We start from the raw sequence: 144,179 nt of genomic DNA, 5'->3' as shown, positions 1-144,179 counted from the left end.
GCAGGAGGATTGCTAGAAATGGCTATGTCAGATTGAATTTACAACCAAAATGAACCAAAGACATAAATAAGGCCTTTTCTAGTGCCTTCCAAAAGAATCATGGAATCCTAGAATGGTAAGGTTTGGAAGGGACCTCTGGAGATCATTTAGCCAACCTCCCTGCTAATGTGGGTTCACCAAAAGCAGGTTGCACAGGACTGCATCGAGGCATGTTTCAAATCATCCCAGAGAAGGAGACTCCACAACCTCTCTGGGCAGCCTGTTTCAGTGCTCTGGCAACCTAAAAGTAAAGACGTTCCTTCTTAACTCAAGGGAAATCTCCTGTATTCTAGTTTGTATCTGTTGTCCCTTATCATGTTGTTGGACACCACCCTAGATATTGATAAGCATTCATAACATCCCCTCTCCAGACTAAACAGCCCCAGGTCTCAGCCTCTTCTCATAAGAGAGATGCTCCAGTCTCCTCATCAGCCTTGTGGCCTTCCACTGGATTCTCTCCAACAGTTCCCTGTCTCTTCTGAACTGGGGATCCCAGAACTGGACAAAATACTCCAGGTGCAGCCTCATCAGGGCAGAGAAGAGTGCATGATGACCGTCTGGTTACAGTCTTCTTACTGCACCCCAGGAGACCATTTGCCTTCTTGGTCATGAGAGCACATTGCTGGCTCATGGTGAACTTGTTCCCCAACCCTTCCAGGGTTGCTGGAACCCTGCAGAGCTGCTTTCCAGCAGGTCACCTCCTCACTTGTCCTGGTGCAGGGGGGTATTTATCACCAGATGCAGGACTCTACACTTGCCCTTGTTGAACTTCATGAGGTTCCCCTCTGCTCTACTCTCCAGTCTGTCCATGTCTCACTGAGTTGCAGCACAGCCCAATGGGGTGTCAGCCACCCCTCTCAGTTTTCTATCAACAAACATGCTGAGAGTTCACTCTGTCTTTTCACCCAGGTCATTGCTGAATATGTTGAACAAGAGTAGATGCAGTACTGACTCCTGGGGAACACTGCTGGCCACAGGCCTCCAACCAGACCCTGCACCATTGATTACAACCCTCGGAGCTCTGTCATCCATCCTGTTCTCAGTCCACCTGAAGAAGGTCTCAACATTTCTTACAAGCACTGCTTCATCTCCCATTCCCTCTGTGCTGTGGCAGATCAAGCTCCAAAAGGGTAACTGAATTGCATAGAGGCTGTGACAGTGCTGGGAAAAGAGACAAGATACAATTCTTGGGTCCCACTTAATAAAAATAAAGTCATCTGTCTTCTTTATATGGAGATATCCAGATTGCCTCTCAGATCCATACACCAATATTTATTGTCTCCAGTGAGTTCAGATTTTACTTTTTGTGGTGATTTAAAGAAAAGTTTGTATTTTCATAGCTGATTTTATAGCATACTTAAGCATACCACATGATTTGCTTCCTAAACAGTAGAAGTAACTACATTGTCAGCTAAATACATGATTGAGAAAATGGCAAACAACTTATTTCTTGGCTCTCATACCTCAGAATTCGATTACTACAAATACAGACAATTGCATGCACTGCCAGACACTCTGCTTCCCTGCTTGTCTCTATCACGTAATTTGAAATGCCTGTAGGATGGTACAGATTTTGTGCAAGGAAGTTATTATCTGTGATAAAAGCAATTGTTGACATCAGAAATATAAACTAGAGAATTCAGGTGGGAAATCTAACAAAACCAGTTGTAGAAAGGAAAAGGGAGGTTAACAATATGGCAAAGCAAAGACAGATGTAAGAGAAAATATCTGCCCAGAGGCAAACCTGGGTTGCTACCTATCAGAGTGGCTGCACAGATGGCTTATTTTTCACACTGGACATGGTCTGTAGGCAGACAACAGGCAAGTATGCACTCAAGCTGAGAACAAGCTAGGGTAACCATACATTTCACTCTGATGGCTGTTATCTTAAAAGAGCTAAGGGACATTTGGTCAGGGAGCTTTGGGGGCTTTGTTTTGTGTTTTAAACAGATGCTACTACCCACATTTCCTCTTAGCAATCATCTGAGTCAGATAGAAGAGTAAGAAACCAAGCAAGCCATGAGCACTGTGTCAGTGTGAGCTTTTCTCTGCTGTGTAGTGGGCCACAGGAGATGCACCAAAGCCATGCAACTCCTGCCCATGGACCACCTCCACCTGTGCAGGGCTGAGGTGCTACTCCAAATGAATGTCCTCTTCTCCCACCTCAGCTCCTCTTCGAGCACATACATAACAAAAATATGCTTGGAAAACTGCAGAACAAGGCCCTCTTTGTGCATCCAGCCCAAGTACACTTCCCCAGGATGAGCAGAGTGAGGGGCAAGGAGAATTTCCTTCGTGAAAAATCATGCTGGAAGCCAATGACCCCACTTGGAACAATCAGAAACTTTGAATAATCTGATTGTACTGTATAGTTACTTCTCTCTTTTTTTTTCAGCTTGCAAATGTCAGGAAGAGGATGTCACAGAAGAACACAGGCTAATAGAGTGAGCTGACTCACAGTGCTATCTTACAGCCTTTTTCTGTTTCCTTATTTTGGTCTTGTGTCCTGCAATTGTATCACTCCATAGTAATGACCTGCTGAGTGAGAAAGGGATTTACAGGGCTTTCCTCTAGTTCTTACAGTATTTCTGTCACTCAGCTGACATTTCAGAGTTAAAGGAGAACTAACTGCACATTTTTGACTGCTCTAGCTGTTTCCCCCCTTGTTTAAAGAAAGCTTTTCGGTGACAAATGTGGCAGAAAATATGTTGCGTTGTGGGAAGGAAGCAGTGCTCAGTATCCAAGCAGTACATCTGCACTAAATTATCATGCTCTAAAGTCTGGAGTGATTTTTCAGTTAACAAACTGTTTTACCATGGTCCTTTAACTATTGGAGAAAGAAGTTGTCTGTCAGTGTCTCTCCACCAAGAGTTTAAACTGAAGATCAGCCTCAGTGCCAAACTCAGCAGGCATAGGCAGGGTAGGGAACTGGGGAGGCAGAGGCTGCAACTGGAAGCTGCTGCCTGCACCTCTGATGCTAAAGTGGGGAGGAATTAATGTTCAAAATTGTTTCCCACAAAGAATAAACATCCTAACTTCCAGAGAGGATTTTAACCTTGTGCACACAATTGTATACTGCCACTGGAGCTCTCCCTGCAACAGCAGTTGGGCAGGTTCACTATTTAAGCCATGTTCCCTACAGTGGTGTGTGGAAACTCAAGAAAATGTAACTCCTGGATGCCCTGGAAAGGCATGGCCATGACGTGGGGCAGATGGTTGTGCTGCAGCATGGATGTGCTCCTGCCAGAGAGGGACCTTGCTGGCCGTTGTTAACAGGGATTGCACACCCAGGGTGTCAGGAGTGAAGGGTGGGAGCAGAGGACACTGAAGAGACCCAAGCCAACCCCAAGGGAAGGGAGTCAAACACATTCTCAGTGATAACTGTTCCCAGCATTATTTTCACACTGTGTGATGAAAGTATGTGATGAGGAAGGCATTGGCTGACTGATTGGGGACCAAAGAGCACTGAAAGGGGACAAGTGTGGCACCTTCATTTGCACAAACCAAATGCTCAGTGAAAAGAGGAGGAGAGAAAGAGCATTACTGAAATGGAGATCCATGAGACAGTGGCACTGACACTGTGAGCTGGCACTGAGGGAACGGACAAGGAGGAGCTCGGTGCAACCTTGCATGGCTTGACTGCAACAAACCACCTCCAGAGTGAGCTCTGAAACCCTGTTCTAGAAATGTTTTGAGTTAGAACAAGAAGGCTTTTCCAGCTCTGCTCTGAGTTCACTTTGTCAGCCAGATGAGATCCTTCCTGGCTCCCTGAGCTTTCATGTGGCAGCAGGGCGCAGCTTCCAAGCCACAGCCAAAATATCTGAGTCCACAGAAAAGGAAAGGCAGCTGGAAAGTAAAGGTGGAAATAAATTTAGGGTGATATTTTCCCTCATGAGGAATTAGGAAAAACTATTTTCTCCACAAATTTTTGTTGCTTAAACTATTCAGCAATGCAACTTATACTGAGGATAAAAACAAAGACAGAACAGTGCAACAAGGAACTTCAGACTGGTGCAACTGGACCTTCCAGGGAGGACAGCCTCCAGCATGGACAGGCAGCCCTCTTGGCCTTTTCCACTCTGGTTTCTGTCTGTAGGCATTTTTATGTTTTTTCTTCCCAGATCTGATTGCAGGTTTGAGATCTGGAAAGTCTGGGGATGCTAGAAACATCTACAGGAAACCTCCTGTAGTTTTTGAACACTTTGCCTGAGATGAAGCTCCACGCATAGAGAGCAACCCAGCAGTCACCCTCCTCCTTGAGGACAACAGAGCAGAGTGGCAGGGAATGGCTGACAAGGTCATTCACTGAAGGAACTGAGAAGTTATCTCATGTCTTGTGAATGCTGATCCTGTGCCCTTTGCACAACTTGATGAGACCTTAAATTATACACTGTGGAGAGTCAAGACCATAAATAAAAAGGAGGGCTCCTCAGATAATGGCATTCCAGTAGGCTTACAAATATGCCTCATTTGGGAACATATTACATTCCAGTTTTCAACTTGCCAAATGATCTTGTGTTCTATTACCAGCAGCCTTATATGAGACTCGTTTTAAGTTCTTAATTTGTGTAACTTGTTCTACCTCAAAACCCCCCAGAATTTCTTTTGCCTCCTGAGCTCCATTCTCATACCACCCAGGAATCAGAACTGACCAACAACATCAGGAAAAGCCATGGCGTAGCCCAGCATTCTCCCCTAAGGTACCCAGCTGAGGTATCACTAATACTACAGGCTCGAGATCAGCCTTGTGGGAAGAAACTTGCTCTCACTGAACAAGATCAAGCTCATGCATCAGAGGTCAGCCTTTTGGCCCCAGGAAAGCGTTGGGCAGACAAATAAGCAGCTTTACATGCAGAATTACATTAGGCATGCACATGCAGAGATAGGAGTTATCCAGCACAAACTGACCAACCCACTTCCATCAAAGTGCTCTGTGGTCCTGCTCAGCATTTCAGACATGTTATGAGGAGCAGCTGCCTCTCTAGGAAACATGTTTCAGTCTGGGCAGGATCAAGCCCTGAATGTTTCTGCTGCATGTTTCAGAGAAATCAGCCTCAGCTGTAGGTATCCAAATTAGCTGCTGTAAATATTTATCCATTAAAGACAGTTCATGTATGCTCCTGGTACATTTTGATAGCCTTCCAAAGACTCACAAACAAGGGAAATCTAGGGGGGGGGGGGAGGGGAGGGGTTGGGGGGAGGGAGAAATTTCCTCCCTTTCCTTATAAGTTTGCCATCTTGCCTTGTGGAGAATAAACTTGTCCCATTTTGTATACATGTGTTTACTGTACAGACTTCAAGTGACTCAATTGTGAAATGTGCCTCAGGTTTGTTACATGCTTTGTTTAGTTTTCTAACTCTCCCTGAGAAAACACGGGCCACAGTTCAGGCTGGTGTCTGTCCCAGTAGGTTGCAGGGGATGCACAATAAAAGCCCAGGCTGTGAGTGTTCATGCACGCATGAACAGACCTGCATTCACTGGGCTCCTTCATGCGTGTAATCGTCCGCAGGATCGGGGCCTCGGGCGTGGTGTGGAGCTGGGGTTCCTACCTTTACTTGGGGCTGGAATTGGTTACATTATTTTGACACAAACTGGTCATCTCGCTTCAGAACTCACTGCTGCCTGCACATCAGCATTCTCAGCTGGACAGGACTAATTTTAAGGAAGCTTTCAGAGAGTACCAATCTCCTTTTCCTTTGCTGTCAGCATCAGTCCCCATCAGACCCAGTGTGCCTCCTTTTTAATCATCTTGCTTCTCCTGCAGCTCTCTGATTAGGTCACATTTCAATTTGTGCCCACAGAGTTGCTCCTGTGTCAGCGGCTGGCAATGTTACAAACACAATTTCTTGGCATTCATGACTGAACCAAGTCGAAGACCCCAGGTAGCTGGGAGGGTTGGAAACTGTTTCATGGCTTTGAGCTATTTCTGCTTCTTTCTGGTGCCTAAAGAAGAGCTGAAATGTGGCTGATAAGGCACATTTCATTTGTTTGGATCCTCATCTGGGAACCGCTTGTCTCTCGTTTTACTTGCCTGGGAAAATTTATTGTGACTTCAGACACCTTAATTGAGGGCCCGAGGGTGCTGACCTTCAGCAGCAGTCCCATCTATTCCCCATACCCATCAGTCATTGAGGTTAAATAGTCTGTGGTATTAAAAAAAGAAACCAAAACTCATCTCAGCATTTGTCAGTCCCTTGGACCATGGTGGTAGTTTTAGGCTGCAGTTCATTTCATTCATTCAGCAGCTAGCAGGGAGCAGGAGAGAGGACCCCCACAACACACTGGCTGTCAGTCTAGGGCTTTGGAATTGATGCCAGAAGTTGCAGGTGAGCAGCACTGTGCAGCCCAGAGATTAAGCCTCAGTTTGGGTTGGATTTGCATTTTGAGGGTTCTAACTCTTCATTCTGAGTTTGTGATGAGAACTCCCCTTGGTGAAATGAACCTTCACCTCATGGTCATCTGAGTGATGCTGTCAAAGACGAGACAGCTGTCTGAAGATGGAAAAGTCATATGCAGCAGGGAGAATCTTTCCCTGGAGCAGTGTTTGGGGCCTCCAGAGGTCAGAGAGAGTTTCTTTCCATCCTAATAGGGCAAGCTTGTGAGTTACTAATGCCAAACCTGGCATGTGAGGAGGAGTTCTCTCTGACAGGTACAAGACTATGTTAGGAACCCCATTCCCTGACAGGCACAGGATGCCCAGAGATATCCAACACCTCCAGGCAAAATCCTGGGCAACATATCTCCTGCACACAAACATTTCAGTTACTTGTTTTGGGAAACAGAAATACATAAAAACTCCAATCCTGTTTCACAGGCTCTTGGTAGCATGCTGTTTATTGTTCCCAGAGGAACAATAAGGATACTTAAAAGCAGATGGACTCAGAGGCTCTGATAATTTGCTGTAGAAGAAACACAATGGACCAGCTTTTTTTAAAAATAGAAAATACATCCATTGCACAAGTAAATCCCCCCCTGTGCACCAAGTGGGACAAGACAGACAATGTTTTGCAGCCCTTTTTGCAGATGGAGCTGAATAAAGGGTTTTTCTGACACAGTTCACACACACAAAAAATACAATTAATATAATCACAGAATGTTTAAGGCTGGAAAAGGCCTCTAGAGGTGGTCTGAAACAACTCCCTGGTTCAAGCAGGGCCACCTACAGCCAGTTGCCCAGGACTATGTCCTCACAGCTTTTGTATATATCCAAGAATGGAGATTCCACAGCCTCTCTGGGCTACCTGTGCCAGTGCTTGCTTACCCTCACAGTGAAAAAGTGTTTCCTGATGTCCAGCAAGAATTTCCTGTGTTTCAGTTGGTGCCCATTGATTCTGATCCTGTCACGGGGCATCACTTAAAAAAGTCTGGCTCCATCTTTTTTCCACCCTCCTTTCAAGTATCTATAAACATAAACAAGATTCCCCCCTCAGACTTGTCTTCTCCAGATTGCACAATCCCAGCTCACATATCCTTTCCTCATAGGACAGATGTTCTGGTCCCTTCAGCATATTTGTGGCCCTTTGTTGGACTCTCTCCAACATGTTCAAGCCTTTCCTGCACTGAGGAGCCCAGAACTGGACACAGCACCTCACAACACTGCACTAGTTAGAGCATAAGGATCACTTCCCTTGACCTGCTGGCAATGATTTTCTAATGCAGCCTAGGATACTGTTGGTCTTCTTTGCACAAGGGCACGTTGCTGGCTCACGTTCAACTTGGTGTCTACCAGGATCTCCAGGTCTTTTTGCTATCAAGCTGTGTGTCTCCCAGCATATACTGGTGCCTGGGGCTGTTTCTCTTCAGGTAAAGTCTTGAATTGAAGCCTTGTTGAATTTCATGAGGTACCTGTCAGCACCTTTCTCCACCCTGTTGAGATCCCTCTGGATGGCAGCACCACCCTCTGGCATATCAGCCACTCCTCCCAGTTTTGTGTCATGGGCAATCTTGTCGAGGGTGCACTCTGCCTTCATCCAGACTGTTAGTGAAGATGTGAAACAGGACTACATCCAGTACTGACTTCTGGGGTGTACTACCAGTCACTGGTCTCCAACTAGACTCCAACTAGATCATCCATATTGCTTCTCCACACTTCTGGGGAAGGCTAAAAGACAACATCAGATGGCCCAGCCCGACCTCCAGTAGGTCAGCATTACACCTGGATTGAAACCAATGTATATACATATACACACATCAAACACACATATATACACATCAAACTATGTAACTAAAACCAAGCTATATAATATAAATATCAGTTATTATATAGCATGTATAATAAAGCCTTCTTTTTAAAGGCTAGTGGGCCCTTTGCTTTGATGAGCTAACATAGTTCAGAGGGTGTGTGTCTGTTTCATGATTAAAGCTTATATATTTCTAGCACCAGAAGAAATTAAACAAATTTGCTGATCCTGTAGGTAGTCTGGTGTTAAAAAAGAACAGTTGCTTCTTTTTACATGGTAAACTCAGTAATCATAGGTGGAGGGGAATTAACCCACATCAAAACAACAGCACCAGTTTTCCTAAATGAAATTTTGTAATGTGAAAGAAGTACTTTAAAGAAACTGACGGAGTCTAAACATTGCATCATTATTTCTCCTATTATTGTTAGTATCATCACTTCAAAATTCAGGTTACTGTAGATATTACATTTTTCAGACAACTAAAGTAGGGCAAAAGGAGAGCACCACAAAAACCAGACAGGTTTACGTCAGGGAGTGTTTCCAGTTGCAGCATTTTCTTGTGTAAACCTCAGGTTGCAGCATATAGTGCAGCTTCTGTGTTTGAAGCTGTCCAACACTTTCAAGGAGACCGGGCTGCATCAAAAGAAGCATGGGCAGCAGGTCAAGGGGAGTGATTCTGCCACTCTGCTCTTTTCTGGTGAGACCTCACTTGGAGTACTGTGTCCAGCTCTGGAACCTCCAGCACAAGAGAAACATGGACCAGCTGGAGCAGCTCCAAAGGATGTCCATGTAGATGATCAGAGGGCTGGAACAGCTCCAAAGGATGCCCATGTAGATGATCAGAGGGCTGGAGCACCTCCACTATGGAGACAGGCTGAAAGAATTGGGACTGTTCAGCCTGGAGAAGAGAAGGCTCCTGGGAGACCTTAGAGCTGAATTTACATATCTGAAAGTGACCAGCAGGAAGGTGGTGAAGGGACTGTTTAGAAGGGTTTGTAGTGAAAGGACAATGAGCAATGGTTTGAAACTGGAGCTGGACAGATTTAGGTTGGACATTAGGAGGAAGTTCTTCACAATGGGAGCGGTAAAATACTGGAACAGGATGCCCAGGGATGTGATTGAGTCCCTGTCCCTGGAGGCACTGAAGATCAAACAGTGTGGCTCTGGGCAGCTTGATCCACTTGGAGGTGTCCCTGCTGACAGCCAGGGGCTTGGACAAGATAACTTTGCAGCGTCTCTTCCAACCCAATGCAATCTGTGTGAATCTGTGTGTAATATATCCACTTTGATTTTCATGAAATTCAGAACATAAAAGATCAAATACACTCAAGAGCTGATGCTAAATGTCAATGACATACCAGCAGAAAGGAATTTTTTTCCACAAGAATATGCTATGAATGGAATGTGTTGGGAATCATGTCATTGCCCACAACAGGAAGTCCTTTTCTCAAGAGCACATCTCTTTGGGCAAATGCTGAAAATGGACAGTACAAGGGGCCCCTCTCCCCATTTCTATGCTTTGTTGGGCAGTATGTGCAAGTACCATCTCTGGGGCATTTGGGTATTTTATTTTAGGGCTCTAATCACAACACTGCCCTTAAGCATGTGCTAAGTGGTCAGGTTCCATTTGGAGTGTGCATAGCTCCCAGTAGGACTTGGAGGCAGGTCCTAAGTGCCTCCAAAATATGTTAAAATGCTGTTCCTGTACACACATGAACCTGAAAGTCAGGTCTTTCATTCCTTGCCCTTCCATCCCATAAAGTCTACATCTAGGATGCCTTATCCCACATCACTCCACCCCAAATTCCAACTGTGTGCCACCAAGACCTCCACCACCCTTGCATTCTTTGCTTGACTGGACCCTTCTGCAGCACTTCACCCTACTTGTGCACATTGTCTCCTTCCCACACCACAGGTGAGTAAGGAACAGCAGGACAAGTCAGGTACCATGTCTTGTACATCCAGCACTGGATGGATGCAGACTTTTAAACTTTTTTTTTTTTTTAAGTATAGACTGCATTTGACTGCAGCTTGTCCTTCAGACTGATCCTGGTATCCAGACAGAGCTACCTACAACTTCTCAAACACAGGAGAAAGGCCACTCTCTGCCATTCCCTTTTCATGCACTCCTGGCAATAACTCTTGACACAGGTTTTACAAAGGGCTGCACCAGCATGCTGCTTGCTCTTGCTCTGTGTCCATGCAGGCCATCTTCTGTGTGTGTGTGGATGAAGAGAAGAGACAGGGGGAGGTAGAAAAAAGCTCCCTGATGAATACCACAAATTAGTACCCACTCAGTAACATGTCTAAGCCAGAAAGAAGTATGCCATAGATGGCAGAATTGCTGAAGGTACTGGGTGCATGTTTGCATTAATGGTTAACGACTTATGCCAGCGTTTTCAGGTGCAGTTGGTGATTCTGCATGCTGCTGCTTTGAAAGCCTGCTTCGAAGGAAGGAGTCAGAAAAAAACCCAGGCTGACCCTAAAACCAGCAGCTCCCAATGCCCTTTTCAAAAAATTTTGCCTGGCTTTCAGAATCCTCACAGGCACCCTGGGCACATGTGGAAAAAGCTGAGACCGCCTCTTAACAGCCTGGATGTATCTTAATAATGTCCAGCCTTGCCAATAATTCTGTTTGGAGTGGCAGAAATGGATTGGTGAAATGTGTGCATTGAGCACTGATACACCAGTGAGGGTTCCAAAAGCATCAGCAAGAGAAACCTGCAGTCTCCTACAAATGCATGAATAAACCCCAAAGCCTGCCATCACTCACCTCCCCCTTGAATTTGACCAGTTTACACAGACAGCTGGGTCACCTTACTTACAGAAGTACACATCTGACAACAGAAACCAAAATAAGCAGCCAATTTCCAAAGGGAACAATTGCAAGTGAAACTTCTTAGCCAGGGTGATGAGTTCTCATCCACACAGAGTATTTTTGACAAGAGGAAAAGGCTCATCTTCCCCAGGCTGCTGCCTCCTGAGTAATCTGCCCTGGCAGTTACAACCTGCCTCTCAAACATTCCCATGTTTTGAATCCAAGCAAAAGCTTTGGCAGCTGTAAACCTAGTGCAGGCTCGTTTTAAATGATGAGAGGAAACAGGCTGACAGTGAGCTGATTAGAAAGCTCTTAGAGCCCTCTCAGCTGAGTGGGGAGAAAAGGACAACTTTCTTCATGTGCTGCCAAAGAGGGGACACAGGGGCACCCGGAGCCCAGCTTGCTGTCCTCAGTGAGATTGTGAGGATGTGGGAAAAGCCCATTTCAGGGAGGCTGAGCTGCCCTCACCAGCCTGCCCCTTCCTGACAGCCTCTGCTCTGAAGATAACAAGGGAGGAAATAACGAAGCATGATGGTAAAGACTAGATGAATTTGAAGAGACAACTGCAAGCTGTTTCCTGGCCCCAGCCTTATCTGGAGTCCCAGAAAATTACCCTTTCTCTGTGGCAAATAAATAACCCATTATAAGTGGGATGAAAGATCTGGTTGAATTTCTGCCTCTGAGGGCTGGGTGTAGGATGTGCTTTCCACGAAGAGCAGGGCCAACTATGTTACTATGTCTCTGCTGAGACCTGGGGCTCTTTAGCATGGAAAACAAAGAAGGCTGAAAGGGGTTCTTATCAATGTTTATCAATATCTAAAGGGTGGAGGTCAAGAGGATGGGGGCAGACTTTCAGTGGTGTCCAGTGATGGGACAAGGGACAATGAGCACAAAGTAGAACACAGAAGATTTCACTTGAACTTCAGGAAAACATTCTTTACTGTAAGGGTGCTGGAGCACTGGAAGAGGCTGCCCAGAGAGATTGTGGAGTTTTCTTCTCTGGAGACTTTCAAAACCTGACTGAATATGTTCCTGTGCAACCTGACCTAGTGAGCCCATGTTAACAAGGAGGTTAGAATGGATGATCCCTAGAGATCCCTTCCAACCCCTACCATTCTGTAATTCTGTGAATCCTTGCTCCAAGAGCACGTGGGTTGAGTCCGGGCTGTTTAATGTAGAAAAAGAAGACGCAGAGCTAGGACAGGATGAAAGGGTTAAAAGGATGGACTCAAAAAGCCATGCAGAGGTCATTGGATGGACAGAGTAGCAAGAATTAGAAATAATTCAGCCAAAAAAAAAAAAATAAATACAGGAGGAAATTACTTCATCTCAGCCCACACTGTGTTATCAGTACAAAAGCTCTGGGAGCTGCTTTTCTTTCCAAAATGGCAGCTGATAGCTGATCTAAACAAAAGGTCGTCAGGGCATTGAGGGGACAGGAGGGAGGCTTGAGGAGGGAAGGAGTAGAGATGCACCACAGCAGCAAGGGTTTAAAGCCACAGGAACCCCATGGCTGTACACACTGGTCAGCAGCACTAAATGCAAGGACAGGCAGCCCCCTTTCATACTCTCATTGACAAGGTCCTAAAAGCCACCTGAGCTGAAGAAGATGTATCCCAGCCCAGCCATCTTCTCTGACCTGTTGCCCAGCAGTGCCTATAGCTATCATACTTCATTCTTCAGGGCCCAAAGAGCACATTTCACCGGAAAGCCATTCCTGACTGTTCTGCAGGGCCAGCCTGGCTGCAGTTCCCCATGGCAGCACCTCCAAAGGCTTGAACAAGCAGGGCAGCTCGGTTCCCACTGAAAGTTTCTCACAGTTTGGGTGGTTTTGCATTTTCATTGTGATTTTCATCCAGCTGTAAGAATACAGAGACACTTGTGTGAGAGTCCACTACGTTACATCCCTACCTGTCTTAAAGGACCACCCTCAGGGTATCCTCAGATTTACTAACTACAGCCCTGCTCTACCCCTGCAAAAAAAATTACCTCAGTGAAGCAATCAACTTTTTGCAGGTCCCCTGAGTGGTCATAAGGCAATTTACACTGCAGTTCATTCCTGTTACCTTCATAAAGAGGCAGGGGGAGGAAGAGAGAGAGACACTATTCACTCCCAGCTACACAATCAGTGAGGTAAAATGGAGTTCAGCTACCTGTAAATTCAACAACCTTAGATGTGACTTTGATTTGGGGTGCTGGGATTTTTTATCTTGTATAGTGAAATTACTGAGAGTAATAGTCATAGAATCTTTCATTACATTTCCTGGGTCCTGAAAGACATCTCAGAGGATTACAGGAGGACTACAATGTGCAGTAGCTGTGCTTGGAGCAAAATGGATTCACAGCTTCATCAGTAAATGCTGTATTTCACCCAAAGCAGATACTGAAACAGTCCCTTAAGCTGAGCAGTTCTGAAGTACATGAAGCATATCACATCTTGACATCTTCAAAGTGATGCTCTGAACATTACAGGTGGAAGGGCAGCATACACTGCCAGTCACCACCAGGCACAGTATTGCTTCAACAATGGCCCTGCTGGAAGAGTAACCAACTACTGTACAATCCATTGGACCCATCCCCATGCAAGTTTGTCCAAGAACAGACTTAAGGGTAACATTAGCAGCAAAAGAAAACCCGTTTGAAAACAATTGTGCTAATCTGCCGGCTTGCAAGTTGAACAGCAAGCCATATGCACACTGTGTTTTGCTTAGTCAAAATATTTCAAATGGAAATGTTACACTAAATTGTAAAACAGAAAAATACCTAGTGGAGAGATGAAGAGTTCAGGAAGTTTTCTGCTTTGTGCCAAGGAACAAATTGCCTTATAGTTTAGCAGTAAAAGCATCAGCCAGGGCTTGAATGAGATTTCATTCTCAGCTGTAAATTCTCATTTTGGTTCCACACGCACTTGCTGAAAACAAAAGATGGACTGGCAGGTGAAGGTGGACAGCTGAAGGGTCTTTGATCCCTATGAGAAGGAGATGGGTAAAACTGCAGAGGTTGGGCAAACACTCGACAGTACTTCGTGCAGATCCTCAGACCCCATCCAGCCTTTGAGGTCCTGTGCCAGAGACTGCAGATTTGGTTTGATGAGTCATCAGCTGAAAAGGCAGAGCAGAGCTGCTCCGGTCAAATCAGATGTTTAACTCTGTTTGCCTTTGTGATGGGTGGGGAAGTTTAGTAAAAATTCAGATGATAAGAAAGGACAACAATGAAAAAAGGCTAATGAGAAATTGCATATTGAAAACATCAGCCTCCCTATTAGATGTCATCTGAGTTTGGATGTCAGTTAATGGCTCAGTCAGTTTCCCAACTCAGCCTCATCAAATTTCTTAGAAGAGGCAAAAAATTTCAGAAGTGTTTGACTGCAATCCACTCTATGCCCAGTTTTCCAGCCAACACACATAACACAGCTTTTGCATTCTACAATCTACAATTTTTGCTGATGCTAGCGCTGAGTCCTGACCCTGGAGGGGATAAAACTAGTCCAAATGATAACAACTTAAATGGCACTAAAAATAAACAAATGTTCAGATAGATACTCTTTTCTTATGTCTCTGACAGAAATTCCTTAGTGAGAAAAGAATTTCAGAGTGTAACAGGAGTCAGATTTTTACTTGTTTCTGCCTTCCCTTTGACTCAACGCATATGAAACATTCATCTAATGGTTTTTCCCCTGAGAAACCAAACTTATCCTAAAATGCCATGGAATCAAAGGGATGGATTCCCTTCCTGCTTCCCTCTGCCAGAACACCTCTCATGTTAACAGCTCTCTGCCGACATATATAAACAAAAGTAAAACAAACTGTCCACTATCAAACCATCCTGACTGTGTGAAAGAGAAAGAGCTTTCTTGTGCATTGGGTCTTGCTGTTATCTAAAGCACTTGGGCTGTGCATTGGGTCTTGCTGTTATCTAAAGCACTGGAGTTATTCTGGAACAAGTAATAATCCATCAAGAATCTAAGGTGAAGCCTGAATATAAAAAAAGATGAGGCTGATATGAAGGCAGGGCATGTAAACTGAGAAATACATAGCTGAAGCGGTGCTGCTTTGGTTCCTGTCCATCAGCCCACCTCGGGAAGCGATACATGCCAAAATGTCAACACTAGGTAAAAAGGAACAAAAGGAACAAAAGGAACAAAAGGAACAAAAGGAGAATGCTACAGATTGAAACCTGTAGGCAGCAGAGAGTGCACATCAGACTTTATGATTAGCTAGGAGCCTGAAGAATGATGTGTATATGGGACCAATAACCTGGTGATGGCAGCACCCCAAAAGTTCAGTCCAGAGACAATATCCCAGGTTACTTGAGAAAGCTTCCTTGGAGCTGAGGTGGCAATCTCTCTCAAGTAAACACTTCTAGTAAATGCAAATCTTCCTGGGCCAGGCTTGGTAGGAGCCCTGTAAAGGAGACCTCTCCTGGGCGCCTCAGTGAGTGTCCTTCCCAAAGCAAGGGCAGTCCAGGGGCTGATGCTCAGCTTTCCATAGAGCCCATCCTGTGGGGAGAGGTTTCGTCCCATGACTAGCTCAAATGAGTGTGGAAGACAGAGAAAAGCTACTGAGCCTCAGAAAACAGATTAATTTGCAGAAAGGACAAGCAATTACTAAGTCCTTTGCTTGAAAGACCGAAGGAGGTGGTAAGCTGGGGGCTGTGATGGAGAGGGTGCCACAGAAAATTGCTAAAGATTTGATTCCCAGGTGTTTCTGCTTTATGTGCCCAATGTTGTGAGCTGTGTGAACCCTAGGACCATTTCCCTGTGAGGAGGAAGAAGAGGCAGATAAAAAAACTATCATCTTTACTAAGAGATGTAATTCAAGACCCATTTGTCAAATAACCTCTGTAAATACATTTATCCACAAACAAAAGGAAGCAACTCATTCACCAATTTATGTGGTGAAAATTGCTACAAGATTTATGCTATGCCCATGTGCCAAGCACAGTCCTGATACAACCCTCCCCACTACACAGCCATGCACATGCATGTACATGCCCATCCCCATGTGTGGAGGCATCCCATCAGTGGCACTGAATAATTTAAGAAAATGGTTACTTATGTTTTATCTGGAACTAAACTCAAATCTCAGAGTTCAAAGATAATGAAAAAAAGCCATAATGTTGAGACATCTGAAATAGGAGACATCTGTCTGCAGGGGAGGCACTGCTTGCCCTTACAGTGAGCAGCAGTGCAGGAGGCGTGTGCCTCAGCCATGGCTCTCTGCAGAGTGCTAGACACACAAGTCACCTCACTTGACTTTATATTTTTTCTTCCTTATTGCCCCAGAATAGCATACATGCATGACTCTATGTGCAGTGCTCTACATAATCCTCCAGGACTATACATGACCAACAGAAACAGAAAGGAGGCTGAAAATGAGAAGGCACAAGGCAGTTATTTGGGAGTCTCAACAACAAAGTCATTATATAGTGTGGAAAAAAGTTTAGGTGTTTGGTTGTGGTGACACATGGGAACTGGGAGGAGTTTGGGCTTCCAGGTAGAGCCATGGAATGGCTTAGATTGGAAGGGACCTCAGAGATCATCTACTCCAACTGCCCCTGCCATGGACAGGGATGTTAGACTTGGTTGCCCAAGGTCTCATCCAATCCAGCCTTAAACACCTTCACAGAGAGGGGGCATCGGCAACCACTCTGGGCAGCCTGTTCCCATGTCTCACCACACTCGTGCTGAAGAACTTCTTCCTAAGATCTAGTCTCTGTAGGCTACAAAGAAACCTAGTCAGCAACTAATGTAGCTATAGGCAAAGGGAGAAATTGTTCACATTAAATCCATGGTTTGGAAAGCCCTCAGCTGAAACTGAGGTTTTTCGGAGTCTATTTTCCAGAGATCCAAAGAACATAAAAGAAAACAAAAACTCATACAGGATAGGCAAAGGAACAAGAAGAACATGATAAAGAGCAGAGAGAGAGGAAAGTTTACACAGAAGGAAATGAAGGAGTTTTATTTTTGGCTGGATGTTTCGCTGCAGAAAGCAAACACAACATAATGGACACACCAGTGCTCCAAAACCCACGTCTCAAAGATACCATTAGCTCAGGACATTCACAGCATATATGAGCTGAATAAGACAAATATATACTTTGTGTAATCATGGGCCGAGCAAAGACTGCAGCCCATTACCACACCAAAAGGATAACCCAGCCGACCACAGTCTCGTAGGTCATAAAAAACTGCATTCAAGAAAGTCAATTAAGCTCCACAGAGCTCTTGAAATGACAGGAAGGACAGGAGAGCCAGAGCACCTCTGAACCGAAGGGCCAAATCCTGCCCCACTGGTCACACAAGCTAGCGTGATCTATGCATCATTATCTGAGGCCAGAAACATAAAGAACAGAAAATAATGCTGTTTAAAGCCTGTAATTGTTTGCTATGGTCTCACAGAGCTGTGTTGAATAAAATGCATTTGTTACACTATGACAGTGGGTCACAGAAACCATAGCAAGGGAGGAAAATGTAGGAAGATTATATGTTGCGAGAAGACATAGCTGCATTAAAGATGAATATAAAAAGCCAAACTGAATGGAGAGCTAGGATTTCTAAATTACCCTTGGCCCAAATGTCTGGCTTACCACTGAAATTGTATAATTATAAAGCTGGCATAAAACAGGACATGGATCTAGTTACTAATTTCTTACTAGCAATAGCAGCAAAACAGTTTCTGCCAGTAGCGGGTCTCTTGACAAAAACCTTGTGTCTTCTACATGATGTGACCTATAGGGAAAACTGGTTTTAATCAGGCAAATCTATAAATGGTATGCAGTTGTGGTCGCTCCTCTCAGATGTCAAAAGGAACAGAGGAGAAAGTGGGGGAAAGGGAGGGGGGATCTTCACTGTAATTTCTGGTTTAACACTTCGCTGTCTGTGTAACGCGCAGCGGAGCTTTTGCAGGATTAGGGACCGCCTTTGTCACACAGGCCAGTGACGGCAGCAGCGTCGCCTCACGAGCCAGGTGAAGAGAGGAAAACAGAGCTAAGAATAAAAAATACAACCTCTTCCTAGCAGTATTGTTTTAGCCCCTGAGCTCTACTCCCGTTTTGAGTGCAAACACAGGGGTCTTTTCATGGCTGCAGTTCTGAGCTCAGCCACTCTAATCTCTGTTTTCCAGCACGCACTTAAGCCTAAGCACATGAGCTGCACCACTGAGGCCAACAGCACAGCTCCTGTGCCAAGACGTTAGGCATGTGTTCAGGTGTCGCTCTGGGTCTGTCCAAATAGCTTGGACAGAAAATAATCCTAAATAGTTTTCTTTCTCTGTGGTAGGCATCCACAAAACAGCAGCCAGGGGAATAGTGTCAGTGAACTGAGGTTTAATCGTCTCACACAGTATCATAGTCTACACACAGCTTAAAGTTGTGTGGAGATTTTTGTCCAGCCTTTTTTTGGAAAGTGACAAATTGTCTTTGACAAAACTGGACTCTTTTTTTTTTTTTCTTTTTTGCCATGTTTCAGCTTTTTCTGAGACATTTGAGCTTTTGACAAAAATCTAAACCCCTGAAAACCTAATAACTTGGCCACAATGAAAAGTGCACAGTTTGTGGTTTAAAAAAAAGTACACACACCCCCCCCAAAAAAAAACCCCACCACCAACCCCCCCTTCCCCCTCCCCCCCCCCCAATCTTCTGATGAAAAGAAAAATATTTTGGCAGAACCAAACCCCAGGCATCCAACTACTGAGCTGAACACTTCCTTGGGCAATACACAGCAATCAGATTAGAAAGGCATAGCCCCTTTCACATCAACCAACCCAGCTTTAACCACAGTTTTGCAAGCCTGTAATCTGCGCTTAGCATTTAAAGTGTACGTTCTTAATGTGCATGTATGCATGTCGTGCGTGTATCTGTTTCCCCATCATTCTGCCCTGGGTATGTGGAGGGCCCTCCACATACCCAAGAGCTGCCAGGGTGCTCAAGCATTTATGACTGGTGATTCAGAGTGGGTCTGAAGGTCAGGAAAGGCTGGGTGAGGAAGCAGCTCACGCGACAGCAAGTTTACCGTGATTGATTATTGTGCTGTAAAATATTATGAAACCTCCCCATTAACTCTTTTTCTCCAGGACCTACAAACAGTGGTGAAAGCCGTGAGAAGCAGCTTGTGTCAAAGCATGGGCACAGGCAGCACCTTGTCCCTCCAGCTTTTCCAAATGGTTTTCTGAGTAATGTCACAACACTGCTTGCAATGTTGAAAAAAAAGGTCACTGAGGCTCGCAGATAATGATTTCCAAAAGCAAACAAAACTCTGGAGCTGAAGAAATACTTCTGCTATTTAAAAAAAAAAAAAAAAGGTCCATCTGCACCTCCACAGCCATGCAATAAAAGAGGTTGTTGAACTGTGTTACACTGGATGATGATATCTTGCCAGGCTCATGGACAAAGGTGATCCATGACTACCTCCTCCCTCCTGCAGTGAACATTACAGACAGAGGGCATTGCATAAGTCCAGCAATGATCACCCTGTGCTGCCTGCATGTCCCATCCCACTTTGAAGTACAGTTTTGTCAGGGCAGGTAAATTAATCCCTTCTAGATATTATTGGTAAAGCCTTATCCCAGTGATGATCATGTGCCTGTGGCCTGGGATTGTCCATTACACTGCACCAAACCCACTAAACCCATATCATCCTTTCTTTCAAAAGTTCCTGAGCCTGTAACAGACATGCAGCCATAAAACAACTACTAAACAAGTAAGTGTAGCACTTGGCACAGGTGAGAGAGGGGAATTTTCTTCCATACCTCTTCATGGGGCTAGACTTTGTGAGTGCAGCAATTAGACCTCACACATGTGACCCATTACACACACATGTTCTCACCATAAGACCAGAAGTGCACTGTAATGTGATCAAGGGTGTTTGGGTTTTGGTGACACAATATATATAGCTGTTTGCATGACCAAGGAGGAAGAAGGGAAAAAGGCTCTGGCTTAAGTCTCAAGTACTTCAAAAGAGAAACCCCTGCCTGACTGTTCCTATCCCTTATCTACACCAAACCAGAGAAATAGACAATGCCACAGTTAAGTCCTGAACTGGATCACAAACAGCAGATCAAGGGCTTGTTTCCTTTATACAGCATTAATCCCTTAATTCTTGCTACAATATTCTATCCTCAAATCCTGACACATACCTATGGAGCAGCAGTCTAACCCCTGACTGGTCCCACTGCAAGTTACTGTCCACCATTAGGCATAACACTGAAAGAAAAAGTAGGATTACCCAAGGAACAAGACCATTTGTGAATAAAAGCAGCAGAAGGTGATTGTTAACACAGAAGGCACCAACTCCCTCTTGCAAGTTCCATTCTCAGGCTTGCAGTCTGGATAGAAAAGGTATCTCTTCAGGCTCTCATCTGTTTGCCCCGAGATGACATTCACATCATAGCAAAGACCAAGCTGGGAATCTTCAAAGGAAAAAGATTTATTTAGCCCCAAATAGTTTCTTTCTTTTTGCCTAATGCTTTCAGATTAGCTGATTGACATTTTTGGCTTCAGCTTAAACTGGAAATCAAATTGCAGGGAAATCAATTTCCCTGATTTTCAAATTGGGGAAAAAAGACCATAGAAAACAAACTCTAAACAGTCTGTTTCTAAAAGGTCCTCTTTTTATTTATTAAATGAAAGTAACTTTTTACTTTTACCCAATCCTAACATGGAGTCACTCTGTGTACCTCTAAAACAAATCAGATGAAAAAATACTTTCTGCCAGCACTGGAAAGTAAATTCAGCTCACCAAGAAGAGTTTGTTTCCACAGGCTTTGAGCCTTGTATAAGTTACATTCAACCTTCCCTCTCCAATTATTATAGACATAAATTACAAGGTGAGCTAAAATATGTAGTCCTTTTTTTAGAGCAAAATGCTGGGGTTAGTTCTCTTGGTTGCTGCTGAAGAATAAATTGTATCATTATAGCCTTCTTCTGGGTCTTGTTATTCTGACTTTTTGACTCCAGCTAGCTGCAGCCTGTACAATGCACAACTGTATTTGTTCACAAGGAATGCTTTGGTTCCTTCTGACTTTTCCCTTTCCACTTCCTAATGGTTTACATGTAGAAGCAGAGCTTTTGAAAAATTACCTAACACATACTATGTTTAATGAGTACATTTAAACATACTTTAGCTACAAATCTTATCAGCTGATTATTTAACCTTTGTGGATAGGCTAAATATTTTCTTCAACGCTTAAATAAATATGATACATGGTTCCCGTGGAAAGCCTAATGAGAAGGAAGTTGTTTTTAAACTTAAGTCAAGACTTCTCCTTTAATTTATTTTATCAGTATTTTTTTCCAAGTGATCAAAGCAAGCAGCTTGCGTGGCAGACCTAAATTGCCAAAAGAAAAATTAAGTACCAGAATATTAATTCTGCTGCACTTTCTTTGGGGGATGGGCGTTGCATGCCCCATCTGGAAGGACAGTCAAGCATTTGATTGCACTGTGAAGCACATGGCATGGGGTGAGAAGTCCAAATCCTGCTGTTCCTCCATGTGTATTTAAATAATGAGTATCTTTCAGATTTTACTAATAAAGCACGTATAGACATTGCCTAATGGTTGTCCTGGCTCTCTTAAATGCCTTATGAGCAAAGTATTGCTTGAGACCATCAGCCTGAGTGCCTAGGAGTGGACAAACAGTCTATTGGGGTCACCTAAAAGATACATGTGCACCTGTGGTCACCCAATAGACATGGGCTGCACCACTTTCAGGCACTTCAGATGCAACATGAAACCGCAGCATCCCTCCTGATCTGCTGTCCCAGCCTGGAGCAGGGCACTGGTGCTCCACAGACACATGAGATACAGGTGCTGCAGGATAAAGAGTTGGCTCTGAGCATCTCCTGCCTCACTTCTGAGACCTAGGTTTGCATGACAAATGTGCTTATACATGTACAGCACCACCCATACCCACATAGTGGATATCCACACAACTCCTGCAGTGGCAGGAGAGGGGTGGCCCAGGGACAGCCCAAGTAGGAGGCTTCTTTCGGACACAGGTCCTTCGGTGGGGGTTCCCAGTCCTGCTCCTCCTGTGCAGCACCATGAGCTATGGAAACCATCCATGTTACAGATCTTCCTGTATTCTTGAAAGCAAATTATAACACACGTACATAAATCACCCAGAAAGTGTGCAGGAGAAAACTTGGTCTTTATTCTGGGATGGAATGAAGGAGAATGTGAAAACACACTGACGTCATGAAAGAAAGAAGTTGAATAGGTCAAGAAGCAGAGATGTGAACTTAAGGAAATGGCAAGGCACACAAGAAAAGATAAGGGAGATTGTATAAATAAATAAGCACACAGAAAGGAGCTGAGAGCACTGTGAACAAAGCCTTACTCTTGAGCTCGAGTTCACAGTCTCTTTTCAGCCCAAGATCCCCGAAAAGGTTTCAGAGGAGTGGACCCTCTTAGACGTGTCACCCAGGGAGATCACTTTGTAACACCCACAAACTCATTTTCCTTTGTTGCCTTTTGCAGATGGAGTAGAGAGGACCTGCGCAGCTGGAGTAGAGGGACCTGCAGGCATCCCTGCTCTCTCACTGGCTGCACAGACCCTTGGCTGGAATGAGCTCTGCTTTCATAATTAAAAACTAAAAGAAGTAAAACAGCAAAAAGGAAAATAAATAATACAAGCAATACTGGCTTAGCATGCCTTTTGTAGCCCAGTCTGCTCAGAGGAGAGAAAACAGAGGGCAACCTAAGTAGTTTTAGTTCAGTTGTTACTGGCAATGTGTCACCTCATCTCAGAAGCTGAAAATTAATGAGTGTACTTACAGAGTTTTAATTACAGTTCTTAACTCCTGAATATGAACTTCACCTACCCACAGGGAATCTTCCCTTCACTGGTGGAGATAGCTGTTTAGAGGCAAGCAAGAATAGAGGAATAGGTTTGTATCTTTTCCACTGTGGTTGCTTTAATTTGCAGAGATGTTTGTTAGATCAGGTATTCTGAACCACAACAACTTTTACATCCTGTGTGCCAAAAGCAGATACCTACCTTGTACCTGAAGATGGGATGGTAGTGCAGGCAAACATATCCCAGCCAGCACCAAACCTGTGTACTCACTGTGCTTTATCATTGCATTGAACTTGATCCAACGAAGTTAGTTAGAAACCAATTCATATTTATTTATACTGGCCAGCTGAAAGATGTGGCAGCAGAAAAGTCAGCATAGGCTCTACAAACTCACCAGTGTCAAGTTGTGTCGGTGGTTTGCTGGCCCATATGTGTGCCTCCACATTTCCTGCTCCTTGCATTAGCTAAAGCTTGCTCCATGGACAGTGCAAGGGAAACTATAGCAGTCTAATCTGCACTACCTAGCTTAGAAAATACAATGAGGTGCAGAAGTGATTAGTGGGCGGTATTTGGGGTCTTGCATCACAAGTTCTTGATGTTCACTCACAAGACAAGAGGTCTTTTATGTGCCACTGGGAAGAACTGTTAAGCCGAAAACATATGAAAATTCATTCTGCAATGAGCTTGTGGGCTCAATAAAAGCATGCACTAAGTTTCAGGCCTATAGAAATCAACATCACGGCCTCAGTAGTGCTGAGGTGGGACTTGGGCAGCAGATTTTCATTGCCTCTAATTCAAGACATCCTGGACTGAAAAGCTGTCCCCTTGCAGGCTACCAAAAAAGAATGTTATGTGTGCTATAAATATCTGCCAGGCACCATGGAGTAAATCCCTGGTTTGGAGGTATTCTGAGGAAAGGAACAACCAGAAACACAGGGGGGAAATGGAACTGGCACAAAATGCAACATAGCCCTAACAAAAGCAGCTTCTACTTGTCTACCAGAATACTCTTATCTGATTGTACAGAGAAAGGAAGTATGAGAAGATGTCATTTATCTGGACTAGAATAAAGCATTTGATACGCTGCCAGATGGAAACTGTTAGTTCAAGTAGAGAAAGTGGGATTAAGATAAGAATTGCAAAGTAGTTAAGGAATTGGCTAAAGGGGAGGTGACAATGGCTTGAACTGAAAGGGAGAAAATCACTAGCAGAGTTTTGCAAGAGTCAGTATTAATCCTGTGTATTTCTTTAACAATTTGGAGACAAAAGAGTGTCTAATGAAACTTCCTGGTGACAGAGGTTAGGAAGCCTTGTCCATACTGACAAACAGCAAAATTTTACATAAGGAGAGCCAAATAGTCTTCGGAAACAATAGATATGGAGGGAAATGCTTACTATTTAAGATTAAAGGGTATACACTCCATGAGTAGGAACTTGTGCTGACAGTGTATATGGTGACAAGCCAGCAATGTAGCCTGATCATTGGAAAAGGTAAATGCTACCTAGAATGAAGTATTTCCTCTACGGGAAGCAAAGTATTACTGAAACCAGCAAATGCCAGACACTGCAGGACCTCCTCAAGAAGATCATGCCTACTTTTGGTCACCAAGGCTACTAAAAGAGACACACACACACACAAAGAAAATCAGGGATTGCTGTCTGGCTTGGAGGCCAAGCAGCTTGGCACAAAGCATGTCTAAACCTCTAAAACCTCACACCTTCTCCAAAGACTGAAGTTCATCCTGACTTTTAGGAACGGTCCCTGGACCTTGCCAACTCCAAGGAAGAGTTCTAATTAATACAGGCAAAATCCATGTGGACAATGAATTGTGTGCAGGTGTCTTTGGCCTAATTCCTTGCTTTGTTTAGTCTTCTGAGGTGCCTACTCCAGTGTGCCCAGGATGTGTGCTGGATTAATGCATGCTGAAGAGGAAGGCTGCTAGGATAAGGGGAAAACTGTTGAGCATCTTACAAGAGGAAATGAGAAGTACTTGTGCTATCTAGCAACATAGAGTCTAAAAAAGTAGGTGGTTGGCATAACTAGGAACTAGGAGAGAACTACTTAAGCCAAAGGACAACACTTGCCATGAGTAGATTAAGAGAGGCATAATACACTTATCCATTCATCCAGCAGAGCAGAGTGCTCAGGCAGCCTTCCAGAAGAGAGAGATTTTCATTTTAAGAGGGAGCTTGTGAAGTTTTCTGTGGCAGATATCCACAGCAATCCAGAGGAATATAAAGTTGATGCATACTATGTCATGATATATTACAGTCTTGCCCTGCTCCACAGTTTGAACTCTCGTTGCCTCCCTCTAATTTTCATACATGCACAAAACAAGGCACCAGTTAGAAAAGAAACCCTGGTAGGTCTCAGAAATTGCTGAGACAAATGAAGGTAAATAAATCCATATGCAGTCTGCCCACTTCTGAATTTGCACCCATCCTGTGCCACTTTTTTACCTAAATACCACTCACTGCAAGCAGAAATACTAGAAAACATGTTTTAACAAGGAGATCCACAAAACACTTTAGCTGTGCCTTGTTGACTTTGTTCAGCTAGTCCGGTTTCACTGAAGAGCAATTAAATAGGAAGGGGGCCTGGGGAAGCTTATCTTCTTCAGGAAGCATAGCACACATTTTTTATGAATCTCTCAATGGTAAGTCTAAAACCAGACAGAGATAAACAGGAGTGGGGGAAGCTCTACCTAATGGCTCACACATTAATTCCAGCTTTGTCTTGTTTCACTTATGCATAGATACAGCTGCATAATCTACTCATCAGCTAAACTGAGCCTCTCCTTACATTTTTAGAGGTCATAACCATTAGTTAGTCCCACAATTCATAATTTAAAGTAGCTGTAATGGGATGAAATTTGCAGATCTTTCCCCACTAAGCTAGAAAATTGACTCTCAGCTGCCATGTATGAAAGTACACGGAAAAAATATAAGGGCTACATAATTGCCCTAATGGGAAAGCCATGGCCAAAGCCAGGTGAAGAGCTGGGTAGGGCACTCTCCTCCTGCCTTGTGGAAGGTTTTAAGTCTCAGCAGTGTTGTGTTTCCTCAGAAAAACAAAACTTTTGTCAGGGGCAGAGGAAGAGACTGGAGTACACTGCATGATCAGGCAGACATACACCCATAGAGCAATGCCTCCAGCCCAGAGCAGCCAGAGAGACTGAGGAAAACCCATGTGCAGTTCCTCGCCCTTCTCCCACCATATCCTGGTTGTGTCCCCTCTCTTCACAGAATCACAGAATCACCAAGGTTGGAAGAGACCTCAAAGATCATCAAGTCCAACCTGTCACCACAGACCTCATGACTAAACCATGGCACCAAGTACCATGTCCAAGCACCTCCAGGGATGGTGACTCCACCACCTCCCTGGGCAGCACATTCCAATGGTGAATGACTCTCTCAGTGAAGAACTTTCTCCTCACCTTGAGCCTAAACTTCACCTGGTGCAGCATGAGACTGTGTCCCCTTGCTCTGGTGCAGGATGCCTGGGAGAAGAGACCAAGCCCCTCCTGGCTACAACTACCCTTCAGGTAGTTGTAGACAGCAATAAGGTCTCCCCTGAGCCTCCTCTTCTCCAGGCTAAACAATCCCAGCTCCCTCAGCCTCGCCTCGCAGGGCTAGTGCTCGAGGCCTCTCACCAGCCTCATTGCCTGTGGCTATAAAGTACGTACATACATCCAGCCTGGAGCTGGAACACCTTCTGCTTTTTCAGAAGTATCACTGAGCACAACATATTCCCATTAAAACAGAATGGTTTCAACAATTAAAAGAAAAGGAAAAAAAAAATCTTCTAGCTGCCAGACTTTTTCCATTCACCTATAAAACCCATCAGGGAAAAAAGTTGTTATTTGACATTTAACTCAAAACTCTTCCCCCGTGATGCCTGTGGTGCAGTTGCAAGGGCTTACTCAGACATTTGCTAAGTAGGCTGTAGTTGTAATTTTTAATTTCCTAGAGGCAACATTCCCCTTCCCCTCTCCTAAACCCACGTCTGTCATATGGCAGTGTCATGGGCTGTTGCCACGCCACCAGCTGGCCACTGATCTTTTTTGAGAACAAGAGTGTACTTATTATGAAGATTAAACTGGTGACACCGTTTATCCACATACCAGACACTGAGGATACAGCATCCCCACACTACTTTTGAATGACATGAATCTGACCTGGCCTGATCACACTCTTCACAACAGCACAGCTTCTCATTAGCCAGAACTGGAGCTTGGATGAATTGCACTTTGTTCACCATAAAGCCCTGAGTCTCCATCTCTCTGCACAGAACTTTCTAAATATTTCTCTGAGTTTACCAACTGTTTCCTCATTCCCCAGCCAGAAGGAAACTGGTGAGGAACAGGAAAGTGAGGAAATCCCTATGAATGCAACATCCAACTCCTCTAAGGATGAGTTCTCATCCTCTGTAAGACTGACTGAAAACCTTGCCAGGATGGGAGGTCTCCCTCAAGGTCAGTGGATTTTGGACCTGCACCTCACAATTTTAACTATGGAAGAGGAAAACATTGTTTGAATAACAGAGATAAGCAAAGCAGATAGAAGCATCCTGACATCAGAAAAATTATCTTCCATAGCAAACCTCATGAATAGGCAATGTGAACAAGCAGAGCCATGGTTCTGAACAGATGGCACTCAGGATGAAGTCTCAATGGGGCTGAAATGACCTTCAGAACAGAGAAAGGATAACTGATCTGATAATTTTCAGTAGCTCTTCTTGTCCTTGTTCTTGTCCTTGCCAGTTCCCTACTCCTGGAGGGGAAGCACAAAATCAGAAGCAGTGCCCCTTTCTCTGCCTTCCTGATGGCTCCTGTCCTCCCCCTCCCCAGCACCTGGTGTGTTTCTCCTCTCTGGCACAGGTTTTGTTGGCACCAGAACACCACCTGTGTCTGGCTCCAAGTGTCCTCTTTCTCTTTTGTTAGAAGGGCTCCTGGTTATGCCACCTCTTTCTCATCAGCTTTTACTGTGGCTCACGGAGACAGGGCAGAAGGAAAGGGGAAGAGGTGACAAGGCAAGTTTTGTAATGCTCAGATACAGTTTCACATCCAGGAAATGTGAGATCCACCAGCTACAACATGGCAACAGAAGCCATGCATCCTAATACAAATGTCAGACTGTGTTTCTATGACCTAACTTTCCTTCAGTCTTCCCACAAAACCACAGAGCAGGGGGAGCAGAGTTAACACACGCTCTTCTAGGTTCCTTTCAACAAATGTGACAACACATCACTGACTGAGAGGCAATTAAAAGTGTGATGGATTGGTTCAAGAAAGCCAAGCCCTGTATCTGTCCTGTCTATCTAAGTCCCACACAGACTCTCCCATATGGAGAAGCATTAACTTCCACAGACATCAATCAGGATCCTGCTGGGTGACCTGGACATGAAGCAGCAAAAGCAGTCCCCAGGTCTGACACTACATGTCTGCACAAGAAATCACAGGCTGACTCCTTCTGCTATCAGGGTGCAAAGGAAGAAGAGGCATCTAGCAAAGCCCTGCAGTGAGGAGCAATGCACTCTCCTGGCTACTCTCCACAGCCTGTGCCTCACCAGAGTAGCACATGCACACCAGGAAAGGGACAAGCTGGTCCCCAAGGCCCAGCCTTCCATGCAGTATCAACCCCAGGAGTTATTTATAATCCCTCAGGAAGTGATGGGGACATGGCTGTGAATGGGAGGGAGATTTAGTCCAGATGCCTGCGGGCCCTTCCCAGGCAGGCCCTCACGAGTGTGCAGCACATCTTGCACACAGGGCTGGGCTGTGTCACAGCACTGTGGTTACCCAAGAATCAGTGTGATAGCATCGGGCCAGCCATGGAGCAGGGAAAGGATTCTCACTTGCTAATTGAGAAGGGGCCTCCTCCACTGGAGAGCAATGCACAGTACTGAGGCTGCATTGTAAGAACTCTCTGAGGAGCAGCCACAGATTCACAGATTGCATTGGTTGAAAGAGAAACTCAAATGCCGTCTTGTCCAACCCCCTTGCTGTCAGCAGGGACACCTCCAACTAGATCAGGCTACCCAGGGCCACATTGAGTCTGATCTTCAGTGCCTCCAGAGACAGGGACTCAAACACATCTGTGGGCAGCCTGTTCCAGTATTTTATCACTCTCATTATGAAGAACTTCTTCCTTATGTCCAACATAAATCTGACCAGATCCAGTTTCAAACCAGCCCCTAGTCCTATCACTGCAAGCCCTTCTGAAGAGTCCTTCCCCAGACTTCCTGTATAGCTTCAGTAACCCCTGGAAAACCTAATTCTCCCATGTGCCCTGCTAGCTCAGCACCTCAGCAATTCCTCACAGCAGCAAGCTCCATAAGGCTGAGTATCATTTTTGTACTGAAGTGTTTCCTTTATACCTTTTGTGGCTGTTGTCCTTTAGTTTAATTGAGTGTAATTGGTATAATGCAACAAAGCAAAATGAGAGTGAACTAAGGAGGGCTTTCTCTACAAATTTAATCTAGTCACCTTTTTCTCTTGTCCTCATTCTTTCATTTCATATGCAAGCAGGAAAAGTGAAAGCCCATCTGTTCTTCTTTCATCCTCTACTCATCTCTAGAAACCACACTCATCATAACACTTTGTGAAGTGACCATTCTCATATCCCTCTTTTATATTTCCCCATGATTGCTCTCTTAGCGGTACATTCTACATTCAGAGAATTCAATTACCTTTTTCCTGATTGCCTGTTACAGCAGTTGTAAACCTAAGTTGTAAAGGGGCACTTTTCAGTCACCAAGCCTCAGCCTGCTTCGGAGATGTCATGGACCAAGATCGTCACTCCAGGCAGCTCAAGAAACCCAGCTAGAATGAGTGCAGGGCCAGGGCTTGACGGGCACATCCACACCAACCTGTCTGCTGGGAACATTTCATCTGAGATTCTTGTTCACTGATGGTTTACTTCAATCTTTTGCTGGCATTACCTGTCTTTTACCTTGCAAATCAGTTAATGAAGGGATCTTTCCTGTGTGTAGCCCCATCAGCTCATTACACAGCGTATCCCCCAGTTCTGTTTACCTAACTTTTCCTTCCGGTCCCGTTTGTACTGATACTTTGCTTCTTTGAACAACAATTATTAAACCACTTGGTGCCTTTCATGGTTAATTATTTCCCTTCTTTAACACAGTCTGCCTTCAAACTGTAGGCTAGGTCTTGAACACAGCTCAGCAGCCCCATTTTAATTTCCTATGAGAAAATAATGTTGCAAAGTCCTTATGATTTGATTATGGAACTCTGCTGCATACATTTCTTCTGCAGTTTCATCATCCAGCATTATTAGTGCTGTCTTTAAGAATGTTTTCTGTCTTTTTGACCTGCCTTTCATGCATTTGATGAGGCATAATTTCCTTGGGTTTACATTTTTCACATATAAACTAGCAGGTTACTGGGCCTGTCACATGGCTGAAGAAAGTAGGACAATCATATCAAAGAAATAACTGCTATGAAATATGAAAAGATTTCAAGTGTTCTTTGACCAATATTTCATTATTTTTACACATAAAATGCCATTAAAAACTGATCTGTATTTACCACCCCCTCACAAAAAAAAAAAAAAAACCAAACCAAAACAAAACCAAAACCCACATCAAAACCCCAAAGCAAACAAAAAAACCCTACCAAAACCAAACCAAACCAACAACCTTTCAAAATTTCTTTACCAAATACAGTGTTGCTCTACTTCAGCTCCAAATATTGCAAAGAAAGAACCAAATCCTGTCTTAAGTTATCTCTGTGTGATACAAGGCAAGAGCACATTCCTTACTTTAATAGAATAATATTGCTAAGTGCTGAGCCGCTGTACCTATTCTGCAAAGTTATGCATAAGGCTTTGTTCCACTTTAGTTAGATAAAGTGTGTTGCACTAAGTCCTTAAACCAACAGACTCTGTTTACATTCCCAAGCTGTAGGGAAGAAACTTTAGCAGTGCAGAGCATGTTTTTATAACTGCAGTCATAGTAGTCCCAGAGACACACACAGCACAGTGAAACTGATGGAGAAACATGTGCATGTGACCCAAGTGATTGCCACTATACAGATTTTGACACCAAGGTTGCTCCATGTCATAACAGTAACAACTCAATGTCTTCCTCACCGACCACGATGGGAAGATACGTTCCTCAAGACATTACAGTATAAAAGTGACACAGAAAGGGAAAAATGTGATTTTTTTCCCAACATTTGGAAAGAATTCTATATTCTATTTGCAGTTAGCAAGGCTAATGTGCATATGTCTACTTCTAGCTCATGCCTACCTCTTCCCCTACTGCATGCTAATATTATGCTTTCCTCTGTAGCAGTTTCATTTATCACACAAGCTAAGTAGAGAAAAGAGAGGGGGGAAAAAAGAAAAGAAAAAAAAGAAAAAGAAAAAAGGTGTCCCTATAGTCTACAGCCTCTTCAGCAAGACTTCAGGAGACGTTATTCCTCATTACCTTTACAAAGAGGAACTTAATGGTATGCTATATCCTTCCCAGGAGATAATCCCATGCCGAGGGCAAAGCTGAGGGCTGCAGCACATCACACCCACCTCTGTTTCTCTGAAGAGCAACCATATGTACTAGGAATTTTCAAAAGGGGGCTGCCTGACAAATGCACTTCTCACCTTTGCATTTCATCAGCTTCTTCATATCAGAATTTCCAAATACGAATTGCAGCTAAAGACTCTTCCTTTAGCTACCAGGCATTTACTTAGAAGGTGCTTAGCACCTTTGGGCCGCAGGATCCTTCCGACAATCGATTATTGTCAATTTAATTTCCCAGACCACGGCATTAAAACCAATGAAAACACAAATACGTACTGCCCAAAGTACAATGGGACAGGACGACACACCAAAAGAAAATTCAGCTTTCTTTTCTGAGAGCCGTCAGCTCAAAGAGGTGCCACGTACTGGAGAAGTCACTGTAAAGGAAGAATAAATCTGGCAGCCAGTGCTTCCAGTCATTCTCCACAGGCAGGGGAATGTCTGCCCTTCAAAGGAGGGAGTTGTTTGTAAAGAATCCTGCTAATGACACCTAGGATAATCAGTGCAAACAGGTCTTTCTACTGCTGGGCTCGATGCCATCCTCTCATTCAGAGGCCGGATAGCTGAAGGCACAGCACTCCAGGGCTTTGCGGCTTTGGGAGTTTCAGGTGGGAATATACCTCAGGGGTGGGAGGGTTTATGCTTAGGCAGAGTGCTCCAACTTCTCATTTGAAAAGCATGAATTTAGCAAACCCGGACTCTCTGTGGTGCTGTATGTGAAGTAATGACTGGCTGCAAGCCTGAATTTCTTGGGAAGTTTCCCCTTCAGACATCTCTCAAGGAGAGCTTGCCTGTGTGGTAATGAAGTAAAAACTGGATGATGGTCCACTTCTGCTACTGAACTTGTAAAGCCCCAACGCGATGCGGTTTTGACCTGCTTGATCAATGTTTCCACAATATATATCCCTACAACCAGCCTCTCTTGTCCACATCCAGTGAGCTAGATGCTGCATCGGTTAGTCACCGTGCTCACAGTGGTACTGCATGCTTATGTGTCTCCAGAGACAGTACTGCCTACCGATGTTCAGTCATGGACTGCACTCTCTTGTCACTCCATTGCCACTCATCTGGCACCGTTTCCTGCTGAATAGTGTGTCTGTGCTGTAGAGTTTGAGTGCTGTTGCTGGCTTCACATCAAAGAACTATATTTGAGCACTCAAATAAGACTGACCAGGGACTCTGGCTGTGAGACTCTTGAGACTTTGCTTTGAGGCTCTTAAGGGTGAGGAACTTTGTTTTCAGAGCAAAGCATTTTGGAGCAAACGGGGCATGGAGCAAATTCCCCCTAATGGAGTATAAAGCATATGAGATAAAGCGATATCAAGAGAGACAAAAGAATATCTACGTTAAGATCAGGGTTTTAGGCCTGAGCACCAAAATCCATTGAGAAAAACAAAACAAAACCCAGCATATCTGCTCTTGTGGCTATTCTAGAAGTGTTTCCCTGGTGAGAGCAATTCCAGACTCCAGGCTGCATCAGAAAATCCTGGCCCTTCAACTAAGCTAATTGACTTAGTATTTTGGCAATGTGTTTACTCCCTCCTTCCCCTCTTTTACTACCTTTTCTATTTCAGTGCTGTAAAACTCAAATAACTGCTAAAAAAAATTACTTTTCTGGTTTTTTTTTTTTCCAAGTGTTTGTTAGACCTTCTCCACCTAGTTAATGACTGGCTGGAACAGCAGCAAGGCCAGGAATGCTTCATGCTCTGGGCACTCACTAATTGGGTTGTTAGCAGACTAGAGAGAGACAGGAGGAGTTGGGGAAAAGCACTACTATTATAAGTTAGGGAGTGTAAAGAAAAAGAAAGTGAAATAAATATAGAATTGTTATGTTAGGGAAATTATGGTTCTTAACGCCCAATTTTTCTTTAAAAAAATAAGTAAAAATAAAAATAGCTCCCTCAGGACATCTTGCAAGCACTATACCCAAAATAGACCAGAAATAGAACTGGCTTTATTTTTTATAGCAAACTCAGGGGAAAAAAAAGATACATTTCCTCTTCTAAAACAAATTGCCAGCTTCAGCCCTCCTGCCACTCAACAATGGCTGAGGCTATGAACCCCTACGTGCAGAGCCCAGGCTTGGTATAGGTCAGCTGGGAATGATGACCAGTGGAGACCTTACAGACCCAGGGCCAGCATCAGGTAGTTCTTGCAGGCTGAGGGACACAATGCAGGGTCCAGTCTGTTATTTTTGTACTTCAGCAGCTTCTTGCAGATGAAGGAGCCATGCTCTGGCATGCCAGTGGGAGCTACAGAAGCATCTTCATGTAGAGTTCCAGAAGAGATTTAGGCTCTTTTATAGAAGGGGCCACAAGAGCCAGCAGAGCAGCAAGAGCCAGCAGCACAGGGGTTGAGTGAGATGGGTGCAGATCTGCTGTATTTGCAAGACACCCACACTATGGCCATGAGAGCACATCAGGCAGGTGCCATGGACTCTCTGCTGGTACTGCTGGGGAGATGCCCATTGAGAACATGTGTAAAATCTCAGTAGTGAGATGGAGTGACAGCTTGGCTCATGCCACAAGAAGTGCACAGCACCATGATGGGGCAGGCAGAGCCACTGAACTGCCTGCAACCCTCAAGTCAGGGTCCTTCACCCAACGCAGCCAGCCCTGGGGCAAGACATGCATGGTCACCAATGCAAAGGCTTTGTCCCCTCCCTCTACCTCTCATCACCCAGGGCATCTGGGATGGAAATCATCCTATGCCATCCCATCCACTCACCCCAGCCTTCCTCTATAGGTGCATGTGTCTATAGGTGTGTGTGTGTGCACAAGCACATGTGTGTGTAGGGGGGTGTGTGTCTGGATGTGTGTGTGCACAGGCACGTGCGTGTAGGAGGTGTGTGTGTCTGTGTCTGTGTGTGTGCACGCAGGCACATGTGTGTGTAGGGGGTGGGGTGTGTGTAGGGGTGTGTGTGTCTATGTGTGTGTGTGTGCACAAGCACATGTGTGTGTAGGGGTGTGTGTCTGTATGTGTGTGTGCCCAGGCACATGTGTGTGTAGGATCATGTGTCTATAGGCGTGCCATGCCAGTTTATTGGCAGCCCTCCCCAGCCCCTCTCCGAGGTGTGAATTCCACCTCAGGTGAATTACTTCTCCCTGGATTACATAACAAAGCGATTGTGAAAATACCATCGTCTGTGTTATAGAAACTTAACAGAGCCCCTGGAGTCTCTAAATTAAAACATTGCACTCCAGCGCCTTTGCCATGTATCTCCTCCTACACACAGCTCATTCGAGTCGGGAAAAGAAAGAGCCAGGACAGCTTCCTACAGGCTTTCAAAGAGAAGATCCTCCCCTAATTAACTATAATCTTGTTCAGACGGCATTTTCCTTCAAGATTCAAAGACTAGCAGGGGGCTGGGGCTAGGCAGAAAAGGAGATTATTAAAACTTTAATAACACGAGCCTTTGAACCTTCCCAAATTCTTTACAATTTTCTCACATCTCAGACCCAGATGTCTGCATTTACAAACTGTGCCAGCAAACACGAACTTTTTGTTTACACTTTTGTATCTTTCGGTGAGCACTCCCTTTGGAAAGCATAGGAAACACCACGCTTGCAGCTCACGTAGCAGAATGACAAGGCTAAAGAATAAAAAAAAAAAACTAAAGGGCAAAAAAAAAAAAACCAAACACCAAAACAAAGAAACAAAAAGAAAAAAAGCAAACAAAAAATAAGCCAAAGAGGGTTTTGCAGGCGCTGTTTCCAGAAGGTGAAGCCGTTCTGGGAGGCACCAGAAATGCCTCCACAGAGCTGCAGGCAGAGTTGGAACTGGGTAAGGAATTGTTTTCCTGTTCAGTAAACAATTTTAAGAGTTCAGAAATGTTCTCATGCAGCATCAGAGCGTAGCTGAGACCTTGGGAAATTATTATGGGTTTTTTTTTAAGGGAAAAAAAAAACCCAACAACCCACCAGCAACAGAAGCCTCGACTGTAAAAAAGTGCTCGTAGGAGTTAGCTCAGCACAATGAAGGCTCCTGTGACTGAGATGCTTCAGCACTTGTGGTAAGCCCTGAGACACGATGCGGGTAACTCTTCTTCTCTGTGAGACTTTGTTGCTTCTCAAAGAAGTAGCAGCTTCAATAGCAGAGTCAGAGAGAGGCACCTCCAGCAGCCTCAACATGAAGGACCAGGCCTGCAGCCCCATGCCACCAGAGTGCAATCAGACCCACCCCATCAGCGTTAGTTCTGCAGAATTACTTTAGTCCAGGCTGGATCTGACATATTTCCCCGAACAGAATTCAGTCAATACAGGCATGCTGCCATCAAAAAGCTTCTGACAGTAGCAATAAAAAAGCCCTTCTGTCCAAACACTCCCCACCAGCTCTGATTGCAGCTCAAGAGGAGGACCAGGCTCTCACTTCAGCCATAAGCTCCCAAGACTGACCTAATGCTGCAAGATCTCACCAAATCTTATAGCAGAAGAATAAAACCAGCAGCTATCCTGGCACTGCAGTCCCAGCTTTTCCAGAAGCCTAAGATGGAAAAACCCCTTCGCTTTTTTATGAGGATTGTCCTGGAATCCACTAGCCAAGAAGTTCAAGTCATCAAAATTGCTCCAGCTTTCAAAAATGAGTGGTTGCTCTAACACAAGTATTTGCTATGACTTGCTTCCCAATCCCACAGTAAGAGCAAGGAATGAGCTACTCAGTAGCCAAAAATTCAAGGAAGCCTTTTACCACTATTAGAGCCCTGCTGGCTGTTGCTAACTGCTGGTACCAGTGGCTGCTGAGGTTGGTGGCAGAGACAGCATGAAGATGACCAGAATGGTGCTGGAGCTGGAGCTGGAGCCAGCCTGTGAACTAGAGTAGCCCCTGAGCACAGCAGGGACATCAGTGTTCGCTCCTGCCATAGCTTCTCTATTTTCACACCTTGCAGATCTTCTGGATCAAAAGGAGGGAGAACATGTCTCTGTGCCCATGACAGAGATGCCAGACACTGCTGTCAGTGAGGGAGGTGAAGACCTGGAAGGCTCACAGCAGGAGGATTGAACTGGTAACACTAGCAGAGCGTTGCAGCAGCCCCTTGTGAAGACACTGTGGATGTGGTCACCCAGCAGCCCAGGCGCTTGAGAGCCCAGTCAGACTTCCTCTCCACAGGCCATGAAGAATGGACCTGGGCAAAACCCTGCAGAGGAGTGCAAGCTGAAGCATCTTTCCATGCATTCACCCAGACAACAGGAACACTGACAGGCCTTACAGCATGTGGATTTCAGTTTGGATTTACTGAAGGTAAGCAACTGCCCAAGAATCACAGAATTGTTTTAATTGGAAAAGACCTCTATGATCATTGAGTCCAACACTGACCTAACACCACCATGGCCATTAAACCATGTCCTGAAGTGCCATGTCTACACATAGGAAGTTTTGCTAGAAAGGTGTCACTTGGCTCCTGTGGCTCTGGCATCCCTGTATCTGCTTAAACAAATTCATGGCTGTCAGAAAGGTTTTCCTTTTTTTTCTTATTTCTTTCTTTTTTGTATGTTGCTACTGGATATTACACAACTTGGTGCTGAATTCCTTGCCTCTGGCTTTACCTTTAAGTGACTCTTCCAGACAACCTCCCAGAGAAAGGAAAGCTCATTTCCCAGATAAAATGCATGACCAGCCTACCCCATTCCATACCATATCCCCCCTAGTATGAGACTTGAAGGCAGGGACAGCAACCCAATCCAAGATTTATTCTGCTCTAATCAGCCCAGGCTTTGAGAATCTCCATGTGGATTTGAGCCTGTGTTCAGTAGCTCACTGACTGCTGTTTCAATACTGAAGCCTTTCCAGCCCAGCTGCAGTAATTGCCCCCATGGAGCACGAGGAATCTCAGTTATAAACTAGCTGGCAATCTTGCAAGAATATGTCTCCTAGAGGACTTCAGGATATTTCTTTCTGAAGTTAACCCTGTTAAATCATTCTTAAGCTGTCTTAAAATAAAGAACAAACCTTCAGAGCAACCCTTACTTTGGTTTTAAATGCTCTTCTTGTTTTTTCTTTTTTTTTCCTGGAAAAGTCAGCTGATCTTTGGAGCTTTCAAATCTCTGAAAGCTATTTCAATTAAATAATCTCTAATGTTCTCCTGAAATGATGCAAACATTCAACAGGGAAACTTAGGAGAGGAATTAAGGGCTGTTAGACTCTAAATCAAAGCTGAACACAGCTTGTGCAGAGAACATCCTGTTACAACCAGCTAGGCTGGGTAATTTCTCTTGGTTTGCATCAGAGAGGCTTTATTGCATGCTAAATGTTACATCAAAGTCTTGACCAGAAGATCCAGGTTCACCTCTGGGCATTCATGTTAGGCCAAAGTTGCTGCAGATCAGCCCCTGTGTAGAAATGGGACTGAGCTCTGGAGCCTGTCTGCGTTAGCAGTGTGAGTCCATTCTGGCTCAGGACTGACTGTGACCCATTTGATGATGAGCTAGAAGTAGCTGTAGAAAGATGTGATGCCTGAGGGCATGAAGCCAAGTGACAAAAGACATGATACAGCTGATTCCTTTGTTGTCACTCAAAAGGGAGAAGGGATGGGTGGGGGACACAAACCTGGAGGTGGACACATCCCTGGAGGTGTTCAAGCGGGATGTAGATGTAGTGATTCGAGATGTAGTTTAATGGCCATGGTGGCTGGGTTAGGGTTGGACTTGATCTTAAAGGTCTTTTCCAACAAACGATTACCTGAGTCTTGCAATCATGGAGGCAACTCCTTCCAGGTAAGCACTGAAACCCTACTGGCAAGCAAGAGCTAATGCCACCATATCTGTGTTGTTCTTTCTTTACAGAAACAGAGCTCTTGGAGAAATGTGCACCAAAGGCCATCAGGCTGGGGACAAGCAGGTAGTAAAAGGTAGCTAGCCCGGAACTTCCTTCAACAGTAATTCATACAAATAAGGACTTTTTTTTAAGCCCTTTGAACAAGTAACTAGAAGTTAAACAAAGTGTCACCCAATCCCATTGCTGAGCCTGGTCCCTGCATGTATAAACCTGATTAGACTGGGAAAGACCTGTAAGCAATCTGTGCTGCCCTTGAGCATCCGGCAGGAGGTAGCGGGGGCTGCAGAGATGCCCATGGTGGGAGAAGCTGCACAGCAGAGGGTTTCACTCACACAGACACTCCTCAGAATGAGATGGAGGTAGAATACTTCCTTCCTAGCCATGGTGAATTTGTTCATTTGTGTTTTCAGACTGTCATACAAAGTAATGGAAGAAATTTTAAATGCCTCTTTTGATATTAGAAGAGGCTGAGGGAGCTGGGATTGTTTAGCCTGGAGAAGAGGAGGCTCAGGGGAGACCTTATTGCTGTCTACAACTACCTGAAGGGAGGTTGTAGCCAGGAGGGAGTTGGTCTCTTCTCCCAGGCAACCAGCACCAGAATGAAAGAACACAGTCTCAAATTGCGCCAGGGGAAGTTTAGGCTCGAGGTGAGGAGAAAGTTCTTCACAGAGAGGGTTGTTAGCCATTGGAATGTGCTGCCCAGGGAGGTGGTGGAGTCACCATCCCTGGAGGTGTTCAAGAGGGACTTGGACATGGCACTTGGTGCCATGGTTTAGTCATGAGGTCTGTGGTGGCAGGTTGGACTTGATGATCTTTGAGGTCTTTTCCAACCTTGGTGATTCTGTGATTCTGTGATATTTGACCAAGTGAAAAAAATTCCTGTGTTTTTCAAAACATTCCAGTTAGTTGCCATTGTAGCAAATTCACTAATATCAAGGTCAGGTAACATTAGTTTCTAATGGAAAACTAATCATCTCTCTAAACACACTCTCTTCAGCTCAGCGCCACAGCAACCTCCCCGAGCACACAGACAGATTCTAAGTTTGGGCAGATTCCATACAGACCTGTGCATTTTCCTTATCAGTGAGCTCTAATGAAAGATGAAGGTGGGATGGGATGGGATGGGATGAGAGAGCATCAGGAGTGCTGGCATTATGTATGGATCAGCCAAGGGCTGAGGAGCCTCAGGGCTACCTGTGCTTCTCACAGACCAAATTCAGACCTGCCAGGAAGTCTGCAGATTTTTCCAAAGCAACAGGATCTATCAAACTGCAGATAAAAGGCTGATAGAAAACCATCCTGAAAGGTGCCCAGCAGCAGTTATCAGAGATCTGCAGCAGTCAGTGCTGCTGAGGCTGAACTAGGGAGGAAAGTCACCAAATCAGCCCGGTTAATCATCTCGGCCCTGTGGTTGCTTTTCATCAGAGGCAGGAAGGTTTAATTCAACTTGTCAAAACCCCCTTTTTATGTTAAAGAACATCTACCCAGACTGGAGGGATGGTAGGAAGGGGAAAGATATTTTTCAATTAAAAACAAACAAAAAAGCATGCAAACAAACAACCCCACCCCTAAATGTGTACATATATACACATACACAAAACAAAATACCTTCTCTGTGAATGGATCAGCTCCTGAGAGACATCTTAGAGCAGCAAGGGAGCTGAGTAATCTTTAATAAGGGAATTCTTCATAGACTGGAGTTTGCTTTGGTTGCTGGCTGCCTCCTGGGGAGAGAAAACACTACGGAAATGAAATATGACCTTGCACCATGTAGCAGAGTCTTTCCAGTTCTTTCCCTTGGCTGTGTGAGTAATGTTTCCTCGAATAAGGAGCTCCATTTAATGGTTGCCTGCATGGCAGTGCTTCATCACAGGTGACATTGCTGCAATCTTCTACCTAAACAGGCACAGAACTGGAAGTTCTAACAAAATCACTTTTTCCCCAAGATTTGAAGGATGTAACCAACCTACAGCATTTGCTCAGAGCATCAGAAATTCTTGCAAGTCTGACTTTTGAGGTGATGTTTTGCTGCCTCTCCCTGCTCACCCATGTCCTTTGCAGTTCCCCCTGCATGGCATGTCCTCCTAGAGCAAGTGTGTTCAGGAAGAAGGGTGCATGAGGAGCAGGGTGTCATTCTGACCAGCCTGTGCTGCAGAGCTAATGCCTGTGCTGCAGTGTGCCTCTGACCATCTTCTGCCAGGACAGTACAGGAACCACAGTGCCCAGCCCCAGGAAGCAGCTCCATGTGGACAGAAATCACCCACAACACACCTCCTCTTCCTGCATCCAGCTCTGGAGCCCTCAACAAAGGAAGGACATGAAACTGATGGAGTGGGTGCAGAGGAGGGCCAGGAAAATGATTAGGAAGCTGCAACAACTCTCCTACAAGGACAGGCTGAGGGAGCTGGGGTCATTCAGCCTAGAGAAGAGAAGGATCCAGGGAGACCTAATAGCGGCCTTCAGTACCTCAGTACCCAAAGGGGGCTACAAGAAGGCTGCAGAGGGACTGTTTGCAAAGGCCTGCAGTGATAGCACGAGGGGCAGGGGTTTGAAATTAGAGAAGAGGAGATTTAGATTGGATGTTAGGAACAAGTTCTTTACCATGAAGGTGGTGGAACAATGCAAGAGCTAAGGCCCCATCCCTGGAGATATTCAAGGTCAGGCTCAAGAAGGCTCTGAGAACCTGATCTGGTGCTCACTGTAGTGTGTTGGACTAGACAACCTTTGGAGGTCCCTTCCAACCCAAACCATCCTGTGATTCTATTCTATGATTCCCCTCAGTGTGGTCATTTCCAGCCATTTAATTGGAGGTTGGGGGGGTTTGTTTGGTTGTTTGGGGTATTTTGTTGTGCTTTTTTGCCATGAGTCATCTTGTCTAAAATAACTTACATGGTGAAACTTTGCCCAAATAAAAATATCAACAACATCTGAGCTTCTCCACTTCAATCTGCACCCCTCTGCCAGCCAAGACCCTCCTACAATGACTGTGCCGGTGTGTGATTTAGTGAAATGAATAGCTCATTGTAGAGTAATTGCAACCTTCCCCGGGCTGTTGCTGTCTTTTTTTTCCCCTTTCCTTTCTGTTTGCTTTAATTTCAGTTTCCACAAATGGTAGGAAGCCCCTTTTTTGTTCCTGCCTTGCTCTGCCATGCTCTGCTCGTTCCCAACCACAGACTTTTTTCCCCCTGGTGAAGGAAAGAATGGATAACACTTGGATGTTATTCCTGCCCCAGCCACATGGGATTTGGTGCAGGATGAGTAGACGTGCCTGTAATTTTGCCTCTGTTGCCATGCAGCTGTCTAGTGTCTGTGTGGCAGCACCATGATACCTTTACCTGTTTCCCTCCTGGAGGCAGAAGCAGTGCTGGCAAGCCCCTACCCATGGTGTCTGTATGCAAGGAGTTAACATCCCAGCAGTGCAGTGCCCCTTGGTGAAACTATAACTAGGCAACAGTTTTATTTTACTGCTCATGAGCACTCCCTGACAGCACAGCCACTGGGTGCTTTCCAAACTGCCACAATTTCAGACCCCAACCTGAAATTCTCATTTAGAGGAGGACTTTTACTGCTGCTAATCCCTCAAGTACTCCTCTGAGGCCCTGGCTTGCACAGAAGGTGCCAGGACGTGGGGCTGGACCGAGCAGCTTTGGCAAGTGGCAGAGCGAGCTTCTCTGCTCCATTGGTTGTGTGGTGGCAGGACAAGGCACTGGAAGTATATGGAAATGCAGGTGGGCTGAGCAGGTGGGGGTATGTGGGTGGGGGTGTGCAGGGCCCCAGCAGCAGAGGTCCAAGAAGCCTCCTGGACCTTCAATCCCTGTACAAATGCCCTGCATCTGGCACTGCCAGTGCCCATGAGTAAGGGCTGTAGGAAGGGAGTAGTGGCTGAACAGCAATGCTCTTTTTGTCAAGGGAGCTATTTTAAACCATCTTCTTTGTGGGTAGCCCTTTTGGCTCCCAAGTCTGTCTGAGGCAGAGGTGTAGGAAATGTTGGAGGGCAGAACATCAGAGCAGCACTCCAGGAGGACAAAGATAGTCTGTCTATGCAGGAGCCCAGTCTTTCACAGGACTGAGGCACATTCACACTTGCTCATCTGAGACCAAGGATACAAATATACCCGAGGCTCCTGGAGCTACCTCATAGGTCCTGTTATTTGGGCTTTTATTTGGGACTTTTCCCTCCAACACTAGACAACCCACTCCTTGCACAATCTCTATGCAAGGCATGGAAACCTGCATGGCCCTGAAGGACACCAGCTCACAAGACACTAATGAAAGAGCACTGACTGCTCCAAACCACTGCTTTTAGGGCTACTCAGATGCTAGATGGGCAGAGTATAAGCGTCTAGAGAGAAGAATTATTGGCAAGAAGAGAGTCACTAAGTCTGTTGTCTACAGTTATAGGGAAGAGGAAAGCCTTGGCAGGAGCAGACTGCATCCCCTGAGACCACAGGACTGTGGTCTCAGGGGTTGCCTAGTCCTGGTGAAGCACTTCTGCCTTTTTATTTGGGCTCATGCCACTAGTTGGACTCCTAACAGCCCCTGGCCAGGGCTGGAGATCTCTCCTGGCTGTGAAATTGTAGGGAAGTGCAGACTGGAGCCTTTCAGGAGCAGGAGGGCAGCAAACCCATAGTACTTGCCTGGGAAGCCCAGCCCCCCTCTCTCGGGATGCTCATGTCAGTGGGACATGTGCTTCCCTGTGTGCACTGATACAAGGTATGAGACCTTCACACACTGCAGTCCAGCTTCAGCCACAGCCCACCTCATGGCAAACTAACTCCCAGATTGCATTTCCCTTTGAGCATTTGCTCGTACCAGTGATTTACATTTCTGCATGTGAGCAACGTGCCTGGCTGTCCTGATAAAATGTCTGAGCCTTCCCAACTTCAGCAGAGACCCAAGGCTTTTTCAGCATAAGGCAGAGCTGAAGCAACTTCTGCCTAAACTAACATTTCATTTCCTTGCTGCAGCTCACTTCTATTGTCATCACTTTCATGCCTCTAATTAACTTGCATCTGTTTCATGTTTGAAGTTTGTAACACTTGCCCACTTTGGCTACAGCAGTTTATAACCCAACACTAAACATATGCTTATGTTTACTGCACACTAGCTCTGAGTCCTTTGACTTAGCCTTGTATCAGTTCATTATGCCATTAACGGAGAGCTGCTGAGACGGGGCTGAAGCCTTCTGTGGCAATGAATTAGGGAATAGTTTGGGGATGGTTGAAGAGGGGTGGCCAGTTGTGGACATGCTGGCCTGACATCCAGAGGTGTTGAGCACATCACAGAATCACAGAATCACCAGCGTTGGAAGAGACCTCAAAGATCATCAAGTCCAACCCACTTGCCACTCATCCTGCAACACTGAGATATTTATCATCCCCCAAACATGACAACCACAACAGCTTTCAACAAAACTGTTGTGTGGATCTCAACAAAGAGACTTAAATCCTGTGCCATCTTGGATCCAGAGGCCCTCAGCACCTCCTACTTACCTTTAAACTAAGTTCCCATTGACTGTGTATTAGTGCTTAATGAGATTTTCAGAAGGGTTACAGATGGCCAGGAGAGAGGGGAGCTGTGTAATGTACCCTATTATATATAATGTATAGCATACTGCTAAGTAATTCTTAACACCTGCCATAGTTGTAAGGTAGCAGGCTGGTGTCCTTGCAACAGCTGAGGTGAATATTAAGATACAGTTCCCTATTCAGACCAATTTTAAGTTCATTAGCATCAATGGAGCTACTTCTATTTTCCAGCAGACACGATAAATCATGCCAGTATCTGGGTGAAGTAAGCAGACCGCCTCGTTGTAGCCTGAGCCATTAAGGTGATGCCTAGATAAATGTGTTTGTTTTTCATACAGATAACAGGATGCTTCTTAGAGCTAATAAGTATTTACTTTCTCTTGCACTGCTATTATCTCCCTCATTGAGGACTGTAATTAGCATCATTGATCATTTGTGCAGTTTGCCTTCTAATTTTTGTGTGTGTGTCTGCTATGGTTGACTGAAACTGCAAAGTGCATGATATCAATATGGGAAAAGTTATGTTTGATCCATGCCTTTGCCCCATTTGGACTGATCTGTTTGGAAGCTGTGCACGAGCTGTTCCTGTAAAACATCACAATACTTTACTATACATCCAGGTTTAAAGGGGCAGCTGTACATTTTCCATCCAACAAAAATACCCTCCCTGCTAGCGTTATCACCAAACACTTGAATTAGCTGCTCTTGCTCCCCTAATGTTTTCTTGATGGGGAATAGACAGCCAGATCCTAAGGTTCTTGCTGGGGCAAGTTTCTATCAGCAAAGAGAAAGGCAGGTGGCATGCAGGATGGGTCTGGGGACAAAAGGACCTTCTTCTTTCTCTGCTTCAGTACGAGGCACTGCTCTCAAGGGGTGGTCCCACTCAGGACATTTTCTGCAAGCACAAGATCTCTTGCTGCCAATTAAAAATGTTACATAAGCTTTCCTGTCATTGAGTATGTACAGTGAGGATTAAATAAAACCACAGTCACGACACATAAGGAAATGCCCACTTGTAAAGCCTGAGATGTGGAGATCAGCTCTGTCAGGCTGAACTCAATACCACAAAGATGCAGATGCAGCAGCAGACATCTAACCAAGCATCTCCAGACTTTTCCTGTTCAGGAGAAAGCATCAGTTTACATCTATCTACAGTCTTTCTTTTTTTTTTTACACAAATAATAGATTTACAATAATAACCTATATACACCAAACTGGCCTGGAAAGTAAAATCCTTTGCACAGCTTTGATTTTTTTTTTCCCCCCCTCTGGCTTCCATATACCACACAGGCATGAGCACATACTGGAAGAGGTGCACTGTGAACACCCTCTGCTTTCCAGTCTATGAGGGAAATAGCCATCCTCAGCACCAGAGCCCTTGCAAAAACAACCTCAGCACTCTCGGAATGTGGCTGGAAGGGATATCAGCTCCTGCAGCATCCCACTGCAGAAAGGGACATCACTAACACCAGAGAAGGTCAGCCATGGCATCATCTAGCTAAGGTCAATCCCACCCAAAGTTATTAAGCTTTGCTTGCCTGTGTACCTGGCTGTGTGCTTCACACCTGGACTGATTTTCAGACAGAAGCAAGCCAGAAGAGAGTCACCCCAGTTTTTACCATGCCCACTTGCATTACTTCCTAACCTATTAGAAATCCAGAATAGGGAAAGACTCCTTATTTCTTTTCTTTCACTTTCCTCTCATCCTGTTGGATGGAAAATGCCCAGGCTCTTCCTTAATTTGGCAGAAATTCAATTCACCTAGTCTCAAACTGTCAGAGCAGAAATGAATCCATTAAGCTCATTTCCACTTGTCCAAGCAATGAATCTGTGTATGAAGACACGAAGAAAATAATTTTGAATTACTTCTTCCATTATGTAGTTCTCACTTGCTGCCATTTCCCATTTTCCTAGCCCAGCTACTTTAATTTCCTTGCTTCTAGCCCATAGCAATTATCTCAATACCTAGGAAAAAGCATTAGGGTTTAAGATCTCAGGCTCCAGTTTGACAAAGACTTTGCAATCCAGAGACACTAAGGGAAGAGGATTAAACTTCCATCTGTTTGCCTTGAGGGGCAAAGCACAGAAATCAGAGAGAGGTTTCAAGAGATGTTGGTGTGATAACATTGCACACTCACTAGCCAAGGAAGTCTGAGGTGAGACATATCTGCTTGGGAGTCATCCTGGTCACCAACTGCAACAGCTTCTTAAAAATTCACTTTACACACAGCAGGCTGGAAAGATTCCTTCATATCCCTTCCTCCAGGGTGCCTGACTGCTTCTCTCAACCTGTGCCATTTACAGAGATAATTATTGGATAGGAGCAAGGAAGTGGTCCATGCAGCTAAAGCATGAGATGAAACACCAACACAGCATCACACAGAGGGAGAAGAAAGATCCTTCAGAGGAGCAATCCCAGAGCTTCCTAATGGTGAGCATCCCAAAACACAGCTGAAGCAGGAAGGGTGGTTGAACCACCATTTGGTTCCCTGGAGTGTCCCAATCCTGGGGCTAAGTTTCTCAAGGCTAGGAGGTGCAGAGGCACCAGGCACTGGCACTGATCTTTCCTGAGACAGAGCTGAGTGTGGTTGTGACTCAGCCTCCTGTCCCCCATCAGTGGCTGGTGACTAATTGTATTTACTGCCATTCTTCGTGTTTTTGGGAGAACAAAGATAAACAGGCTTAGCAGTAATTGTTGCTATGTCTCTACTGTTTCCTCTGTTGGCCAAATAGGGGTTTCCCACACACACACAGAGTTTTAGAGCAGGGGGTTAAGTATTTTTTCCTTATTTTCAAGAAATAGTGTGAGCTTTTCTTGGCTGGTGGAGAAAGAAGGAAGTAAACTCCTAGGAATCATTTGGTGCAGACTCTAGGGAAAAGTTTCTGTAACCTGCCTGCAGAAGAGGAATGGTCCTCTTTGGGATAAGCAAGCATTGCCACAGCACAGAGCAGATGATTTCCCAGGGCCCTGGAGAAGTTCCCATTGGCTCTGGAAAGATCAGCTGTAAGGATGACATCTCTAAGTATTTTGCTGAGAGAGCAGAGACCTTTGGTCAAGCGTTCCTTTACCACACTGTTTGGTGACAGCTGTGGCGCTGGCAGTGACAGTGCCCAGGCGAGGCAACCTGACTGGGGTTGGTCGTCAGCACAGGGTGTGCAGGACATTAAGCTCTTCTGATGACTTTGCTTCTCTCCAGAAGCTGTGAGCTTCAGGGGTGATGCCTGCCTGGGATGATACCCCACTCACAGAAGTTACATATGTGTGACACAGCATCATCATTGAGTTGAACCCCCACAGGCTTCCTAATGTTGGCTGCTGCCTTCTCAGTCAACCCTTGCCCATTGCAGCCATCCACAGGCTGCAACCAAAGCCAGCCCTTCTTCCTCCATGTCAGTGCTGAAGGCTGGAAGCCAACTCATGTGACATGGGAGGGGTTTATTTGTTGCTGGAAGCCAACTCATCCGTGGTGCATTTCATGGGACATTGGAGGGGTTAATTTGTTGCTTTTTCCTGTTAATTTTGTATTGCATCCTGACAGTCATGAAGATGCAAACGCCCTCACTGCACACCACATCACAAGGGACTTGCTAATTACTTCAGCTACTGCTGTGACTATTTTCAGGGAAGAGAACAGATTTTGCATGCTCTGATCTTCCCGCTGTGCCAAATCCTTCCACTTTGGCCCAGGCAAAAACTCCCATTAGCAGGAGTCCACTGCCCTGTTATGGAACATAGTGTTTCATGGCAAATGTTCTCCAATTACTGTTCTTCAACTGCTCTGTTTTATTTAGAAAGCTGTTGGGGAAAAAAAAATGATAGAAAAACATAGAACTATTGAGATTGGAAGAGGTCTTTGACACTGTCAGACCCAACTGCTCACCGAGAGCTCACAAAACCACCACTACTACTAAACCACTACCACTAAACCATGTCCCTCAGCACCACATCCACAAGGCTTTTAAATACCTCCAGGGATTATTCCACCACCTCCCTGGGCAGGTTGTTCCAATGCCTGAGAACCCTTTCTGTGAAGAAATTTTTCCTAATATTCAACCTGAATCCCCAAAATCAAGAAAAAACAGGTTTAGTATGTGCTAGTGCAAGCAAGCAAGTCTTACACAAAGGAGAAAGATTGGTGGTTGTGAAGGAAATCAGTGGGATAAGATACTTAAGTCTGGGAACTATACCTGCATGCTGTATTTGTGACTCATATTCACTGAATCATACAGGTGGCAGATCCCTGTAATCCTGCTCTTGGGTGTTTCTGATCTGTTGGATCAGAATCTTGCTGTTGGATGTTTTTGATAGTGATGCAGGAACAAAACCCCACTGAAAGCATCCCAGCTGTGATGAAACAGACACCAGGAAGTCTGTCCCATAGCAAGTGCTTTCCCCAAGCGCAGAGAGCTCTGGAATTCCAGTGCTGGCAACTCCTTACAAATCTGGCATATGTCATGAAACACAAATGAACAGCTATTTGTGAACAAACAGTTCCAGGGGATTTCATTACCCATTACAACTCTGCAAATTCTTCACAAATGACCAAACATTAACATGGAGGTAGGGTGTAATACCAGGAGAGATCCACTGTTTGGATATGAGATGAGACACGTTTGACGGGCACCACTCGGAGCTGTGCTCAGGACTGGCGCACCAGGCTCATCAATTGCCATTTGGAAACAGGAAATGTCATTGAACTTTCTTGCCCATGTATTTAATATTACTAGGCCATTATCATCTGCTTGCCAAGATGCTGCTAGGGGAAAAGTTGAATGTCTGCCAGCTGCAAGGAGACTCTCTGCGGGTACAAAGAGCTGCTGGAGCCCTCAGGGCAGCAGGCATGCTGGCTCCAGCACCATGCAGCCCCAAGGTGGAGCAGACTCTCTTTCTGATACCATGTACATAACACTCCACCCAAAACTCCCTGTGTAAATAAAAAATAAAGTTAAATTATGCCAGTAAAGAGTGGATTACACTGGTCACTGGGAGTGCTTGTGTATGTTCAGCCATAATCTACGATAAGGTGCTTGCCATAAAATGCCTCCTGGAGGCAGCTCTCCTGGAAGCTGCAAGATGCCAGCAGAACCACCAGCTTTGTGCTTCACCCAGTGGGGACAGGAAGGGGCATGCTGAGAAATGACTCTTTGCTTCTTGGGATAGCAGAAGTCCCTAGGGCTGAGGTGGCCCCCTCCGTCTTGCAGGAGAAAAGCAGGTGTATTGATTGCCACCAGCAGATGGAAGGGAACAAAGTTCAATTCAAAGAGGTAAAGGTTGACAACCTTTCTACAGACAAAACTGTCCCACAGTCAGTAAAGCACAGCAGCAATCAGGGCACAGATAACCGAGCCTATCATGAAGGCAGAGATTACAGAACCCCACAACCAATCCATCCTGCAGCACCAACCTGCTGCACAGCAGTTCTAAAATAGACACAACTGGAAATGTAGTGCTTTGCTATAGGGTTTTCCTCGAGAACAAAAACCTATGGTAAGTTTCATTGGCAAAACAGTAAACAAATCAAAAGGGAAAGTCTGAGCAGGTCCCATATTTGGGGCATTTCTTACAAACAAAAAGAAGAAAAAAATATTTCTGTCATCTACTGGTGCAGGAAAAGAAATTCAAAGGGGGTGGGGGGGTGGGGAACAGTGTTGTCAGCTTCTGAGACAAAAGCTACACCAAAAATCACTTCTAAGAGAATTTATATGGCTTTATTTATGAATAGGAAGATCCCAGCATTTGGACCTGCCCATTGCTGGAGGCTGGCAGAGGCCAGCTGCACTCACCTACCAAGGAGCCCATTGTGGGGTGACCATGCCCTCATCCACCCTCCCACCAGCAAGCAGGCAGATGGAACTGGGCTAGAAGAAACATAGTTGTGGCTGGCCCCTATGGTCCCTCTAGGGGGAAAAAAAAAAATCAAATAAGGGAAAGGTTATTGCAGACTGATAACAGCCAGGGAGGCTGGGAACAGGACCTGTTGCCAAGGAGAGATTGCTGCAGCCAGGCAGGGCCCCCTGCACCTCCAGCCCTGCGGGGAGAGGTCGGGGAAAGGCATCCAGGGGAGGGAGGGAGCTGGAGAGGAGCAGCACTGCTAGATGAGGAGCTGAGGAGAGATTGCAGCCAGCCAAACCAGAGGCCCAGGTGGCCAGAGAGTGAGATTTGAGGAGGGGGTTTATGGGAAAGCCATTACATGCCTTCATGTAATTAAAACCTTCATCATCATGCATGTGCACAGGAGGTGAATTATGGCTGAACACACAGCTTTGGGCATTTGGTAGCCTTCAAGAGCTGGTCTTCTGCAAGCTTAGCAGTCCTGTTGTGATTTCTTGAGTGCAAAAAAATAAAAGGCTGTAGATGAAGGAAACTTTTTGGGATAGAGATGGAAAAAAGCAATCCTGCCAGCAGCCAGATTGCTGCAGAAGCCTCTGCACTTCTGTATGTGCTGCTTCACACTGCTCCCACTTGCCCCATGGGCATGCTCAGGATGGAAATCCATCAACCACCCCATGGCTGGACATCAGTCAGGGGAAGCCATGGGGCTTACATGCCAGTGAGGAGCCCAGAAGCACAGAGCAGGGATGGTGTGGTTTTGGCAGGGGTATTCCTTTGAGTTTGGGAAGCTAAACCAGGTATGAACTTAAAAGTGTTTCTCATCCTGAGCAAGGTGTCACTGTGCTGCACCCAGAGAGCGCAGCCCTCCTTCCCTTCATGCTGTTAGAGTGTGCCTCCCCACACCGCTCTTGGGAAGAGCCTATTGCAGCCCAGGACAAGTCTGTGCCAGCTGAAAGGCTGCCCCTGACAAACACACAGCCGTGCTAGGTGGCACCCCAAATCATTTCCAGCACCAGCCTTTGCTCCCCCATGACCACTCCTGGCCAAAGCAGCCAGGCCAGTACTTTGAGCACAACACCCACCTGATGGCCACTGGCAGTGTGTGACTGAACACTGGTTTTGTGGCACTAACCCTAAGCCCTTGCCACCAGGCTTTAACAAAGGGAGGGACCCCCACCCTGGAATCTGCTGTTGCCTCCCAACAATGGGTCTGCTGCACCTACAGGTGCCCAGCCTGGAGCTCAGCAAAGCCTTGATAAAACCCTTCCCTGGGACAGGAATGAATTATGCACATCCCTCAGCATGTGCAGGATAGCAGCCTTGGTTCACTGGGTTAAAATACCAGAGCAACATAAACCACCTCTGCCTCTGGAACCCCCTGCACTTCATAAAAATGCTGGAGACCCTGCTGGAGCTAAGTCATTGTTGATAGCCATATAAAATTGGTTAATAAATCTTCCTCCACCGATGAAATAGCTACTTCACAGCCAGAACTAAACAAATTGAGCATTTCAAAGCAACCTGCTTGACACAAGCCCTGATTTGCACACAAATAGAAGCATCCCCACAGCCCAGCCTGGGCAGGACCCTGAGCCCACACTGTTCCTCCCTCCCTGTTGTCACAGCCAAGTGCCAGGAGGAGATTTACTGCACCAATACTTTCCTCCCGGGTGACAGGAAGATTTACCTCTGCAACCTGCAATCCCTTAGGTTGAAATGCTCCCAAAATCAGAGACCAACCTGGCACATGGCATCAAGGCTGACTTCCCACACTGGCACTGCTGGGCTGATGGTCCTCCATCATCCAGAGCCTCTGTCACAGACAGATGCCAAAAGTTCATGGTGCTTCTTTTATCTTTTCTTTTTTGGTTGCCCTCCTCTGAAACTGAAAAAGCAAGTGCTCATACCCCTGTTGCTCCACAGGCACTGGCCTGAGTGTTTCTAATAGGTAAAAAAAGTACTTAAAGAAGAGGCTCTGCTCTTAACAAGCTGACTCATGTCAGGATGTTTTTTAAATGGTGTTGATAGCCAAGGGGAGGGAAATAACACATTTCACTGGCTTCTCCCAACTGCATGGCCATTGTTATATTATAATAGCCTGATAACTAGAAAAACACTTTAACATTCCAATTTTAATAACAACTTCTTAAAAAACAAAGTCTTGCTCTCAATTCATGCCAGCTTGTCAGGGCTGACTTGTTCTCTTCCTTTCTGCCTACAGGGAAGAGAGTAGGACTTGGGCAGTGGGGCAGGACCTGCGTCCAGGCAGAAATACCCTGTGAAAAATTGCTTCTAAGTATCAATGTTTCAACAGAACTCAATGTTTGCTCAACGAGATGTTATGTATTTGCAGAGAGAACCACGGTGGGGAAGAAAAAAAGAGTACATTTTTAGGCTCTTTTAACAACAATGAATGGCTTGGAAACAGCAGCGAGCAAACGCTAAAGGTTTTCGAGGATTTGGGGCTCAGATTTCCCAATAACTTGTTAGGATCTGAGTTTGCAAGACAGGTGTTTGGCATTTCTAACTCCCTGCTCCCTTTAGAACACATCAAAACGACTATTAAACTCCTCCAGTCTTGAAAGTTCAAGTCAAGGTGGTTTTTGTTTTGCTTTTCCCCCTGAAGGTCAGTTCAGGATTGAATCCTTTTGTCAAGGTTGGCTGGAGAGCAGAAGGCTCTCTTAATCTGCAGGCACCGCGGCTCCCTCCTGGCTTCCTTCCCTTGAAGTTTATTTTACTTCAGGATTCACCCCCTGGGATTGTAAAGGTTGCAGACAAGGGTTAGAGGTGAAACAAAGAAAACGAGGTTGGTTGTTTATTTAGAGGGAGCCAGAATTCATAATGCTGGAGACACTGGGCCCCTCCTAACAGATAACCATAATTTTACAGCACCTCTACATTATTTCTTTTTATCTTTCCCAGAAATAAAATACAGGGACAGATCCAAAACAGCATCTCCCTGAGTGACTCCTAGAACAAAACCAGGTTTTTTCCCTGCAAAGTGACCAGCCACTGGAACAAACCAAACATGCTTCCACTGGTCTCCACATGAGAAGAGAAGGAAAAAACTAAAAAGCCAACTTTGCCTCCTTCACAGACCTCCTGCTTTTATTCACTCAACTTGTGTCTTATTATGGAGGCCTTTTTTTGACCATAGAACATTGCCCCTTAAGATATAATCTTCATATCCCCCTTTTCTTTCCACAAGAAGGCCAAATCTGGTTTACTTTCATTTACTGTCTGTGGAAGCTCACTGACCAGCAGCTAACAGACACATCCCACCCCACACAGGCAGCCTGGCAATAGATCTTTTTCCAACAGGTTTTCCCTGTTCATAGCTTGTAGGAACAATCTTGACAGCAACAAGAGAAGCTACAGATGTCTCCATCTTACCTAAAGAAAAAAACATGCTCTTTCCCCACGTTTTTCTGGGTGTTTGCCCTCCAGAGAAGCATCCACTTGCAATGAAATCAAGGGATTTACAACAGAGCAAGTGGTTGTACAACAGCAACAACTGGATTCCAGGGTGCTGATAAGAGAAGTTAATCTGTGCTTCGACCAGAGCCTGGCCAGCCACCCGGCCACTAATCCAGGGTGAATCTGCTGGCGTCAGTGGCTTTATGCTAAACACACACTGGGGTGAAAAACGAGAGTTGCAGCCCAGCTCAGGCAGCCCCGCTCCAGCGCTCAGCTACTAGAAGTGGCTGCTTACTTTCAAGCTCTCCACACCGCCTGTAATCACCCAATATTGAAACCAGATTTACAAGCTCTTTAGAGGAGGAGAAGTTTGTGATTTCCAAAGCAGACGCATTTGGTATTTCAGAAAAAGGTCAAGCCTCCTGTGAAGTAAGGGGGCTTTAATAGAATCAGTTCAGCAGGAGTTAAGAGGAGACATACCAACCCAGCAGCTCTCAAAGCCGGGAGAAGCAGAGGCTGAAGAAAAGCCATTGCTCTCATTGTTTTGAGGAAAGAAATGGAGTAAGAGTGGTACGGGGGACACAAAATTTTATCTTGGATGTTCGATTTCATTTATTCTGATCCAAGAGACTTTTTCAGTTAGAAATAGAGAGGGCTGTCCTTCTTATGCTCCGGGGCTTGCAGGAGTTTCAAAGAAAGGAATGTTTGTTATTGTCTGCAGGGGAAATCCGAGAGGGTGCAGCACAATGACAAATCCAGGCTCCTAAGTCAGACGCATTTTAAAAGGATAGCCATCGCTTACCGGCTCACCTCTTCCATTTCCAGTCTGACCAGGCTCTTCAGCTATAAATTATTGTTCCCTGCCTCACCTGGTTACATGCAGTTGGTGTCTGGGACTGCCTCTTTCCATGCTAGTAAAGCACCCAGCAAGCCCAGGGAAGATCGCTCACTCAGTTGCTTCTTTGTCACAAGAATACACACAAGCCTTCTAAAGTGTAAAGGCAGCTGGTGCTGCTGAGGTCTGCAGGTAATGTAAGCAGCTGCTACAGAAATACTGGCAATGCAGATGGCTACTGCTTGCTCCAACACCTTTCAGACTCTGCAGCCAGTACTTCCAGAGAAGATTTGGGGCTCGTTTTATCCCTTGCATAGCTGCTGCCAGACAGACACTAGAGCTTGTGAGATTCCTGAATATATGGCTTTAAAACAGATCAGAAATACAAAATTCCTTCTTAGAAGCCTCACAGACCAGAAACTTCTAGGCCACACCAGCTACCACACCTAAACTACACCACATAACAGAACACCACCAGGAGACAGCAGCTGCTAACCCGACTGCAGTCCCCAGCAACTCCGTGGTCCAGTTCCGGGGACTGCAATGGAAGGCAAACAATCTCTTTCTTTAAAACATCTCCACAGCAAGGGGCCAATTAGAGCATCCTGGTCTCACTAGCATTTAATGGCAAGCATAAATAGGTCCTTGTATATTCAAATCAGCAGCAAATGAGTGGTGAAGGTCACAGGATGCTTAAATGACTACAACAGGCTTGCTTGGATTTCTGGAGAAAGCACTTCAAAGGTTTAGCCATCAGATCTACCTTACCGAGTCATCCTAACTACTGGGGCAGCTACTCCTGACAGACAGTATTTCAGGTTTGTCTTTTCCAGCAGCCAATCATTCCCAAAAATAATACTTGGCAGAACAGACAACTGCCCTAGAGTTTCAGATCAGTGCAAAGGAAAGACAGAGCTCTTATAGAAAAGCAGCAATTTGAAAGGTCAGCCAGAAGACCACAGGCCAGATTCCAACAGCAGTTGCAGCCATATAATTTCTTTAACTTGAGCAGCAAAAAAAACCCCATTAATAGAAGTCAGAGAATGTAGTTCTCTGCATCGAAAGTAACTCTCCAGACACTTCAAGAAAGTAAGAAGTCAGCAGCTTGAGGTACAGAGATGAAACTAATCCTTTCAAGCTACACTTTAATACCGTAATCATGGGCCTAGTGAAACCTTGCTTTTCCCAAGGCTCTCATTGCAAGCTTGCGGTATCAATACCTCTGTTTGCATAGTCGAGTGACCAACTCATCTCCCAACAAGCCTTCATAGTTCAAGTGTACTTTCAGAGGCACCAGCTTGTTCGGAGAGGCAAGTTTCCTTGGCTTGCATCCCTTTTCAGGCTGCCTACCTCAAGGCCATCTCCCATGGCAAGCAGCAAACAAGACTAGAGCACTGGCAGGTGGTTGCAACCCCATTTGTGCCATCCTCCTTTCATCTGGCAGCAACAGCAGAGGCTCAACTTTACAACCAGGAGGCAGAAGCATTTCTAAGGCTATTTAAACAGGTGGAATACTAGACCTGTGCCAAGTTTTATCTCCTGCAGCAGCATTTTGGACCCTTCTTTCACCACGATATGGCACCTCTGCCTTTTAAGTAAGCCTGCTTTAATTGCTGTGATAGTCTAATAAAGCATGAAAAATAAATACAATAAGCTCCTTGGATAATCCAGAGATTGTTTGTTTTTAGCAACTAAGCACTGAATAAATTAAATAACCAAGTGAAGCCAACTAGCTAGAGAAGTAAGAAACTAACAAGTGAACAAATACTGGCAGGGAAGAAAAGCTCTATGTGCAACAGTATAAAGGAGGAGACAGAGATAAAAGCAAGTAGAGTGTTGATTCTTCAGGCTCACACAAGAGTAGCAGCATGAGATACTGAGTTACACTATAAAAGGCAGGTGTTTTCCTCTGTGCCCAGAGGGTTTATCAGAAGAAAAAAAATATATACACACAGAGAGCAGAATAGGCATTGTGGTTTTGGGGTTTCTTTCCCCTAAAAAAAAAACACCCCAATCCAACAACATAAGTAAAATGTATAAAAGGGAGAAAAAAAAAATGTGAGACAAGGAAGGAAAAACAGGTATCAAGAATCAGGAGCTACTTTCTGACATGTTCAGAGAGGAAGCAGTTCATTAACAGAGTAAGGCACAGTTGCAACGAAGCCACAGAAGAATTCACCCAGGTTATGAGCAAAATGCAACAGCCAAGAATTGAGGAGGAGAGTCCACCGCTACCTGAAGTATTAAACAACAATACTTTCAACATTCTGGAATAACCACCTCATTTCCCTCACATGGTAGGAAAACAGACTCTCTTCAGAGTCTCATTGTTATATACAGCATTACCATGCATATCGCCTCGATTTGTTTCTCACTACGATCTCAAAGGTCTCTTCCAACCGGGTTTATTCTATCCTATTCACCACCACCCAAACCCCAATGTTTTTCCAAAACAGAAGTCACAAGCAAGTTTCAGACAAAATATATATATATTTAAAAAAAAAAAAAAATCTTTACAATAAGTCAGGAAACATAGGAGCTTGCATACAGTTTATTGTAATAACTCAGTTCTCAGCTCCCTACAGTTCAGACAACCCTGGTGACAGTGTTTACAACTTCTAGATTTTTGCTTTCATAACTTTAAAGCAAACAATACATTTGAGTGTATTTTACTCTGTGCAAATAAGACAACTTTTTGGAATCCTTCAGAAGAAATATCCAAGATTCTGTTTGCAGAGGTCCTTTGCTTCTCAAAGATGATTTGTAAGAGTTTTTGTTTTGTTTTCAGATAAAGTGCTCCTGTCCAGCAGAACCCAAAGGCCTTCAAGAGTTCAGAGAGTATGTTTAGCTCAGATCAAAAAAAAAAAATAATTGGTCATACAAATTCCAGCTTCCCGTGTCCGCTGTACATTCCCCAGTGGACTAGTGAAAGAATTTTATCATTGCTGAGGTCTGAATGTCTCATTTTATCACAGGTCATGCAGCAGTTCTCGTGACCAGTCACAGGCACCATGCATTCCAAGTCCAATTTTGCCACCTGCCCTTTTTTCGAATGATGTCCATGAAAACTGTAGTGCAAACGGGAGAGCATTTGCTGCCGCTGATCTTGCAGTCTCTTGTTTTCACTCCTGAGCATCCGCAAAGCCAGCATGATAAGGAGGACCAAGATTAGCCCACCAGCTATAGGCACAGCAATTACAGCTGCCCTGAACCACAACTCTTTTGAAGAGGTCAATTCCTGCACCTTAGTGATGAGGTTCCTGCTGCTGTCATGTTGATATCTGCTCCCTTGTCCTGCAAAGGGGAAACAACAACCTGTCAACAACTGGTTTCTACGTAAGCAACTCCCTTACAACACCAGTGACAGATTTAAGCAGGCAGTCACACACTCTGCGGTATCTACAGAAAATACTCCTATTAAAAAAGGGCATTTCTGAGGCACTTTATAGCATGGAATTTCTTAGCCTGACAGCTGATTTAACTAGGAATGTCACTGCCATTGCCTTTCAGAAGCGATGTCAAGCTGGCAAAGCAAACCTCTAATGTTAATGCGGACAAAAAAAGCTACTTAGCTCAGCTGCCCCCCTGCATCCAGCCACCCGCTTCTCCCTCTGCTCTCACTACTTACATTAACAACTAAATCAACAACAGACATACAAAGTTTTGACACTACAGATATTTCACTGAAGCTTCCTTGTCCTACCTGAAGTATCACTCCTGGAAGAAGACAAAACATCATGTAGTCCCCTGTAATTGCACATATCTTCATGACAGCATTCCAATGTGGATATGGTGGCAGTGCCAGAGTGGTTTTGTGCTTGTTTGGCTTGGCAGATATCGGCTGTGCTTGCAATAGAGTCCAAGCAGCCATGAGTAAGTGGGGAATGTGTATTCTGAGGATCAAGCAGTCTGGAGAAGCAGGCACTGAGTTCAGATTTGCACATGTAGCCGGTTGCAACACAGTGTGCAGCATCACAGTAGCATCTGATTTCACCTAAAAAATAAAAATTGTGCAAGAGAAGTAAGAATTTGGTTCTTCATCAACACCTCACTAGGTACTCATATTAGCCACAAGCATCACACAAACTCCATACCAGTTTTGGGGTCCTCCTCTGGACTGTAAATCCCTGAGAGCAGGGCTGTTTTCTTTCCATCTTGTACAGTTCCTACCTCTTGTAACTTTAATCCCTGCAAATGCCTTGGGGCACTTGTTTTAATTACTAGCACTACAGTCTTTTGAATTAAAGCAAGAACATTTCACTAAAACAAGGTTGGGGGGTGGAGAAAGGAAGGTCACAGTGGCTTTTTTCTTCCCCCCCCCCCAAGGTAAATTACTAAGAAGACCATTTTATGGCTACTTCCACTCGCTGTCAGCAGTTGCATTAAACCACATCTAAAATGAAATCCCAACTTTTGAAGCAATACACACCTTCAGTCCTATAAGGAAGTCACATCTACGTTTAAAAGCATTGCTACAGGAACAGCAGTCTATTTTTATAAAGGTAACACTTCTTTTAACTGGGCATAAGCACACAACAAAAATAGTGGGTTTAAATATTTGTGTGACAAATGAAGGAAAAAAAACCTCGGAACTGCTGAATTGTTTATTACCTCTCAATACTGTGCCAAAATTTAAAAGGTTTAACTAACACCTTATAAAGCTATTAGCTAGAACCATTACCGTCCAAGTTTCCCCAGTCAGGAAGGTTTTTACTGTGTGAAACTGGGCACCTATTTGCAGTTTCTCCAGAAAGAAAAGCTCTTTAAGAAGCCATTCATGCAAAAAGGCTTTTTTGGTCTTTTTAACCAGCATTACAAAATAGAAACGGTGCAGTTTACAAATAATCTGTTTGCCAGAGTCAGTGTCTCTCGACTCAGATGTAAAGTAATTGCGTGGGGTGAAACTGCAAGGATAAAAATGCTCCCCAGTTTCCACTCCCCAACGTCGCATGCAATCCAACCTTCGGTCAAAAGGGGAAACACTTACACTGAAAATCCTATACCAGCTCTATGAAAAATCTCAGGAAACCTCAAAAATTTCTGAAGGAAGCGATAAAAAAAAGTTCCCTTCATAAAACTCTTCATTCTGTGCTCTCCAGGCTGCTCTGGTATGAATTATACGTGTCCCGTGCTGTAGGGAAAACTCCTCTTTCTAGGCAAATTGCAACTCAAACTTAATTCAATGCACCATCGATCCAAGGTTTAGGAGGAAGCCAGATCTGAGAGCCATCCTTGTAAGAGTGGACTCAAAACTGCTTCTAAAGTGCATGGCAAAAAGTCACCTGCATTGTCAGATGTCTTCCTTCTACAGTCTGCACTTCAAAAAAAAAAAAACAAAACAAAACAGGGGTGGCCTTTCTGCTGCCACCCCTTCCTATGCTTCCTACCAACCCATACTTAAAAGTATTCTGAAAAAAAATGTTAAGTCATCCCAAACAAGTTCACTTCCCCTCTTTAAGCCTACCTTCATACTTTCCCCCAAAACGCTACTGCAGGCTCCAGGCCTCGAATTTCCCGCTGCTCTTTAATAACTCTGCTTAATAGAAGCCAAATGATGGAGTGTCTCACTGTCTCCAGTCCAATTCCCTTGGGGTTTTAAACCAAGTAACCTAATTTCCCATGAATTTACACACACTGTCATCCAGTGTGCTATGGTAAAAAGACTCAACCATTTTCTAAGCATTTTATGTGAGGCCTTCCTTCTACCCTCTCTGGAAAAAAAAACCCCAAAGCTAAAAGCACCACATTTTCATCCTTTTTTCATTGTATGAGAGTTAAGAGGAAAATACAAACGAGGAGCAGCAGCAGAAGAGAAGTGACAGCCCTTCCGTGAACACAGCACGGGAAGAAAGTGAGACAAAACACACTCTTCCATTTTAACTGTTTGTAATATCACGCTTCAAATTATAAGTTTTATTGACCTAAGACAACCTTATAAACAAAATCTGACAGACTAGTCATCAGGTTAATGCAACTGCTTTTTAATTAAAGCCACGTTCGCGGTGAAACAGAATGGACTTTGTATGACTGTATTAAAACTGTATTTCTGTCAATTCATAAAGTTTCTTCCTGTGCTATGCAAAAGGCCAGAAAGGGTATTTGGTATTTTGAAACAGTGAACAATGCCCTTCTGTTCCCTCCTCTTTCTTGTTACTGTATGTAGCTATTAAAGAAAAATGTCTGCTTTTAGTCAAGATGGCTACAGGAGAGACCGCAGGCTTCTCTTAAAAGCTTTTGAAGTCAGCAGCAGCCAGAAGTCTGTGATCCCCTAATTATATCGTTATCAGCACATAGTTTCAGTATCTGCGACTTCACATCACTCAGTCACTCCCTGTTCTGCCCGCTTTGATGGGGCCAGCAGACTCCCCCCTGCACACTGCCAGGGCTGTTATTTAGGGGTAATTACAGCCTTCCTTCCAAAATAAATAAATACCGCCGCACATCAGCAGCACCGCGTTAACTTAGCCCGTAACCTCCTCCCCGCAGCACGGCCATTAGAGGCAGCCGGCGGGTTCCCCCAGCCCCGAGCGGGCGCTCCCCGGGCGGCCGGTCCCCCGCCCCGCGGCGGGCTGCTAGCAGGGCCGCCCTTTCCGTGTGACAACCGCGGGTCCCCACGTACGGTCCGACCAACACAGGCGGCCAAGTGGGAGAGGAGGGACTGGACGGGAGGGTGCAACCACAGCGGCTCCCCACGCCGCCCGCCGACAAAGGCTCTACGACGAGCTCTCGAGATTGCGCGGGCCCCCTCGCCACCCGCACCCACCGGCCTCGCCGGGGTGGCGGCAGTGCGCTGGCCCTGCCGTCGCCTAAGGGGCTCCTCCTGGACCGGCTCCCCTCAGGCACCAGGGACACTCAAGACGTCTCCCGCTTCCTCAGACGTCCTATTCCCCCCGGGCGCAACTCCACTCAGGCGCCCGGCTGCCCTCGGGAGCCACCGGCCCCAGCTGCCCCGCCGCAGCCTCACCTTTAGTGAGCAGGACGGCCATGGCGCACAGCTCCAGTTGCAGCCAGATGAAGATGTAGCTGGAATGGCGATCCATTTACCCGCCCGCCGGCGCGGCGCCACTCGCCACAGCCCGCAGCGCAGGCACGGCGGAGCCGCTGCCGCTCGCCCCTGCCCCGCCGGAACACCGAGGAGCCGCTCTCCCGGGGGCAGAGCCGTTGCGCGGCCACCGCTGCGGCGGGCAGGGGACGGCCGCGGCTCTCTGCCTTCCCCTCCCTTCTCCGCCGCGCCGGCAACCCGGTCCCCAGAAAGAGCAGGAGCTGCAGCCGACGCACTCCAGCCCGGCTGGCGCTGCCTCACTGACACGGCGGCGGCGGCTCCCACCCCGTAAATACCGCCGGCGCCGGGCGCGGGCCGCGCCACCGCCCCCTGCCCCTCCCCGCCCCGCTGGTTGCGCCGCTCGGAGGCGGGCGCGGCGCTCCCGGGCAGGGCTGCTTCGCCCTCTCCTCCCCCGTTCCGCCCACCCGGCGGCGGCGGTCCCGGCCCCGCGGCGTGACGTGAGCTCCCGGAGGCCGCGGCGCCCTCGGGCGGTGGTGGCTCCGGTGGCGGCTCCGGGCGGGCCGGCTGCGTGAGCTATTAACCCTGCTTAATTCGATGATGGGCAGTAAGTGCAGGCCCCCAGGCTCCCCGGGGCTCTGCCAAGATAGTGATCGCTGGCGGCACGGAGCGCCCTGACTCTCCGCATTAGTTGCGGGGCTCTCCGGGGGCCGCCAGGATCCCTCGCATTAAGCCCCTCAGGGTGGCTGCAGCGCTGAATTGCATAAGCAGATGCAACACTTCTGGTTGCAGGCTCGTCGGAGCCTCGTTTAACGAATAAAAGGTGCTGCACGGCCCTGACTTCGCGGTGAACGGCAGAGTTACAGTGAGACGAAGTCAAATTCTACCCCCACTGCTCCGCCACCCGGGCACTGCCACCCGGCCTCCAGCCTCCAGCTCTCTGCCCTGGCACTCCGAGCTGTACGAGGGTGCAGCAGCACTGCAGCCGGGTGCGTTTTCTTCCGAGGGTATGAAATCCCGACGTGTGGGCTTGAAGCGGTGCAGCGCTAAAAGCATTCTGTTGAAAGCAGACTGCACTGCAGCCGCCCCATCCCCACCAGCTACGCCACTTTCACGGCCTGGGCAGCCCGGGGTGTGGGGGGGTGGTGTTCTGCACCTCTCACTCAGTCCCCTGGCATCTTCCACCCTGCTGTCATGTCCACGCTGCTGTCATGTACACACAGCAGTGGCAGGCCCGTGGACCAGACAGCAAATACACCCCATGGTGACTCTTCTTTCTAAAACAACTGCTGGAGATAGAAGCAGGAAGAGATGTTCCACCACTGGGTTCTCTCTGACAGAGCTGCTGCAGGTCATATTTATCTTGGATAGTTTTCCTTCATGTGTTGGTCCTAAAACAATGTGCCCCATAGTTAAAATTCATTCCTACCTTTCTGTTCTTATAACTAACCTGGATTTCTCCAGCACTTGCACACCGTTTCCCATTGATGGGCAGACTGCTTTAAATATTTGCATCTGCAACTACTATTAAAGCTCTTGGGTCATGTATAGATAATAAGTTAATAGTAAAAATGAGTATAGAATTGTAATTTGAAATGTTTTTGAGCCTTTATAGACATTTTCAACTGAAGACGTAGTATCTTGTAACAGAGGCATCCCTCCCCTGAAAGAGAAAGGAGGAAATATGAAATCTAAGACTGAGATAACCCCAGTTTACTTTGGCAGAGAGGACCAGACTGGATCTCCAGCTAATTAGTGCGATGCCATCACGCCATAATGGTTTTACTGGGAGTCTTGCTATTTGCATATGCGTAAGACAGATGCACGTGCACTGCACCACAGCCTTTACGCTTCTGTTGCACGTATTTGCACTGCACCACAAAGCTAATTTTCTAATTCTTTTTTTCTGTTTGGAAATAACAAAACCAGAGAGATCAGCCAAGCCGTATCTCCTGCTCTGGCACCAGCTGTCAGACACTCATTTGCAAACGCACAGAAATATCATTCATAATAACTCGGAATCGTTAGGGCGACGTGCGCGGTTGTGCTGCTTCTGTTCCTGCCGCTGGTGACAAGCGCATTTAGCAGATCTCATTTGTCACATGTGATACCGACAGGCTGGAAATGGCTTTTATTCGTGGAGCCACATTACTGCACTAAGTAACATGAGAGACTCCCTGAGAATTATAAACATCCTGGCCGAGGGACCGTAGGCACGCTAACCGGTAGGCAATGTGCTTGCCATCAGTTTGGAGCAGCAAATTTCATTGACAGCTGTCAAGTTTGAATTGTGAGGTACAATTTGCTGTAAAAAACTTGCTAATTCTGTAGGCTGTAGGCATGCTTCAAGTACCACAAGTGGAGAGGGGTGGCAGGGATTGCTCCTCAGCCTTAGTTCCTCCCTGCCAAGCAACTAATTTAAAGACCCTTTGGGGAACCTGTGGACCAAGCCAGGGTGTCAGGAGAGGGGTGGACAGGCTCACTGAATCTGCTTACTCCTGGGTACTCTGCTCAAGGAGCTGCACAAGGATTGTGTGGGGTCCTCTGACAGACCATAACATAAACAAAATAATTCAGCTTCTGCAGCGCTAATTCGCTTTTGTTTTAGAAGCAAGAGCAAACAGGGCCAGACTGGCCTGTAAAAAGGGACAGGAGACAGACCCAGCACAAAGCAATAATAACAACATGTTCTGCAACCAGAAGGAATGTGGGATAATGACTACAAGGAACCATCAAGGAAAGCGTCAGGAGCCCGAGGCTGCATGACGTGTCTTCAGCAGCCATGGGAGAGCAGCCTGGAGCCTCCACTTGAACGGACTGCACAGCCTTACAGAGCAAAGGGCTGCTCCCTCCCAACAGATCCGGTGAAGCCCTTGGAAACCAACACAAATTAAGGACCTGGTTGCAAAATCAGCCTCTGGGCACCTCAGGGAAAGGGAGCATCTTGCAGGAGCACATTGGCTTCTGCATCAGCTCAAAATTGTGTCATAGATGCAAAATTTTGCCTTTGAGAAGACAAAATTGTCAACCAAAAGATGAGATCCATCCAGAGAGTCTTTTTGGGCCACTCAAATGCTGGTCTACTACTTTTACTTCTTTTCACAAGCAAACAGTTGCAATGCCACATTTCTGCCAGGAGGACTTAAAAACTAATGAATTCTTCTTAAAGACCATTCAAAGGAGCACCCAAAGTCCTGAACTATTCTAGACTGTTCCAGATGGGACTTTCCCCATCAGGCAAGCAGCTTTTCAGCGCAAGACCTGCTTTCCCCTACAATCACATTCAAGCAGGTCTTGCTGTGTAGCTGCTTGCCTCTACAACTGCATTCAAGAAGAGACTTGCTATTTGCCACCAGGAGCATGTGAGCAGTGCAGCCATGCAAGATTCTCCCTCTCAATGTCTCAATCCTTCCCATGAAATCTAAAACCACATCCACTTTCTTCAGAAAATCCATGTGCTTGAGAGCCCCAGCACCAGCATGAGAGGATGACTGTCATGAGGTGTTTAGGTCTGTCCTAGATCAAGGAGGAAAATACAAAGAGAAGTCAACCTGGCAGCATTTTCCAAGCATGTAACTTTGAACAAGAGAAAAGCTCCTCTTTGGCTTGGGGAACCCAGCTTTAGAAAATTCAACCTTCCCTCTTTGCATTGCCGCTTTCATGTATCTCCTATCTCTTAACATGAACTGACATCAATGCCTGCTCCTCCTTACCATTACCTCCTACCAGCAGCACACCTGCAAAACTGACTGAATTCAGCTAAAAACTCTGCCAGCAGGTGCCCTTGATTTAAGCAACTAGTCCTAGAAAAAGAGTGTGCAGTGAAAAGTAATTCCTTCATCTGGCAGCTTGGAACATAAGCATGAATTCTTCACCCTTCTGTAAACGTGCCTGGCATGCTGGTTACTCACCACCATTTCTCTCAAATGTTTGGATGTAACTTTTCAGGCTACCTCTGTCAAACAATCCTGTTAACACTGTATTCTCTGCTTGTTGGAACCCTTCCACCAACACCAACACACCCTCCAAAAGAGAAAAATTCTGGCAAAAATAGAAATGGATAGCAGCTGCAGTTGGGAAATCCATTCTACTTTCACCTCTATAGTCTATAGTCAAAGCATTACAGCAGCCCTTGTCCTGGGGAAACCTGCATTCCTCAGGGAGCTGAGGATTTGCATCCTGCTGGGTTTGCATGAACACACTGGCATTTGTCAGTCTGGCCGAATGAGAAGCCAGTTTCACTGGCAAGGGAAGGTTAGCACTGCCACACTGCAGCCATTTCAAACTGGTGCCAAGGTTAGCACTGCCACACTGAAGCCATTTCAAACTGATGCCAAAGAAATTGTCACATGCTGTATCCTTTATTTTGTGCACCTTGCAATTAGGATCCAGCTGGGAATTTCTCCCTTGGAAATGATATAAAGTTAAAAGCATTGGGAATGTCTAAAGCATCTCTGGAACAGTATTAATCAGGGCAGTACTTTTTTTGTTGTTAACTGCATTAGCCAATAAACAGTTTTATTTTTCCACTTACTTTGCTAGCATTTTGGATATAATACATGTATATTGAACTGAATTGCCTATGTTTATGCTGATTATTGTCTTTAAAAAATAATTAAGGGTTAAGCTGGCATAGTTATGCTCAACGTAAAGCCCAGGGGGCAAGAAACGTAGTAGGACTCTATGCAGTTTCTTTGGCTTCCCATTACTGAGGTTGGCCATGGATTTACTAAACCAAGTAGCCATTTCAGAAGCTACGACTGTGCACAGCCCAAGCCTGGCTCTCTCCCTGGCCGCTCCCCTGCGACAGGCAGGCTGCTGGGCAGGTTCCCGCAGGTGAGTAACTCCCAGGGAGCATTACCCCTGTAACTGGGGTAGTTCAAAGAGGTGGATGGAGGCCTGCATGCCACATGCCTTCTCATTTTCAGCAGCAATTAGCATGGCCCAGTGAAACCTGCAAGCTGGAGGGAGCCGTGTTCCAGAGTTGCTCGGTGATACCTGTTCACATAAAATAAATAGGAATCAAGACTAGCGAGTGCCCTGTTGGGTCCACCTCTCCATGCACATGTGATCATCCAGGTGGCATCAATCTGCACCCTCCCCCAGATACAGGACATGACAAAGAGATACTTTCTAAAGGCCACAGAAAGTGGAAGTATTTCCTGCCATGTTCATCAGTTTGGGGGTTATTTATTTAAAACCAATCCTCTCCCCCGAAATGAGCTGCACTCCTACTCCTCCCAATCAATAGGACGATTTGCATTTATCCTCCTGGAGGCATCGCTGCTAGGACCAGGGCCAGAGCGATCCAATCGATAGGGGGGAAGCTGGAGCAAGGCTGGAAAAGAAGCAGCAGAGAGATTCCCCCAGGGAGAAATGCAAAACACTGGAGAGAGGCAACAATTATTGTAATTGAAGGTAATGAGGCCGAGGCGCCAGCTCCAGCTCTGCTTAACATCATTCAATACAAAGTGAGACGCACATGAAGGAGACAGCCTGAGCCCAGCTTGCCCCGATGCAGCCCATCCCGGCTCCCTGCCCTCAGCCAGCTCTGCCCGCAGCCCAACCCGGCTCCCTGCCTGCACCCCGCATCCAGCCTTGCTCGCAGCCCGCACCCAGTCTTCCCCTTCTCATTGCCTCATCTCCTGCCTGCAGCCTCCTCACCACAACCCCCACAAAGCGGCACGGATGCTCCCGGGACAGGTCTGTCTCGTGTGTGGACAGCCCAGCAGCCCTGGAGCTGATACATCTGGACTCTAGATCTGACTGGTCTGGGGTCACAGAGTCCTTGTTATCCTTTCCATTGGAGACTCCCATATCTGTAGCATCTTTGCAGAATCTTCGAATCACAGAATGCTTTGGGTTGGAGGGGACCTTAAAGATCATGTAGTTCCAACTCCCACCCTGTCATGAGCAGGGACACCTTACACTTGACCAGGAGTGTCCTGTATCTTTAGTGTGTTTATCCTTGCTGTGTGCTGAAAGTCACATCCTGGGCACCAAATCACTCAGACAAGGACAAATATTGTCCTGTCCTGTGGCAGGACAACAAACTCTGTCCTGAGCTCTTAACCTCCAGCCCTTCTCTACACACCCTCCCCTCTGTCACCCCAGTTCCTGTCGTCCGCTGCTTCCCCGCTGTGCAAGAATCTGGGGGAGCAGATTTTCCTGGTGCTGGACTGGAGAAGATGCTGGAGAAGGGGAGAGAGTGCTAGAGAGGAAAAGAGGATGCTGAAGAGGGCAAGAGGGTGCTGGAGAGGAGCTTATGCTGCCCCGCAGCTTTTGCCTGAGACTCCACCTGGCATGGCAGGTGTTTATGTGTCTGACACCGGACCTGACCTGCACATTCGCCAGTGCCAGAGCAGAGCTCACACCAGCTTTTGGCAGCATCTTTAAGGAGACACAACTGGTGGTTTCACTTTTGGTTCCTTAAGCATAGAATCCACCTCGCAGCCCCAGCAGCCAGGAGGCGGAGATAGGTAAGCGGTCAACACCGCGATGGATTTATTGAACCCTCCTTTCGATGGATGCCGCCTGGGCCACAACGGAGCCAGAGGTGGTAAAAGCGGCAGCGGCCCCGGCGGGGCCCGACTGCGGCCGGCTGCGGGCTCAGGGCGGGCAGGGCTTGCCCTCTACTGGCAAAGCCAACCCTAGCAGCAAGCTGCTGGAGCCCTCTCCTGCAGCCGCCCTGGTAACTTCTGCCCTGCAAAATACGGGGGTAAAAGGTACTAGGACAGAGGTACGGCTGCTTTCGGTTGGCAGGGTGCAGCTGCTGCAGGCGTAGCCATAGGTGACCCCATTGCCAAAACATACCCGGTGATATACGGGTAGCATCAGCTCCCATCCCAGCAGCACCCTCTATGCAGGAGTTAACATCCAGGGCTCAGACATCACCTTGTGAAACACCCGTGTAAAGGTGTTACATGTCAGAATTCATAAACGGTACCTAAACAGTCAAGCACCAGCTATCAGATGTGAGTTATCAGGTGTCTAGAGATAAGGCACGGCAACTACTAGGAATTCACTTTAGATGCCAAGCATGAGAAATCATTAGTTATGTCCTGACACAGCATAGCAGGAGAGGAGAGCTAGCACCAGAATCATGACATGGCCCAAACCCCTTGAAATTGAGTATCACTGTAACAGGACAGAACATACAGTTTAAGTAACATTTATTAGAGAGAGCTACAGCTGGCACATGTAGCGAAACAACCATGGTGGCAAGTCAAACCACAGTCTGTTGGGCAGGGGGGAGACAGAAAGCCCATTGCCTTTCTAAGGAAGCATCTCAGGTTAAGATAATGCCCTTGAGGTCCGATCACAGATGTCAGTTCTTTGGAGGACTTACACCCAGCAATCAAACCCTGGGATGCTCTGCAGGGGCTGGGGGCTATGCGAGATTGTTCTCTGCTTCAGCAGCCCCTCCACAGTGGCAGCTCTAACAGCTCTTGATGCAGGTAAAGGAACTCTCCAGTGATGTGGTATTCATTGCTCAACCTCTGTTTTCTGAGCCATGTAGTTTAGAGCCAAATGCCGGAGACGAGGCAGTCAATGCAAGTCAGGAAAGCCTATACACATTATAATGGACTGGAGCCTCAGCTACTTAAGTAGGCAGCACTCTGCTAGTTGACACCAAGATCCAGAGCTGACAGGTAAATGCAGATGCAGTAGAGAAGGCCAAAGGCAGAGCTAGATATCAGAGCTTCAAGAAGATGAGTATGTATCTCAGTAACACCTTAATAATTCAGTCTCAGAAAGCTGCTATTTGAAAAAGAAGTCAGCAGGACATCTAAACACAGATGTGAAATAAGAATAAATCCCTAATTCTCACTTTACCATGAAAACCATGATAGACAAGAATATTTCTGGGACAGGGTACATGTGGAATTATGAGTCAGTAAAAGCTGTGGACTTAAATTCTGAGCTTATAATTCTAGCAGCATGTGGTGATGTGTTCTAGGCTGGCTAGGGAGGCCATGAATGAGGAGTGTGGATTCTTCCTTTCTCTGGCTCTAGGGCAGGATCAGTAACTGCATCAGGAGCAGGTCTCAGTTCTGACAACTGGAAGTCAGAGGAAAAAAATAAAGAAAAAAAAAAGAAAAGCAAAAGTAAAAATGACAACAGGGTAAAAGGAGCTGCAGTGAGTTTTGGCAAATATGCAACAGGCTGAGGACACTGAACACTCCATATGCTGGGGTGTAGGGCAGCATCTGAAGACCTTAACTCACCATTTCTGGTGAGTTTAACTGGGGAAGGTGGTCATATCCTCAGCTTGCTGCCAGCCCTCCCTGAAGGTCTCCCACCCTTGTGGCATCAAGGGCAGATGGAATCATCCGCAGCCTGGCAGTGAAGCACCTGAGGGACAGGTCTGAGCATTTTCCTGCCACCTTCCAATGTAGAGGATAATCTCAGACGGAAGAGAGGATATAAAGCTCTTGCCACTAGCATCACAAGATGCCACAGCAGTTCATCTGTAGGAGCACTGCAAGATCAAAGGCAGATCAGGCAGAGCAAAGGATGGGTGGAGGGAATTAGAGTGCTGGCAGAAAGTGATACAAAATGGAACAGAAACCCGAATTCCTCACAGTCCAGGGCTGAGGGGCAGTGAGGGGGGGCACAGGGAAATGAGTTGAGAGAGCTGATAATCCTGGAAGGGGGAAGAAGCGTGGACCCTACATTTTCATAAGCACTAAAGGGAAGAATGCAAGACAGAGGACTCAAAAAATGTTAAGAAGCCCCAGAGTAAAAAAGCAATCCTGATTGTACTCGGAGCATCCTTTACAATGAAGAGTCCTTTTCCCTCCCAAGCACAGATTTTAAACTCATATTGTCCTTACCAGGGCAGTAACAGAAGGACCAGTAGTAGAAGCCAAATGAAGGGAGATGGCTGTTAAACACTTAACCCAAACACTGAGCAACAAATATCATACACAACAATCTGCATTAATTATTGTCCCCACTGGCAGCCCTAGATACTTGCATTTCTAAACGAATACAGGTTATATTAACCTCAATTGCATTCCCATCATTAAAGCTGGATTCAAGCTCTGTGCCAAGGGAGGAAGGACCCTGTGAGCTGCTCTTTCCAAAGCAGGAGTGGCAGGAGGGAGTGCCGGCTCCAGCTCTGCCCATGTTCCAAGTCAAGCAAGGACCATTTCATCTGATCCAATCTCCTTGCCCTTCCTGAAACCCTCAGGTTAAAATAACACTGGTTAATCCAAGACACAAATGCCAACTGCAACATTTCTATTTCCAATAGCAGGAGGTGCCACTCGGTTAAGTGCAGGAACAGGATTTCTTAGGCCATTTGTCTGATGACTGTGCCTGTCCCCCTCACTGTAGCAGAAGGCACTCAGAAGCCCAGAGGTGCCTTGCAGAAAGAGAGCTCATCAGGAGAGTGAAGCACAGACAGGAATACAATAGCATTTCAAGCTTCTTTCCTGTCACCCAGGGCTGTGAGACATGCCAGCCAGCATAGGCACACTGGGTGGCAGCAGGGCTCCAGGGCTTTGCATGGCTCCAGGGCTGCTCTTCACTCTGTGCCAGCCTTGTGCTCAGGCCGTGGTGGGTTATTCTCCCCACCCTCAGCAGAGGGACTGGAGGAAGTGATGGACGTATTGCAGTGGTGGCAAATAATAAGGAGCTGCGAGTAACTACTCAAACCCTTCCCTGTGCTGGTGGGCTCCCGTGTAAATCTCTGCTCTTCACATAGGATCAGCACCAAAGGAGCTCAAGATCATCCCTCCTGACATGATCTTCAGGCCTCTTCTCAAACACCTGAACTCACCTTTGTCTCTCTTGCTGACACCACTTTCCCCTGCGTTTACACATGAAGCTAGAAAGTAGCAATGGCTACACATACTAAGATGTGGTGAACTAGGTGAAGAGAAGTGAAAAACAGGCCAAAGTGGGAAGGAGCCCACAAAGCTAGCAGAGAGGAAGGATGAGAAATGAGCCATCACAGCTAAAAGCAGTGAGTGGATCTGAGCACCAACCCCACAGTGAGAAAAGCTGGCCCTGGCACTGTGCTGAGGGAACAAGGTGTGAGGTGCCAGGAAAAAGGGATGCAGTAATGAAAGTTAAGGACATGCTGACTGACAGGCATGCAGTTCCAAACACCCACATGTGAAAAATTGTCTTTGCTGTCCATTCTAATGGTTTGCAACTTGACAAGCTGATGAGCCCAGCTGGCACTGTGGTGTTGCTGGGAAGAACTAGGTGTGAGAGATAGGTGCAGTGAGAGCAAAGAGAGACCGAGGTGCACTTGAAGTCTGAAGAGCAGATGTTTGGCAGGAGGGCAGTAGTCTTCAGGAACACCCCCTGTGCAGGACAGTGCTGTCAGGATCCATCTCTCTACTGAAAGGGGCCCTCTGCATCCTTTGTGACAACTCTAACAGCACTCATACTTTCATTCCTAAAGCCTGGTACCTTGCTCCAGAAAGACATCATTATTTCCAGCATGCCAGGCTCAGGATTTTTCACTGTGCTCAGAAAATGAGTCTCTCAGTGGCCTACTTCATCCCTGATCATCCTGCAAGAACACTTGGATGGCAAATATCTCACCATGGCTGGTGGAATTTTTTCCTTTCTGATTCCAGTGATGTAATTAGGAAAGCACAAATGATGTGGCTTTTTCAGAAAGCCTGCTCCTTCCCTCTTTGCTGGCACATCTGGAGCAGTCCTCCACACTGTGTTTGTGTCAGAGATTTACTTCATTTGTGTTGAAAGAAGAGGCTGTCAGAAATCTGGAAATGGAAACTGCACCAGGGTCCTTCCTTAATCCTTAAAACTACACAGCTGCTTCAGACTCCCTCAGCACAGATCACTTACAAACCTTGTGGTATGCACTGACTTCCCACCACTAACCAGTGGGGATTGGCAGATAATATGTCAGGAGATAGCCTCAGCTTATAAAGTGTGTTTCTTCCAGAAGATCACTAAAGCCAAGTACAAAATCAGCCAAAATTATTAATTTGATTATTAAGTTTATTAAAAGACCCATGCCTTGTCAGGTGTGGTGTGGGTGACAATCCTGAACAGAAACACACAAGCCAGATGTGAAAGAAACAATAAATAGCAATTGAGTCACTATATATTGTGAAACACAGCTCTGTCACCATTCCCCATGACTCTTATCACAATATGAAACTTCACTGGACCTTTACCAAGAACAATCCTACAGCTGATTCAGAAAGCATTCAAAACTTCTTGTTTCTCATTTCTTCCAAGCTTAACAACGAAGACTGGGATCCCCCAGGGCAATCTCACAACTTTAAGCTCCTGTTTGACACAGAAACACTTTCATACAACAAAGATGTGGTTGCAAACCACGTCTGAACACGGCGGACAAAGGAAGCAAAGCAAATTGTCAGTGCAAGCCATGCAGTGCTCTCAGCCAGAATGATTCTGGGACTCTGCATGCCCAGCAGTAATGCTCCTGAAAGCATCCTCCTTGGAAAAAGTTACACTTGCTCCAGCATTGCTTCTCTCAGCAGAAGGCAGCATGCTGTGGACAGTGTTACACTGCAGGAGACAAGACTCTTCTCGTGACTTTCTGGTAAAGGCACTGTTTAAGAGAAAAGCATTATGAAATACTATGTCCTTGTGGCAATCATCAGATCCCATCATTTTTTAACCCCTTAAGAATAGGAGAAAGGAACAGAAAGGAGAGAAAGGAGCTCTATTTCTCAATCCAGTGTCAAAAAGCATTCAATTATACAAAGTCCTGTCCTACCCTGCACTGGATTCCTGCTCCAGTACATAAAATAATGTGTGAGACTTGTACAGCATCCAGAATTGAAGCCATCAAGTTCTACAGATGTTGGAAGTTTATTTATAATCATCCAGAAATGACAAGGAAAGAGCTGCAGGCAGCAATAAATTAGCCCAGCATACATTATCACTTCAGAACCAAGGAAAAAATAAAAGTAATGGTTGCTTAAAAAAAAAAAAAAGGAGAGAGAGAAATAGATCTAGAAAGGACCTTAAAAGCTCATCAAAGCTGCTATTCTTATCCAGAGAAGAATCACATTTCCTTTCAACAGATACACGTTCCATGTGCTCTTCACTGGCACCCAGTGCAAGTACCCCACAGCCTTCCAGAGCATCTCCTTCCAGCTCTGTAGTTACTGCATCTTGCTATAAAGAGGAACCCAATTCTTCCTTGGTCCTGCCAAGGACACAGAACACATCTTTCTTTTCACAACAGCCTTCTCTATATATTTGAAGAGTTGTGTATTGGATGTTCCCATCTTTCCCAAGGGGGCTTCCCCAGGCTAAGCCCCCCTGGGAATTCAGGCCCTTCTGGCAGATTGCGTTTTGAAGATCATTGTCCTTATTCTCCTCCAGAACCTTTCCAACTGCAGTCTACAGATGCACACATCACACTGCACCTTAGGCCCTCCTCGCCTGATTTTGTGCATCTGCAGACTGGAGCATGGTTTATACCTTTGAATTTGCTGCTCCTCTGTGACAGTAACACACTGGCACATAACCCTAACAAAGAAACTAAATTCCTTGTTTCAGTGCTGGGTCGAGGCTTTGACTGAATGACTTCAAGGTCTCTTCCAACCAGATTGTTTCTGTGATTCTGTGATCATGCTCTGTGCTTTGGATGACATCATTGGTTGCTGAAAGACTACCTGGTCCACCTGATTTTCCTGGTGTGGTGGCCAGCAGGAACTGGTACAACCACAGTGCTCCTTCTTCCCCCTTTTGTCATTACCGATAGAGCCATTAACCCCCTGTGAAAGCATGGGAGGGCCTCCTGATTCTGTCCTTTTTATCTTCCGTGAGTAATAGTCACAGGTTGCACAGAGGTTACAGTGTGTTGTATTTCCTTCCATGTCAATGGCTCTCACTTAGTGTTCAGGCAATGGCCTAGCCCAGAAGTGGAGATAACATCGGGTGTCAGGCTTGCCAAAACCGGGCCATTTCCAACCATGTTTATCAGCTGATGCCTTTAAATCATTGCCAAAGTAACAGGAGTAAATGACAAGTTTGTCTCAATGTCATCTCAACATTAAAAGAGGTTTCTTTCCATATATGTCAACAGACTTCTGTCAATTTCTCCACATTTTTTGATGTCTCCAGAATTTATTTCTTTTTTCTTAAACATGCCACCGAAAATATTTTGGAATGGGTGTCTACACTTCCTTGTGGTACCCAACACTGCTGGTGTGGTACCTCTGCTGCAGAACCTGGCACCTCAAGAATGCTGAGCTCTCAGAGGGATGGATTGCTGAGGGATGAGCATGTGATAGGGAAGTTAAGGCAGTTTGTAGAGATGTCACCAATGGGTAACTTTGCTAAAGCTACACAGACATGGGATCAGCATGCTTAAGTGAGGAAATCTACCCTGAAAAGCATGACTTAGATGCCTGCTCCTGCTGCTCCCGCTGGAGAGTCAAATAATTAATCTAATATGCTAAGCTGTTGCAGGAAGAGGCTCAAACTGAATAATAACCAAGCTAAGATACCTACTTATCACAGCACTTTCTTCCTTTTCCAGTAATTCTAGTAGTATCAGTGCATCTTGGTTTGCAACAGACTGGGCAGTACAAGGTGTTGGCACAACCCAAAGCTACAGAAGGCCCTCGTGACCCTCTCAGCTGCTGTGGCATGACTACCTTTGATCCACGAACGAAAGGTAATGGACAGGATCTCCACCCAGATTACACCCAGGAAAATTGTTTTCTTAATACTAGTCATGGGTTTGTGGTACAGAGGAGGTGTTTTGGCAGAGAGAACAGCCTATGTTCAAGAAGATTTGGGAAGTCAAACATACAGGAGCCAAGTCCTCGTCCTCACATTAAAATCAATCAATTAGACTCCTTAATCATCTTCTTGCAACATTCTGGTTGTGCTGCCAAACTGAGCGGGTCAACAGATTGTGTTTTCCCTCCAACATACACTGGGACTGCAAACAGGCTACAACATCCCACCTCTTCTGGGAGCTGCCAGGACCTCTTCCTTCATGAAGACAGATAGATGCAAAACCAGGCCAGAGTGCAGAGCAAAGAGAACAGGCAGTCACAGCATTCCCATCCTCTTGTCCAAATCCTGTCTTCCAAATAGCTAAGGCCTGAAATAAAAGGAACTTCTGCAGCTCTGTAAGAAGTGAGGGACACTCAGAGATGTAGAGGAGCTCTGATGTCCTAGACTGACAGGCCCAGCAAAATGAGAAGAGACATTGAGAAAAAAAGCTGACTGCAAGGTCTAAGGAGACAGCCCCAGTATGGATATTCACCACAAACTTTCAAAAGTACACATTAGCTTTTCATCAAGAACTGAGCAATCCCCACGTAACTTCTTTCCTCTGGGATTCAAACCAGCTTGTGAAAATACCTGAGAGTCACTCAGCCTGCAGTGCACTCTTACCAGCTTTGCACCGTGATAGCACCTCCAGCAAGTGCCAGCAGAAGCCAGGGCCTCACCCTGGCACAGGCTGAACACTCCCACATTATGCCACCCAGACCTCAAATTCTTAGTCCAGAGAAGGCCTTTGGCATAGACATTTTGCTGCTCTGTAAGGCATTGTGTGAATTACTGATGCAAGCATCAATTTAAAATAAAAAAAAATGATGAAAGTAGCTTTGAAGCCTGAGCTTGCAAGGTCTCAACTAGGATCACATCTCCTTGAAGCTGAGCAATAAGCCATGGCGTTAGTATATAGCACACTGATCAAAATGTACTCCTGTATCCCTAGACACCTGCAGCCCCCTGGTATATCCTCTCACATGGCTTCACATCATGTTCTTTCTGCATGTCATCTCTGTAATGGAACAGGTTGCAGCTGTGCCCAAGTGCTTGGCTTAGCTTAGCACAGCAGGAGATGCTGGAAGCATAGGGTTAACATGTCAGAGGAACCACAGCCCTCCAGCTTTCCCTTGCAGCCAAATGCAGAACCTGCCAAGTGCTGTTCCAATAAAAAGCAACTCACACAATCTGTAAGTGTAATAAAATAGCTGTTAACAATTCTGTAACTCTCTTTCTTCAAGCTTGTAAAAGCCTGAAGGTCAGCTGGAAGTCAAGCTGTGTTTCTTTGGGAGGAGGGCAGGCCAATGCTGGGTGACTGTTTCCTGTGTTTTTACCTCCTCCTCTGGGGTTTCTGAAGGGCAATCACTGTGTCTGGAGGGGTTTTCTGCCTTATTCCTTCTACAGGAGAGCAAAGGGACCAGAAGGGTGAGACCAGAGGTGAGTGGCTACCAAAAGACCTTGCCTCTTCAGAGCTACTCGGATCTGCCTTTCTTCAGTAGTGATAGTGAGTGAACATCTCAGTTTGGTGATTAAGGAGAAATAAGCTGATGATTTCCTTCACCTGGATGCTTGCCTGTGCAGCCTGCCCTAGGTGATCCTGCTTTGACAGGGTGTTGGACTTGAAGATTTATAGAGCTCCATTCCAACCCCTTCCAACTTTGTGATTCTCTAGGCTTAATGCTGGAGACTCTCGAGATCATGAAGGGAAAAGAGAAGCAAGATCAGACCCTGACCCTTTAGGTAAGAGCAAGTCTTAAAACCACACAGTGACCTCCAGACTCACTGGGGTTCGTGGGTGGATATGCAGTCTTGTATGTCCAGGTGTAAGGCCACTGACCAAGGGATCAAAGTAACTTTGCTACGTACAAAAGTGGGGAAGTAGGACAGATAGAGAGAGGGAGAACAAGGGTAGGGGAAACAAAGAAAATTCATTACCATTCTCTCATCATCAGACACTCTATTTCTAGTTTGGCAAACCAAGTGAATTTATTTGTCATCTCTGGGGTCAAAAGCCTCCTCATTTAATCACTAAAATTTGGAGGAATGGAATGTGTCAACACTTAGAGTAAAAACAACCAACATGAAGACAATGTTTTCCCCAGTAATTTCCCAGTTGTGTGCCCAAGTATATCAAATCCCTGAAGGCAAAAGCATCCAGACAGAGCAGACAGAAGGCCAAGCAACACTGCTGGAGCAGCCTGGTGAAATCAGCAGCAGTTGCAAAATGGTGCAATCCACTCCAGTCAATTAAGAGTAGCAAGAGTAAAGCCTGGCTGGCTGGATCCTTTTCTTGCTTCAGGGAATGCTATGTAACTATAGTTCTATTATATTTCACACTAAAACTCTGCTTCTTTGAGCTTGGAAAGGAGGGAATCAAAGGCAGGGGAAAAAAAAAAAAGAGGAGCAGCAACCTGCAAAACCAACTCAAACACAGGCTTTAAGATCAAACATGTTTTGCAAGATGACATTGAAACAAAGTCCTGCCCCTTCCTAATAGCCTTTTGCTTCCATTATTATACAGTAGCTGAGCCCAGAGTCTCCAGGGGCAGGTTTGGGTGAGCACTGTGAGGAGGAAAGGTGAGGCTGAACACCAAGAGGAGGCAGAGCATCACCCTTCCCTTCAGGTGCTGCAAGCCCTTATGCACAGAGGAAATTCTAAGGTACAGACATACCTGCAACACACTGGCTCTTAAATATTCCATACCTGTAAGAAGCATCCTTTAGAAATCCTGTTCCCCGAAACATCTTCTGCAGAAAGGGTACAACAGCAGCTCAGATAGCAGTCAGAAGCACAAGTAGTACACAAAAGTCACTTAATACATTCGTGTTTTCACTCAGCCTCATGGTTTTGGTTCAGTTCTAATCAGGAAAAAGTTTGGGTTCTCTGTGGGTTTGGTTACAAGAAGCCAGCTGTGTCACTGGAAGATGGAGCTTCTCCAGAGAGCTGGTGAGGTTTGTGCCTAGTGAAGGGCTGCAGAATTCAAACAATTGGCCTCAAAACAAGCATGCAGAAGTGTGCACTCTTCTGAGAAATGCTGTGGAAATGCCATAAAGGGGTGGGTGGCCACGAGACAGGGAAACCACATGTTAGCCCAGAAAACAACCCCCTGTGCTACCCCAAACCAGCTCTGGCATCCTTTAATCTCCCTACAGGAGCTGGGCAGGGGACACCCACCCCAGGGAGGGGACTGTTCTCAGCTTTGGGACAGCACAAACTCTGCTGCTGCCACTGCTGTGGGGGTGAAAAGCTAGAAGGGGTGAAGCCCAAACCTGGCTCTCCCCACATGTGTGCCAGCTGGGCCATGGAGCTCGCTGCTGGGGTGAAAGGGGCAGGGCACAGAGACAGAGGTGCTTCTTTGTAGCCCACCCCACTGTCAGAGTCCTAGAGTGTGAGAAGCCTGAGGTAGAGTTAGCCTTGTCCCCTCAAGCAGTCATAAGAAAGTCCCAGAAGAACTACCTGGAAGCACAGACTGAGCTTCAAGGACACATCAGGTACCAGACAGAGCACCTGTGGGAGATCTACTGAGCACCCAGCTGCATCCATTTGCCAAATGCTGATGTGAACAAGCTCCAGCTGGTGATCCCCAAGCTTGGCCATGAAGCTGGGAACTATTGCTTCAACTTATTGTCTCCTTTAGGGATACTTCATTGTCCAAAACCATCTTTGTCAATGTCACTGTGATACCAAGCTGGCCAGTGCCAATCACTGATGGGGGCTCCTACTGCATGTGGTCAAACACCCAGGACTTGATCCTGGATGGAGAGAAGTCCTATGACCCCAACTTGGATGACGGCAAGCAGACTCTGCTGCTGTACAATTGGTCTTGCACTTACTCCTCCAAGGTAAGAGTGATTATGGACAACCAGAGAGGGGGAACTTTCAAGCCCTATAAGTGGAGGCTAAGGGAGCTGCAGTTGTTTAGCCTGGAGAAGAGGAAGCTCAGGGGAGACCTTATTCCTGTCTACAACTACCTGAAGGGAGGTTGTAGACAGGTGGGAGTTGGTCTCTTCTCCCAGGCAACCAGCACCAGAACAAGAGGACACAGCCTCAAGCAGCACCAGGGGAAGTTTAGGCTTGAGGTGAGGAGAAAGTTCTTCACAGAGAGAGTTATTTGCCATGGGAATGTGCTGCCAAGGGAGGTGGTCCAGCCACCGTCCCTGGAAGTGTTCAAAAAAGGATTGGATGTGGCACTTGAAGCCATGGTTTAGATAGTCATGAGGTGTTGTGTGATAGGTTAGACTTGATTCTCTGAGGTCTTTCCTAACCTTGTTAATTCTGTTCTATGATGTGGGAGCTGCACATCAGCTCCACACAAATGTGGATGGGTTGAAGTGGTGTTAAGGGAAGCTTTTGGGAGCAGCTTTAAGAAAGCTGTTCCAGAAGGAAGGTTGCAAAGGTTTCCCATTTCCTAGCTCAGTGCTTTATCATGAGGGTGCCAGAACACTGCAATAGATTGCCCAGGGAGGTAGTTAGGGCCCCATACATTGAAATATTCAAGGTGAGGCTTGACAAGGCTCTGAACAACCCAACCTCCTCTTCCCCCCGCTTCCCCCCTTCATCTTCCCAAGGCAGCTCCTGCTCCCTCTGCAATATCCTCCACCCTACCTAAACAGCTCCTGCTCCACCACCACCATTTTTGTGCCCATCCCAGAGCCAGGGGCAAGACCCTCACTAGCCAAGATACCACACAGAGGAGCTCAGCCCCAGTAAGGAGTCCCAGCCAGTACCCATGGATGATAATTAGAGGAACCATCAACATTCTTCCTACCTGACCGGGGGGCCACCAGGCCCCCCGGCCTTTGTTGTCACCACCACCAACACCAAGTGTGCACCAGGGGCACTCACCAGTGATGAGAGGAGGATCCCTCAGCCCAGATGGGCTCAGCTTGGGGATTCTGCCTTTCCTGGGGGAGATTAAAAAGGGGAGTGGGTGGAGAGGGCAAAGTGGCCACACCTGGGGTGGGAGGAGACTCCAACAGAGCCCAGGTGCTCTGGGATTTGAGGGGGAAAAGGGGCTGGGTGGAAAAGGGGTAGATATGGTGGGAAAGGGGAGGTGGTGGTGAAAGGAGGGGATTTTAAAATAACTTAATTTTCCATAAATCTTCCATAATGCACAGCTGCAGTTCATGGTTTGCTTTGCCTCCATGCAAAAACCCCCAATCCATCAATACTTCATAAAATACAGTACAATGGTAGCTATTACGATGAAACCATTTTGCTTGGTGGGAAAATCTATGCTTTTCAGATAAAAACAACAAGTTTTGACAACAACAAAAAAATAGTTCTCCAAGAATGAATTTTCTCCCTGGATACCAGCAGAAAACACCAGGATGATGAAGGGACTGGAGCATGTGTCCTGGGAGGAGAGGCTGAGAGCCCTGGGGCTTTTTAGTCTGGAGAAGGCTGAGAGCGGATTTGATAAATGTTTGTAAATATCTGAGGGCTGGGAGTCAAGAGGCAGGGGACAGTCTCTGCTCAGTTGCACCCTGGGATAGGACAAGGGGTAATGGATATAAACTACAGCACAGGAGGTTCCACCTCAATAGGAGGAGGAACTTCTTCACTGTGAGAGTCACAGCGCACTGGAACAGGCTCCCCAGAGAGGTTGTGGAGTCTCCTTCTCTGGAGACTTTCAAGACCCATCTGGATGCATTCCTGTGTGACCTGTGCTGGATTCTATGGTCCTGCTCTGGCAGCGGGGTTGGACTCGAAGACCTTGAGAAGTCCTTTCCAACCCCTAACATCGTACGATCTTCCTCAGGCCGAGCGGAGCCAGGCCGGTCCGGTCCCCGGGCCGCCACTGACACCTAGCGGCCCGCGTCCCAGCGGGGCACGGCGACCTGCACCAGGGCACACGCCGCCTGCCCCGCGGGCTGCCACGGAACGGGAAACGTTCCTGCCGCTCCCCGAGTTGTCAGCACCGAGGGCTGGCCCCCGAGAGCTGAGGCTGCAGGGGCTGACAGTCGCTAAGGGTAGGAGGAACTGTCACAGAATCATCGAATCATTTTGGTTGGAAAAAAGACCTTCAAGGTTATCAAGTCAAACCATTATTTGACTACCAAGCCTGGTAGAGTGGTTCTCTTACTCTGCCCCTCCGGAGTTGGATCCCTTGCAGGTGCCAGAGAGATTCCTGCACCTTGGAGCATCTTCAGCTACTGCAGCATGAAAGCTGCCACTGAGTGAAGTGCCAGCTGAAGAAGCTCCGCATTAGCCTGTCTGCTCAGCCAGGGGCAGCACTGCACCTGCTCATACCGTGCTCTCCACCAAGCAGGCAACAAACACAGCTTCGGCTGCCACAGAAACGAGGCGGATTGCTTCGAGAAAGCACATGCAGAGCAAGAGCCTGCATCCCTTGCGTGCCAGCACAAGGCAGAGGTTTGCCAAGCACCCGGGCTAGCCCTCAAATCGTGGGAGATGCTCAGCCTGGGAGCCTGCTCGGCCCCGCTGTGAGGACATGAGGGCACGTGCTTGCTCAGCAAGGCTCCTGCAGGGAAGCCTGCAAAATCCTCACTGAGCAACTAAGAGTTCAGGAAATGCTCCAAACCTCAAAGGGCAGATGAGGACAGCTGAGTTTTCTTCCTTCTTGAGAAAGGTTTGGAGTCTCCAGAGAACTTTTCTCTCCAAGACACAATCCAGTGCAAGAATAGCAGCTCAGTGTAAGTTTAACAGGGAGTAACAGTTGAAAAGCAAGAGCATCTCCTTGGAGATTCCTCCATTCCAAACTCATTAAAGATGGGCACACAAACACAATAACACAAACAACTTTATTTTTTTAAATTAAGGGAAATGCAGATATTATCTGAGGTAGGATGAACTCTCAGAATTTTTATCCTAAAAAAGAACAGTACAAAGAGGCTCAGTGATCCGTGCCTCTACTGGCAACACCACTGCAAGGAGACAGGCAGTTTTATTTAGCAAGTGGTTTAATAACTTTTGATTAAGCCTTTCAAATCGTGAAAGAACTAAAAAGTCTTCAGTCCAAGGATGCAGAGCAGCAGCTAAAGGGACCCGGATGGAGCCCACAGCCATCAGAGCACCTTGGCACCATCAAGCAGTTCAGGCTTGCTGACAAGTTCACCTTCTGCAGTACCATCTGCTACAGGCTTCAGTCACTTTGTCAAATCACTCTTCCCAGTACACAAGCTTTCTGCTGCTAGTAAGGAAGCATCTAGCAAAGAATAGGAACCCAAGTCAAAATGCAACAGTATTCCAATTACACTGAAAAAAAGATCCAATCACTTATTTTGAGGCAGTGAAGGATTTAAGATCTGGACAGCAACTCTACTTCGCCAGGCAGGAGGAAGCTGTTCAGAGCTCTGGGAGGCAGCACATGAACAGACCTCCACGGGCCGACTTCAGCAAGCTGGGAGGAAGAGAGGAAGAGAATTAATTTAAGTGGCTTGCACCATTCTAGCTACTGGTGCAGCTGATTGTGCCAGTATTATCCAAAATTAATTGGATGAATTCTCCTATAACACACAATAAAAAGCAAGATGAGCATAACCACCACCCTGAGCATCACTAGATAAGATTTTTTACTCAGCCCCAATTCTGAGATTTCAAACTGGAGTGAATGAACTTCTCTTTGAGCATGGTGCTGTACACTGAAGTAGATGGCAGCCTTTGGCATGTGTGACTAACAACAGGTGACAAAATACTGTCACTCATACTGAGTAACTACTGGAAAGATAAGGTTGTTCAAGCAATGTTTGCCAACCTGGTGTGCAGTATCTGGTAATGTGCGCCACGTAGTACAACTGCCATATGACCCAGCAACTCCAGGCAGGACCTGGCCAGGATGCTACTAGTTTCTGTGGGAGACAAAACCTGAAAGTTCATTCTCTTGAGTCAAATCAGATGGGTAGTGTCTTTATTAGGGTGAAGAAAAGTTCTTTGTTACTTCCAGATCCTCAGCTAGATGGAGAATGAATTGGTAGAAATTTTGCACCAGTCCGTCCTCTCAGAGGATCTTCAAAAGGCCATGCTGAGACATACAGAGATGTGTAGGATGCAGCATCTTCCATGATCGATTCCAGACGAACAAGTACAGCAGCAACACAAGCATCCAGGAAGAACAGAAGCTGATGCCTACAGCTATCAAAGGCCGACTCTTTCCAAACACCTGTTGTGGGAGACCAATGAAGAGAGAAGACAGGAAGATACCTGAAAAGACTGATGTGTAACTGTAACACAAAACTGTATCAGACCTGTTCCCCTCAGCTAACAACAGCCCAGGCTTTAGACGAAGGAGTAAGAAAGGTATCACAGTGAGAACATACAGAACACAAGCTTTCAGTACTTCTTTTGACGCTGACAAAGTAACCTTCACTGCATTAGGGTGGATGCTTGAAGAGTGTCTGTGCAGTGCATGGATATGTATGCATGTATTTAAGGGGTTAAAGCAGCACTTCAGTCCTTGTTACTTCCACATTACCTGTGACCATTTGTACATTATGAAAGTTTCTATGTGATAAAACAGGCAGGTACCCTTTAGGCTGGAAGACAGGCTCTTCTGTAAAACAACCAATAGTAAGATCAAGAGGCATCAGCTCAGGACATGATGAATTCAAACCAGAGATCTGAAAACATAATCCAAAGCAATTTCCTACAGAACAAAATTAACTCATGAAGCTCACTGATACAGGATGTTAAGAGAGGACAATGTATGAATCCAAAGGAAGCAAATTAAGCTGGTGGAAAATATGCCCAGCATATCTAGCAAGACAGAGGTAACCTTTGTCTCAGCAAGTAACTGAAGAGCAAAATACCAGAGCTAAGGACAGCTGCTGGTGAAAGACCACCTGTACATCCATCCATTTCACACGCTGTTTCCCTGCTTGAGCAACCTCAGGACAACGAATGCTACATTAGGCAAACACGAGTCTTGGGAAGCCTTCTGCCACTTGGCCTTGGCAGAACAATGCAAGATAAATTAATTCAAGATTATTCTATTCTCATTTCTGAGCAAAACGAAACGTGCACAATATGAAATGCAATAGCACAAAGAGGGTAAAAAGGTGAGGAACAATTACAAGTTGATCTTGATTTTTCATTTGCTTCTGTGTTATTTCAGCTTGTCCCATCTGCAGCATCTTGTTAGGACAGAGCACTCAGCTTCACTGACAGCAAACTGATTTCACAAGGCACTCTTGTGAAAAGTGCCAGCCCACTCACGTAAGAAAAAGCAAAACAAAAAGCAAGTAATGTTTGTGGTGCTGACAGACAGACTCTGTAGGAACAAAAGATGCAGTGTCACACATCAACACCTTTATCATTAAGTTCTTTTTTTTTAACCCATCACATACAATCTTTTTTACGTAACTGACTACTGTAACATAAACACCTCTGCAAATACAAACCAGCCCTGCCACCACTGTATCACAGTATCACCAAGGTTGGAAGAGACCTCAAAGATCATCGAGTCCAACCTGTCACCACAGACCTCATGACTAGACCATGTGGTGGTGGTCTTTTTTTTAAGCAAAGAAAAAGTCACGTTTTATTTTGTAGTAGCAATAGTTTCTTTTTTATTTTTAATATACTTTAGGAAACAATATACAAAGCTGAGCTGTGCCACCATTTTCACATGGTGGGTTGCTCCAATTACACAAATTCAGCATTTTGTGATGGTTAAGAACAGCAGTCAGCACCAGACTTAAAACAGTTAGCTACAACACAAACATCCTTCCAAATGAAATGTCAGAGTATCAAGACAGGTAAACCAGGAGTTAACATATGACAACCGTTGGGGAGGTCTTCAATCATTCTTGTTGAATTTCATATTTCATTAAATATTTTATACACATTTTCCTGTTTACAAGTCTTTAAACAAAACCTCCCTTGAGGAATTATTTAAGTACAAAAAAAATGTTCAACAAGAACAGTTCTAATAAAGAGTCCCCAAACAGACCAAATTTCCATGTGTGTTGATCAAAGGAAATGAAAACCAGTGTTTCTTTGTTTTAACATGTTTATTACAACAGATACAATTCACATCTGACTAGCTTTTTATTTTTTTCCTTTCCCCTCCCACAACCATGTTAACATGTTCATTGGGCTATTTCCTTATATTTGAGCAAGTAATGTACTTTCAGCACACATGCCCAGCAGTACTAGAAGTCCATTCTTACAGGGTGCAAATGGAAATACGTTTCAATAATTTATACAAACAAGTGGGTTATGCTCAATCACTGCAATTTTAAGCTACTGTACACAGGAATGAAAAGATTATAGAAAAAGTGCCATAGCAACAGTGCCTTAAGAAAAAGAGAAAATTAGAAGCATTAAAAAAAAAAAACAAACCAACAACAAAACAACAAACTGATAAAAATCAGATTTAGGATTTCACGGGGAAATGGAACACAGAAAATGAAAGAAACATTGCTCTGTAAAACAGAAGTGGAGAAGCACTGCTCTCGATTCGGTGCAAGTGTGGAAAGAGTTGTCTCCTGTTTTTGTACATTACCCAAATTGTTGCAGCCTTGGGACACAGATCGCCTGGCGCTTGCATTGAGTTTTAGGAAATGCAAGATTTCTGAATGATAAATTAACTAAAAAAAAAAAAACAAACCACAACCAAAAAAAGAACCCCAAACCAAAACAAACAAAACCCCCCCAAAAAACCCAAACAAAACAAAACAAAAAAGAAAGGGGAGGGGAAAACAAAAAAAAAAAAAAGGAAAGAAAAGAAAAAACCCAAAGGAAAGCTAATTTTGCAGACAGGTTTACATGTAAAAGGCTAGGTATTTAGCCACCTCAGCATTGATTAGTTTTGGATGTCTAAGCTCTGATACACATGGCTTCCCATGGCTTCACTCTACAAAACATATTTACAACGTGAAGAATACATCTACAAGAAATCTACATTTCAAGGGTTTTATTACAAATCATTCTTGTATCTTCCCCTGAATTTGACTCCCTCCTGTCCCCTTCCCCGTGTCAACTTTTTTTCTGCCCAGCTCAACGGTCCAAAGTCTACTCAAATGCAGCTCAAAAGTGTTAAGACTGGGCATCAGTTTAATAGTTCCTGTACTCAAAACCATGTGCAATTGTTTACATCTTTTCACACCATGAAGGAATTCTGATTCTTTAGCTTTTCAAGTTCTTTTATTTGTTGCCTCAAAAATAGTATCCTGCAAGAGAAAAGAAACAAATTAGTAAACACATTTTCATTAAACAGAGATATTAAAGTATCTACATGAGTACTTAACAATTCCAGTGAAAGATACTAAAAAGACCAACGGCATCTTAGCTTGATCAGCAGTGTTCTTGTACTGGACACTGATGAGGCTGCATCTCAAATACTGGGTTGAGTTTTGGGCCCCTCAATCCAAGACAGACATTGAACTGCTACTGTCCAGAGAAGGGTAAGGGAGCTGGGGAAGGGTCTGGAGAACATATCTGGTGAGGAGCAGTTGAGGGAACTGGGGTTGTTTAGTCTGCAGAACAGGAAACTGAGGGGAGACCATACTTTCTACAACTCCCTGAAATGAGGCTGGAGCCAGGTGGGGTTGATTCTCTTCTCCCAAGAATCAAGACACAAGACAAGAGGAAATGACCTCAGTCTGTGCCAAGAGAGGTTTAGATTGGATATTAGGAACAGATTTCTTCACTGAAAAGGTCATTGGGCACTGGAACAGCCTGCCAGGGAAATGGTGGAGTCACTATCCCTGGAAGTATTTAAAAGATGCAGCACAGTTAATTGTTGGACTCAATGATCTTTTAAGATCTTTTCCAACTCAGATGATTCTATGCTTTTGTAACTGACAAACAATTACCATGATTAATGAACATTTTATTCACATAGCTGTTTCCCAGAATTATTACAGAATGTTTTGAAACCATTTCTCATGATGCTGAAGTGTGATGCAAGCATGTGAATGAATTCAGAAAATATTCAGAGAAAGCTGAAATTACAGAATACTCATATGAAAAGTCCAAAGCAACTTCAGCTGATGCAGGAAGAGCCTCCACCTCAGCAGACTTCTTGTTACAGCTTGTTGAAAATTAATTATCTATTGACATTTCAGTAGAGACTTCTAGATTTACACATTGAATGTGGAAAAAAAAAACAAGACACAAAACCCTGACTTGGAAAATCCATTAAAACTTAAAAAAGCTGTTGGCATGTAAAATCTACCAGTCAGTGTGAAGTGCCTTCATGCTGTCAGTTAGGATTATAACAATGGACTCCTTTGCCTAGAGATAAAGTTCCTTTTTTAGAACAAATTTAAACAGTTCTATGCAAAAGGACAGAAATAGCATCATCCTTCAAATGCATTGGTTTTGAAAAGCCCATCCTTTGGGAATGCTTCTCCTCACCACCTTGTTACTTATGCCAAGTATTCCACATCTTTGGGACTGCAGCAAAAGATAGATGTTAACACAAAGTCACAGTTGTTATCCAGTGACAGTGAATAAGAAACAAGGTGCTATTTAGTGAGCTCAACATGACACTTGATTGGTTATTTCAGATCAAATCTGCACCCAGAGACAGAAATGAACCCAGCAGGAAACCAAGCAATTCATTAAATATACTACAGAAGTTGTAGTTTATGTAATGAAATGATTAAATTATTTCTGAAAGAATGGGTATTTTCAATTCTTTATTAGGAAAGATTTACAAACATACTAGAGCCTACTTCTAAAAGATTATTTTAGTAACTGCCCAAAAGCAAGAGCTCTTGGGATAAAGCTAGCTATTGAAACAGTGGGTACTGCTACTAGAAGCCTAAAACTCAGAATCACAGCACTCCAACTGCAGTGTGACTTCACAGTGGGGTAACAACTCAGAAAGGAAACTGGGTATGATCGGCACCATGATTACTGGTGAAAAGGTTCAGCACGTATTGTAGTACTGAACTTCTGACTCTTGCACAAGTCTTCAGCTATGTGGTTGTGTGCTGTTTCAGCAACAGACAAGACACCTGCTGTTAGTGACTTAAAAGCAGAACATCACACTGACGAACCCCAAGATCTTCTCAGACACCTCATACCTGATTAACAGACATTACTTTTTCCTTAGCTTGTATTATGAGACTTAATGAATGTCTCATGCAAACTGTAATGCTTAAAAACAGTGTAAACTATGTGTAGTTATGTGGTCTGTGCACCATGCACAGGTAGATACTTTAGCAGTATGCTGAACTAGTGTTGCTTAATTGTTTCTTTCCTCATGCACTAATGCATCTCTGTTCTTGTCTTCGTAAAAATACCCACAGAAGCTGTTTAACATCTGTCAGCAACATGGATAGTGGGATCCACAACTGTTGCAGTGAGTCCAGCAGAGGGCCATAAAGATGACCAGAGGGCTGAAGCACCTCTCCTGTGAACATGAGGCGTTGAAGGCTAGGTTGCATAAGGCAACCTGATCTAATGGAAGGTGTCCCTGCCCACAGCAGGGGTTTTGGACTACATGATCTTTAAGCTCCCTTTCAAACCAAACCATGAATGACGCTGGATATCTGGTTCTACTCATTGGAGACCAAGAGCTTTCTGTGTGGGAAACAGGTAGAACACACACACAGAAGATAGCTTACAAACCTGGCAAGTACTGGCATGCTTTCAAAGTCATCAGAAATATAGCTTGTGCAACGCAATGCCAGAATGGGAGCTCTAATGCCACCTTGAAAATGCCCGTTTGGAAAACGAGCACAGACCACACACTTACCTTTGCTCACGCAAAGTTGCTTGAATTTCACATACTCGAACTAAAGATCTTAAATTCTTTAATTCAGTACAAATTTCTGACATGTGGACACTTCCCATGTTATGGGCTTCCTCACGTAATCTTGATGCCTGCAAAGGTTACACACAGAGGAGGATTTTTGAACCACGCACTGGAAGCCATTGGCCATAGACAGAGTATTGCTGGGTGTATCTTGAGGCGGCAAAGCACACTCTGAGCTTCAAAAGGCAGTATTCAATCAGAAGTACATTTAATTCTCTACAAAAGCCCATTCGGAAGCAGAAATGAACAACACTGGCTGCCAGGAGTTTGTCTAACCCAGGCTCCTGCTAAGGCAGGGATGGTTTACACTTCCTGGATCCTAACAAATGTCCCCCAGTCAGCTTGAAAGATAGTGAATGACAGGGCTCCAAGTTCCCAAAATAATTTAATAGTTAAAAGTCTCCATCCACTAGTTCAGTATCAGACTAAATTCAAGCCTTAGTAACAAAAACAACTGAATACCACACAGGAATACCTTATACAGGGAAATAACCACAGCTTTGCAACCCTCTTCAGACAAACTCCACTATTTCATAGCCTTATGCAGTCAGGTGGAGGCAAGCAGAAGTGTAGTTTTAGAAGTCAAGAGCTATCCTCAGTTTGTGCACTTCTTGAAGCTGTCACTGAACTGGGTATGTGACTCCAGAGAACCCCTCAACAGCACCAAAGAGACTAGTATAATTACTCTGAGGACCTGTGTATCACAACACAATGACAAAAGAGCATTTCTTGCAAGGAAAGTTGTTTCAAACAGATCCTTCCCTGCACTATTGAAGTTCAGTAATGGTACTCCCTGCTGTCCTGGCTCTGGCTGGGAGAGCAGATTTTCTTCAATGGCAATCACATGTAAAACCTGCAGGTCTGACCTGATCTACTTTCCCTCTCTTCTTTTCTGACTAGGGCTAAGCATCAGAGGGCTTTTAGTTACTTTTATTCCCTAGGAAAAGCAACCTGTGTAAGGAAATCAGATTTTAAGCTTCACATTTTGCAGCCTCAGAGGGAACAAAGCCTAAGTGTACCCACCTGTTTTTCTGCATGGTCTGCAGGCCAGCCTTGAACATGCTTGATAAGATTTTCATTGAAGTGTGCTGCTAGCGTAGGTGTTAATGAACATGTGGGTCGGACAGGCGTGCTCTGCGGGGCAGGTGTTGAATTTGATGCACTAGTGCTAGAGGTATGATTTGGACCTGGTGATGGGCTCCTTTGACTACTGCAAGAAAGAATTCAAAACCAAAAGTGAGCATTTGAAAAGTATACATAAACCTATAGAGAAATAAGCATGTAAAATTCATTGCTTCCAGTCACAGAAACACATAGAACAGTTAAACCATGAAAGTGAATGTTTCTGGTAGACTAAACATATGCCACTTTTCCACAAACCTCCTGTTTATATGGGAACTGTTTGAGTGCTACAATGTTAGGGGGGAAATGTTGCTTGGTGGTTTTTAAAGAGATTAAGATATGTAGGCTCTTCCTACATTTCTGTGTTGGACAGAGAGTACGTATGTGTATGTTCTTCTTTCAAGTAGCTACAAACTAAAGGTTTTCACTAAGGATGTATCAGATGAAGTCAAGCAGATTTATCCAACAGAGTATTGCCAAGTGTCATGATTATCATCAAGCACAAAGCCTGGCGTTCTGCTCTAAAAACATAGCCACGTGGGCTTGAGGATTACAAACATCTACCAAGGCCAAATACCAACACCGAGGTGACCGTGATACTGCACATCCTCACTCAAAGCACTCAGAAGTAGCAGAGGAGCAGCAGGTTTGCAGCTATCAGCTGGACTGCCTTACTGGAAGAAATTCATGCTGCCATTTTTCTAATTGGTTTGTTAATCCATTGCTGGAGAACAGATGCATGGAGACATGTTCAGCTGACACATGTACTGCAAGACAAATCAAAAGCTGTGCCCTGGATAAAGCCATTGACTGCTCTCTTTCAGACCTCTATATGCAAGCAAACAACACCAATACACAGCTTTTCCAATTCTACTTTGCAGCTGTAACTCTTGGTTAAAAGCTTTTCTAATCATTACTAACAGAACTTTTGCTGAAAAGACTATATAACCTATGGTGGGGAAGCTTAGAAGCTGATGTTTCAGCACATGTCCTTTTCTACTCCCATTACTTGCAAAAACAAGGCCTCTACATTTAGTTCCCTTTCCAGCACTGGTTCAATCACTTCCGTGGCCATTACACTCATAGAGAGAGGCTCTGTTCTGTTTCACAAAGAAGAGTTGGGAGCAGCACTTGTTATTCATGCAAACATGGACAAAGACAAGGCAAGATTAAAACAGTCTGCTCTGTCGTTTCCACTGCTCTAAGGGAAGACACAAAGGATCTTGAGCAGGACAAAAGAACATCACTAGCACCAGTAACTGCTGAAGTACAATATTCTTTTGGCACTACTTAAACCAAGAAATAGTAATTGTGTAAGTGCCTAGCCCTTACTTGTGAGATTATGTTAAAAACATTGGCAGCAGTTTCTCAACACAGGCCATCATTTCAGTCTATTACCTAAAACTTTCTTTCCACTCTCCTGAAAGTGATAAAAGTAATACGAAGAAAAAACAAATTTGTGAGCAATCTTAATTCACCACCTAGCCTACCCCTCTGAGGACTGAAAACATCCCAGCATAATGCATTTCCCTTTACAGTCCAATGCCCAACCATTTACCCTACTCTCTCACACTTACAAAGAATTACAGGAGGTTTCCAAACAGCCAAATTAGGCACAGCACACTGCTCTGCAGCATCAAAGACTTTAACCTCGTTCCTTTCAATACCCTCAAACCTGTTTATAAAAACCTCAGAATATAAAAAAATATTTTAAAAATATGCAGAGGGCCTTTGGCAGGCAGCTTTCTTAGAGCTGTATACATAAATTTTCCTTGATTTTAGACAGCAAACCTTGCAAAAGTGAGTATTTAACGGGGGGGCCGGGGGGGGGAAGAAGAAAGCACTGTTTGGGTTTTGTGCTCTGTGTTCTCTCAGTAATTGGCTCAACTACTTCAAAACCACTCACAAACGCAAACACTTAACTGTAGAAACATTTGGCTGATGAGGAGAAAAACAGCATGTAGATTTTGAAGTTCCAGCTGAAACTAGCCAGCTTTTCATGAAAAGAAACTAGCACTGTAGTAGGAGCAAATGAAAGGATAGGAACAGATGGGTTGCCTCTCTACAAGGTGAGGGAACCTAGAGATAAAGGACATGATGGGGTAGTTGGCAGCTTTCTTTGTTTTCCCTGGGATTCGATGAGTACAGGCTGCTGTCAGGCTTCCCACATGCTCAGCACATCAGCAGAGTTACTGAGTCAAGTGCTACCTACAGCAGAGGAGGAAGTTAAGAAGCAGTTAAGCAACTGGACATATGTCCATGCAACCAGAGGGTCTGCACCCAAGGGTGATCTGGGAGCTGGCCAGCATAACTCAATGGCCGCATTGTCTCAAACAGCATGGTGAGCAGGCAAGTTTCCTGATGATGGGGCAAGAGAAGCAAATGTTAAAGCCATCTTCAAAAAGCACAAGAATGACGACCTGAGGAACTACAGGCCAGCTGAATTTAGCCTCTGGCAAAGCTATGGAACAACTCTTCCTGGAAGAGGTTCCAGCTATGTGAAAGACTAAAAGGGAAGACAGACCCACACAAACAAACAAAAAGCCAACACAAATTTATCAAGGTGAAATTTGAAATTAAGCCTGATCAAGCTCCCTGACTTCTATGATGAGATGACTGGCTCAGTGGATAAGGTAAAAGCAGTGACACTGTATATCTTGACTTCAGCAAGGCCTGTGCCATTATCATAGATGAACTGTTCCCTTATCCAGATTTCATGTGAAAGGTGGGTGGAAAACTGATTGAACTGCTGGGCTCAAAGGCTGCAGTCAGCAGTACAAAGACCAATCAAAAGCCAATGACTAGTGCTGTGCCTCAGTGATTAATACTGCAGCCAACATTGCTTAATGTTTTTATTAAAAAACCCGAGATGGTGGCACACAGAACACCTGCAGTGAGTCTGCAGATGACACCTACCTGGGGGGAGCAGTCAATACACTGGAGGGTAGGGTGTTGTTCACAGAGGGACCTGAATGGGCAGACAGGAAATAAACTGCCACACCAAATGATTCTGACAGAGGACCACACAGATGCCTAGGGAACTGAAGCACGTGCTGTATCAGGTGAAGCTGTAAGTTAATTCAGTCTGGGAAAGAGAAGGCTGGTGGAAGGGAACTGAAGGATCTTCTTACTGCTTTTAACTATCTATGGGGACAACAGCCAGCCACACTTTCCAGAGATGCACAGTGACAGGACAAGAGGTAGGAACACAAGCTGCAACAAGGGAAATTCTAATTAGACATAAGGACACAGTATTTCACCATAAGGGTAGTCAGATATCAGAAGATGATGCTCAGGGACATTTTAAAACCACACCTAAACAATGTCCTTCAAAGTTTAAATATGTCAATCCTACTGTGAGCTGGGACTTAGAATATATCATTGCTACAAGTCCCTTCCAACCTAAATTATTCTATGTTTCTCTGTATTGATACAGCATCACCATGCTGATGATGCAGAGAAAGTCTGTATTTATTAACTATGCAGAACTGAGACACCATCTTCAATGCTTATGTGCTCCTTAGTGCTAACAGGACTTCAAGTTCCCTTACTATTTGCTTCCTCTCCATTTATCAACCTGGCTTCTCTGGCTCCTACTTCAACAGCAAAAAACCAATTTAACACATCACACACATTTCAGGAAAATAAAAGAAAATCTGTGAGTTCCCAAAAATCAAGTTGTCTCTTAATCACGACTGAAACATACAGTCTCAAAAGATCCTAGCAGTGCTTTGCTAGCAGCAGGGGGAGCTACAAATGCAGCAATGAGAGCTCCAAACAACTGCTGTATTTTAAAATGCTTCAATAAAGGCAGATACCTGCCTCAGCTACTGTGTGAATTACAAGATGGACTATGCCACAGGGAATGGAATAATTCCAGAGAGAGAGAACAACAGCTTGCAGATTTATGGTAATCCATTGTGATGATGCACAATTAAAAAAGTCAACCAGCAATCTCCTCCTGCCACAGTTCCAGACCCATGACTCCATCAGAAAGATCTTATGACACAGCCCCTGGAACCAGTATGTTGAAATTCAAGGCAACCTACACAATGAAAAGCCTATCTTTCCAAAAGAAAAATTTCAGCGAGATTTAAAACCAACCTTATAAACCAATGGCTAAATTTCTGTATCATGCAACATTTCAGTAAGCTGCACAGCTGACAAAATTTTAAGTCTGGCCAAGGAAAAAACATTTGTGAAACGTAATTTTCTAATGCTTTTCATTAACACAGCAAAATCACCTGATAGACAAAGTTCTTAGGAACTTCAAAATCAAATTACACTACAGCAAGAGACAAACACCTAACACTATGCAAACCACAGAACAAAAGCATTTAACCTCAAAACTGCACTGAAATAAGTGCAGACTATACCACGTTAGCTCTGTAACAGAGACGCCTGCATCCACTCAGTAGCAGCAGAGTTCAATCCTATGTTCAATAAACAGGAGAAAGCAAAGCCCACAATGTGCAACATCTGCAACAGACACTGGATCCAGAGCAGAACCTGAGGACAGCAGAGGGAAGTATTTCAACATACCTTGAGCGCTGAAGACTCCGTGGAGAGGCAGGTTCATGACCTGCCTGCTTGTCAGCTATTACTGGCTGCTGAGGTGCTGCCTGTGAAGCTGGTCCTTGTTTAACACCTGGAGTAGCAACCTGAAAAATGCAAAACTTCATTAGAATTTCTCCACAGTAAATATAAAGTGTAAGAACCCAAGGAAAACACAGAAATTACAACAAGTTACAAGACCAGCTGGGTTTTTTTGGATAGAATGTCTTTTGTTGACATAATTTCTTTACTCTTCACAAGGTGTTTTGTAAAAAATCATAGAATCAATAAAGTTGGAAAAGACCTCAAAGATCATCAAGTCCAACCTGTCACCACAGACCTCATGACTACTAAACCACAGCACCAAGTGCCACATCCAATCCCCTCTTGAACACCTCCAGGGACAGTGACTCTACCACCTCCCTGGGCAGCATGTTCCAATGGCTAACAATTCTGTCTGTGAAGAACTTTCTCCTCACCTCAAGCCTAAACTTCCCCTGGTGCGGCTTGAGACTGTATCCTCTTCTCCCAGGCAACAAGCACCAGAACAAGAGACCAACCCCCTCCTGGCTACAACCACCCTTCAGGTAGTTGTAGACAGCAATAGGGTTTCCCCTGAGCTTCCTCTTCTCCAGGCTAAACAATCCCAGCTCCTTCAGCCTCTCCTCGTAGGGCTTGTGCTTAAAGCCTCTCACCAGCCTTGTTGCCCTTCTCTGGACATGTTCAAGAGTCTCAATGTCCTTCTTAAATTGAGGGGCCCAGAACTGGTCACAGTAATAGCAATAATAAAGTATCAAGTTCCACAGCTTTAACAGCCTTTTTACTAAAATAGGAGTACTGAGTAGATGTAACAGAAGCAAATGTAGATCCATATGACTTGGCAAATACTGCAAGTTTATTCGGTAAAACAGGTCAACCCAATTTCATTTTTGGCCACCAAGCTCATCAAACTCAGAACTGTTCACTATCCAAATACAAATTTTCACTTAAAAAGTGAAAAGCTCCCCACTTGAACATAGGTTACAGAGGGCATCAAGAGCAGAATAAGGTCATTACCATGCTGTAACACCTCTATTAGGAATGGGAAAAAAACAAACCAACCAAAAACCTAGAGCGTATTTCTCTGTCTGTTGCTTCACCTTTGTAACTGTTCTGTCAGAATGACTGAAAATCAGGAGAGTCATCAGTGACTTTTGACTTTGTCTCAAATGTTCATGTGTACTACAAAGGGAAAGTAATCAGCAGTGAGACACATTCTTTCCTTCTGTGAAGTCCTAAACTATGACAGGATGAGAACTTTTGGAATACACTAGCATCTGATTTACAGTAAATGGAGATATGTTTTATTTGCCCCATGCTCTGCATATCTCTGTCCCTTTTGAAGTACATACAAAAGAGGAAGCAGCTCCAAATTTTATCCCCCACTCAGGAAAATCAAGCTAATGACTTTAAGGAGGAGGAATGGGTTCTAGGGATTCATAAAGACAAAAAACATAAATCAGGCAGCCTGTCTGGCATTTGCTAACATCAAGCTGGTGCAGATTACTAACTAGTGGTCATCTGAACCTCCAGAAATTCTCTGTTTCAGAAAGAGCCTCCTGTGAAACAAACCACAGATGACAAGTCAGACAGTATGTGCTCAAGTAAACTCAAGAGACAACTTCATTTATTTAAATATAGAGGAAATCTTAATGTAATCTCAAACCTACTCATATGCCTAAGAGGAAAAGTTACATTTAAAAATTATCACCAAAAAACAAACAAACAGCTGCCTATGTAGCACATGAATGGGTCATGCTTCTAAAAAGAGAAGGCAAGATCATTCAGTGTTGAAACAAATACAGTTAAGGGGGGCAAAATAATAGCAGTTCACAAATTGATTTATGAAAAAAGACTATCCACATATCTTTATGAAACATATGACATGATGAATTTTGCTATTAATGCCTGAATTTTGCTCACCCTGTCAGCAGATATAACTACTGAGGCTGTTCAAACAGAAGAAGCAACTTCAAAAGGAATATTCATCAGAGATAATACCTTGCAGATCCAAATTGGAAAACTAACCAGCTTCTTGGCTGGTAACAATAAAAACAAAAGTGGATTGTAAAGACATCCTGGGATTGTGAGATAAATGAGCCACAGAAACTCTTGAACTATTCCCTGTTTTCCAAGTGTTTCAAAGAGCATGAGTTAAGTGTACCAGCAACAGAAAAATAACAAGGACTAAATAAAGACGACAAATTCCACAGGCAATATCCTTACTGACCTGGACAGGTCTATGTAAGATGTTTTACACAGTGATTTTGAGGAAATTCTGAACAGTTTCTAACCATACAACACAGGCACAGCTACATAGAAAAGGTGATGCTTAGGATCCTGGAGTCACCGGAGCTGTCATATGTATACAGAACACTTCCAGGTGGATACAGCAGCTCAATTTAAAGGCAGTACAGACAGGATCATGCAGTCCTAAGTAACAGGCCCTACACATGAATGGCACCCTACTGTCCCCAGAGCCATGTCAAATGGCACTGGGCTCTGCTTGCATGGCGCCAGTTCAGCTTCACCTGTGTCTGCTGTATCGCAGCACCCTAAGCTCTGAAACCAAGTGTGCCCTGCAACAGCAGCACATATTGATTATGCACAGTTTACCCCCAATTGCATAAGATAACCTGACTGACTTAGCCAAGAGTACTAAAACAGACATGCTCACACCACCTAAATTCTCATCTCAATCCCACTTTATGGAACTGAATTATGTCAATACAAGAGTTAGCAAGAAAAGATTATTTTTTTTTTTTTACCCTGAACTGGAGAATTATCTGCTGCTGAACCAGAATTTGTTACTTCTGGGACTAACACGCAACCAATTCATGTTAATACTCCAACAGTAATGTTGTCAGCACCACATTTGAGGAACACAAAACCCAAGAAAAGATTGTGCTCTCAAGAATTGCTACTAATTCTGTTTAGCTGATTTGTGAAGCTACTTGAGGTACATAGAAAATAGCAATGACATCACAGTGTAGTAGGATTTGTAACCTCCTCACAGAGTAAAAGCTTGCTAGTGTATATAATCATCACAACAGTCCATCAGGATTAATAGCATTCTGGGGCAAAGACATTATATATTTGCAGTAACTTAGAAATCTACCACACTTCACATTTTGATTGCAACCACATTATATATGCTGCAAAAAACCAAACCAGATGTTTTTGTTTTGAGTGGCAGCCTTGCTGTAGTTGCAACTTACACTAAACTTTGATCAATTCTTCTCAAACTGGTATTTAGCCTTGAAAGGTTTTTTTGCTTCTACTGAACACCTGAGGGAAGTCTTGTGTGTCCAGAAGCACAGTTTGCCTTCACTTTCTCTAAAGGTACAGTTTCCTATCACATCACCAGCTTCACAGGCATAATGCTGGCTTTCAATATTGGGTGAAAAGCAGGGAGTTCCCAGGGTGTGAAAGTGCCAGGCACCTCCTTCCTTTGTTTCAAGTTTACTATTCGATAATTTCATTACCTGTCACCTAGCTGTAAGATGTGACCACATAGTCAGAATGCAGAAGTGGAGAAACAAAGACAAGTAGGATTAGTGCATGTATAAGGCTTTCACAACTCACTATCATTGTCAATCACAACAAACTGGGCCACTCAATTGATTTCTTTGTACCCATGAAAAACTCAAAATGTAAGAAAATGAGGCATTTAGATTAGAATCAGGAATGCAATTGGTCCTCTTGAAGACAAAAGCATTCCTTAAAAGCCTTCAAGACAAAAGAGGTTGTCTTCCAAGCAAAAACACAGCTAAGCAGAGAGTGAGGGGTAGAGAACAGGTATTTCAGAAAGAAGAAATAAAAAAAAGGCAACTGAACAACAACCACCAGCTAAACCCGGCAAAAATCAAACAAGACTAGTCTCACTCAAATGTCTATAGCATCACACTACTTCTGCTGATAAGCTACTATATACACTGAGCAACATACTGACACACTGGGTGAAACCTGAAGCCCTCAATTTTCAGAGACAGGACAAGCTCCCACTGCACAAAACCAGCAAACCACTAGGAGAGGTTCAAACCCTCAACATACTTCCATTTTTCACAATCAGAAAAACGCTGTAAACAGATAACCTTCTGTTTTGGTTTGTGTTTGGTTGGATTTTGTTTGTTTGTTTAATTTACCTAAAAGGCCCTGCAGCTCTACCTATCACCACAAAATTATCTTGAATGTAAAAATATTATTTTCCACCAGAGGGTGCAAATCAATAGCTCTGACTTCAGAGGCCCTTAATTACAAAACCCTCCCTCATGATAAGTCCTTTAACAGAGTATCTCTTCCCACCTTTGCTCTGTAATAGGAATCACAAGTCTTTAAATAAGGAAAAAAGAAAAATCCTCAAGGGGAATTTCCTCTTGAGTGCCTCTAATTACACCTCCTTTGCCCACCTGTATGCATCAAAACAGTCTCTGATCTGCTGGGCAGAGTAAGTAAGTGAAAAAACAAACTCACTCAGCTTCAATATTTCTACCTCAGTATTGCCAGTTGTAGGATGTGGGATGTGGAATATTGAGCTCAGATTGTGCAAGAGACATCTTTCTTTCCCCTGAAGAGTGATCCACTAAGAGGGATCACATCAGAAAATAAAAAGGCAAAAAAGACGACTTCATTTTGTACTTTTTGTTGTCTACTTCATCCCTAGGAATAACCTTAGGAGCTTATTTGATAGCTTCCATTAATATTTCCTACTCACTAATCCAGTTATAGAATTCTGAATGAATGGTGGTGAGAAAGGGAAAAGGACAACATGTTACTGACCTTGTAAAACATTTCTAAACCAAATCTGAGACTATATTAAGCCCTCTTCCCCAAGAATTTCTCTCCCATCCCAAAAATCTTCTGCTGGCTGAAGTCTACAGAACTGCATCAGCTGTTGCCTTTGGAGTAAGTTTTGTTTTCATTTAAATATGTTAAAATATTGATCTTTTGGTACTATCTCCTGACAGCCTTCAAAGTGAGCAGGAGATTTTCTTCATGAAAACAGAAGTGTATTGGAATTCCCTGATGGAGTTGGACTGCAAAAATACATCCAAAGAGTTGCTTCCAGTTGTTTGTTTCTACTGTGAAAAACAGCATCCATATTTTATCATCCTAACTATGTAACTGCTAGCACATGAATATATAGCAGCAATATTTCGTATTACCTCTAATGGTTTCTTACTGGGCTATGGCAGAAATCAAGAGCAGCCTACCTTCTGTTGTGATGCCACCGGTGGTGTGGTCATCAAAGGTTTAAGCGGAACGGTGTTAGTCTGCGGCGTGCTGATCCTTGGAGACACGTATGATCTGGGTGATGAGGCATCAGATGTTAAAGACATTGGAGACTGATTAGATGGCTGAGCTGTAAAGAAAAAAAAAAAGTATTTGTTTCAATAAAATTCTCTTAAATGAGAATTAGATTTTCTTTTGGAGTATGCTGTATTAGATAATATACAAATATATTTGCATTGAGAGGGTTGGGGGGCGGGGAATGAATAACTATTCAACAACAATTCTAACTAAAGAACTGGATTTCCCCCCAAACACTTCACTTCTAACACTTGAGGGGAGGGGGAAGAGAAACTATTATGCAATGCGTTTTTACACATGAAGAGACTAAATTAGTCTCATTTGCTATTCCTGTTTTAGAGTGCTCAACTCCATTTAACTCAAAGAATGCATGAATATTTTATCCAGAGACCTATTCACCCATTCCAGGCATCCCCCAACAGGTCCTCTGTCTATGTTTTTATTACTGGTTACAAATTAGCATTAGCATACTACTGCTTACCTACTCAATAACAAGACTGCATTTATTGTTTTGGTTTCAGTTTCTAGCCTTAGTAAGTTACAAATCAGAATGCATTGGAGATACCTGAAGAGGAATGCCTGGAAGATTAACAATACTGTTTACAGGAGACTACATTTTCCCCCACACTAGATAGAATAAACTTTCTTTTAAGAATTTAAGGCCTCCTCCAAGAGCAATAGTTGCACAGTATTACAAGAAGGGTGTTCAACCAAGGAAGAGTTGTGGTTTATGTTGAATACTAAATAACCTCTACAAAAGGTTCAGAACAAATTGAGAGGGTCTCACAGATGTTCCACATTACTCATATAGCGTTAGTTAACACACAGAAAATCCCAGAAGGTGAGACAGAGAAGCACATTTGCTTATTTGTATGTCAGCTTCCCACTCCCCAAGTAAAAATTTCTTATTCTGTCTTGAAAAGATGCCATTTAACATTCCCCAGAGCAGACAAGAAACAGCTTCTACAAGTTTCAGTTGTATCAACCTTTACAAAATGCAACCTAAGGATTTTACATAAGTGAAAAGAAGACTCTGAATACCTTGCGTAGACAGTTGTGCAGCTTGAGAAATTAGGGAAGTGATATTGAAAGCAGATGGTCCAGCAGTAAGAATTTTATGGAGTATAGACTGCAGAGAGGCTTGTGTCACAGCTGCTGTTAGAACTAAAAACAAACATTCTGTTTTACTCACAATTCTAGGTAACTTTGAACTGTTCAAATGTGCTAAATACATTTAAGCCACATTTTCTTCCTGATTTTGTTCCTTTATCCACAAATAGACCAAAGAACCACCTGAGACTTGAATTCAATTACAGAATGCCTGGTATGTCTAACCAAGCCCTTTAGTTCAAAGTCTTATCTTTGAAACATACACTAAAAAATTCTTTTAGAAAATAACTTTACACTTTTCAGCTTGACCTCATAGATCAATAATAATTCTTGTAAACATCAAAAGAACATTTGTTCAATTTGCAGTCTGTTACTCTTGTAAAGAGAACGTAAGGGGGTTTTAAACCATAGTAAGTTTTTAAAGGCAAAAACCCCAGTATCACTTTGAACTCACTGAAAAAAAAGGAAGGGGGAACACTTCCTGTTTAAAAAAGAAGAAAATATCTTTCACATTGAAAATCCAGACATTCAGTGTTTCTTCTTCTCAAACAAAACAAACAAACCAACCCCCACATCAAACATCAAAACCAAGTGTTTTAAAACTGCTCTACAGAGGGAGAGCATTTTACAGCATGAGCTGATGAGACTCAGCTTCTAAACTTATCTTTTCACAAAGGTCTACAGGATCTGTGGGACACTTCCTGACCATACACTACCCAAGCATAAGTCTGAAAAAACTGACTGACAATCACAATGATTTCACCATGTGCACAGTAAAGGCTGTGCAAGGTAAAAATCACTGCCCACAGGGACTAAGCAGCCAGGCTCTCATGCCATCAAAACAATACTTAACCCATTGTTTCGAAGTAGACACAGCTCTTACTCAGACACAGCAAGAGAAGTTGACTAGGTACTTACATGGGCAGCTTTCAAATAAAACACTTAAAAATGAAAGATCCAATCCAGATTTTAACACAATCACTCATGATAATCATTCTACTGTAGTCCTGTCTAGCACACCACAGTGTTCAAAGCTGCTCCCTGCACAGGAAGAAACAGTAACCTACTCCCCCTATTAGTACTGAATGAAGTTGTAGTATCCAGTGATAAGTCAACCAACAGCTTTTCCTTAGAAGTAACTGTACTGTACAGTTTTGACTTCCAGAGTTTGCACTTTTAAGAACTTAAAGATAATGAACTCTGGGCACTATATATAAATGTTTGCTTCCTACTTGAATTGGTGAACTGTGCACAAGAAGCTCAAAGAACGAAAAGTCCCACACTTCAGCGGGAACCTGTCACATGCAGACACTACACTGGATAAAATTACATTCAAAATGTGCCAGCTCTACTTGCTCTTTCAGTAAAAGGTACTATAGCTACATTCTAAATTTTATCCTAATAAAACCAGGCCAATGTGACAAAAAAGGTACTGGATGCAGTGATTATATCCACAAAATGTGGCTTGCTAGCAGAACGGCTGCTGCCCTATCTTCATTCAGAGATGCTAACACATTCTGTTATAGAAAAAAACACTTGGCAAGGCAGCAAGATTTAAGAATCCCTAGAAGTTTCAGTATTTGCAAACACGTATTATTAGAGCAGCAGCACACACTACAGAAAACAAAGAACACTGCACAACACAAAAGAACAAAAAGCTCTAACGAAATTTTGTGCAACTGATGAGTGCTGATACAGCGATGAAGTCCTCAGTCTCAATTAGACTGCTCACATACATCAGCATTTATTATCTGAACAACCTTAAATGGTACTTGGCTAATTCAAAAAGGCTTAGCAGAAGAACAACCTCTACTTTATCTAGGGATTCACGTATTCACTTTTCATACAAATTAAGGCTTGCATTTACCACAGTTTAGTATCCACACTGATGTGCGTTAAAGACATTACATCAACTTCAGAGAACCCTTACCTTCATTGATTTTGGATATATCTACGCTAGAATTATTAAGCTGCAAGGTGGCTTGCAGGGCAGGCAGCAGCTGTCGAAGGAGATTTGGGTCCTGAAGTAATGGAGGAATTGGTGACTGTGGGACAGGTGAAACAGGAACGGTAGGAGCAGATGAAGCAGGCGCAGAAGTTGGATTCAGTCCAGAAGCAGATGATGTAGAAGGAGTTGTGCAAGAATGGGATACAGACTTGTCCACCGATGCAGACTCTGAACAGAAGACAGACAGCAACTTTCATTTTCTCCAATATAACCTGACAACTTCTACCTAGTACAACATTCTTATTAAATTCAGAAAAATCAAATGCTTAACTATTGTTATAAGAAAAAAACCCAAGCATGACTACAATAAAACTTGAAGATACTTAATATGTAGTGTAATTTACACTATTTAACCTAATATTTACTGGGAACACACAAATTTTTCCATTTCAAGATACTGGACTGAAGGTTGACTGTACTGCAAACAGGAGCTTCCCTCCCCCCACCCCCAAATTTATAGGGCAAAAATGGGCCAAAAATTACTTAGTGATTTTTTTTTCCCCTTTTACTATGCATATAATCATATTCTGTATTTTAACTTATGATTCCAATCTTTGAAAAATATTGTATGAAAAAACCCTCTTAATAGCCCAAGGACCTTACACATAGACTAATAGCTCAAATTGGAGGGCAGGATATAAGCCATGTTTTGTTTATTCAGAGACGAGACAAGAAGAAGCTATAAAATAAACAAATCTATCATACACAATCCAGTTACATTGCTCAGGATTCACAGTCAGGGCAATAAGCTGTACTAGAAATGTAAAGCAGGAGTTGTTAACATCCCTGTAGAAGAGTGAGAAAACATCCAAAAATTTATCTGTCCATAACTAATTTCAAACTTGTCAGCAACTCCTGAAGCATCAAGACCTGTATCTTTTATTAGTCTCACTTTAGCAAATATTGACACTTATCATCCACTGAAATGATTAGCACATAAATTCAATAATACTGTGTGGCAATTTATTCTAATTAATTGGAATTCTTTAATTTAAAAGTCAACTTCAAGTTAGTGTCTCTTCCCTTCCAGTACTGTTAAAACTTCCTGCACTGGAAGGATTTCCACTTACTATAGGCATACCTCAGTCACTTCAAATATCTTTCCTTTGAGAAGCCTGGACCACTGTATTTCAATTTCAGCCTTCCCTCCTCTCATCCCCATTAAACCCATCAGAGATCTCTGCTCCCAAATTCAGTCAAGACTAATGCCTCCTATGTAGCACCAAACAGGTTGGAGGAAGAGTGGGAAGATGAGTATGGCTCAAAGATCTCATCCAGGACACTTGCCCATAACAAGACATGGGTTTTAAATCCACCTCAAAGTGGGCAGAGAATGTCAGTGTGGACATCTCACATTTCAGGCATAAATCCAAACGAAAGCTAAAATAACTGTCTGGGAAAATCTTTTATTCTAAAGATGCATTTGCTGGTTGTTGGTTTGGTGGTTGTTTTTTCCCCCCCCTTTGGAGAGATGGCCAAAATAAGAAGAGGCTGACTTCTAGTAAAAAAGAAAAATGAAAAGGTCTTGTTTTGGATTACTACGTAAGCATAAAATATTATGAAGCTTCTAAAAGATTTTTTTTTTCCTGACACCCTTAATTAGAAATTTTGAGACCAACTTGCAGAAGTACTCTAAAATAATAAAAGTTCAATGAATATCAATACATGAATCAAGTAAGATTAGAAATCACAGTGAAAAGAAAGGGGACTTCTGCTTCCATGTAGCTATAGTAGAAACAGCTTGTAACAAGTCACAAATACTCCAAAATAACCCTTTTCCAGCCAAGCACCTGAGAAATCTAAACCAGGGAAAAAACCCAACCCTCTAGAATCCAAACTTGACAGCTTGAAAGTATTCAGCTGCCAGGGCACACAGACATATTTTGATATTTCAGATAAACTTCTGACAAAGAGGCAGCCATATCTAGTCCCAAGTTCCTCAGCAGAAGTGGTTGGCTTGCAAAGGGTTTGTAAAGGGACTTGGTGGTTTCGCCAGGGGCTTTTTTTAAGAAGAATTACAAAGGGACAAAAACTGTTACAGACACTGAAGGCAAAAAAAAAGCAGTTACAACATACTGAAAACAACAGGTTTCAGTAACATATGACTAGGACAGCTGGTTAGGTATTAGCCCCCCTTCAAACAGTAAGTCATTAGTAAATGTCTTTGTTTAGAAGTATTACACACAAAATCTTACTGTGACGTTCTAGGTAAACTTATTTGAGAGAAGTGCAATTGAAAACATTATCAAGCAAACAAAACTCTTACCATACCAAACAAAAACATGTAAAGCTCCAACTTGGATCTGTCATAGTCCACACTAGGACCACATACACTACCAGACAAAAAGCAAATGAATGAAGCATAAGGGGACAACATTAGTACTTACACCTGCAAGTCTCCTACCCCTCAGTTTTGAGTCTTACCAAAACAACAAAACACTCTAATTTGAAAACAAACAGAACACAACAACCTAAGCAACTACCAGCACTAATTTCAGAACACAATGTAATGTAGTTAGGCTTGTCTTCACAGTTCAATTAAGCAAAGTAGCAACTCGCTGTAGTATCATTAATTCACATAAGTAATACTTGAATTTCAAACTACACCACCATACCAAAAAGCTGGAAGTATTTTTCACCCATGCTACCATTTTGAACACAAAATAAACTCAAACTAACAATGCAGTGTAGAGAAATCTTAAGACCACTTCTGGGTATGAACTAATTCCTTGAATAAAAGGACTCAGAATATGTCATACAAAACCACTGAATTCCAAGAGGTCTGTAAAAGGACTTAGTTTCAGGTGAGCTTTTTAGCTATAAAAATGCAAACTGATTTACATCAAAGCAACAATCCAGTTAATTATTTTAGACAATATGGAGACACTATTCTGTAGCGGTATAATTGTAGGCGTTCTGAGTACACATTAAAATATATCTGTGAAAGAATTTTTGTACAATCACCTGAATTAAATACCTAAATAGAGTGGTGTGAAAACACAGTGTTGTCTAATGCTTACATTTCAGTCTTTTGTAGTATAGTCTATGATTTCTTATACCCTTTCACAGAATCACAGAATCAACAAGGTTGGAAAAGACCTCAAAGATCATCAAGTCCAACCTGTCATGGAAGACTTCATGCCTACTAGACCATGGCACCAAGTGCCACATCCAATCCCCTCTTGAACACCTCCAGGACAGTGACTCTACCACCTCCCTGGGCAGCCCATTCTAATGGCTAACAGCTCTCTCTGTGAAGGACTTTCTCCTCACCTCGAGCCTAAACTTCTCCTGGCGCAATTTGAGACTGTGTCCTCTCATTCTGGTGCTGGTTGCCTGGGAGAAGAGACCAAGCCCCTTCTGGCTACAACCTCCTTTCAGGTAGTTGTAGACAGCAATAAGGTCTCCCCTGAGCCTTCTCTTCTCCAGGCTAAACAATCCCAGCTCCCTCAGCCTCTCCTCGTGGGGCTCGTTCTTGAGGCCTCCCACTAGCCTCACTTCCAAACACTCCACAGAAAAAGTCTGTTCTTACTCCAGTTCCTTGAGATGGTTCACATTACAAACTCAACAGTTAAAATGTTATGAAAGAATACATCTCTGTATTCTGTGTTATACAGCTCTGTGTTACTGAACATCAAAGGATGCACTACAGGGAATGCTCAGAACATGACTGCATTTTACAAAACAAACAATCTAAGTTATTCATAGTGAAATAAAAGGTAGTAACTTGTTCCTGTCAAAGAAGTTGTAAAAAGGTAGTTTTAAGAATAGAAGTCTTTTGGGCTTGTAGTAAGTAGCCTGAAAGGCTGTTTTCTTCCTTGCATTGGGACACATCTTTGTAATGAAAACAAACATGCTAAAAAAAAAGAGACTACAGATTAGATCTGTATTATCCTAACTTTCATTACCTTAAACTTACTTCATAGCTTTCAAGTTGGACCCCTGATTTCACAGAAATCAATTCAAGAAATACGGCTGATAGAACAAATCCTCTAAATACTTACATAGGCACTTTTGCGTAATTAAAAAGGTTTAAAGTTGGTTTAATTTATGATGCTGTACAGAACTTGCAAGTTCCATCTTTAAAGTTAACACAACTAGTCAAAAATCCTCAAGGTGAAAAGTTTGTTTCCTCAGGTGTCACTCATAGGTGCGTGCATTTCCCCTGCATTTCCACAAGAAAAAGAAATTTCTCACTCCATCCTTTTCCTCCTTAAGTCTCCTTTGCTGATCTGCTCTGAGTGACTCTTCTATTGCATGTTTAATCAGGAAGTGAAGTTTACTTTTCAATTTTTAAACACCATTTCAATTTTTTGCCCAAACATTTTCTACTGGGGTTTCTTCTTAATGCATAGAATTATGCACTCCTGTATTTTTGAAACACATTTCAAGCCTCAACTGTCATGAAACAGTCAAAATGAACACAAGCACACTGAGGAAAGTTAAATATCTTTACAAATCTAAGCTGACACATTGGTCTGTACACCTGTGTCAACCTAAGTTCATGTTCATTAACAAGCTAATTACAGTATTACTGCACAATAAGGGTTTTGATTAAACAGCTATCATTCATAAACCTAATCGGAACCATTAACACATCAGACTAATTATGAACCTACAACTAACATTTTACAAACAGAAAATGAACATTTGGTTTGTGTCTTACACAAAATCTTTAAAGAGAAGATTAAATGTGCTGCAAGGCCTGCAAGAATCTCAGACTATGACTGAAGTTGCCTGCTACTGGGCCAGCCAACTCTGCTGCCTCTTCATTGTCAAGCCCAATTTCCATACAAATGTTATGTAAATGGCTCTCCATATAAAATTTCAGCTAGTAGCATGAAAGTCCCAATGAAAACTTTTCAAATAAACTATATATAAAGAAAATTAAACCCAAAGCCAGACCACAGCTCACTGTGACCCGAACTGCTGAAAGCCTGGCTAATTAAAATTTGCACTTTGGCTCTTTGCCTGAACAAATAAGATTTTTAAAAATTATTTTTAATATTTAAAGATATATGAATTTGCATCAATTTTCCCTGTGATTTCAACCTGTGGAACTTTTTTTTTTTTCACTGAAATGGAGCCAGACAGAATGATTAGGAAAGAGCTTTCTATTCATAACCTACTCTGCTGGAGTTGTGACTTGTGATCACATCTTTTGGACAAAAAGGAGGAAAGTCCCAGTTCTCAAGCAGTATGTCTATGACAAGAACCTGGTTGCAGGTTTCACAAAGAGGTATCTGAAGTAAACTGAAGGCTATTGCTTGCTCCAGAAACATCCCGTCAAGTCACGATGGAAGAATTATGTTGCGTATTTCTTAGCAGTATGGATTTTTTCACAAGGCCAAGTCATCCTTTCAGAAAAAAAACACCACCACAGATTATTTTCAACAGAAATGTTCTTCAGTTAGAACCCAGATAAAAGAAGGCAAACAACAGACTTCCCACAGCTTAAGGCAATCTATTAATAGGATGAATTTTGCTGTTACCAATCTTTGCTCCTCCTGATACAAACTTTTGCTCCTAACCATACTGCTGAATCCGTCACTGAATCTCATTCTGAAAGGCAATTCTCAGCCTAGTATGTTACAGTTAAGTTATTCAGACTAGGTTAAATGCACTGGAGTGAAAAAGTATTTTGACTGTTCAGCTATTGTTTTAATGAAGAGTTCCTGACACCAACACTCCAGCACCTCTGTTGAGCCTCAGTCACCCTCTTCTTTAAGTCCTGTTCCTAGTACTTGCTTAGTCCCTTCTCACTTACAGTGTGCAGACTTACCCAGTGTCTTTTCATGTGACAAAAGTGAGTAGGAAAACAAAAGAAAACCAAAAAGATATACATACTTTGCCCAAGAACTTTCTTCACAATGCTTTTGACAACTACCATAGCAGGTGTACTCTGTATACAAAGAGTACCTTTAAACTACTGCTATATAGAACTTGCTCTTACTCTGATTCATTTGTGGACAGTTGATTTATGTTAATAAAGACTTCTTTAATGGCATGGAAATTACCCACTACTGTTGACTGGATAATTCCAGTGTGACCCCTTTAATTTTTTATGTCATTTAAAACAAAACTAAAGCATTCAAAGTCCATCTGATTCAACACTTTAATTGCACCCAATCACTCTGTTGTGAGCTGTATCTTTGCTAGCAAAAGTCACACACGTGTGCTCTGTGGGAGGGAAACTGCATTACAAAATTTGCAGAAATTCAATGCCTTATTGCTCCATAAACTTCTCCTCTGCTATACTGATTAGACAACTACTGCCCAGAACAGCCAACTGAACTGCTGCTTAATCATCACAACACATTCACCTGTATTAGAAGTACCTTGAGTGTATAGTCTATCAGCTAAGTTCTCTGAGCAGTGACAGTCGCATTTACCTTTTCACACAGTTCAGTTCTGATCTACTAAGGACCTTAAGCCACAACAAAATATATTAGTATTTAAGAACAATGCACTTGTCCAAGGAAACTATGGCAACAAAAGTAAGTGAGTCCTCAGATACACTCAAATAATCTGAAATACAAAAGAATTCCCTACTTGTCTACTCTTAAAACAGTGTTTGTGTTTTATCTCTGCTGCTGAAGCATCACAGCAACACTAAACAAACAAGAACTGGAAGAAACCTCTAACAGTCTCACAAGTGTCATTGTTTCTAACCACGGTATGAATTGAGTAACATACTTAAAACTGCAGAACTCAGCCAAAGAAGATGCAATGATACCAAAAGCGATGTTAGTAACCGACTGCCAAAGACTAGCAAGTGTTACAAGTAAGCAAGAAAACCACAGGGGTAAGAAAGATGAGGAAGCTCAGCCACCACTGACCAACTACTTTTGACTTGTCAGCATCAGTCACAACCCACCCAGCCCTACACTGGCCAGCTTGCTGGTTTTTGTCATAAGCATTTCAGAGTGTTGCTGTACTAGAAACAGAAGCACTGCCTGGGTGGACTTTGAGGAAAGGTGTGAGAAGTATCCTACAGACAGACACACTGTTAAAATATGGACAATATAACATTTCATTCAGTAACTGAATTAGAAATAGGAAATGTGATGTGCCCTACAGATAAAGCAGCCAAAAAGTAGGAAAAGCAACCCCACACTTTACCTGCATAAAGCACTCACAGTGAGCACAAACAGAAGCAGCAGATTCTGACTGGAACTTTCAAACCAAAGGGTAGAGGTCAAATAGTTCCCCAGGAACTCTCCACTACTGCCAGCCATTGAGGGCAGAGGACTACTGCTAACAGCTGAGCTATAGTTCAGCCAGGGATTTTATTCAATCTCCTTGTGGGACTACAACATACCCCTGCAGCAAAAGAGATTGAGCTGAAAAAAGTGTTGTTGTTGGTTTTTGTGTTCTTTTGTTGTTGTTTTCTTTTTCAGAACTATTACTGCATTAAAAAATACACACTAAGAACAGATTAAAACAGTGGTACATATATGCTGGCATAAGGATGCCAGCAACACATTGACAAGAAGCAAGAACACATTTAAGCAAGGAGTGCTGCACAAACTATTCAGTCATTTGGACCAAGCTATTTTTGTAAGCCAAAAATGCAGCTTTACCTCTTTTTAGAAAGAGAGAGGCTTGGCACAGCTAGCAAACAGAAAAAGATCAAAGGCTGTTTGCTTTACTGGTGTAAAAATAAACCCCTCAAAGTGTTTTCCAATTTTACAAAGATACTTTTAGAATGTTGCTTAAACTGAATGTCTCAGGACATTTTACCCCCTTTCATTTTGTTTAACAGCTACAAAAAACTTTTACAAACTGCGTATCTATAGTATTACAGGTTCACAGTCACCTCTGAGAAAATGAGTAACAGAAGCAAACTATTAAAACCATCCCAATGTACAGCACTGCTTCCTCCCTTCTTTTACATTTAATTCCATAAAGTGTCCACAATTAAGATAGACTATTGAATATACTCTTTGAATGACCTTTTACCATAACAGAAGCTGCACTGAACTTTTCTGTTTCTGCAGGAAGAGAACTATTTATGCAATATGTGAAAACTCAACATTTTCTAAAGTATATCAAGCCTAACATTATCTATAATTCCTCAGCTACTTACTAACTTTTTGTAATCCACCCTGTCTGAAGCTCAGGAAGTACCGTATTTGCTCACAATGAATTGCCATGAAACACAACAAGGCAAGAAGAGTATTACATGGAATCTATTCATTTAACCCCTATTAAAAAAAATGCATAGAAATACAGAAATGAAGTGATTATTTAATATGGAACAATACATGGCTACACAATTCTGAAGTAAGATTTATAGTGGCATGAACACCCCATGCAATCGTTTTCACTATTCACACCCAACAGTATGTTCTCACATGTATTTAAGAAATACTAGAACTCCCTGCCAATGTTTGCTGCAGTTGTTACAATGGGAAATTCCTTTAACTGCAGTTAAGATTCAGTTGCTCAGTTTAAATGGAAGCAACTGAAAAAGCAATGCAGTAAAGAAGGGAAAGAATATAATCCATTTTTAAATCTGATCGCACACTGAAAGGGAATCAAGTACATGCCAGAACTGAGCAATAATGATAACAGTTTTCTTTAAGTACACATTAAAGATAAAGAGGATACTCTAAAGGAGAAAACACTTGACACGGATGTTTTGCACTGTTGTGTTTAAAAGTACATCAAACTGTAATCAAAACACAGAAACTAACTATAGTATCCAGAAGCATGGGTAAACCAGTCTCGAGAAAAAGACACAAACTTTCTTTACATGCATCACTTTCTTACATTGCTGTTATTTGCCAATGTATGGTATTGCCTGGCTATTTTGGATGGCTGCGTGCACTCATCTCTGCATAAAAGCTGGGATTCTTTAAGAAAGAAAACTGGAAGGCAGGAAAGCAAATGCAGCATATCACAGTATCACTAAGGTTGGAAGAGACCTCGAGGATCATCGAGTCCAACCCATGTTACACCTGAGATTTTTTTCAGCCTTCTCAGCAGTGCACTGTTCTTTTGTAACTAGACAGACTTGCAAATGTAAGCAGGGGAACAATACATCTTTCAAAAAGAACTCAGTGTCATACTAATTGTGCAGCATTTTTAAAATGGACATGTTCATAAAAAAAATTACCTTTCCCCCCTCCCAAGTCCCCCAGGTAATTTTTCTATACAATATTACTCTCCAAGGACTCAACTATACCAAAGTATCATACTATCACTAATGACACATATATCCATTCTCACAATCTTCTTGAGCTCTTTTTCCCCTAATAATGAGGTGAATCCAGTTAAAATAAACTTCTGAAGGGTCACAAACAATGCACAGTAAAGTTCTGATCTCCACTAAATGTTTCTGGTATGTACTATACAGAAATACAAACTTTCAGCAGCTTTAAAACTGTGGAACACAAAACAAGCCAAAACAGAAGAAGAGCTGCTACACACACATAGGAAACTGTCACTTTCTGTAAGAATTGCACTTGTGTTTATTGCAAAGTTTGACACTGGCATTCCAGATAGTAACAGCAGTTCATAAAACATAATGGTCCAAAATGACTTTCAAATGGTGTAACTACATCTATGTTAAGAACTCAAATAATGACAAGGATACAAAACAACACAAGGGAGGGCAAAAATCAAAAGTATGTCCTACTAAAATCTGGCTTTCAAATTATCATTTGAAATTCTAATGTGCAGAGTAAGCTAGTAAACAGTAAATATTGCAACATCCATTTGAGATTGTGAAAGATATAGCAAACATGGTATAAATGCAAATAAAACATCCAAACAGTAATTAGGTTCTAAGGCACACACAACAGGAAAAATATCTTTAAATTCTAGAACTAACATACTTTGTACAAACTACACAAAGGCACTGCATCACCTTAAACATAGAAGGAAATTCATTAGACATACCTTTTCTCTCTGTTTTCTGTGCAGGGATGGAAGGTGTGGATGTAGGCAGTTTTGATAAAGTAGATGCTCCATTAGCATCAAAGGATTTCTTTGGCTGGTGATCAGATTGTAGAGAAAATGGACTAGGAGGAACAGTGCTTGGGGTAGCAGTTGGATGAACCACTGGTTTGATGGGATGCTGTACTGGAGTAGAACTACTGTGAGTCTCTGCTCTTGGCAGTCTGTAGTCTCTGTCATTGTGCCTGCTTGTTTGAGATAAAATATTCTGTGGGAGCATACTACTGGTGTCACTGGAATGCTTGTCTTCCACTTTTTTCAGGAATCCCCAAGTAACGTTGCAATAAGAAAAAAAAAGATTAAATTAGAAATTGGTCTAAAATTGCAGTGACTTTGATTAATACAGCTGCATAACAACAACCAGAGCTGACTGAACTTCTTATGATTAAAAAAAGCCTCAAGCAGATCTGCATCAAAAATGTAGAACTTAATTTTACTCACTGATAAATGCATTCTCTCTGACCTCTGCTTGATTTAGAGCTCCGGCTAAGCACTGTTTTGATGAAAGGCTGCTTTATAACAAGTGTTACAGTGAAGCTGAATTTCTGAAGCCTCCTAAAAAAATCTAAATAAAAATCTATTACTTCCTTCTTATGTTTAGCATGAAGAGATAATTTGTGCCACTTCTCTTTTGTTCACTGAAAATCCTGAACATCAAGTATGATTTAATAGTTTCAAATTCTAGCCTTCAAAGAATTCCACTTCAAGTCACTGGAGAACTACTACAAAGAATTTACTTTCAAGTGAATTAATTCAAGACGACCATACATTAAATGGGTGACTAATCTGCATTTGTCACACAAGCATGGAATGGGAACATATCAAGCAAACAGAGTGATTCTTTTTATTGATTTCTAATTTTTTCATCCATCACAAAACAAGTAGTGACTGCAATGTGCATTTCTGCTCTCTTTTTGCAGCACGCAGCATGGTTCTGCAGGATACTGCAGAACCATACAGGATCTGCAGTATGTTTCAGCATACACAGAAAACCAGTCAAGTCCCAAGCAAGGGTGGGGGAAGAAAAATAATTAAAAAAATCACTATTTCAGATTCTGCTTTGAAACCTGAGAACTATGCTACAAATTTGCCCAAAATACAACAGAAGGAAATTCACAGTACAACCATCTCCCCTACAAATTGGGCAAAGATTAAAGCTAGGTATCAGGGGGGAAAAGTTGCAACTAACAGAAACTCACAGTCTGAGAATGGTTTGGCCAAGAGTATTTGCATGGTGAAAATATGATCCCGTAACGTGCAACAGCCTCTGGCAACCCTGGTATCATAATCCACTACATTGGCTTATATTCAGCTGGTTTAGAATAGACTTCTGCATCTCTATTTTTAAGATCAGAACATGACGTTGACAGCTCTCAATGACCATGACAGTCCCACTACAAAATGTGTAAATTGTTTCAATGAATGCCTATAATTAAATTAGGCAGTAAAAGCTGCAAAAAGGAGTACCACCATGAAAAACATTAAGCAAGTGTTGTACTAGTAAAGGCTCAAAGTCATTTTAAGAAACAACATTTAGGAGAGCTGTCCATACTATCTGCTTTGGCCCTGTTACATAAAAAGCTGAGAAAAACACCTTAAGAAAAGACTTTACATTTTTGTGAAGTTCAGAAAAGAAAACAGCAATGCAAACAAGGCAAGAAGACATTACTGTAAAAAAACCACATACTTCCACTGGCAAACCCACTGGCAGCTGTCGCCTGCATCACCTCTCTTCTGTAATCCCTATCTTTTGGAAAACTGTTAACTGACATTTTGCTTGCTTCTTTTTGTCTCTGCTCTCTGAAGAAAAGAAAACACAAGTTGAGTAAGAATTTACATCATCCAATAACGTAACACCTACTAATGGGTGAAGTTACATGAGATGAATTATACTCTTAAGAGCTTGCTGCTACAGACAGGGTAGGTAAAGCCCAACTACTGCTTCCTTAACAACAGTGCTTACCAAAGCCCCCAACAGATAATTCAGCTCATAAACCGCAAATAAAATCCTCCAGAAACCAACCCAAAATACATTCCATCAAAATCCGTACAACAAACCAGCTATGCTTCTCTCTCCCGCTCTGGATCATCAATGCATAAATCAGGTGCCAGAGGTCACGGTAATGGTAGGAACACTTGGCACAATCTTTCATAACATTAATTAGATAAGCTCAACTGCTCTTAAATGAGCTTAAGAATATTTGCTCTTTACACAGTGAAAACAGACACACACATATACCTTTCCAGCCACTCTTTTGGTTTTTCCCATTGTGAAACTTCTGTTCTGCAGTTGTAGTAGTACTTCTTGCCTGAAGAGCTGATGTGTTCAGACCAATCATCTGCAGAATCATAAGCCTTTAAAACACAAACGGCATTGGACAAAAGATTACTTCGGAGTTTTAATAAAACACATTTAAAAGCTTCTACTGTATTTAAAACTACATGGTATCCTCCTAGGCACCCCTATCAATGCATTCCATTTATGCTATTTCTAAATGCCTGTTTCATTTTGATAGTGACCACCACCCTCCCACTGCATTCTGCCATAGTTTTCTGTTGTATTCCTATCGATCCTGAAAGAAAATTTAACAGTTGATGTTTAGTGGGATACAGAAATATCAATATTGGTAACATTAGTTCTCTGCAGCTTAGAACTCCCTCAAAAATTATCTTTTCAGACCTTTTCTATACTTCAGAAATTTATCTATTCTATTTTCAGTGCAATAAATAGCAAACAGGACCCTAACTTGTAAAAATTTGGATAGCAAGGTGACAAACATTCACAGTGTAATGCATCTTAAGTAAAATCATGTTGTCTTCTCTAGGTTTAATAAAGTTCATAGAAAGTATTTTTCTGTAAGTCTACTTCATTTAAACAATCTGGTACTTCAAAATTCAAGACACACCTCAAATCTCTTAATGATAATAAATTAGAATGGTTTTACAACATATAACAACTGCAGATTGGGTTCACAGAGTGTTTATAAACTAAAAACTGACGCTGGAATACTTCAGGAAGCAGGTAAAGTCCATGCTGCCTGTTTTAGACAAAATTATGAAAACAATATGCCAGAGCTGGGTGACAGCACCAAACATAAATACTCACTGCATCAGAAGTTTTGCTTGGATTATTGCTGGGATTAGAAGAATGTGAATTTGAACTATGAAGAGCACTGTGGTTATGTGAATTTTCTTGTGGAGAGTAACTGGTCCCTAAAGGAAAAACAAACAAAGACTGTTTACCATATATGCTTTCAAAGAAAGGAAGCTACTGCACCTGAATAGTTTTAACTACAATTAAACAAAGCCATCCACTAAACCTTTTGGAATCTTAAATTCCTTGCTTTTAAGGCCTCCCACTCCTTAAAAATTTCTAAGTAATTAAAACGTCTTCCAGTATTCTTCATATGATATCCTCTTCCTAAGTTTCAAACATTCCCATAAATTGCACCAAACTAAGAAAAATAAATATAAGTTTCCTACATATTTCAGGAGAAACCCCAGGTATTTCCAAATGCAACACTCTCCTTGCCTTTATTTTTCCCTCTGGCTACTGAAAAGTTTCTAAATACCCAAGCAGGGATACCACTTTAGGTACCATCAGCTTCATCTACTGCATAACCATCTAAACATGAAGTCAAAGTGCTGTATCTTAACTGGGAACTACAATAAAGAACAGTGCACTGACAATGGAGCTATAGTAGGAGTGAAGGGAACCATTCAAACAGGTCTGGGGTTTTAAGTCTTCTGAAGCCACACACAGAGAAGATGATTAAGTGATTTACCATGGTGCAAAATGAGAGCAATTATAATGCAAATTCTATTTTCTGAGCCTTCTGAGTACATAAACATTGACAAAAATCACTATTTCAAACTTATTCCTCCCCATCTCTAATCCTGCAAGTCAGAACAACCATCCACCACAAAGGCAGAGGTACAACATTTGTTTAGTACCCTACAAAGGTTAAAAGCCGATTTGCACACAGGAGTTACTGCAGCCTCAGCCATCAGTAGCTCTGAACTTTTCCCTTCCCCATTCTCCTTAAAGATCGGGGAGCGGGGGAAAGAGCTAAAGTCTTCTCACACGCAGCCGTCCAGAAGCATAACGATTACTTTTACACCAACAAGTATCTTGCATGCTCAGAGCGAGGGGGGATAACTTGATGACTTACTATGGGGGGAAACTTGAGTTTCTCAAGCAATAATCACGTCACATGCTTGTGATGCATATGAATAACCATATAATTGAGCTTCTAGTGAATTATGTTACTTTACATCCTATGTACCTTGGAGAATCCCAGAATTTAGACTTTAATAAACATGTATAAAACCAGACATATTTCATTCCCCTAAATGTATGCAAGAAGTATATTATAATTACAAGACACTGCTGCTCAGTCACACTACCAGTCTTATATTTTTTTCACCAATGATTGAGACAGTTTAATATTTTTATATTAATCATTGTTAATTGTCTTTATCTTTTTTTACTACACCCTTCCAAAACTCTATTGAGATAAAAGTAATTTAAATTTCTTCATGTATTTCTGTAGGTTGCTTAATTCAGACACTAGTTTATTTGTACTATAAGCTAAAACGTACCAGATGGCTTGTTTGAACAGTTTGATATTAGTCACTTCAAAACTTCAGAAAACACTGATGTAGTTCATTTACTGTAAACCCTTACCATGAATGCAGCAACACTACACTTTGTTCAGTGTACTCAAGCTGTAGCTGGCGAGCTTTAAATCTGTACTGGCCTAAACACGCCACTGCAGTGACTCTAACCCAACACGTATTTTCCAAACATGAGTAACAGCCAGCATACGTATTAAATCAATAAAATACTTTAAAGTCAATTCTGTCCAACCATGAGCAAATTCCTCAAACGCACTAAGCAGACTTTCAGCCCCCACACGGTCTAACAGCTCGTGAGCATTCCCCCACCATTTCACACTGTTGCTGACGCCCTGGTTCCCAGCGCCAGTGCTGAGTCACAAAGCAGCTCGGAGAGTATCGAGCGGCTGCAGCCGTCACACCCACCTACAGCGGGCCCCGATAGCAGCACTGTGCCAAGGCCCTGCGCCTCTCCGTGTCGAGCGTAAGTCCTCCTAGCACAGCTCCCAGGCTGCACACCCGTGAGCTTGCCCTGAATCGGGGCTCCCGCCCTACTCGACCTGGCCTCAGCTGCATAAAAACTGATGATTGCTGCTCCAGCAATACCAGTTGCCTCGGGTTGCCAGGACAGGCTGCATAGGCTTTTACAGGGGTCAACCATAAACACATACTCAGTACTGTCTAGGACAGTAACAGTTCTGTGTCTCCTAGCTGCATGCCTGACAAAGGAGATGATGAGAACAGGATCACTAAGGTTAGTCTATATCTGAGAAACAGGCCTGATGAGGAAAACAGCACACCACTGTCCCTTATAGCACTTGTCCCCCTTTTACAGTTAAACCCTCCTTGCTAGTCCCACTTTCTTCAAGAAAGTGGGATGAAAAGACTTAGTTTTAAAATACTGATTAGCATATGTTAAGATTTAGCAATTGCAAATATACATCTTTGATGTACTACAGGGAAATTCATACGGTGCTATAAATCCCCCAATCCAGTTAGAGAACTCCCTGTGGAGTTCACCATCACTGTGACTTTCCTCAGCTTAATGATTTTTTTTTTGGAAGCAGTTAAATCTGGAAAGAGCTATTCCTAGCTGGAAGATGCCCAAGAAGGGCATCAGCACTACAGTTACATAAAGCTGTAGTGGTGTAACTGTGTGAGCAAGCCTTCGCTAACACTACTTCTAGTGATGGTCAGAGGAGAGGTCAGAGGCAGGGTTAAACTATCATAACTACCTTCAAGTTCTTAAAATAATAAGAAAAAACATTCCTATCTTCCTGACCAAGGCATGAAAATCACCAGAAAAGACAAAAAGCATGGCTCTGGGAACCATTTCAAAAACCAGGCTGTGACTTAATGCCTACTACAAATTGGAGAGTCTGCCATGCCAAGACTCACTTTAGCAACACCTTTTAAAGTAGTTTCCAGATCCAAATAGCTGAATCCAAGACAGTTTGAACTGCAGCAAGGCTTCAACACCATGTTGAATTTGTAAAACAGATACAGCAAAGGGTGAAAGAGTAATAGTCCACTCTTCAATATAGTCAATTTTCTCTAGTCATTATCACATTAACACCACTTAACTCTGTAAAATTAAGAAAAGTTGAAATTTTGAGTTAGCTAAGGGTACAACTGCTCTAAAAAAAAAAAAAAAATCATTAATTTCTCTCTTCTCCCCTGTTGTCTTTCAAGAACAAGTTCACACACCTCCACTCACACCCAGGATTTTGATTAAGCACAAGCAGTAAAATTACAATAGCTGTAGTAGTACTATACAATACTCGACTTTATACAGTCCAACATAGAGCATTTACGTTTGCTTTTCAGTCAAATACTTTGTTAATATTCTAACTCTAAATGTCAACATCTGACATGTATTTCAACTGACAGCTTTGTTACTTCACTGCAAATCTTTGTCAAGAACATTCCCTACAGTTCTGCACAGGGGAAGAAAAAGTGGCACAATAGGAACAGCATCCAATGTCTCAGCAGTAACTGAACAGTCTATCATGCATATTTTTATTTGCCACATGTAAAAGTAGTAAGATGAAACACAATTTTTTCCTCCCTGTATTTTTACGTGGCCTGGTGCGTTGAAATCAAATATGGCTGCCTTTCATAGGCAGCCAAAAGCACAAACATTTCCAGTTTCTCTAGCAGAGCAATGGCCTCAGAGAATACACCAACTGTGCAGTAACATTTTCCAGAAACTCATAACATAGTAAGTTGAATACACAGCGCTCTGCCAAAAGAATGAAAATGTAGCCTGATCATCATACTGCCCAACTGCCCAGTTACATATTTACTCTAAAATAAATGTTTTCTACTAGACAACAAGTAGTTCCATGATCAAAAGATATTACAAAGCTTCATTTCCTCCCTTGCCCTCTTCTACCACATCTCCTATCCAGGGCAGCCAAGTCTGTGCTGCTTTGTAATGTCTCATTCATGAGATAATCATTCCAATAGAAAGAAATCCTTATTTTTTTCTCAAAGTTTAAAATCATGCAAGATTTCATGGAAATTTGTACAAGATGTTAATAAAAACAGAACCAAGACTCATACATCCATGGAGTGGTAGACAAAGGACCAGTAATAGATGAAAATGATCCTGCAAACAGACACTTTTCTTCATAATAGACTTTTTCCAACTGAAGTGGTAGTAAGGAAATGACACCTCAAGAAGGAAAAGCCAGGAGCAGTAAACCAATGGAAGTTAAAGATCTGTATTAATTTCCTAATGAAATACCCAAAGAACACTAAGACATTAACAGTTATTATAATGAAAAAGATTAGCTTCATATTTTATCTTACACATTGCATAATGTAACAGTAGTTTGCTATTTTGCTGTTGCCTGCTTACGTTTTTAGTTTTGATTACATCAGCCCAATCTATTTCAGAAATTGAATTTAATTTTAGGGCAAACATACAAAGTGATCTAGAAAGGAAACCAGTTATCTGTCCATCAAAAAGGAAAGCAAAAGGCAGTAATAAAATGATTAAAATTAAATTCACACTTCTGAGCTCTCATATAACAATTCAGTGATACACTACTCTACCAGCCAACACGAAGACTGTTTTCCTAGGGTTCTACTTCTGTCTAAACAGATTTAACAGTTTGAGTTATACTCACTGGTAGAATAGATACCAACTTACTTTTGTCCAACTATCCCTTTTGAGCTTGCGCCTTTCCTTGTTACTTCTGTAACAAAATAAACCTCTGATATGAGCACATTAGAAACCCAAATATTACTAACTTGAAGCCGTGGTTTAGTTGGTCATGAGGTGTTGGGTGATAGGTTGGACTTGATGATCTCAGGTCTTTTCCAACCTTCTTGATTTTTAATGATTCTTTGATAAAGTAGATATTTTTAAACAAATTGAAATCTATACATTCAGTTTATGTGAAATTAAAAACTACAGGTGGCTGACAAATTCTTCAGATTTACATTTGTTATTTCCTCCCTTTGGGTAAGGGTGACCTAATAAGAAAATGCTAACAACATCCTCAACACTGATTAACATCTCTAAGGCACCTACTTTCTTTGAGATCAATCAAAAAAGTGGCTTAAGCAATTTTACCAACAGAAAATATGAACTTCAGCAACACAGAGTCACACTCCTAATTCTCTAGATCATGATCCCAGATCTCAATGTGTTAAATAAAAAACAAATTTCCTTCTACAGCAGTTGTGAAGACAGGCAGTTTTAAAGTATTTTTAATCTTGCAACAATTATTAACAAATTTGTATTAAGTGGTGTGTGACATCCCTCTAAAAAGAAGCTACATGTAGTTGAGAATAAAGCCAAACTATGTCTTCATTCTTGACTGTAGCTTAGAAAACATTTACATTTCTAGTACAGTGTAAGAAAATGCACAAGAGGGGCTCCTCTGTCTTCAAATATAAGCTTCAAACATAAAGGGGCTTTTAAGTTATGACACTCAAACTAAGAAGTGTTAAATTTCTGATGGAATCCTCACCATGAACTGGTGACATTATCTTAACGTCAGCATGGATCAGCACGGCATAGAGGCAATAGACTGAATTTCCCCCTTCCAAACCATCCTCAACAGCACACCATGAAACCCAAATGAACAGCCCTCCCACGAACACACTGCAAGACAGTACTGAAGATTGAAGTCTGGTACTGGAAGTCTAACAGCACCACAGTGATACACTATCCTACCTCAGGCAACAACACCCCCACAATCCTCATTGATGCAGAGTAAGCAGAAGATTTTCTGCCACTAGTTCACGTCTCAAATTGCTCTAATACCGCCTCAAAGATAACAACTCCACTACGTAAATATGGCAAGAAAGGTGTGAACAGGACTTCAGGTTATGTCAAATAGAGTATATTAAGTTTTTTACAGTGGATCATAAGTAAAAACTAACTTTCTGGCTAAGCACTGGATAACAAGCAGTTACCACAAAACGTTTGCTTTAATAGAGAACAGTGGCATAAATAAAAGTATATTCAGTCACAATGTCAAATTCTCCTTCAAGGAATTTCCCAAAGAACATAAACACATTGGAAGAAACACTTATGTTTAACTATACCTCCATGATGCAAGACGGAAATTGCTTAAGTGTAGAGACCTTGTAAAAACTGGGGTTTCTCATAGTGTAGGATTAGAAGTAGCAGTCATCCTATTTAAGAATTATACCAGATAAACTGGTCGTTGCTGACAGAAGTGTGAATAAAGCCAGGGGTTGTGCAAAACAATTTCTGCTTACAAAGGGGGAAAAAGAAAACAAAAAAAACCACAACAGTAGCCGGAATACAGCTCAGAGACTCCTCCTCCATTTCCCACATATCAACAAATTAGCACTCCTACTCAGAGGCTCCAAACAATTAAGCAAGGTATGACAACTTAATCTCCCTAACAAAATCCCCCGAGAAGAAAAAATAAAAATAAAAATGAGGCCATACTGTTTAGCAGCTCTCAATTTTCTTTTAATATTTTGGGGATAGTTTCTTGGGGACAAAGAACTTCAAGCAGAAGGTTCTGTGAACACTATACTTACAAATTCACTTGCAAAAACGTTTCCATTACTCACTTTAAAAATCAGGGAGATGAAGCAGCTTTTCCTGAACATTAATAGTGCCATGCAGTGACAAATGCTTGCCAGCTTAATCCCAACTTAAAAGTTTCCTTCAACTGAGTGTGCACCATACAGAATCAGCAATTCTACAAGTACATGCTGTTGTAGAAAGAGTCAAAAAAGAGCCTGTAATACAAACTCCTCTGGAATCCCTCAAAAAGATTAGTCACAGACGAACTATCACACTTACAGCTTTAATAAAGACTGTGGCAGAACCAATGCCTAATCATATACACAAAAAAGCAGGAACAGAAACAGTACTGAATTTCTCCCCTTAAACATGTCTTAAAAATGCTGTGACACTCTCTCAAATCTGTATCTCAAGGTATGTCAAATCTGACTACCCTCCAAAGGCCCCCTATTTTTAGACTAACACAAGAGTCTCGTTCATACTCCGGTTACTTAATAACCATCTCTGACAAGAACCAAACTCCACTTCAACACAAGATCATTGCTCAAGAACTATTAATATTTGACAGTTGAACTTTGCTTCTCTCAGACTACAGCAACGTCCACAAAATTTTTAGTAACTCATCACAAATGAGCAAGTTACCTTGAAAGCATTCAGTATCAGAAGCATCAATTGCTCAAAAAACTTACATAGAATTGTTTTGGTTGGAAAAAAAATAATTAAAAATAAAATATACATACAATCATCAAGTCCAACTATCAACCCAATATAACCATGGCCATTAAACCTTGTCCCCAAGTGCCATGTCAACACATTTCTTGAATACCTCCAGGGATGGCAACTCTACCACCTCCCTGGGCAGCCTGTTCCAATGCCTGACCACTCTTGCAGGAAAGAAGTATTTCCTACCATCCAACCCAAACCTCCCCTGGCACAATTTCAGGCCACTTTCTCTCATCCTATCACCTGATATTAGAGAAGAGACCAACCCCAACTCACCACCACCTCTTTTCAGGGAACTGTAGAGAGCAACGAGGTCTTCCCTCAGGATCCTCTTCTTCAGACTAAACAACCTCAGGTGCCTCAGCTGCTCCTCACAGGACCTGTTCTCCAGCTTTGCTTCCCTTCTCTGGACACACTCCAGCACCTCAATATCCTTCTTGTAGTGAGGGGCCCAAAACTGAACACAGTATTGAAGATGCAGCCTCACCAGTGCCAAGTACAGGGACACAATCACTTCCCTACTCCTGCTGGCCTGCTGATCCATGCCAGGATGCCGTTGCATCCTATGCACACTGCAGGCTCATGTTCAGGTGGCTGTCAACTAACACCCCCAGATAACTTGTGAAATGAGTAGGCTTAAACAAAACATGCTGTATCATGTACACACTTATTAGACTTACTACAAGTATTAAGACCTTTTTATGCTTAATCTTCAACTGGGAATCATTTTTGACATGATACTAACAACACTCCAAAAACACCAGTCAAATCAACTTCTGCCACATGTTAGTTCTTCATTAACAAAACAAAACAAAAATAATAAAAGGAATGCTGCTCAGGGCATGGGGTAAGGGGTGGGAGGCAGGGATCCACCTAAGAATTTATATAGTGTTGTGGTTTTAATAGAATGCATTCACAGCCCTAGTTTCAGGCTGGATGTTTCGTACAGCTTAGTAAAGCTATTGTGCAATGGGGTTTTCAAATATCTAAAGCACAGCAGGTGACAAGACAATTATTCCCATGAAGTAATTCTTAAATATGCATCTAAAATTTAACTAGCCTCTCCAGGAATTTCCTTAGTAAAGGAAAATACACCTCTCTACAAAAGCTAAGGTTATGTTTACAAGTGGAAAAACTATTTAATAATTGTCTGGTTGCTTAAACAGTCTTAATTTATTTTCCCTAGGTTCAGTAAACACTCAAAATTACTATAGAGAGATTGCAGTCATTAGTATCAGTGTTTTGCCAGTAAAAGAGTTGAACTTTACACTACTTAAGAGGACCACATTATTTCTCCTATTAAATCAAGTACAAATAGTATTGTTTCAAAAGAAGTGAGCGTTTTGAAAACTGAGTTTGTGTTAACCTTTCAGTGACAGGTGTTTGAATGAACAAACTATTCAAAATACTTAACCAGAGGAGATCTGAACTACTGTTGATGTTATTCAAGGGGGCCATCTGACATGAACACATCATCACTGAGTGAAATAAACACAGTAGGAAAAAAAAAAAATAGGTAAAGCATACAACTTAATTTGTACAGAAGAGTTTATACACAAATGTGCCTTTGGTTTTGTTTTTATTTTTTATTAAGGCATCTAATTAGAAAGTATTCTTTGGTTTTTTCCCCCACACTTTAGAAGCCAACAGGCATGCTTGAAATACACTAAATGAGCGGGACAGATCATAATTTCCTTTCCTCACCTTTGCTACTGACAGACAGGAATAACTTCTACTCTGTTACTCTGACAAATTCATTAGCATATCTAGCTCAGAAAGAACTGAGGGAAACTGTTGCTTTAGAGGAAATCTAGGAAACCAAGGGAGTGGAACTAATCTGTGTAACTAGGATGGCGCTCTAAATATTGCTTCTTAAAAGTATTTTCAGAAAGCCCCACATGCCTAAATAGAGCAGATTTCTATGACAATATAATGAAATACACAATGCTTATCTTCAAAAAATAAAAAGGCATAGAAAAATTAATCTCACTAGGGATACTGAAATTCCTACAGCCACAGATGTAACAGGCTTGAAAAAAGGGGAATGAGAGAATTTTTGGAAAGTTTAACTATGCTGACATCTTTTCCATATGAAAGCCCCAATCCTGGCAATTTAACACAACACTGAGTTTGAACCTAGTAAAAAACTCATATCAACATTCCCATTACCATGGCATTTTTCAAATTATGTTTTGTTTTAACAGAAAGCCTGATCTTCAGATTCCTGGAAGAAACAGATTAAAGAGCACTGCTGTCAAAACTTAAAAAGCACTGCAATCTTCTCATATCTTTAGGTACACTTACAGAATAAATTTGAAGCTCTCAGTTCACTAAAACAGGCCAGAAATTACTCCACTTTTTACTGAAAATATATTATTTATATCTATCTATGTATATGGAGTACTATCAGTTTTGAATTACACTCTTCAAGGAAAATTAGCAAGTAGTAGGAAATTCAAGATCAATTTGGGGATTTGATTAAAAAAAAACACATACAAAGATGACACAGTTAACTACATTCTCTTCCTCTTAATTGAGCACAGTGATTCACTATTAATTTCTCTTGCAGGACCCACTAGATGGGAATTTCTATTAGCTGAGCTCTATGCACATGTAAAAGGAGACATGCGGCCACGCTCTAGACATGAACACTGCAGCATGTGGGCTTTAATCACCTGCCCATAGGTACATAAACTCTTTAAAAGTAAAAAAATGGTAAGAAAGAGTTGCATTTTAGCATGAACTGGATCCACAAACCCCCCAAAAAAAGCACAAGAAACAAACAAAGCCCAACAACCCAGTGATTTTATAGAAGGGATTTCCTGAGTCACAGACTCATATGCCCTCAGCCACTGCCTCCCGGAACCAGAAAAGGCATGAACTGATCCAACACATGCAACTAACATTTTGTAGCCATTCAATAAACATATGAAATGACATAATGTCTAACATACAGCTTTTTCTGCATTTTTCACAATACCACAAATACTTAAAAAATAGGGAAACTGGATTTCACTAATTTCTCCAAAATTCCTTTATATTTTCCTCACCAGAAACTGTGCTAGTTCAATCATGATCAGGCTTTATTATTTTTCTGTTATTCGAAATGACAGCAAAAGACCAGCAATCCATTTCCATTCAGTATTTGCTTATTTAATTTTTAAAGTAAAGCTGGTTTAATCATCATAAAAGCAGAAGTAACCTTATTTATCCTCCTTCTCACCCTGCAGCTATCTTAAGTCTCTAGGCCCAGATCCGTTTCCCACATTCACAGTCAAAGCTAAAGCTAAGGACAGGAATCAGAAAAATGACTATCAAGGAACCAGATGTCACTGTCAAACCCTTGTTCTATATCCAATTAGCCTCTTTGCTTCCTTTATGGTCACAATGAATTACACAGAAAATGTCCAGATATGTCAGCAGACTTTGTATGGAGGGAAGAAAAAACATCCACCTGTACACAATTTCAGCCAGTTATTTCACTGTGCAGCTTGACTTTATTATCTTTTGTATTTGAAAGCTGTCCTGGAAAAGACTGTTGTCTGTTTCAAGGAAAGCTTTATTTAATGTTGCAAGTTATTTCTGCCTATAACACAGCTCCTCAAGAAGTTCTGCAGGACAAAAATGATTTCTGTTGAGTGGAAACTTTTGTATCAAAATTCAGCAAAAACCTGATTCTAGATCTGCTTTAATTCTCAATACACGTGGACTAAAACCTTAACTGTATTAAGTAAGAAAATATGTGGAAATGGAAAAAATAGAAATTGATAAACCTAATCCAGCTTTTGAATATAATTACATACTTTTGGGGAAGGTCTCAGCTTCATTATTCACAGAATTGGCATTACCCTTCTTTAACATCATCTACACATGACAAATTTGAGATAGAGAAATATTGCACTCCTTACAGAGAAATCTTTATTTACAGAACATCAATCTGAAACAGCAAAGCAATTTCAAGATACTCAAGGTACTGTCCATGTAGATAAAGCTACATAGTTAAAGCAAATACTGAAGTCCAATTTGGTGAACATATATACCAGTGAAAAACATGAGAGGTCTGCATTAAAGCAGAAGTGTGCACTCAGCTTTGAAGAAACACTTACTACACACTAAGTCTGATATAAATTGGACTGCTCTACAGATAAATTTGGAACAATTTTAAAATTCAGAAATCAGATCATCTAGGCTACATTCAATCCTAAAAAGTTTTTAGGATAGCTGCTCTTTAGAAAAAAAAAGCATGCACTGATAAGGCACACAACATTTCAAACTATACCAGTCCAGCAAGCACCAACAATACTGAATTGTACTGCCAACAGCTCTGTCTGACCCTCTCAATGGGACTCAAGATAATCTCAGTGACTGAAAATCTTGCCACACAACAGGAAACACACTCCAAGGTGTATTATCCTGACATGCCCTAAAGCCAAGATCAACTACCTGGTAGGATGGTAACAGAGGAAATAGTTATCACAGGTATTCTACTTTCAAAAGTAAATTAACAATTTTTAATCCCTTTCAATGTTAAGTCCACCAAGATACATTTCAACTAGAAACAGTCACATTACTGTTATATCCATCAGTGGATCTTTTAATAACTAGGTCAATTTTCTGCATGAAACAAACCTTAGAAAATTATCTCTAAGTCATCCAGTTCCAAAATTTCCAACCCTGCACAAATCACAGTAATTCACCCCAGTTGTTACTAACAAAATTAAAAACTGCCAAATTCGTATTTTCTGAATATTTAGGCTCAGCTACATTTGCCACATTTAAGACTTCCAAGTATGTTGTTTCTTTCCCCTGTAATTATCAAATAAACCCTTAATATTTTCTTTGGAACTATATCAAGACTTCTTGAAGTCTCTCCTCCTAATGCACAAGTTTCAACTGTGGTCATTTTCTTGCCTCTTCTGTGAAAATCTTCAGTTTTGCATACTTTCTGAACTGTGAGAATCAAAGGAAAGCCCATATTCCAGCAGCTGTCACATTAGCACTAAACCATCATCTCTAGTTCTACTTGCTATTCCTCTGATCATATATCCTTCCTGGCTAACACTGCACTCCACAGTTATCCTCTTAATTGTATATGAATTTCATGGCTGTTTGAAGAGTCATCGCTCCGCAGAGTATCTACTTTCTGTAGAGTCTTACACTCCTTCCTGTAATCTCCTTCCTGTAACTTTTTACACAGTGGGCCACTTCTACATGTTCCTGCAGATTCATTAGCACTTTCACTTTTGTATAACTTGGCTAGCTCCATCTTAGTGAACAGGTTTTATCATTTGAAGTTATAAATTACTGATAGATCCTACAATTTCTTCCTTGTAGATATAAAAACATGTTATTACTTGGTTCCAAGAGAAAGCCCATGCACACTTGGAAAAAAAAAGGTAAAATTTTACTCTTTTGGTGATTACAAGTTTTGTATTTTTGGGATCTACCAGTTTTTGATCTACAAAATGTACAATGGAAACCATGTTTTCTTAGTTAAATAGCTCAAAATGTTTTACTCAGTGGCTAAGAATCACCCATTTCATGTCTACCCAGGACAGGAGGTCAGAGAAGTTAGTTGACAAATGGCAGAAAATTAATGACAAAAGTGTAGAGACAAAAAACCCTGGAGATTCTTGCTGCCCCTCAGACAGGGAATTTAGCACTGACAACTGTTCATATTTCTAACTGCCTTGCCCTTTGTCATCAAGCACTTTTAATACTGCATTACATCTCCCTTTTTGACTCATGACAAAAGCAGGATATGAACATTTTTATCACATCTCTGCTGCAGAAACAAACTTAAGTAACATTCTAAAATTTGGGCAGAAAAATTCCTAACACTGAACTCTGACATACTGCTTTTTTGGAACTCTCCTCATTACGGTGGTCACAGAACAGACTGATTACCCCAAAGTACTACAGGACCTAATCAACAAAGGTCTTTAGGCCTTATTTTCCATTCATTTCAAACACAATGTAACACTGCTGCATACATGGAAACAAAAGCCAAGGCCACAAAAGCTTACCAATCCATCTGATAAAAGTGTGTACAGAGCAAGGTCTCCTCTCAGTCATCTGCTCAAAAATTTATCTCCCCTTCCAGTAACTAGGAGGACAGATTTTCCAACTGGACATTATTCTTGAATACTGCCCCAGAAGTCAACTTCTGGTCAGCAGGCAAGTATAATTTGTGCCTTAAAACATACTTCTTGCTGCACAGGCTTGAAAATAGGAGAAATATGAAACACTGCCCAAGAGGAAAAGGAGGGATGCAAATGCATATGTAGGAGAATTACAGGCTATTTCACTGGTTGGTTGGGTTTTTTTTTTTGCTGTGGAAGGTCTGGCAAAAACACTCAGCAGCAGGAAAACAGGTGACTATTAGATTCAAGAGATGTCTTTGAGTAATTTAGAAAGTGTTTAAAATTCACAGGATCAGCAATTCATTTTAGAAGCTTACACTTCAGAAATTGATGCTATTTTGTTCCCTACATATTCATTACCACAGACTTTCCACTTATTACAGATGAATGAATTTCAAAATACAGTTTTCATAAAGCAACACTTCCAACAAAAATTTCAGTAACTATAAATGTTAATCTATAATTGTAAGGTTACACTTTGTACATACAACTGCAGGCAGACAGCTCTGATTCCAGGAGAGGGATAAAACTTAGCAACAATTTGGTAAGCCACAATTGCTCTGGTTAGGATTTCTGTAATAAGCTGAAGTACTGAAGGGATACAGGTTCAAGACAAAACCTAGACATGAATTTGCTGTATGATTAGACTAGTGCTTTCAACTGGAAAACCACACTATCTCAGAGAAAAAGAAGCCTGCAAAAAAAACGTGTAAAACATGCAAAAGCAGCTCAGAACTAAACAAGCCAAATATTACTGGGATAAAGGAACAGCTACAGAACTTATATGCTTTTTCTAGAGTAGTTATATCATTAAAAGCCAAAAGTCTGTTAAAGGTCTCCAAGAAAGAAACCAGTATCTTCAAATATTGCAATTAATGCAGGGAACATTTGTAGTCAAGTACCATAAAGTTTGGTGACTTCTTCATAATTCAAGAGAAAACATTAAGAGGATAACAATCTTACTCAACATAAATGCACTTCGTTCCAAGCACTACATTTAAAATGATTGATTTTTATGCTATGACAAACTACTGACAAACCATAAGCAAAGAGAAGCATGAGTGCTGAAAACTGCCTTTCATTGCTGGCACTTTTTTTCCTTACTGAAGATCTATATAAAGAAAAACCCTCTGTGCTTTCAGAGGTCTTCCCCTGGAACTGCCTATGAAATTGCACAAAAGCCTGACTCCATAAACAAGCATAGTTAACGCTACAAGTTGGGTGCCATTAAATTACTATTTTCCACAGCAAAGTTATTACAGCATCATCTCCTCTCAGAAAAAACAGAGGCAAAGCTTTCTCTTCCAAGTTTTAATGGTACTTGGCTTACTCAATACTTTATACAGAATAGGTAGAAAAAGCAAGGAAAACAAATGCAGTTTCAATAAACAGTGTTTCTCTTCTTAGAAAGCTGCCCTATCCCAACACTGGTTGAGAAACTAACTTTCATGTCAGGCCAGAGAATACAGAGTAACCCTAGTACAAAAAGCTACATAATTTACAAACCACTGTCTTTACTATAGCCTAGTAGGAGGCAATTCATCAGACAGTAACAGTTTTGACTGCTTTTTTTTGACACCTTCAGATAAGAAACCCAAAAGTACAAGTTTAATAGGCAGCATATTCCATTTCTTCAAAGTCAGAGGCTAGAAGCATGTTAAGAAAGCATAATGCTAAGTAATAATCATTCCCTTATGGGAATCTATCCAGTATCTTCCAAAACACAGAACAAGCTTACCTACCCAAGCTTACCAGGTATAGCTGGTAGACTGACTTGAACATTACACTTAAAATCCAAAACCTACGTTTGGGAGTTCTTGAAACACTTACAGTAACATGGTAAACTCTGAAATCTAAAAATTACATACATGTTACATCCTTTACCATCATTCCATGAACACATACTTCCAAATTTCTTTTCTATTAAAGATCCCCAACAGCAGAGTAAAAAAATATAAATAGTTGCACAACTGATCCCATAAAATCTCACTTCAGAAATATTGTCAAGTATACCATATAAATGTAGAGCTACTTTCTATCTAAAACTCCTAAACTTGTAAGTAAACTTAAAATTAATCCCTTACTGAAGGTAGCAGCGCCAGTGAAAGTTGAGAGAAAGCTTTAAATCAAAACAAATAGCAGAGTGAATTGCCTCTTTTACACTTGGATGTTAGAGAGGAGGCAGTCTGATCTATTCTCATTCTGATTAACTCTTCTCATCCCCCGTTTTGCTCACAGAGAGTGAGGAAATGGTTTTCATAGTTATGAATAATTACTTTAACAGCAGTTAACAATAAATAGATAGAAGCTGGGATAGATTCTTTCTCAGCCCTCTGCTATGCTTCATTACTCTGACTTCCCCTTTCCACCTACTTTGCAATTTCCTCTTTCCAATGCACATTGTTCAGGCAGCTTCCACTCTCTTGTACCTGCCCTAACGCCCCGTTTATTTCTGCCTGCTGGTCAACGATCAGGCTAATTTAATCAGCAGTTAGCCTCTTCTCCTCCTCTACTGAGAGGGCTGCTAAGAGAGGAAATAAAAGGCAGCAGTCTGCTTCTGGCTCTTCACTGTCCCTTTATTATGAGGACTCTGACCTCCTTCAGGAGCCTCTTCATGACAGAAGCTCCCACCACTACTTCAACAAAACTAAGAACTCATGATTCAAACTACTACACTCAGTCTCTAATAGCAGTAGAAATCTGAATCTTAGAATTGTATTACAGTCAGTAACAGTGGTCATTGTCAGCCCTCTGCCAATTAAAAAAAATATACAGAAGAAATATTCATGAAAGTTCAGTTGTATTTTGGAATTAAAATATCACAAGTTAGAATCAAACCTCGTGAAAATAGTATAAATAGCACAAGATACAGCAAAATAATTAATGATGGGTATATTCATGCTCTCCAATTGTTAACAATTTAATAAGAGTATGGGATGAAGCAAGCATACAATTTTAAAGTCTCTTAACAATAAGCATAGAAAACCCTGGGTGTTTTGCTCCACAGGAAACAGCTGAGTACAGGTGGCTGAACTGAACGACGTTCTACTTAGTCTATTATTCTGCTCCCTACATTTAAGTAGAAAGAAATGTCCTTTTCCCTGCACCTTGCAGTTTTTACTCCTAAATAATACATGTGTCTCCCTTACATCATTCCCAAAGCTACTCTCTTTGTTGGCTTTGTTTCCTGCGTATCAATATCACCTCATTTATGCATTTAAGTAGAGTTACAAGGATCATCTATGCTCTGTCCATTCTCAAGCATGAGAATCCTCAAATCTTTGTGCTTCCCTTTTTTCTTTAATAGAAACACTTTTGCACATCTACAAGGCCCTCCATAGTCCTATTCCCTGTAAACAATGCTAGCTTTAAGTCCCTATTTGTTACTGTTATGGAACTTCACACTTGAGTTGGTCTCCTAAGACCCCCTAATCTCTTCAAACTCCACGCCTGCCTATGGCAGCTGACCTATAAATAAGAGATGCACTGAGGGGGGCAGCTGAAAGCAAGCACAAAGTTACTGAACTTTTATGATATGCTGGATGTACAGACACTCTCTGGAAACCAGGGATCTGACAAAAACTTGCGAGTGCTTTACTATGTTCAGTGCAAGGTAAACCTGAAGTCTCTCTCCAGAGAAGTGGTTGTGTGTACAGTCTCTTTCCACACAAACCATGCAGCAAGCAACTTTGAAAAATGCTTTGTTTGCAGTCTTGTCAGTCTGGAGAGCTCACCCATAGCATACATTTTAAAACCTTAACTGAAAGCAACTAAATTTCTTACCATGGATTACAGCTCTACAAACCCAAGTATTACAAAAATAAGTTGTAACAAGAAGTATCTTTCTACAGGTACCAAAGGTATTGACAGGGGGAAGGTTTGAACATTTTTGAGTTATTGATTATCAATTTCATTATAGCTCAGACATTTTATACATGTACACTTATATGACATTTAGCCAGTCATCTTCCCCACAAAAAAGAGTCATGACTAAACGAGTCCCAAGTATCAGCACACTACATCAGAGAATCTTTCTGTTTGACTTCAGAGCAAAAGTCACTAAAGAGATATATAGAAGTGACCTTTTAAACACTAGCTTGAAAGAGAGAGATTTGATTAACTCTGCCTTATGCTCAGTATACTACCCTAAATTTTTGTTCTGACTTTGTTTTCTAAGGGATGAAATTGTTTGGGAATTTAATGCAGTTTGAGGAAATAAATACTTGAGATTTTTCAATGAGGCTTGTTTTGTTATATTCAGCTAGATCAGACGAAAACCATAGTACCCTTCTAACAGCTGCAAATCAAGCACCACTGATTCTAAAATCATGACATCTACAGCAATTAAGAAAAACAAACAAACCAGCCAACTTTTTGTTCCCTTCAGAAGAATGTAAAAAGGAAAAAAAGAAAGAAAAAGGAAGCCAGGGTTTCAATGAAAACCTTCAGCATTATCTTTAAATGACTTCCCCCCCCGCCGCTGTATATAACAGCAAAGCTAGGGAATACCCTACCTCTAAAAGTATTTCAGTGATTCAACAGCCAGAGAATATGGCAAAATATTACGTCTTTAGCCTATTAACTAGATGCCAGTGTCCATAATACCACAGCATTTCACCTATATTCTAACACCTACCTTCAATTCACACTGAAAGAAAAATCTGGTAAATCAAAGACAAAAGTTGATACTCTCCTGTTTACATCTGCTCAGCTCTACTTTACTACAGACAAGAGACAGGATTTAACACACCTTTGGTTGTTTTGAAACTGCAGCCAAACCAAGTGTATTAACACAACCATCCCCCCCCATTTAACTTCCATTAAATAGTACAAATGTTCATTTTCTTAAATTAGTATTTCCCTCAGAATTTTGAGGACTACTTCCTTCTTCCAGTCTGTTATTATATGATGTGCACAGGAGCACTTTTAGACCAGAATAAATGACATTTTGTACTGTGTTATCAGTCTGGGGAAGGAGCAAGTACAGTGGGATAGTGTTCCTTCCTCTCAAACTACCAATCATTTTCCTTCATCATTACTGTAAACATCCATGCTTCAGGTCAATCCTCAACTACTAAATCCAACTGGGCTCACTGAGAACACTAGAATGTCTTTCCTATCTTAAGGCAAATTCCAGCACACAACTAAGCAAATACACTTCCTATATAGAGCCTCATCTTCCAGATGTTTTCATACATGCAGAACTCCATTAAATGTAGCTCCACTAAAGCAGAATTCCTGGTTGTAGCAAAACTAAACTGAATTGCAAGGGTATGCAGGATGAGTATCTCTGGACAGGTAAAGAGAAGATAAAAGAGAACAGCTGTGTCCTGAAAACTACAACAGAACAGCAGCCTACTAGGTTTGCATATGCATTTAATTCTGAGATTACTTTAAGATATGATCAGACATATTGAAGATCAGTGCACTAATAAAAGATGCACGATTTTATAACCCATCTACACAAAGATGAATGGTATGCAGTGCCTCTGCATTAATGGAAAGAAAAAAATAAAGAGAACTTCTAACAACATGAGTACTGTAAACACATTTGTGGTGTGGAACTAGTATTTTCTAAAAGACACTTAAAAGATATTTATTTTATTGCAGCTATCACAACAAGTGAAAATAGTGCTGCAAGGAAAGCATTTGTACATCACAAGTTAACTTTACGTAGAACAAAGAAGCACTGATTAAAAGCTTTAAGTTCTCTACTGAATACTTCATGTCTTCATACAAAGACCAAACAGTACTTACAAAACAGAGAACTTTCTTCCAAATTCACTCAGTAACTGGAATTTTCTAAAATAGAACTGTTACCATTTTTCATTAAATGGAAAACACTACTCTAGGAAGCAGTGGTAGAAAATAGCATTAGCTCAAAAATACCGGGGATATTACTACTGTCTATAATATACTGTAAATACAAAGGAGGCTGCTTTGGCTGTGAATATTTTTCTCTAAGATCCTGCCACAAAAGGCTATAGTAAGCACTTCTTATAATTTTCTGATTAAAGAGTTCTGCACAGCAGCTAAATGTGAAGAAGCTTTTCTTCAGTTCTTCTGGGGTTTAGTCTATGAAGCACCTAACTACAATACACCAAGTTATGGAAAAAACAGTCTCTAAAAGAGCTACTACATACTACTAGTAAAAATTCCAGAATGCTATTTCCAGTTATCAAGTGTTGCAGTATGTCTAAAGTGAGACACACCAGTTGTAAGAATAAGAAAAGTTTATTTAATATTTGTGGTTATAAGGAAAAATACCATACCTGTAGAGTTAAAAAAATTAATAGGTGTTACAATGCCTGCATAATTGCTTCCAATGAAACTTCCAATTTTCATTTAACTGCAGTCTTCAAAGCATGGTAAAAAGCACATTTAGTCTAACACTCTCACCACCTGAGTGATAACTGCTAAATTGTAGTATTTATGAGAAATTAGTGATTGCTTAAATAAAAATGATTAAAGATAACTCACCACCATCCCTCTCTCTAACTCTGTGTGTATGCACACTTTTTGCTTTACTGTGCCCTGTGTTGTCACCATATTTGTTTTCAGGGCTATCAGAGCGCCGTAACATTTTATTTGGTGGTGAAGGATCTGTGGTGTCTCGCATCTTGTCATGACGGTGATCACCACCACCGGGGTGACTCTTGGATGAATACTTAAGAGCCTGTAACAGATCACAACAAAATAGGCATTTATATTAGCTACAAAGTTACAAAACTCATGTTAAAATGTTCTTTCTAAATATTAGATCACTTTCCAGAACACTTTTTAATTAATTTTCATGTCTTATTTAAAAAAAACAAAACACAGCACTAGCCTAATTTTAACTGCCTACATTAAAGCAGCAAGTTCTGTAATTGGAACTCAAACCACTTTCTCCCACCATTACCTCCAATGTAACATTTGCTGGTAAGAAAAAAATGCTTTCTCTGTCTTTTCACTGACAGACTACACACTCTCAGGAGTAAATGGGCCAAAGTACCCCTGGACTTCTGGAAGAAGCACAAGTCTCCACTTGCTATTAATATAAAGAGAAATTACACTGGAAATGTAAATTTTGAGTATGTCCTTTAGATTTTAGCCAAGGCCACTCAGTTTTACCGCTGCCTTGAACTTCTGAAATGCTTTTTCAATACTACCAACCCTGTAGCAGAGGTAGTAAAAACAAAGAAGAATTTTAGGGGCCCAAAATATGTAACACCTGCACATGTTCACTGTGAAGTATTCATTTCATACTATCAATTTTGAAATATTTATCAAAACCTACATATTTTGCCTCACTTTAACCAGCTTTATTCTGCAGTGTGAGCTTCCAAGGGGCAAGTGTTTACACTTACATGAACTGTCACTGACAGCTGCCTTGGACTGTCAGTTTACACTTCAGTGATGTAAATACAGAGAAATGTAAGAAACCAGTTAAATTCGTGCCCCGAGGTGAGTAGTATCACAATATGTAACATTCCCCAGACTGACACCTTGAAAACAGGATTTTTCACTAGACACAGGAGTGGTCTACAGTGTCCACCTTATAGGAAATTAGGTTATTGTCAGCAGCTTAAAGATTTGATGGTTTTTGAACATGCCTAGCAGCTGGCAAGTGCAGAAATTAAGCCTTACTGGCAACCCCAGTTATTCAGGGTCTAAAACCATACCCTGCTCAGATTACAGTCCACAGCAGCAGTTTTGGGGAGAAGAAAGGACTTGGAGAAGGGGGTGGGGGAAGAACAAGATGTCTTTTGTTTTTAAAAGGAAAACACTCACCTCCCCCTGGATCTCCACTCCACGCCAAGTGACCCCGGGTCGCTCTCCCGCCCCTCGTACGGTTCCCTCCCCGACAACTAGGCCCAAGCCCTACACCGGTCGCACTAGGCCTCTCTTCCTCGCTCCGGCCCCACAGGCCTCAGAAGAGCCCCAGAGTACCGTTTCCTCCGCGCGCGGCCGCCGCCGCACCCCCTTCCGCTCCCCCCGAGCCTGAAACGGCACCGAGGGCCAGGACCGAAGCGCCTATTGCACCGCGGCCTGCGGCGGCAGCCGAAGCCTCCGCTGGAGTAGCTCGCTCGCTCGCTCCCCCCCCACCCCTTCTCCTCCCCTGCTCCTCCTCCTGGGCCTAGCGGCCGGCGCTTCAGGTACCTGGTAGGGCTGCGAGTCCCCCCTGCGGTCGTGACAGCTAGAGAGAAAGCAAGAGAAAGAGAGAGACGTTAGCGAACAACCGTTACCGGCCGCCGGGGAAGGGGGCCCAAACATGGCGGAGGGGAGGGGGAGACCCCGCGGGGCCAGGGGCCAGAGAAGGAGGAAGGGATTTACCCATCACTGAGTCTCTGCTGTTTCCTCGCATACATTACCATCAATGCCCGGCCTGTGTGTGTGAGTGTGAGGGGACCAGGAGGGGACGGCCGCGGCCGGGCCACAGGCGCCGAGGGGGGAGGAGGGGGAGGCAGCGCTCCGCCTCGCCGCCGACCGGGGGCAGGGAGAGGGGAAGGGAGGGAGGGGGCGGCTCAGGCAGCTCGGCTGGGAGCAGCGCTCACGGGCCCATCTCCTCCGCCAACAGCGAGAGGAAGAGACGCCAGGAACTCGGCCCCGCGCGCGCTGAAACACTCCGGGACCACCGACTCCGTTGCCGCCACCACCACCGCTGCTGCTGCCGCCGCGGCCGCCTCCTCCCCCCGCTGCGCTCGCCGCCGCCGCCGCCGCTCCTCCAACTACATCCGGGAAACTCGAGCGACGCTGCGCTCGGTTAACGTCGGCTCTTTTCGGCTCTTTCCGACACGCTCCGTCCCCTCTGTCCCCTTTGCTCTCGGGCGACTCTGCCTTCGGGAAACATCGGCTGCCTACGCCAAGCCCAACGCCCTTCAATCCTTCCCTTCGGCAAACATCGGCTCGTTCCGTAACTCTATTGCCTCCCACCGGCCGGCCCACCTCGTCCTCCACTCCCGAACGCTACCTGTGTTCGGAGAACATCGGTTATTTCCGTAGAAGTGTTTTCACGCTCCCGTTGGGGTGGCGCCACGTTCGGAAACGTTCGGGTATTTCCGTGACCCCTCACCCAGCGGCTCTGAGGTACTGACGGTCGGAGTCGCCATCGGCCGGGCGCGCCCGGCTGATTGGCCGACGGGAGCGCGCTGCTGATAGCACCGCGCCTTGCTTCCCCCCGTGGCCGGCACGGGTCGAGGGGAGAGCCGACGGGGCGGGAACACCAGGCAGGTGGGGGCAATAGGGGGAATTGCGAGAGTAAGCGGTGGGGCGGGGGCACAGGCGCCCGACCGCGGGATAGGAAGGGGAAGATTTTCTCTTACCTACTCGCTTCTCTCTTTCCGTCCGGGAACTTGATGTAGCGGCAGGAGCCATTTTGTGTGCGTCTTGTCTTCTGCGAGGAAGCGTTCGGTGGTGAAGAGGTTGTTAAAATGTCCCTGGGGAGGCGATGGTGGCGGCCGACGCGCGGGTCAGGCCCTGTCGCCCGGCCACTGTAGCGGCCCCACGTTGTCCAGACTCGTGGTGACGGCTCCCGGCCCCCAGAGAAAAGCCGCCAAAGCTGCCGCAGCGCAGGCCTTTGAGGCAGCGAGGCGCTGGCGGCAGAGGGGCCTGGGCGCGGTGAAAATGTTACCGGGTGGGGGGCGGTGGGTGAGGGGCGCTAACGGGCACTAACGGCCGCCTCCGGCGACCAAATGCTCCTCCGCGTGTCAAATTCTAATCCCGGAGCCCCAACAGGGCCAGGTTGGTTTGCTTCAGGGGACTTCAGGCTCTGTGAATGAAGCGGGGCCTGTGCTCAGATTCTGATGAAGAGCCCCCTCATCAGAGGCCGAGTGGATGCCGCCGCTGCTGGTGCCTATCCCTGGGAAAGGTGCCCTGGGTTATTCCTGATCAAACCCTCGAAGTCTGAGGTACAAATCATCATCTATTCAGAATGGTATTAAGATACTGTGATACAAATATTTTGATACCAGAGTTAAGCGTTGTCCTGAGGGTACCCTAGGAAAGGCCGGCTTCAGTAAGGGTATAGTATAGGTGCCGAATTCTGTGCTGCCCTTTTCCTGAAAAAGGAAGGTACATGGCACAAATAAGAGAACATGTTAAGCTTACACAGAGCATCTTTCCCTGTGGCTCTGCCTCTGTTAGCATAGTGTAACTCATGGTAAGTCTTAAATAATTTTCATTTTGTTGTTGTTGTGGCTGTTGGTTTTGTGTTTTAGAGCGCAGAAGGCTGTTCCAGAGAGGGGACTAACAGGAGCAGTGGCTGAGCTCAGGAACGGGGGTGAAGGATGACTCAACAGGGAGCTGCTCTTCAAGGTTACAATAACGAACTAGTGAAATGCATTGAAGACCTCTGTATGCAAAAAGAAGAGCTGAACAAACAAATCCAGCAAGCAGAAGAGGAAAAAAATAAACTTCAGCACGAAATACAAGTCCTGAATGAAGAACTGGAGCGTGTCTGTGAAAACCTGGCCCAAAAGGTAGCTTCACGGAATGAGCTTGATAAAATTCTTGCTGAAACTGAAGCTGCTTATATGAAGATTTTGGATAGTTCTAGAACTTTACTTAACGTCCTGAAGAAGGAAGTGGGAAACTTAAAGCATACGCCAGAACTGAAAACTAATGTAACCTGAAACACTCAACTGTTTGGACTCCACAGTGCTAAAATTCCACTAGGTGAGAGATGTGGTTAGCCACAGAGCCTTACAACAACAGTATAAGCAGAGAAGGATTTTCTTCCAACCTGTTTGTATGTTGTTATTTTTAAATGCACTAGAAAAATAAAAGAAATAAAGTTTCTGGTTTACTATTTAATTGCTTAAGCACTACAAAACTATATTGCAAATAGGTAGCTGAGTGGGACGTGAGCCTGTTGGTTTTAACGTGGTGATGCTTCAGGGCTATTCTGAGAACAGGAAAAAAGAAAAATCCTGTTTTATTGGTCAACTTTGGATGGCTACCCGTGAATTCCTGTTTGAATGAAAACTAGTGGATGAAAGTAGACCAGATACTGCTACTTTATAAATGCTTAGGCTTTACTGCTGGGATGAAATAGAGTGAGCTGTTTAACCTCCTCCAGGAGTTCAGGATTTTGATGCATGCACAAAGACAGCCCCTGTTTGCAGTCACCTTTAATTATCTGGAATAATGGAGGGATAAGGTGAGGAGAACATGACTAATACAGAGCATGGAGGCTTAAAATTAAGGCTATATATGCTTCATGCAACTTAGCCTTGTTTAGAAAAGAAGCACACTACAGTGTGCCAAGGCAGGTTTTGGTGCAAGTGCATACCTGCTGTGTGAAGGGCACAGTGCTGCTGGCAGCTACACCATGTAAGCTCAGACCAACTGATCCACTTATGGGTAAGGAAAAGATTACTGTATTTCAATAGTGTGTAGAAATCCTGAAAAATTTACTGTGGATCAATTAAAAAATATTAAGAGTTAAATACGAGGCCAAAATAATTTTAGCTGAAAGCAAATAATAGAACTTCTGGAAAGTGTATTTTTAGTGTCCTTCAGTTCTATACCCATCTATCAAATAATTGTAATAAGATGTAAAGAATAGTCAACAACCTGAAATGGTGGAAAAAAAATATAAATGAAAGTAGAAAATGAGATTAGAAATAGTTTGCAGCTGTCAGGCATTCTTACAGATGAGGTTAAAATAGAACCTAGTTTAGAGATCAAGGAGGAGGTAACAGCATGGAACAAATCTCAGTTTAATCCTGTTTTCTATTTTTAGTAGTTACTAAACCTGTCTGTGTTTGTGTATGCATACACATTTTGTCTTGCTCATTCATATGTTACAGTAACTTTATTTTTAAGCTATGTCTTCTAGTCAGACCTTCATTTTATACCAATTAACTAAACTGAAAGAGGTGCAATTGTAATCTCCTTACTGTGTCTCTCAGGTGCAAGTATATAGGGCATGTGGATGTGTATAGCTTCAGTAATAGCTCTTCACCAGTATATGAAACAAACTTTATGTTCTTCTGATTGCCACATTACAGCAGGGATTAGTGTGACTGAGCTAATCAACAGTTTACGCATATAGCACTTCTACTGGCTTCCCTCCAGTAATGCTGAGGTGATAAAATTGGATCATCTCAGGAGTACTGCTGTTGTAGTACTGCATTATTCAGGACCACCTTGTTTAACACAAAAATGTAACTATTTCTCAGTAGCAAAGTGACTTGACTGGATGGTTCTCCCTTTCCTTAGTCTGGTAGTAGTAACTAATTTACATCAAAATAGGAAAGACTTAGGAAAAGTTTGGGGGTTTGGGTTTGGTTGGGTTTTTTTGGTGTGTTGGGGTTTTTTGGGTTTGGTTTTTTAATATATATATAAAGTGCAGCTTCTTGTTATCTGGAAGGGAACTTGAAAAACGACAAAATTGTATCATAGAAAGCTCATTTATAGACAACAGTACAGCTATTTTCTTGTATCATCACTCAGACAATAATAGGAAGTTTGTTTGCCTTAGACAATATTCTGCAAGTTCTGATTTATTTTTTTTTAATCTCATTTTCCTTATACAGTAAGAACACTTTGAGTTGAAAAATCAGTATGATAGTTAGACTTCTGTGATGCGTGTTTTCCAAATACAGTTATTATTCAGGGCTCCATCATATCCTGTCGGGTGTTTGAAAACAAAAATAGCAGTAATTCTTCATATGATTTGATAGTTGTTCAGTAACAGAAATCTCGCTAGAGATTTGTGCTGCATACTCTCCAACAGTAAGTGGAATTACTTGCTGTAATTGATGAACTCAAGGTGCTTGTTGCTATGGTGAAGGGAATGGATAGTTTGTCCTGGGGGAGAAGTGAAGCTGCCTTTTAAGTAGAGATTGCCCACCTGTGGAGAGATCTTTGTTAGCCTGGCTCTGGTAAAGGCTGTGAGACGATTCAAACCCAGTGTTTGTAATGGTCGTAGTTAAGAAGTCTTGTGCACTGGGGAATCACTGACCTTGCTAGAGAAGTGTAACCTGTCTCTGCTTGAAACTCGGGGAATTCTATTTTAGTGACATGCAGCATTAGATAGGGTGCCATGAGAAGGATATTTAGTTAAATCCTGATCCCTTTAGGGACTTTTCTGTGAAATCTAAAGTGTTCTTGCTTTAGATTCAAGTTGTTTAAACACTGAAAGCAGTGGCCAAACAGAAAAATAGAGATGCTCAAGTTCCACTGAAGTCCACAAGCCTGGAAGTGGTTTGTGTTCACTATGTAGTACACCAAGTTCCTGGTCAACTGCTGTCTAATCCTTCAGTCGAGTTGCAAGTTTTGTGGCTCCCCTTGGCAGTTTAAGTGATCTGCTGGTTCAGTTTGGAATGTACTTTGGGGGTTTTGTTTAGTTGGTTTTTAATGGAGTATTCCACTGAGGTCTCCTGCGGCCCCATGCATGTTGTGCATGTGAATGTATGGGTGCTCTTCAGGAATGTCAGAAACTGCCTGTACAGCAGCAATTTAACTGAAAGATTGGGATCTATGCCACGCTGGTTTTATGGTCAAAAGTGTTTTCAAATGCTGAGTATACGTTATTTATACAAGATATACAAACAAGTGCTTCTAATCAACAGATCACAAAGTGCCTTGCAGAGAATGTTAATATCTTTATCCATCTTGATAGACAGTGATACTCAGTAGTAATTTTTCCCAAATCAGGGACAGATCTGGGAATGGAGGCTTTGCTTTTTCAGCCTCAACTGAATGCTCAAACTGCTTCATGTCTGGCACTTGGCATAAACCTCCCAGATTACATGTTCTGTGCACTGGGAGCAGGGATAACATAGCTGGCTAGGTGCATACTTCTGTGTTGTTGGTCTGCATCATATGCAGCATCATGGTGATGTTTAAAAAGTATTACTCATTTTGCCACAGGTAACAGCCCTTATGACAAAGAGTATCACAACTGTGCTCACTTTCCAGACCCCTCTCTCAGTCCCTACATAGAGGTGTTTGGAATCTGATTGTAAGAGATGGGTCAGAGAAACAGAAGGAACTTCTAATGATAACTAATAATTACCTTTAACAAGCCTAACCTTGTTTGGATAGCTTGTCTTTACAGACCATGCTGGTTTGTTTTGTTTTCGTCAGGCTTCTTATTACCTTGTACTAGTCTGCATAAGACCACTGGATATTTGTACCAACACCTCTTAAGGGTTTTCTATACATGGAGGCTCCTTGATGTTTAAATGCAGGATCTGAATTCTAGTCCATGTAAAATAGCATTTTGACTAACAGCAGCAGGCTGTGGGGCAAACATATTCCACCACAGCTTGTTTAGGGTTAGTGGAAGTGACATGGCTGGTGAGGAACTGTGGAGGTACAGATGGATGGGGCTATTCTATAGAGAAAAGGAGCTGGCTCTGAATTCATTCTAATCCTGTCCTGTTTTACAAACAGATATTTCACAGTAAGGTACACTAAAGATAAACATTCTATATGCCTTTATCTGCAGAGAGGGAGGAGAGGCAATTAAAAATCTGTGTGCTGTGAAATCTCTGGGTACCAGCAGTATCTGCACAGACTTTTTATGATGTTTTAAGGAATAATTGGTTTTCCTGTGGTCTGGATTGACTGGGCACACACACAGTTTCTGAAGCAGGAGAGTAGCTCGGTTCTTTTCTTACTAAAATCCTGCTGGTTTACATAAAGGTTTCTGTTTGTGTTTACCGATAGCAAAGTCTTGGTGACAAACTGCCTCCTCGAGACCAGGATGGCAGGGCAAAGAAGGCTGTGGACTCTCGGGAGAGAGCTCATCCAGTAGCAGTACACAGCTGCTTTTCTGCCAGAAGAAATACCAGTCTGGCATGATGTTTCCCAGAATCAGGAATGTAGAGGAACAAGGAATTTTAGGACTGAAAGAGGGTCTAGAGGATTTCCTAACTTCACAATATATTTATCTCATGGAAATGAATACAGGAAAGGTAAATGGGGAGAGAACTGAAAGAGAAGGGCTTTATAGCGTTCACAGAGCTTTCTTTGGCATCTGAAAGGCCTAGAAATGCGATCACAACATCTAGCTGGAGACTAAAGTTGGGATTTCGAAGTGGAATAATTTCTCAAATTGGAGCTAAAGATAGTATTAAGTATGCTGAACAAAGGGCAAGGCAGAGGCATTTTAGTAACACTGACACTGAGTAAGGATTAGCTGCTGAGAACATCCAGAGGAGTCTTCCTGAGAGAACTGCCAGAATTGTCTGGTTTTTCAAATGTTTTCTATTAAGATGTATGAATTTAGTATCTAACATGAAAAATAATTTATCACTATAGAAATAACTAAATCCTGAGCAAAATGAAGATGAATTTATTTTTGCCATTCCACAGTTACTATCAACAAAT

General features: G+C 43.2%; 3 protein-coding genes and 1 long non-coding RNA gene across 9 annotated transcripts; 2 read left to right on the top strand and 2 right to left on the bottom strand.

The window, feature by feature from the left end:
• The first annotated feature begins 36,540 nt into the window (after positions 1-36,540).
• Positions 36,541-46,092, top strand: LOC128898307 (uncharacterized). Its single transcript, XR_008462801.1, has 3 exons — positions 36,541-36,612; positions 38,154-38,218; positions 45,978-46,092. It is a non-coding gene; the product is annotated as an uncharacterized LOC128898307 (long non-coding RNA).
• A 10,153-nt stretch (positions 46,093-56,245) lies between these two features.
• On the bottom strand, positions 56,246-61,087 carry BAMBI (BMP and activin membrane bound inhibitor). Its single transcript, XM_054171432.1, has 3 exons — positions 60,723-61,087; positions 57,462-57,752; positions 56,246-57,052 (listed from the first exon to the last, which is right to left on the bottom strand). Exons 1-3 carry the CDS (start codon positions 60,796-60,798, stop codon positions 56,634-56,636), a joined length of 786 nt encoding a protein of 261 aa, XP_054027407.1. The 5' UTR covers positions 60,799-61,087; the 3' UTR covers positions 56,246-56,633.
• Positions 61,088-85,463: 24,376 nt separating this feature from the next.
• On the bottom strand, positions 85,464-137,641 carry WAC (WW domain containing adaptor with coiled-coil). 4 transcript variants are annotated; one of them, XM_054171210.1, is made up of 14 exons: positions 137,172-137,625; positions 136,998-137,034; positions 135,336-135,531; positions 115,459-115,565; positions 114,592-114,707; positions 114,040-114,152; positions 112,296-112,604; positions 102,312-102,557; positions 100,313-100,435; positions 99,175-99,323; positions 93,911-94,029; positions 89,270-89,456; positions 88,187-88,314; positions 85,464-85,649 (listed from the first exon to the last, which is right to left on the bottom strand). In XM_054171210.1, the coding sequence occupies exons 1-14, from the start codon at positions 137,210-137,212 to the stop codon at positions 85,580-85,582; spliced, it is 1,941 nt and encodes a 646-aa protein (XP_054027185.1). In that variant the 5' UTR covers positions 137,213-137,625; the 3' UTR covers positions 85,464-85,579. The 4 variants fall into 4 exon arrangements, with proteins under 4 accessions (XP_054027185.1, XP_054027186.1, XP_054027187.1 ...); XM_054171211.1 differs by lacking the exon at positions 114,040-114,152 and having other exon boundaries at positions 137,172-137,641; XM_054171212.1 differs by lacking the exons at positions 136,998-137,034; positions 137,172-137,625 and adding an exon at positions 136,629-136,877.
• A 157-nt stretch (positions 137,642-137,798) lies between these two features.
• Positions 137,799-139,622, top strand: LOC104298493 (microtubule nucleation factor SSNA1). 3 transcript variants are annotated; one of them, XM_054171216.1, is made up of 2 exons: positions 137,799-137,924; positions 139,055-139,622. In XM_054171216.1, exon 2 carries the CDS (start codon positions 139,124-139,126, stop codon positions 139,466-139,468), a length of 345 nt encoding a protein of 114 aa, XP_054027191.1. In that variant the 5' UTR covers positions 137,799-137,924; positions 139,055-139,123; the 3' UTR covers positions 139,469-139,622. The 3 variants fall into 3 exon arrangements, with proteins under 3 accessions (XP_054027191.1, XP_054027189.1, XP_054027192.1); XM_054171214.1 differs by lacking the exon at positions 137,799-137,924 and adding an exon at positions 137,963-138,068; XM_054171217.1 differs by lacking the exon at positions 137,799-137,924 and adding an exon at positions 137,994-138,064.
• Positions 139,623-144,179: the final 4,557 nt, after the last annotated feature.

The sequence above is a fragment of the Dryobates pubescens genome, chromosome 21 (assembly GCF_014839835.1).
Source record: "Dryobates pubescens isolate bDryPub1 chromosome 21, bDryPub1.pri, whole genome shotgun sequence".
Classification (NCBI taxonomy): domain Eukaryota; kingdom Metazoa; phylum Chordata; class Aves; order Piciformes; family Picidae; genus Dryobates; species Dryobates pubescens.
Note: the sequence above shows the minus strand (reverse complement) of the source record. Positions and strands in the feature narration are given on the sequence as shown.

What these genes read in the sequence shown, in the direction of transcription:
- WAC (XM_054171210.1), bottom strand. Translation starts at nt 137,212, where the DNA reads ATGGTAATGTATGCGAGGAAACAGCAGAGACTCAGTGATGG. An exon ending in CAGCAGAGACTCAGTGATGG is followed by an intron (nt 137,035 to 137,171) that starts GTAAATCCCTTC and finishes CTTTCTCTCTAG; the next exon opens with CTGTCACGACCGCAGGGGGG. An exon ending in GCAACTTTGCGTGAGCAAAG is followed by an intron (nt 85,650 to 88,186) that starts GTAAGTGTGTGG and finishes TTTCTCTTGCAG; the next exon opens with GATACTATTTTTGAGGCAAC.
- BAMBI (XM_054171432.1), bottom strand. Translation starts at nt 60,798, where the DNA reads ATGGATCGCCATTCCAGCTACATCTTCATCTGGCTGCAACTGGAGCTG. An exon ending in GGCCGTCCTGCTCACTAAAG is followed by an intron (nt 57,753 to 60,722) that starts GTGAGGCTGCGG and finishes TTTATTTTTTAG; the next exon opens with GTGAAATCAGATGCTACTGT. An exon ending in TTCCAGGAGTGATACTTCAG is followed by an intron (nt 57,053 to 57,461) that starts GTAGGACAAGGA and finishes TCCCCTTTGCAG; the next exon opens with GACAAGGGAGCAGATATCAA.
- LOC104298493 (XM_054171216.1), top strand. Translation starts at nt 139,124, where the DNA reads ATGACTCAACAGGGAGCTGCTCTTCAAGGTTACAATAACGAACTAGTG.